At 39.4% G+C, this 144,179-nt stretch overlaps 5 protein-coding genes and 1 long non-coding RNA gene across 6 annotated transcripts; 4 read left to right on the top strand and 2 right to left on the bottom strand.

Moving 5' to 3' along the window:
* Positions 1–1,933: 1,933 nt before the first annotated feature.
* On the bottom strand, positions 1,934–2,799 carry LOC124280460 (probable glutamate receptor). Its single transcript, XM_046716397.1, has 2 exons — positions 2,542–2,799; positions 1,934–2,194 (listed from the first exon to the last, which is right to left on the bottom strand). The coding sequence occupies exons 1-2, from the start codon at positions 2,709–2,711 to the stop codon at positions 1,960–1,962; spliced, it is 405 nt and encodes a 134-aa protein (XP_046572353.1). The 5' UTR covers positions 2,712–2,799; the 3' UTR covers positions 1,934–1,959.
* A 323-nt stretch (positions 2,800–3,122) lies between these two features.
* On the bottom strand, positions 3,123–9,873 carry LOC124280454 (ionotropic receptor 25a-like). The gene is made up of 9 exons (XM_046716392.1): positions 9,870–9,873; positions 9,115–9,308; positions 7,911–7,997; positions 6,566–6,751; positions 5,898–5,995; positions 5,396–5,483; positions 4,166–4,268; positions 3,946–4,065; positions 3,123–3,352 (listed from the first exon to the last, which is right to left on the bottom strand). Exons 1-9 carry the CDS (start codon positions 9,871–9,873, stop codon positions 3,123–3,125), a joined length of 1,110 nt encoding a protein of 369 aa, XP_046572348.1.
* Positions 9,874–46,107: 36,234 nt separating this feature from the next.
* LOC124280453 (glutamate receptor-like) lies at positions 46,108–52,591 on the top strand. The gene is made up of 8 exons (XM_046716391.1): positions 46,108–46,191; positions 46,724–46,891; positions 47,480–47,580; positions 47,994–48,081; positions 48,382–48,715; positions 49,645–49,859; positions 50,910–51,181; positions 52,279–52,591. Exons 1-8 carry the CDS (start codon positions 46,108–46,110, stop codon positions 52,505–52,507), a joined length of 1,491 nt encoding a protein of 496 aa, XP_046572347.1. The 3' UTR covers positions 52,508–52,591.
* A 10,449-nt stretch (positions 52,592–63,040) lies between these two features.
* LOC124280462 lies at positions 63,041–64,525 on the top strand. The gene is made up of 3 exons (XR_006899684.1): positions 63,041–63,113; positions 63,366–63,453; positions 64,216–64,525. It is a non-coding gene; the product is annotated as an uncharacterized LOC124280462 (long non-coding RNA).
* Positions 64,526–68,421: 3,896 nt separating this feature from the next.
* LOC124280444 (glutamate receptor 1-like) lies at positions 68,422–69,915 on the top strand. The gene is made up of 2 exons (XM_046716383.1): positions 68,422–68,689; positions 69,108–69,915. Exons 1-2 carry the CDS (start codon positions 68,457–68,459, stop codon positions 69,319–69,321), a joined length of 447 nt encoding a protein of 148 aa, XP_046572339.1. The 5' UTR covers positions 68,422–68,456; the 3' UTR covers positions 69,322–69,915.
* A 2,750-nt stretch (positions 69,916–72,665) lies between these two features.
* LOC124280443 (glutamate receptor ionotropic, kainate 4-like) lies at positions 72,666–91,926 on the top strand. The gene is made up of 12 exons (XM_046716382.1): positions 72,666–72,943; positions 76,411–76,514; positions 79,919–80,017; positions 80,948–81,099; positions 83,752–83,916; positions 84,600–84,770; positions 85,912–86,012; positions 87,298–87,385; positions 87,988–88,318; positions 89,456–89,670; positions 90,728–90,999; positions 91,534–91,926. Exons 1-12 carry the CDS (start codon positions 72,918–72,920, stop codon positions 91,754–91,756), a joined length of 1,947 nt encoding a protein of 648 aa, XP_046572338.1. The 5' UTR covers positions 72,666–72,917; the 3' UTR covers positions 91,757–91,926.
* Positions 91,927–144,179: the final 52,253 nt, after the last annotated feature.

Below are 144,179 nucleotides of genomic sequence, written 5' to 3'. Positions count from 1 at the left end.
AAAGTTGACGTGTTTATTCAGAAACCGTTTATTCGTGAATTTATGCATTCAACATTAAAATACTTTACATTAAAAATTTGCTCCCAGCTTTCATATATGAGTTTCTGATATGCTACCACAATAGAATACTATGTACAATCGTTACATTTACAATTTCATCTCATAAATACACGAGATCGAAGGAAAAAACACAAACGATGAAAGAAACATATGATGAATTCACCGTCATGAGATGTGATATTTTTACTATCCAATAAAATGTTAAAATAATATTGACAGTATTGACCCGCTTTGGGATAATTCAAAAACAGGAATTCATAAATGTGTAGATGACATTACATGTACCGGAAATGTAGAAGACTGATGAAAAGGGACTATACTTAACACCAATAATTAAATATCAGTTCTTGGTTTTAAGGATTTCAAATGCAAGAAAGGATCTCAATTCTTTAAGCGCAAGATAAGATTTTGTGAAAGTGTTTCTATTAAAAATAAATACAAGCTGTCGTGGAAAGAGAAATGTATGTATCATGGATACTCAAATAGGATCGGAATTTCTAATATTTTCATGTAGCGGGGGGAGATATTTCAACAATGATTTCAGTTGGGCTGCACAAAAGGTGGACACCATTCAGGCTATCACAGAGAACAACTATCAGGATATATTCATCAATCCTATATGTTAAGAATGATGTTGTTGAATTCATTCAGTTATAACATACATGTAAAAGAAGTCTTGGGTTAAAATGGTCAATGAATGAGTAATAGGATATTAGTGTGTGGACACATACGCATACATAAGATCACAGTTGGTTGGAACTGTTAAACAACATGTGATTATATGATCGTGTAAGCCCTATATAAATGCGACTGTGCACGTCCTTTAACATGATCAAGAAAGAGTGGCTATGTTAGGTTTGTGATTAGTATGCGTCAAATACGTCTGTATCATTAATGTTTAAATCATTAAACAAAGCATCGTTGGTGCTTTAAAGGAAGTGTCACTCGTATAAGTGAGTGAGTGAGTGAGTTTGGTTTTACGCCACACTCAGCTATATTCCAGCTATATGGCGGCGGTCTGTAAATAATCGAGTCTGGACCAGACAATCCAGTGATCAACAGCATGAACATCGTAGCTATAATTCCTTTTAGCATTCAATCAAAAAGTGTAGACAAGTAGAGGTGGTAGAAAACATAGTATTCGCACAATGCATAAAAGAACAAATAACAGGACTGAATACATTTCACTCTCGCTGTTGCTACTACGGTGCTAAATTCATCCATACTTCACCGTATCATATAACATAGATATAACAAAGACAAACTGTTATTCTAAGAGACTAGTCTATATGTGTCCATCATTCAACGATGGGGGGAGGTGGGGTAGCCTAGTGGTTAAAGCGTTCGCTCCTCACGCCGACTGCCCGGGTTCGATTCCACACATGGGTACAATATGTGAAGCCCATTTCTGGTGTCCCCCGCCGTGATATTGCTGGAATATTACTAACAGCGGCGTAAAAACCCAACTCACTCAATCATTCAACATTGAACATGACAGAATCATTCATGTATCAATCCATATCATATGTAATAATGTATTGCAACCGCTACTATTAAAATATGCTGCTTAGTATGGGCTAATGGCCTTTTCATGAAAGCAAATACATAATTGCAAACCACATAATTATAATTGTTTTATGTTGATAGATAATATATCTGAGAAAGTTGATTATGTAAAGGTTTATCCGCAAGCTACAGTAAAACATTCGGATTAACGACTTTCAGGATGGCGAATCATTGATAATTAGTAATTCCTCTTAAGTAAGCGTTACCAACAGAATCAACGTTTCCGACTGAATGATTTATGTACATGCAGAAACCATTTACAACGTTACAGTTGAGAGTAAAATCGGAACGTTTCTATGATCAAACATCCAGAGAAGTATATTTAAAAAATATCTACACATTCAATTTGGTCTTAGGAACACAAAATCTGGCCAGTAGGAGGTTCTCGATCCCTAAGGCAAAGGCTGCCAGGAAGATACCAATAGCAATCAGATAAAATGCACTCTGTAGGTCCATAAGTTCTATCGGTCGAGAACTGGCTTTGCCTTCGTCAAGACATGAATTCTCACGAGGCCACCATTTTCTTTTCCAGGTAAGGAACAATCCGCTCTGGTCAATCTTCAGCATCCTGAATAAGACAAGCAAATCTTAATTCAGAGTGTGAGATGGTATTCTGCCGGTGATCCTTTATGCATTTGATTAACCATTCTTTAACTGAAAATATATCTGATGCATAAACATATTATATTTTTCAGCATCACAAACAAAATACATTTCCATTCAACCATACAGTTTCAGCGGTTTTCATTCAGCCGGTTTCATCAAGCATTAAACGTCGACAGCCTGTGTCACTCGTGGCTTTTATCTCACATCAACTTGACGCTCTCTATATACCCTGAATACTGTTCAAATCGGCGTTGAACCCGTCCCACTCACAAACTCACAAACATAAATTAACTACAGGTATCAACATACGTGTCAGAAAAAATATCCGCATAAGGTGATTCTTTAGGAAGCCCAATTGCATACGTGAAGGGAAGAAGTGCCTCTTTGGTGATTGCTAGGTCGCAGTGATTTGACAGCCATGGAGTCAAAGACTCTTTGTCGCAGAAGAAAACATAGGCTCCATCCAGCACCTTCTGCATGTGGACGTCCGCAGATTGAGACAGAACATCATCATCGTCAACCAGGAAATGCTGTATACCTTGCCAGAGTATTCTGTTTGATTCACCCTTGCCTTCCTACGTTAATACCATGTACAAACAAAATAAATAATAAGATATATTCTAAGATGGTTTAACATAGCAAAAGCTCTGTTAAACGTAATTAATATCATTGATACATACATTACTATATTCAAAGTCACATAATCGTCAAACATTAGTACTACGATTAAACGTTTCAGATATTTGACAAGCAATCTTCGTTAACAGCTGTTTTGCAATAATGTTTGACAGATGTAAAATGCTTATGATATTGGAGTATGAACCAACAGTTGGTATTAGAAAGAGACTTGTTTTAGGAAATGGACAGAATTCTTTATGAAACGAATGAGTTTAAACACTAACTTCAAGGTATGTAACATAGGAGCTGCCTCCAACGATGCCCCATCTGTATTCGTTCTGCGATGCTATATCTGCTATGGTGCTGAATGGCAATATATCTCGATTCACAGTGAGGAAAGCTATTAGAGTTCCACTGTAAGAAGCAGCGATTACAATGCAGAACAACCACCAAAACCCAACCAGAATTCGTCCAGACTCAGATCGTGGTTGTTGGCTGCCACCTGCAATATTTGAAAGCATTATACGAAAATGGAGTCAGTTGAGGTATGCACTGGTTGTGATTTTAAACAAATATTTTTGTTCAACGCCGCACTATTCCAGCTGGATGATGGCGGTCCTTTATAAGACTAGTCAGGATCCGTGATATAGTTGCGGCAAAGACAAAATGCTAATTTCGTTACTTGTGACGACCCGTGAAGATCAGGGTTGGAATTGATCTTCAGTAAGCCATGCTTGTCGTAAGAGGATCGGGTGGTGAGGCTTGCTGATTTGGTTGACACATGTCATCGTATCCCAATTGCGTAGATCGATGCTCATGCTGTTGATCACTGGTTTGTCTAGTCCAGACTCGATTATTTACAGAAAGCCGCCATATAGCTGGACTATTGCTGAGTGCGGCGTAAAACTAGACTCACTCACTCACCGTTACCTGTGGCAATAATTGTGTTTCATTATGATTACTAAACACGGGCTGATAACTTGGACGGATTCGTACCATTGGAAATACGTTTAAAGATGTCATTTTACCACAGTTCAGTGTGCTTATAATCGGTTGGAGTAATGCTACATTGACCTGTGATGTGTATAGCCTTACCATGTGACAGCATAGCCCCATATAAGTACCAGAGGCTCTCCTGGAAGTAGCTGCTTCCTATTGGCGCGGTGAGATCACTTTTCAATGATGACCAAATCATTTCCATCATACACAACAAAGCTGCAACGACAACCAAGGAAATGGCCAAGCACAAGAGAACCGTTCCTTTAAACGGTTTGATCAACTTCAACCATTTTGTGCGATTAGGGGTCCGGAAGTTTATAGATGCCCACAGCCTGATCATAGTAATAGGGAAACGTGAAGTCCATCACTGCTTCTCGTTCCACAGTTACGGACAGTGGTGCCACGGCCAGATCCAGTTCCTGGAAGATAACGACAGGTACTATCATCACATTGCCAACATGGATGATGTGTACTGTTGACGAGAACAGGTATCCAAAGGTGATTAATGGATTATTTTTTAAATTATGATTCCATATATTCCATATATTCTGTGAGGGAAAACACACTAATGAATACACTTGGATAATTCAGCTCATGACAAGTCTGTTAAAGAACAGAAAATTGTATAATCATGTGCATATTAATAGTTCTGAAAATATGAATAGAACATCGCAACACTAGTACACACATGTTACCCTTTCCATACTGCCATACAACAGAGTTATGTAGTTTGACATATCACTTTGTCATATACTCCTCACAAAAAAATATGCAACAAGTATTTTCAGTGTAATATCTTTATCAATCTCGATAGCGATTTTTGCCGACATGTTACTGAAAGGTAAATATTCAAAGAATAGACAACCTTTAGTGACTGTCAAATTGATTTATCTGATAACATTGACAACATCACCAGAACACAACCACCCTCAGAAACAACATGCAAAATGTGTGGCATGAATGTGCTCCGCTCTTCACACATGCACCTTGATCGGTGTAAACCTGCCTGTAATCATTCCTCTGCTACAACAAGCGGGTCCTAACTTCATTTTTATGGATGATAATGCCCGTCCATGGATGATAATGCCTGAGAAAGAGTTTACGGTCTCCAAGTTCACCACGAGACTCTGGATGACCTTGAGCAGGCGTTACAGAGAGAATGGCAGAACATTCCGCAACAGCAACTTTAAAGGCTCATTTGATCAATGCAAAGACGTGTAGAAGCTTGCATTTGTGGTCATGGTGGTCATACGCGTTACTGAACTTTGCTTCACTGTCAAAACTGACTTGAACCTTAATGTTAACATTTTGCTCCATCACTGCAGCACATTTTGCACGACTGTTTCACGGGTACATGCTTTTGATGATTTGTAAGTCTATTATTGCTCAATACCATTTCATTTCATTTTGTTAATCGTGTGTACATATGTTTCACCTTTCTATTGCATCATTCCATGATTTGCAATTTCAATAAATGAAAATGTAATGAGACTAAAAATTTGTGTTGCTTAACTTTTTGTGAGGAGTATATATGAGATGGCATTACCCTCTTCTGCAGTTCGAGAATGAGCCCTGTCCATGAACCATTCAGAACCCGTCCAAATTCTTTATCCGCCGGAATAGCAACTTCAAAACTGCAATTGTATACACCAATATCAACTATATAGACCAATACATCGTTTCAATTGTGCATTTTTATCCGTTGGAGTGGATAAACGTCACACCCGTAACAAGCATACTATAATATCTGGCTTCGCGGTTTTTTTAATAGGCTCCTTTGTAATTTTCCTTCAAGTAATCGAAAAACTAGAAAATCAAAACTTCTGTATAGGTTCACCATGATTGTGTGCTGTCATATTATGCGACATAAAATTACATTCGTATCCAAATAACGTTTCACAGAATATACATCGCATAGAGAGTCATACAGTAATTCATATTTCTTTCCACTCAGTGAAATATGTAAAATCGATCACATGAGCTATGAAGCTTTGTAGACTATGTCGCTGTTATTGCTGCACAATATTTCAGATGAAGCTAATACGTACGTGAAGTTAAGCAAAGTTGAGATTTCTTCAAGAAGATCGAAGCATAGCCCCCCAAAGCCAGAACTCGATGTGTCGGATAGTATCACAAATGGATGCCACTATAACAGAAATATTGCAAAAGAATACCCAGTCTTGACTTTCCTCAGAAACCAATTCCGTTTGTATCATATGTTATACTTGGGTTTACACTTTCTCAGTAAAGTACAAATTCTAGTACCTTTTTGGGTCGAGTCCCATAGGAGTTTCGAACCCACACCCTCAGAGTCAGGCACCTAATCGCCAGCACACAAAGTCAGACGCCTACCGCGCCTACCATAAACGTCCTTCTACAGTATAGCAATTGTGTTTTGATGATTATGAAATAGAAGCATATCTTATGTGGTGACTAAATCAACGTTAGAGTGAGTAAGTGAGTTAGTTTTACGCCGCACTAAGCAATATCCCACCTATATGGCGGCGGTCTGTAAATAATCGAGTTTGGACCAGACTTTCCAGGGATCAACAGCATGAGCATCTATCTGCGCCATTGGGAACTGATGACATGTGTCCACCAAGTCGGCGAGCCTGACCACGAGTATATTTAATTGAGTACAAGATAATCACGCAACCTCCGCATTTTTGTAATAATTCAACGAAGCTGTGGCTACACATGTCACAAAGCAACTCACCACATTCGTTCCAACTTTTAATTTGCGCATATTGAACCCAAAGTCGGTGTTTGGAAAGACCTCTACATTCAGAGTCAGATGTCCATCCAGATCAAAGAATCCAACCGGGCTAAACTCTCGGCCCTCCTGTCTGTACATCAAGGTGTCTATCCGTCCCAACCAACTGTCTACGTCTTTCTCCAGCTGCTGAATGTGCAGTACATGGTTTGTATAAATATTATGGACGGGTGCAATTATTTTGAAATATTCGTAACTATAAAGAGTTATTCATTGTGTTCCAATTGTAATACATTGCATAGGTGAATAGTCAGCAAGGTGCAGTGGTGTGCAACGTTTAGAGAGAGTAGGTGAGTGAGTTTAGTTTTACGCTGCTTTTTAGCAATATTCCAGCAATATCACGGCGGGGAGCACTAGAAATGGGCTACACACACTGTGCTCATGTGGTGAATCGAACCCGGGTCCTTGGTGTGACTAGCGAACGCTTTAACCACTAAGCTACCCCACCGCCCATGCAATATTTAGACCTGTGCCATATCTAGACAAAGTTCTAGAAGGTACTACAGAGTATCACAGCCCTATATGTATGTGATTCTTTTTCTAAGGTATACTCATGCCAATAATGGTTGTCACCCCTTCAATTTTTTAATTGGAGGGGATGGGGAGTGAGGGGGGGAGGGGGTGACAACCATTATTGGCATGAGTATATATAAGGGGAAACTAATCCTTGGCCTTCATCTTGAATTACATCTCAAGTTACAAGAAGACCAGCAACTGTAAGATCATTCGTACACTGGATACTCAGCCTGTTTTGGAGATTTGACCATTGTTGCCGTGAGGTGAATACTACCATTATTGTCCTCCTCGCAATCATCACTGAATTTGTATCATACTGCCTGTGATTTGTACTACCACCGTATTGTGTACTGATACCTTAGTAGTGAATTGAATTAAAGTGTAAACCGTTAGTTGGTTTAAACCCACGTGCTTTTACAGCACGTAAACTATTGTGTCGATTTCAACCTATGGAACAACACGTAACAAAACTGACTTCAAGATGACCTGTCTTAGTTCTACACCCTTAATGCCGAACGTCAGGCAGGTCAACAACAAATACCATCTTTTAATGTCGTAAAAACGCCGTTCGAACCACCAACCTTCCGTTCTATGGCCTTACGAGAGAGCCACTTAACTATATAGGCGTTCGTAATGTTAAGGAAAACAACAACGTCATCTTCATGAAGTTATCCTTTCAAATTCTCTCAGATATTTATAAATTCTTTAGTGACGTACAACTGTCCTTGAACGACATATGTCAGCATCAAAACGTCCACCTGGAAAACTTTACCTGGACCATGTCGTGACTGGTTGTGACACTCGTCTCATTGGCTGTACAATGGTTGTAGGCAGTATGAAGATGCTGATGGAGATTAATCTGTAAGCAACAGTAGCCATAATTACTTGGTTTTACAGAATTACTTAAAATGTGATAAGTTTCTTGTCCCGGTAACTTTATCATTTTTATAATGTTGCATTGGTAATTGGAGACACTTTATGCAGTTTAAAATTAAATTTCAGCACGAAACTCCAGTAATGTACATTTAAGTTGGAGCATTTTGATGGAACGTGTGTTCTTTGTGTTTATGCTACTTTTCCATAAAAACTGTTTTTCAAAATAGGTGTGGCGATAGTTCATACATATTACCCTATATGATCCAATGGACTCCGCCGGTGGCACCGTGATCAAAGCAAGATTGTCTATCCCAAGGTCATGGGTATGGCACACATCTGAGACATTTTCTTGATAGAACAACCATTTCGAAAACTTCCAGATAGCTGTTTTGTTTTGATTCCTTTTGTCAAATACGTTCACCTGGAAATTTAAGGAGCCATTAATTCACCCACCCATTAATCAAATGGTGCAGTCTATTGGTGAGGATACAGTAACCAATAATGTAAAGCGTGAGTGAGTGAGTTTAGTTTTACGCCGCACTCAGCAATATTCCATCTATATGGCGGCGGTCTGTAAATAATTCGAGTTTGGACCAGACAATCCAGTGATCAACTGCTTGAGCATCGATCTACGCGATCGGGATAGCATGACATGAGATCCCGACCACCCGATCCCGTTAGTCGCCTCCCGACAAGCATGGGTTGCTGAAGATCAATTCTAACCCGGATCTTCACGTAACGGGTGTATAATGTAAAGAAACATACACAGTGATGAGCAATCCACCAAGTCATCTTACATAACCAAACGATCCACTGCAAGGCCTGCTTTCTACATGTCAAAACCTGTTTATTTATACTTATGAAACGAAAGAATTTTTATATGCTTAAGACGTTGAAGGATTCCAGTCTATTTTAATGTTTCAAGTATTTTCCCTCATAATCAAGACGTTATTCCGATACTTTTATAATCATTTATACACGAAAAGAAAAACGGAAATATATTCTTCTGTGTTTGTATGTCGCTGGCCCGCGGACCAATTCTAGTCCATACAGGACTCGAGTTAAGGAAGCACCATTGTAAATAGTTTAGTTACAGATACCTGTTCAAACAATGTGCTGAAACAGTCCAGTTTGCACATGACGAGGATGTTCCTGTCGTTGTTGGTGGTGTTGTTATAGAGTGACAACAGTTGTCCGTACGTGGCGTTCGATGTCATTTCCCCATCGATAATGTACGTAACAGCCTTTATTCCGTGTGAAGACAGCTTGTCAGAGAGATGTTTAACTGTATGTCCTGAAAACATTGAGTATATTTTAATTTTAAGTAGAACAATCAAATACAGGTATAGCAGGTTTTGTCAATCACAGATATTACACTTTTCCATAAGTTACGTACCCAACTGAATTTGAAATAAAAGAAACAATTCTGAAAGCATATTCTATTTATATTCTCCAATCCATGATCATTATACGATCAGCTTTAGCCTTGTTAAATGGTTAATTTGTTTAATTGAAAATTGACTTTAGGTCAGTTTAGTCAAATTAAACAGAAAGATACAGCTTGATTACAGCTACTTTTTTCAGTCAAGGTTGGGTTACGCATCACAGAGATTCAGATCAATTACCAAAATGTCAACATAATGGGCAATGGTACCTAGCGATATACCCTTTCCAAGGTGTCTTCGAAACTCCTTACTTATTGAAAAGAGAACCTTCAGGACGTGCTAACCTCTTGCGAATACCGGGTTTGCCTTTTTTCAACTGTTTCAGTGTTCAGGTATGTGTAAATAGTTTTTAAGTCCAGTTGCCTTTATCCAGACTCCTCTCAGCAACTGGACACAGTTTTCATACTTACCCATCCCAAAGTCATGAAATACAGACACAGTGTTCCACTGCAGCTTGCTGATCAAAATGGGCAACATCTCTTTGACTGGGTTAACGCTGTGTTGTCCAAATACATGAATGTCATCTTCGGCATCTTGACTCCAATCCGTATAGTCATTACACGGGGATATAGGAAGTGCAGGAGCGTAGGCAGCATGGCAGGTCAGGCCTACGTGATGAAACTCCGGTAACATGTGCGTGATCATACCGTGGCACAACTCTCGGTTCATTATGATGACTTCGTTGGCGGCGGGTGGCAGCACTGTTCGAACTGAATCAGGTGTGAAACGTCTTAATTTCAATTAACATGTTCTCATGTTACATGGCTTTGTCGGCAAGAAAATATGATTTAAAGATCACAGTACCAACAAATTGTGTCATTCATTGCAATAATTTACCCTCACATCTCTTTTCCTTTGTCGTGGTGCTATTATCGGCATATGTTATGGTGAATTGGGAATATTGGCATTCATACCTGAGCATTTCGTTACAGTTATTAAATATTGGATGAAAATGTTAAAGTGTGATCCAAAGAGATATGTTCGTATTGGCTATAAAGCTCTGTCAGAAATAATGTTAAACCATCCTAATGTGGAAACGCACAGATACGCACCCAAACACGCACATAGATACATAGATACATACATACATACATACACACACACATACATACATACATACATACATACATACATACAAATATTGGCAAAGTGCGTGTATAACATTGTGAATGAAAGACAGAATGTACCATGATTAAGATATGCAAATTATTTCCTAGGTGCTAGGATGTACACTGTTATCTGTATCTAGCCTGAGGTCTATATATACTGTCGAGCAAAAACAATGAGACAAGTTTTGATTCAACGTCTTGATTTAATAATTTACATAAATTTATGAAATTTATGAAAATAGTCAACAGTCAGTCAGTCCACCATTTCGCTCCAAACACTGTTCAATCCGCCAAGGCATGGAATTTACAAGATTGTCTATCAGTTCCTCAGATAGCTCGTACTACGTTTCATGAATCAATCGTTTCCAATCTGCAATGTCTTTTGGTTCCAACTTTTCCACTTTGTCCTTGATGATTTGCCAGACATTTTCAATGGGGTTCAGGTCAGGTGAAGCGGACGGAAAATCCACTACCTGAATGCAGTTCCGACGAAGCAAAGCTTCGGTGTGGGCCTGACGTGTGTACGCAGGCATTATCTTGTTGCATTACATAGGGAATTCCACTCTGTCCGATATTTGAATCTAGCAGTCCCTCTTGCAAAAGCTCAGAGTACTTCCTTGAATCAATGTGGCTTGTAATTTCCAGAAGCGGCGTTAACCCAAATTTCCCGATCCCACCCCACACCATCACAGAAGGCGAGAACTTTGGGCCCATAATTTCGCATTTTCCACTTCGACACTACCTTTTCCTTGTAATTCGGAAAAATTGGAACTTCGATTCGTCTGTAAATATCCAGTTTGGAAAGTCAATGTCCCTATTACGCTCACACCACTCCCGTCTTTTCCCTTGTGCTCTTGCGTCATCAACGGAACCTTTGTCGGCACTTTCTTCATGATTCCTGATTCTTTTAAACTCCGCCTTACAGTCCATTCAGATACTCTAGTACTCCCTAAAGCAGTGGGACGCTCTTCCAGTTGTTTTGCTGACCAGTTTGGATGCACCGCCGCCAGTTGTGCTAGTCGTCATTTCCACCAAGTTTACGAGGACGTCCCGATCCCAGCTTGCGTTGAAAATTGCCGGCAGCTTGAAATCTGGCAATAAGTAGGTATATGGTACTCCGAGGAAGCCCCAATACTTTCCGTAACTTCTCAACTGATTTGCACCCTGCTTGATATAAAGCGAGAAGTCGATATTTCGCATCAGATTTCGACATGACGTCGGTAATTAGGAAATCGTCTGCTACAGCGTCATCACGTGACCCGGGCCAACGACAAGGGGAGATAATGCCGAGAACGTCATACTGTTGACAGCGGTGCAAAATATTACCCAATCAAATCACCGCGCGGCGACCAAAAAACAACTTTTTGTAAGTGTCTAATCTTTTTTGCTATATTAAAGAACATTCATTCGTCCAGGTCAATCCGTTTCATTCAATACATGTTATTTCATGAAGATAGTAATATGCATCTGTTTAAACAAGGCACCAGAGAACGTGTAAACAAAGCAAATACTTTTTCTAGGCTTAATTCTGCATCACAATTACATTCTCAGATACATAATACTCAGAATAGAAGAAAAGGTGTCTATTAGTTACCATCTAAACCTGCCAAAAACCCGTTGTAGCTGTTTGACTGACTGACTGACTGAGTTTGGTTTTACGCCGCTTTTAGCAATATTCCAGCAACATCACGGCGGGGGACACCAGAAATGGGCTTCACACATTGTACACATGTGGGGATTCGAACCCGGGTCTTCGGCGTGACGAGCCAACGCTTTAACCACTAGGCTACCCCACCGCCCCTAGTAGCTGTTTGAAGAGAGGCAAATTGAGAAGTTGTGCCTAATAAAACACGGAGACGGTGTGGGACGGGACCGAAGCTCGACCAATTTTAAAGTCAAATTTTCGACTATTCCTCTGCGTCCTGCAACCTGTGTTGAATCATTTTCTACAGACAACACTACACGCCACTTCATCTAGCTTGAACACTATCATTTTCAATCGGTTTTCGATGGATGTATTTTATTACGTTTTACAAATCAAGGACAAATCATACTGGGATATCCTTGTTACGTATGTCAAGTAAGTAACTTGTGTATAAGATCCAGATACAATTTCATTTACCTTCTTGTTTTGAAATTAATCAAAACGTGTACGACATTTGGATTTCTCTGTTTGAACATGTTGATTAGGATTGCATACATAAACGTGAAATGATTTAATTATAAGGTTTTGCACGAACTTATAGACCAAAGACTATATTTATCTCTAAATATATAATCCACAATGAACTCAAGTGCTTTTTCATTGTAACTGAGGTACGTTTATGTTGGTTTTGTCTGTTTCCTTTCTATTACGGTTACCAGACAAATATCAAAGGAAATACAAATAGAGCAGAACACACTCTCACCTGAAATGTTTAAGGTTTAACAATCAGTCAGGTTGCTCAATGAGACGTACAAGCTCTCTAACAAGAAAACCAAACTACTTTCAGTATCTACATTGATGTACATACCTTATTTATGTACATAATTTTTTAAAGTATTTGTTTGTCGGTTGGTTGATGCCGCACTCAGCAGTATTCCAGCTATATGGCGGCGGTCTGTCAGTTATAAAGTCCGGACCAGACAATCCAGTGATCAACAGCATGAGCATCGGTCTACACAATTGGGATACAATGACATGTCTCAACCCAGTCAGCGAGTTTGACCACCCGATGCCGCTCGTCGCATCTTACGACAAGCACGGGTTACTGAAGACCAATCATTACCCGGATCTTCACGGGTCTTCTTGTAAGTGATGTTCAACAGACGGTAATGCATATCATGCATCAGAACTATTTCATATGTGTTAAAATGTAAGCTGTTCGCGGCCATTGTCGAAATAATATTACATTCAAATAATTGTCAGAAATATTGCAGACCACTAGCCTAAATTGAAATTCAAATTGAAGAACAGTTCGCCTGAACATAATGCTTTCAAAATAGATGCTTACGTCGACTCAATATCACAAATAGCGTTGTCATGGTGATAATTTAATAATGGATGCGTACTGAAAATAACGCTTACAAATAATTGCCTGAAATGCGGAAACGTATTATTTAACGGAAATACTTGACAGAGCTGTCGAAAAAACAAATTCGAATTAATGACGCTGTGGCGTACTATAAACAGGAGAGAACCGACGGATTGGATTGGATTCCATAAAGAGTACCTTTGAAATGTTGCGTATCTGAAACAAGGAGTTGTTATCCATTGTCATGGATACGAAAGATGTGAAGCCTGTTGTTGTGACACACATTGACACATAAATAATTCACGTTATACGGAATCAGAATAAACAATGACCCATTCAATCACCATACAGTTATACTTACTGGAACGTGCGAACATGAAAGGTGTCTCGTATAAAACTGCCTTCTCTGTGATCTCCAAGCTGGTATTTGTAGCATTAGTTGTTACCAAATCCACGGCGTTGCCATGACGACTTAGAAATACTGAAAGGACATAAAGTCAATGAGTGAGTGAATGTTATTTTACGTCGTAGTCAGTAATTTCACCTGACATTCCTTCCTCTTGATGAAAGTTATGTGTTAAAATACGACAAACCAATCGGAATGGGCGTAAGACTTCAAGTACTTCATTAAGAGAGTCCTCAAAGAATATTATTTAAATTTGCATATGTCTTATATGTTACCATATAGTCAGGATACAGTTTAGCGAGTTCATTAATAATACATATCATGTTAAATTATCAGTTTTATTTAGCTATGCCATTACAGTGAGTGAATGAGTGAGTGAGTTGGGTTGTACGCCGCTTTTAGCAATATTCCAGCAATATCACGGCGGGGCACACCAGAAATGGGCTTCACACATTGTACCCATGTGGGGAATCGAACCCGGGCCTTCGGCGTGACGAACGGACGCTTTAACCACTAAGCTACCCCACCGCACATATGCCATTACACGCAACTCAATCGCCAGAGTGGTCACTTGAGGGGCTTGTCCTGAAATAGCCCGAGATAGTCACGAATGGGTCAGTGAATACTTATCTATCATGAAAGGTAATCCGGTACGTGTGTTTGTTTGTTTTTTAACGACGTACTCAGCAATAGTCAATCTATATGGCGGCGATCTATACAAAATCGATTCTGGTCCTGACAATCCAGTGATTAACAGCATATATTAAGCATCAGTCTACGCAACTGGGATACGATGACTAATTCTAACCAGTATCTTCACGATGACACTAAACCTCCTAGCATATTTACCACCCTGTGATAGATGTCATCTCTTCCTCGGAACCCACACAGGGAGTTAACTCCCCTGGATGCCACAGGACCATATACATGTATGTCACACCTCTTCATTTATTAGGGGCGGTGGGGTAGCTTAGTGGTTAAAGCGTTGGCTCGTCACGCCGAAGACCCGGGTTCGAATCCCCACATGGGTACAATGTGTGAAGCCCATTTCTGGTGTTCCCCGCCGTGATGTTGCTGGAACATTGCTAAAAGCGGCGTAAAACCAAACTCAGTCAGTCAGTCTTCATTTATTATTTATTACTTCGAATAAAACTGAAACCACATCTCCCATATAAATCAACTTGACATATGTGAATTCAGCCAGACATTCTCTGTACTGAGATAACATCTGTAGCCATAGTTTTCTGAAGCTGCCATATTACAATGTTGCATTAAAAAGGAAGGTAGTGGTGGGTGAAGGTCAAAGCCGAACACCCTATACCAAACATATGTTCTATTGTCCGCCTTGATATTTCTGTTGGCTGTGGGGTGGCTCAGTAGTTGAAACGTTCGCCCGTCACGCCTAAGACCCGAGTTCGATTCCCCACATGGTACAATGAGTGAAGCCCATTTCTGGTGTGCCCCGCCGTGATATTACTAAATATTGCTATAAACGGTGTAAACCAATACTCACTCACTCACTCACTGATGTTCCTGGAATGTTGCGCTAAAAGCGGCGTAAAACCATACCCATTCACTGCTACATGAACATCTCATTTACACCATTGATAATATAACTGATTGATAATATTAGCAACATCCATTGCCGTCTCAGTAGGATCCCTCGCAATTAGTCACGTTACAGATGCTACCAAAAATTTCATTTAGCATAAATGTCAACATGTCCATCTCAATATAAATATTTTGAATTTAGGATGTCGTTTTTCATAAACTCATTGCAATCTGGACTAAAATGTAAGATTATTTTCGTTTTCTGTATTTTATGTCGCTTGAGAGTGACTAGCAAATTACCAACTTCAATGTGTCTCTCTAGGTTATTGAGGTGTATTCCAAGATCGATTTGAATTACAAGATAAAAGATAAATAACTGTTCGTATACAGTGAACAGGCCAACAATGACGTGAAAGTGACAGTGGTCAAGAACTCAAGCATTGAGGTAAGTGTGGATACAATTACACAATACATGCATGTGTGTCTAAAGTTTTACATGTACAGGAACGCAACTGTTTTTAATTATTAGGCTCCAAATCCATGAACAGAAACCTTTCATATATTTGTAGCTATCAGTAAGGTCAAGATTTTATTTTAAAAAATGTTATTGTTTATCTTTTAAAAACCCATTTTGTTATTGGTTAAATGCAATAACAACAATCTATTGTTTACACATTTAGATGTGGACACTTAATTATGATCATATAAACATGATCACAATTCTGAGTGCCGATGACCCGGATCTTAAGAATAATGCTAAGTAATGCACGCGCTTCAACTATCTACCATTATGCATGTGCGTCTTATATCAAATAATTGTGTATATTGAATTCACAGCAAACTGAACTCACCAATCTTCAATGTGTAGTTTTCTGAAGGTTGAGCGTCTCCGAAAAATATATTCAGCGATGTGAATATGACAGAATATAACATTACCACCATCTTGATCTTTTCAACACTGCAAAGTGACGCCTTCTCTTTTTCTTTAATGTTTCCACGTACTGGAACCTATCGGTCAGTTTGTAGACGGCAAATCATTAACTTCAAATGTTTGAGCTTCCTATCAGATCTGAAAACAGAGAAACTAATTGAATGTTTAGTCAAGTCGACATCAATTATTTCATGAGAAGTGATATATTGGCAGCACATGTCGAAGTAGACACAACAAATATTTGGGGCAATTATCAGACTAGGCGTGTTGACAATGCTTCCTTTCATCCATATGTAAGATTCCTACTTTGGTCTCACAGGGTTGCGTAATTCGAGATAAATGCATCACCGACAAAGTGATTAATCGAACATCTTAACAAGTGTTTAAGATTTCCGAATATTGACAAAATTCGATAGTCATCTACATACATTGCCGTCATAAAGAAATCAGTATGTGTTTGGAAGGTCATCATATTTCATACATTGTATTTGGTTGTAACATTGACAACGACGACCTGACTAGACCTGTTCTAGTCGGTATATTGTGTTTGTTTGTTTTGTTTGTTGTTTAAAACTGCATTCAGCAATATTCCAGCTACATGGCGGCGGTCTGTAAATAATCGAGTCTGGACCAGACAATCAAGTGATCAACAGTATAAGCATCGTCTTACGCAAGTGGGATACGATGACATGTGCCAACCAAGTCAGCGAGCCTGGCCACCTGATCCCGTTAGCCGTCTCTTACGACAAGCATGGGCTGTCCGCTTGTAACAACATGTATCATCTTCCCGAAGACCAATTCTAACCCGGATCTTCACGGGTCCGGTATAATATACAATGGCTACTGGTGAACATTGATAACATAATGGTTGAGCGTATTACATATTTATACATGTTTATAATGTAGTAATGATAATAAAGTTTACTTTGTAAATCGTTATCGTTGTAGCACATTTGCACAGAATGAAATGAGAGTTTTAATAAAATATAGATCGATGGTGTCAACTTCAGTCTGAGCAAATACTTCAAACGCCATGTCCTCAAGCTACTTACCTAATTGGAGCATTCTCTAAATGGAATTAAAATAATCGCAGTGACTTTCATCGTAATACTAGAATAAGATAAGCATGAATTATAAATACAGATCGATGGTGTGAACAACGGAACAAAGACATCTAACATCAAGGTACTCACCTAGTTGGCACATTATCCAAACAGAATTTATCAAATCCTTAAGTGACTCTCACCGTGATACCAGTGAGGTACATTTGCACAAAATGAAATTAATCTAAAATAGAACACAATGTTGTCAGTATCGGGACGAACAAAACACTTCTGAATTTATGCCCTCGAGATATCATATTCACCTTCATCCTCCAAACAGATTTCCTCAATAAAGCCCTTGAGTTACACTCATTGGGAATCCAAATGGCAACTGTAGAAACACCGGAAGCACATACTGCAGATGCTGGTCAATAGTTCTTCACCTTTGACTCGACCAGCATTATGCAAGCATCTGATTCCAACAAGTGATTTATTTCCATTCAAATCAAGAATATGATACAAAATGTAATAACGCTGAATGGGTCTGACATGAAAATACCCCAAGTGTTTCTCAGATTATTAGAAAATGGACGAATTGACCGTTTTGTGCGACCCTGTCATTAAGGGAATTTTTGCAATAGGGCATTGGGACGAGAGCATAGGTGCCAACAGATGTGTCAAGTATCTGATTGTTAACACATCAATATGGAACCTTTTAATGATTACCATGGCCCATGGATACGACACACTTGTATATCGTTCTGTTTGATTAAAAAGGTGCCCAGTTTCCATAAACAGTGATTTATATGTTCATGAGTAAATGCTACCACTCAAATGTATACTTATCAGAATAGCAATCACTCAACACATGATAAATGATTTTGCTGTATGTGTATGGTGTCGGGGAAATACGATATTAACGTTGTGCAATCAATATATGTTCAAGTGGTTTATGATGCGTGTTGTGATGTGCTGTATTCAGTTAAAGGTAGACAACTCTTGTAAACACCTCTACATTGACATAGTCATGTCCTCAAACACATCAGTGATCAGTATCAGTTTCCAGGCTTATTTTAACTCTTGTCTTTTTAGTCTTGATCAGTTTCTTGTCTTCGTGTCTTGCTCAGCCCCAAAGGTTGGCTGGTTTGTTGTTTTACGCCGCACTCTGCACTCTTCCGGTTATGTGGCGGCGGTCTGTAAATAATCGAGTTCGGGCCAGGCAATCCAGTCTTATACAGCATGGGCATCAACCTACGCAATTGGGATACGATGACATGTGTCAATCAATTCAGCGAGTTTGACCCGTTAGTCGCCTCTTACGACAAGCATGGGTTACTGAAGACCAAATCTAACCCGGATCTTCACGGGTCTCAGCCCCAATGAGTACATGTAGCAGTATGGGTTCGAGGTTATACTGCGGGGCTATTTTCACGCTTCACACCGGGGATGACAAACGGCTGATGGAACAGCGCCTGACATGCTGGGGTCATCTCAACTGGCTGTGCTGAGTTGCACCTGAACGTGTGCTGGTGCTGTTCCACCAGCCAGCTTCGGTGTGAAGCGTGAAAAACAGCACAAAATTACATGACAGTTTTTCCGTGATCGATCAAAAACGTCAGATTTCAGATATTGTTGGGTACAGAGGTTTCAGGACCATGTGTCTTATTTATGTCTTGTGCACTTATCCCTAATTCGAGATATTTAATCATTCATCGTTCTCATTTGAACCCAAACGGACTAACATTTTCTGATGGAAAGCGTGCACATTCATGTATTCAAAGAAGATCCACTAAAATCCTCTTTAAGTTAATGTTTCTTCAATGTGTATGTTCGTCTGTGGATGAACATAACAAAGACAATCACAAGTCAGTTGTCCGCCTAAAAATACGTTATCATAGACCGAATACTTACAGAAAAACATATATGAATATATTTGTTGACATTTTGGGATAGTATTTTCTTCTGCTTATTCAAAGCAGAATCAACCTAATGTCCTCAAAATACACAGAATTTTCACCTCCATTCAGCAAAATTCTCTTTTGTGTGATGCAGATGCTGGAGATAGCCCAATATAAGTCAAGTCGTTAATATTTACTATTTTAGTGAGCAAACGATTAAAGATTCCCTGGACAGCGTTTGTTTGTGATAATGTTGCTGATACTGCTGTTTAAGGTTTGTGGTAAACAAAATATACAGCACCTTGGTCGGTCTTTCCACATGCCATAAGAGGCGACTAACGGGATCGGGTGGTCAGGCTCGCTGACTTGGTTGACACATATCGTATCCCAATTGCGTAGATCGACGTTAAATTGGCGTTAAACAACAACCAAACCAAACCACACCAAACCAAGCATTTTAAATACATGTCACCGCAATAGCCTTCGTACCTGTTGTGTGTAGCACCAATGTGTCTTTGTAAAGGGTAAGTCAGCTGCACTGCATGTTCAGATCACAGAGTATGTGGTTAGTGTTACGTACTTGCCAGCAACGAGAAAATGTTCAAGAAGGACATGAATGAAGAACGTACTATGGACTCCATTAACAAAGATAGATGTAACTCCAACAACAGATTTTCTCATCATGAAAATGACCCTTGTACCTCATGCTGATAAACATTGTTTAAAATGTTGCAGCAATAGTTCTCCAAGGAATACTGTGGGTGAGTGTGAATTGTGTATTCATTATATTCTATATGAAATTCATCATCATAGATAATGACCAGCATCTTTGCAGTGTGTCTGTATGCTAGGGTTTGACAACATTATTCTCCAGTCGGCACTCAAGGATTGGTTTCTAAGTCGCCGAGTCGCTATTTAGTCATGGTTTCTGTGATGAATCATTTATATCAGTATCTACACTTGTTACCTCAAGAGTTTGAATAATAGTAATATTTAGCTTTCTGTCCTTCGACTAGTCTTGCTAAATTTATCACATATAGTGTTAAATCGGTTTTAACAATAATCAAGAAATACGAAGGTTGGAAACTCCAGAAATGGGCAGTTATGCTACAACAACGTGACATAATTCAATGTGTGACAGAGAACGTGAGATAATTTCAGGTTTCATTACATAATTGTTGTTAGGGCTTTGGTGTTGGAGCATACTGTATCTGTCATTGTTGTGAGTGCACAAAGGTGGTCCCGTATCAGTGCACCTTATCAATCAGCTTTCAAAGACCAGGTTCAAAACCACTGGTCCACAAATAAGACCAAGCTTCATAGTTTCAAGACTCATACAACTATGATACATTTCTGAACAAAATCAGACATATCGTTGAAATGGTGAGCATGGATACTGATGGACCTGGTTTGTGCCTTCGTGTTTGTGCCTTCAGTACTAATTTTTGCCTAGTTCAGATTTGATCACTGATAGACCGCCATGATATAGCTAGAATATGTCAGACTCCGACGTTAGAAAACATTTACATATACTCAAGTGTTGTATAATATTCTGTTCAAGGATTCCATGCAAAACTTTCTGTTGTACATATCCTCCTTACTGGTTTTGCTGATGTTGATTCAAATTCAGGGGCGAATACCTAGCCAGCATCGATGACCTCGTCGACGGTGATCCCACGGTTGGCACGTGTAGTAACGGCTTCGTGGACGCCATGTTCCAGATAGGCGTCTTTCGTGATTTTTGCTATCCATTAAAAGTGTTCTGTATCAATGGCTGAAGTCGTTCAAATATATAACAGATATAGTTTCATATTTATTCTCCATGTGTGTGGACGTATTCCCAGTACGTTGTTCATCATATTATATTTGTTACTATGTAGTATCACTGAGCAATATCTCATTTGTAAGAAGTATCGGAACAATGAAGTTTCAACTATTATTACTGACGATCCGATAACGAGGTGTTATAGTATTCCTGGTTCAGCATATATTTTTCAGCTTAAATTGAAAGGGATTGGTAAACAGGCGTAACTGGTTATATGTTACAACACTCTGTTTCTTAATGTCATTAATGTTGACATCAGTATCCCTGATATTGATATTGACGTCCATTATATCTTACTGAGTCAATACAGGCAGAATCATCGCATACATTAGCCTAGGTTAATGCATGTATGTCAGCGTTTATATATATGATTAATTGGATGCCATTAAAGAACTAAAGCAAATATGTAAACCGTTGGTTCATTGTTATTCGTTAACACTCAATGCAAATCATATTTGTAATGAGCACACACAAGGACACACGTGGCAACAAACAAAAGAATATGGTTTAAAATGTCCAATCATCTACCGCAAATAGCAAACAGACGCACACAGATCGATACATCGACCTCCGCCATAGGGCAAGAAAGCAATCCATAACAAAAACCATCCTTTAAACGCAGAATAGTTTTCAGCAAAACAATCACCCTAGTGGATAACATGAAGGTCAGAAATCTAGATGACTCGGACAATCCAACATTGGCATCATCCACAACAGGAACGGCACCACGACGACAATCAACAAGGACACAGAAGACCAACATCGACCATGAGGCAGTAAACCAACACAAGGCACCAAAGCTGACACACGGGGCTGTTTGCAGATTCTCAAATGTTGATGTGAAAGGTTCTAGAGTTCTAAACAGAGAAACATCAATACCAACCACCATCCACGTCACTAAACCTTACAGATCGACTCCAATCGACCATTTAGGATCGAATATTCAACCACAACCCATCAAACTGATTCAGTGGATCGGCCACGATCCATAATTGCCTTTGACTTAAACTAATGCATCAGCAAACTGTTATCAAACCTTATCACAACCTTCTTGTAACAGGAGACGTAACATATTACTTATAGGGACATTATGGGATAAATTCTTTTTCTCAAATTTAACAGAAAATCTCTTATGGGGTGAGGTGAAATGGGGTTTACCGTCGTACTTGAGAATATTTCGCTCATATGACGACGTGCATGCGTGTGTATGTGTATGTGCGGCTGCTTGTACTAGCCAAGACTGAAGCTGGTTTTATAGTGCTAGCTCACTGAGATACCATGCCGCAGGTAAGCATGAATACCCCACTCAGACATAGTATACTGACTCCGAGCCGAACAGTCCTTGTACCAATAAACGAGCGCCAGGCAGGGACCAACAAGTACCACATTTTAACATCTTTTGGTATGACGCGGCCGGGGATTGAACCCGCGACCTTCCGCTCACCGGGCGGACGCTCTAACCACTGCACCACGGAGGCGGTCCCCGGTCTTAGTGGTCTCCTACCAAGTATTGTAATACTTGCAGCAAATTGGAGGGTTTGCCAATATAAAGATTATTAGCGCGATAACCCAAGAAAGAAATGACGAAAATGATATTCGTCCTGATATATAATCGATATAAACTGCCCTCTGCATCATGTCTTTTCGCAAATATCTTTTGAGGTTTTGATATGTATAAATATAAAGTGGGGTGGGGTGGGGGTGGGTTTTCTAACGGGTATATCAAATCAAATCAAATCAAATCAAATTAGACATTTGTATAGCGCTACATATCCAGAGTCCTGCTCATGTGCGCTTAGTCGAATGCTCGTTTGAAGAGGATGGTTTTGCGACAAGATCGGAAACTGTTGATATTTTCCGATTTTCTGACATTTTCAGGTAATCAATTCCAGAGTACAGCGTCCGGTCTGCTAAATGATCTGTCTCCGTATGTTGTGGTTCGGACAAATGGAATAGCCTAGCTGACTAGCAATGAAATGCATCACAAATTAAACTTTAGGAAACAAAATATGCAAGAAACATTTTTGTATGTTTGAGATTGGTAGAGGTCGGCTAGAATCAAACTTAGATATTAAACTGCACAAAAGGGCAATTTGAAACTACAATCGCTTGTTCAAATGACTCCCCCTTCGGTTTACTGAAAGAACACGAGAAAGAAATGATGGATTTTTCTCAAATTTGGTACCAAGGTTTATTGACGAGATTTACCGACACCACTTGAATTTAGTGACCTTGGTCACAGCGAAGGTGTAACAGTTTTGCACATGCCATGCTTGGTAGCCGCGAACTTAGGAAAGAATTAATAGATTTTGATCCAATTTTATAACAAGGTGTAATGGCGGGAATCCCCCTACACCAATTGAAACAAAATATGCAAAAAACATGCTGTATGTTGGTAAAAGTCAAACTTAGATATTAAACTGCACAAAAAAGCAATTTTAAACTATAATCGCTTGTTTAAGTGACTCCACCTTCATGTTTACTGAAAGGGCTTGTTTTGGAGACAGTACCCACCCCCTTTCAGTTGACATCATCATAAGGATATAACTCATCCTAAAGTTTTCACTTATTCCTACATGGTGTCAAGGGTTCAAACTAAATACTGAATGGTCACACAAGTGTCAGCTCTCAATATGTTGTATATCTGGACACAATGTTTTTTGAAAATTTAAAATGAGGGTGTCCTAAAAAACAGTCCCCGTCTAAATGTAAATCCAGCAATCCAAATCTTTGAATGTTGATGATGACGGGAAGTCATCCAATACTATGCTGAACATATTTTATATGATACTATCTGAGGGTATACCATTATCCAAGAGATAGCGCAATAGTGCAGTTGTAAGGCGTCTGCCTATCACGCTGAAGGCCCTGTTTCGAGGAGGCACCGAGGTTCGGTTCCCGAGATGGGCACATTTGCGTAGTATCCTTGGACAAGATACTTATATCTACACTGTCTCAGTTCACCCAGCTGTAAAATAGGTACCCGTGAGTATGTGCTGGCAATGTGAGTGTTTAGTTCATTGCGCCTAACAGGCAGCATGGCTGTACAGTCCCCAGGGAGTTGAAAAAGTATCGGAAACTACGATAATGTCCTATGATCGGGGATAGTAATGTACGTAGCGCCGTGAGCAGGCAATGTGCCTGGATGTGAGCACCATATAAGCGGACTATTACTATTACTAGATACCAAATGGGAGATTGTTTTTTCATTTTCTGCAAATTTGCAAGAAATATAATACCCCAATGTTGTGATGATTAATATCTCGTTAACCACATTACCCACATGAAATTTTGGATATGACTTTGCTAATGATTCCTTCAAAATAAAATGGAAGCTTTTTTTCAAACATTGAACATCGAGAATATAGTTAGTTTGACTACTTTTGCAACGCCCCTCGTAACATACTTAAAAGAAATGAGAACGTCTAAGGAAAAAAGCATTTCGATCTCTGAATACTTCTGAGCTATTTAAATACAAAAAGCAAAGGAATAAAGTAAATAATCTGAAAAGAATAGCCAAGGGAAACTTTTAATCTATTTTTTATAACTATTTATCACCTCAGTCTACTCAATCAGGTGGTTACTACTTCATCGGGACCCACTCCCCTTCTTGTCACTGATGATTCTGGGATACCTTCAGTTTTACAGATTTGGATAAAGCTCAAACATTAAATGAATATTTTGTATCTGTTTCAAATGTTACTGATGGCGGCAAGACTTTGCCACCTGTTAGCCATCGCTGTGTTAACAGTATAACAAATGTGATTGTAACCGAAAAGGAGGTATCTGATAAGACCTTACCAGCAAACAAATCTAGTGGACCTGATTGCATTAACATGAGAGTGTTAAAACGAATTTGTACATCTATAGCTGAACCTTTTTGTTTGTTGTATAATATATCACTGAGTGACTGTATTTCCTACATTGTGGAAAACGGGTAATGTTACTCCTATTTTGAAAGAAGGAAATGCATCCCTCCCAACTAATTACAGACCTATTAGTTTAATACCTATCCTTTGGAAAATCCTTGAAAGAATAATGGTAAAGCATGTGCACGACCACTTCGATGAACATAACATTTTAAGTAAATTCCAGTCAGGTTTTACTGCTAGTCATTCTACTACATCTCATCATAGACATTTATCATAATATATGCTCAGTCCTAGATAATCACCACCTTTACTGTATGCTGTTTTGTGACATTTCAAAAGCTTTTTCCAGGGCATGGCATAAAGGTTTATTGCACAAATTAGAAAATGATGGTGTTCGTGGAAACGTACTTAGTTGGTTAACTAACTATCTATCTGGGCCCGGTTGTTCAATACTCGATTATCTTAACCGCCGGTTAACTCCTAACGGCCGGATAAATCCTTAACCGGCCGTTAAGTAACCGAACGTTAAATATGCGTTGTTCAAAACATGGTTAGTCATGCCGTTAGCTAACGTCGCCGTCAAAGTTTAACAGTGTGGTTAACGTCACTGGTTAGCTTCCATATATCCCATAATTCCGTTTTACTTCCGGTTTACCAAAAATGGAAACGCAAAATGTCGCCTGCACCCCAAGGAAAAAGAGAAGTCGAAATTTCTCTTCTGACGAAGAGAATGTAATCCAGTCAATGGTTGAGGCCAACTCAATAGTTTATCATAGGCATGCGAATGTCGTAGCGTTACGAACATTTTGTATTGGAACACAAGGTTCCAGACGTTTGCATAATTTATATTTCAAAGACATATGATCCCAGCTGTGTGGGACTTACTTCAATTCCAGCAACAGAAAAGACATTTTAATGAAAAACTATAGCACAGCTATAGATAAAATATGATGAATCCATGAAAATAATATTAATATTAGAAGCATGTTGTCCGTGGATAGAAAATGTATAAATATTACACACAGAGTTACGCTTAGACGGCTACAGTCTTAATTAATCTTTGAATTCCCACAAGACCTATCGCTCACTTTTCACTCCTTAAATTGTCATGACTGTATGGCCAAGTCGTGAAGATGCAATCAATATCATTTATTAATTATTTGCCAAGTCTGTCCAAAATTGTAATGTATGAACACACATTGCCAAATCTTTTAACATCAAACAATATAGATGTTGGGTAATTAATACCATAGCTTTTATCTGAAATATGCATTCAATACCAATAGAAACTTAATATGTTACTAGCACCACGTGCAAGTAATCAAACTGTAATCGTACTATAGGCCCCAGGGCCAACACTGCTGAATAAAATCGATCTATTATCCGACCTTACTTTTGACAAGAATCTCATGAATAATACTGTGCAATATCGTCATTATCTGAACGCCTTCACAGACGCATATTCCGGAAAGATGTCTTGAAAAACATGAAGCTGCGTCTAATTTATAGATGAACATAATTTCCTCGATACTCATTAATCAGATGAACCTTCATTTAGTTCAATTCACAAGTGACTGCAGGAAATGCATAATTCTTGTGAATGACTTCAAGGACGGAAAACATGTATTATATTTCATAAGTGTATTATAGAACGCTGCAACAATTCGGCAGAGAAATACTATTGTGCCATTGTATTTCTTATATGAACCCATCAGTGTATAACATTAGCATTCAGATATTGTTATAAAATAAGTTAAAAATTCTAAATATTATCGTGTAATATGACAAGAGATAGTGTTGTGTTCGCTGTGACAAAAAGGTTTTGATATTCCAATATAACATTTAATCAAAGTGACTACGAAGTAGGCCTGCATATCACTCACAACAGAAATAGATACATACTATTGCTGAAATGATTAGTAAAAATATAATTAAAATCCATCTATGGGAAGGGATGCCAGACGGACATCGGATAATTACTTGGAGTATAGACTTTCAAAAATAGCATATTAATTAACAATGATACCAGTTTTTAATAAAATCACTAATAATTCTGAAACGTTGCCGATAAGCCTGGAATCGTGTTCAGATGTTTTCATAAATACACTCACACGAACGCCCAAGCGCACTTTGCGCCCTATTGGACAGTGTTTACAAAATCACGTTTCGCGAAGGCCGGTATTGAAACGCCAATTACATCACTTGTATTTCATATTCAGCGGCGACAAATGAATCACTGCATTCTAAGGCTGGGACGGGTACTCGAATTCGGGTCGGGTACAGCTGGAATCGAGTCCTATATCTAGGAATCGAGTATCCGGAAAGGGAGAGAGCTCTGTAATGACAAGGGCAGACAATAGCTTGTCTTTTTCATTTTTGACGTAACACACATTGACATCATTGAGTGAGTGAGTGAGTGAGTTTAGTTTTACGCCGCACTCAGCAATATTCCAGTTATATGGCGGCGGTCTGTAAATAATCGAGTCTGGACCAGACAATCCAGTGATCAACAACATGAGCTTTGATGTGCGCAATTGGGAACCGATGACATATGTCAACCAAGTCAGCGAGTCTGACCACCCGATCCCGTTAGTCGCCTCTTACGACAAGCATTGGTTACTGAAGATCAATATTCTAACCCGGAAAGTCACATGTTTGTACGTCATTGGTATTGTCCGATTAATGGAGCATAGTTTTAATGACTGTAATTTATCTGTGCATGAGCAGTGACTAGTTAAGTTACAGTAGCAGCAGGAACGACACGTTCGTTGTTATAACGATTATAAGTAATGGTGTTACTCCCTATATTGGTTAAACAGACGTAAATTAAATAGCTTGAGGTCAGTTTTAATGTCTTATTACCACCTTTATAAGTTTTCGATAATAATCTCTGTCAAATCGTGATTGAATATTCAGAAAGTTGACCCGAATGTATTTCTTACATTTCCGGGTACTCGATTCCGATTCGGGTACGTACATGCGGGTACTCGATTCCATTGTTTCCTACTCGTCCCAGCCCTACTGAATTCCTCATACATTATAGAATCTAATTACAACTGGGTTTTTTGGCACCAATACCCAGTGTCTAGATAAAGTGAAACGAAAGATATTGGGGGTGGAAACAACTGCTGTGCTCGAAAGACAACACCTGTTTGAAATGTAAACAAAGAAAATTTCAGACTTTATACTGTGTAGCATTTTCTCAAATTTTCAGACACCCATTTGCATGGAAAGAGCATAGTAGCAAGAAATAGGAAATTAAAAATAGATACAATACAGGAATGTGATGTAGTTACACGAAACTGTCAAGTTTCTGTGCTGCGTGACGCCATGACTGACGCAAAATCAAGCAGAACGACAACGGTAATAATCGGCATTTCTGGCTTCTTCTCTGTCTTAAAATGGGAGTGTATTTGACAATTTCTCTGAGGTGAAGGTCGGTAGAATAAGAGCATACACAATCACCATATCCCGCCGATTACACTTTCAGTATCATAATATAATCGTTCGGATATTGTTTCATGAAACTAAATTAATTATCTACATTTAGCCTTGTTCAATATCATATCATACGTGGGTATAGGGAGTACGTGTTATATTCTTTGAAAGTGTTTGTTTGAATAATATTTACAGAAGAAATTCACACATTTAGTGTAGTAAAGCATATATAAACCTTTACACAAGTGTTAAAAGATGAAACGTAGGCATCATGTACTTGTACAACATGTATTTTAGTTCCTATGATGTGCATAGTTACAGTTTCGTATGTAACTCTTCGTCAGAATAATTTCCAATATCGAAGTCCAGTCCACGATACACCCTATACTTTCTTTGCTGAACTGGCGTCATGAAAGCAGTGTTAGCCATAAACGCCATTTGCGAGTTATGTTAGCGGCGGTCCTTAGGTGTGTTAACGTAACGTCACGTTAACAGCCTGTTAAAAGTTAACAGAGTTTTGAACAACAAGATAACCCTCTGTTATTAGGTAACAGTCGGTTAAATGTACTTAACGGCTGGTTTAAAGATAACCGAGTTTTGAACAACCGGGCCCTGATAGACGACAGTGTGTCTCTGTTAATGGAACATTATGAAAAACTAAATGTTACTGCAGGGGTTCCTCAAGGATCTGCCCTTGGTTAATTTGTGTTCCTTGTATATATCAATGATTTACCTGGAAATTTACAAAATATCACAATAATGTTGGCCGATGACACATCAATCGTCGTTGCGAGAAAATATGTAAAATCCATAGAAGCAACTCTCAACTATGATTTAGCCCAATTGAATAAATGGGCAGAAAAGAGGTGTGGTGTGTTCTAACGGTTATATCTAGGATACTTTAAGACAGAGGGGGTGGTGGTGGTTCTAACGGTTATATCTCAACTACATGTAGAGGCGGGAGGCCTAACGGGTATGAACAACAATAAAAACTTTCATGCATTCCTGCATTTTATCAGTCTCTAAAAGGGAGATGGCAATAGATTTTAATGAGCTTCGTCCTTCAAGCCTGAACACCTTTTAATATGGTTGAGTATCCTTTGTCATTTATCAAAAAAAGTAGTGAGGTTGTGCTTTATTGTTATAGATATCTAAAATATATGGACACTATTTGTTGGTAACTGTCATCAGACATTATTTGACGACATTTCTCATGGTTTGAATATAGCCGACTTTATAGAAGATAAATATCAGTTTACAACACAACTGCCTAAATCTTGGTATTTTCGAAACCAGAGAAGGGATATGCCGATATTTAAGTCGTTAACCTAGCATATTATGGTCACGAATATAATTTTCTATTTATTACCGAAGTCTTTACTTGCGGAAATTACGCGATAATCTACTTTCCAACAAATGCAGGCTCCCCGTCATCGTTGTATTTAGAAGGCGGCTTCTTCGAAGCAACGTGACGTCATAACATTGTTCATGATGTCATGTCACCATGACAAAATGATATTTTACCCGGTGCATATTGCATGAAAACAAATTATCCCCGATATGTTTACCTTCGTATGTTATAAGCATTAACTTGTTTGAGTGGCATTTTAGAAGTTGAGACGTACAATATGGAACAAGTTTTTATGGATAACAACTTCTTTATTTCGTGAGTGCGACGTTTCGATTCAGATTCTTGTACCGTTGTCAAGCAAGAGTGATACATGAAGTGGAGGAGCTGCATATTTATACTGTGTATAACAATGAAACTACATACATTGACAACGGTACAAGAATCTGAATCGAAACGTCGCACTCACGAAATAAAGAAGTTGTTATCCATAAAAACTTGTTCCATATTGTTATAAGCATTGTTATTATCATTCTTTGAGGTTAATGGCCACCCGTTGAATTCTTTGTTGTATTTTGAGCGGTGAAACTAAATAAATGATTTCTTTGGTCTACCCATTACAATTAAGGTGTCAACTTCCACTGTATACCTTACAGAAAGAAGTTTTGACTTTACTTTGATAACGAGCACATCTGATCGATTCCTTGAAGCAAATGATGCAATTCAATATCATTTCTACATTTTATTTTAAATGCATCAATCAAATACAACAAATGAGTAGACAGATTGACTACTATGTGGCAAGGAATAACCAGACGCCAGCGATTTATGATATCCTTAGCAAATGTAACTTAAAATTCCCTCTCATAAAAATATAATAATATGTAGTAATATGATGAAGAAAATAATACGAACCAGGTTAAACTATGACAACGCAATATATGAATGTATGATCGAAAAATAAATCATAATAAATCACATATGATTAAAACATTAAATTAACTTCAAATATGTCATTGCGTCAACATTGGAAATAATTCGAAAATGAAGAAAAAGAAACGTGCAAGCGTAAACAAACAATATCCTGTTATTTTTGGATATGCTATGAAGAACTTCAAAATGTAATAGAAATAACTTTAAATTATTGAAAGCTATTGCTCGTAAAATATGTCCTCGCGTCAACATCGAAAATAACTCCATAATGAAAAATAATTAACTTTAATTTTCAAAACATACACAAATAATCTCTGGCTTTCTTAAGACGTGTCACGAATAATTTCACAGCTGGTAGAATAAACATGAAATTATAGAGACCATATCCTAACAAAAATTAGAAAATTAGTAATGACAAAGCGTTTGTCACAAACATAGAGCTATTACCCCCGCCACATGTCGATATCTGAATGTCGCAATTATCCTCTGTCTGATCCTGAAAATTATGTAAACGTTACCGAAACTGTCATCTGATGCCTTGATTCAAAATGCGAACAAATTCCATCCATTAGGTTTGGAGATATCGCAAGAATACTCGCAGTGGCCTTGAAAATAATCCGAAGGTCACTGAATTCGACTGGCGTTAGACGATACTCCCAACGCATGTTGGTACTACCTTTAAGCAAAACATATTAATTCTGTCTTGTATTTTCGCACTAAAAAGTTAGACATGTGCAAAACACTTTTCACTGTGAACTTAAAATGAGCACAAGTTTCCCAATCAATTGGTGTTGGGGGAAGCCCGCCAATACACCTTGATATAAAATTGGATCAAAATCTATTAATACTTTCCTGAGTTCACGGCTACCAAGCTTGGCATGTGCAAAACTGTTACACTTTCGCTGTGACCTTTAAATTGACCTCAAGGTCACTAAATTCAAGTGGTGTCGGTAAATCTCCAATCTCCAGTCAATAAACCTTGGTACCAAATTTGAACAAAATCCATCATTTCTTTCTCGAGTTCTTTCAGTAAACAGAATGGGGAGTCATTTGAACAAGCGATTGTAGTTTTGAAATTGCTTTTTTGTGCAGTTTAATATCTAAGTTTAATTCTAGCCGACTTCTACCAATCTCAAACATAGCATATTTTGTTTCCTGAAGTTTGTGATGCATTTTATTGCAGATGTTACGTTTTTTGGGAGTACCAAGCCAAGATACAAAGTCTCACAAAATGGGGATCGTGAGGCTGCAACATAGCAAAACCAATTTGCTTGAGGCTGACAGATAATATGTAGAAAAATAAAACATAAAAACAACTGCATTTGTATCATATTCTAGGTGAGGCTGACTACTATTTGAACGTCCCTCGTAGTTATACCCGTTAGAAAACCCACCCACCTCTCCGACTCTACATGCATGCAAGTGTGTTAGATATACCCGTTAGAAACCCACCCCTACCCCACCCCCACTTTATATGTATACGCGAATTTACGAGTGATTAAAACTGTTCTTACAATTTACGTAAACATTTATTACATTTTCACGAAACCTACGTCATGCCCGCAGATGAGAATTTGCACGAATTTCCACACTTGTGCACATGTGCAAAATCATTACCAATTGATGACAACAAATAGCAGTTTAAGACTTTGCAAGTGTTATACACGGACAATTCTTGTAACTACTAGTCACTACTGGGAATTAAGATGGTACGCCATAAAGCTGAAATGAGACAGGCGAGAAAGCCGTGAAACACAATGTAAACAAATCTGACAGCGATCTGATTTCGGTTCTAGGGTCGACCGAAATAGCAAAACTTGTTACATTAAAGAACAATGTGGCGGATACTGTTCCCTTCGCTCTTAGATATTCTTAAATTTGTGACACATTTTAGGATGTTTTAAGTATCAAAAGCACAATCTGAAGGCCTACTGCACAGTATTTTGTTAATAGTGCAAAATATTCGAGGAGTATTATTTTTTATTCAAACGAAAATATTGTCAGTGTCAGCAGTTGCCTATCATGCAATATCCAAATATCAAAATTAATTCATATCAGTGCCTATAAAACTATGCTTCAAATATTTCAGAATTTTTATAAAGAGATGGATGGGACTTTGAATTGAATTACGTTCCTCAATGTGGATCGAATACGAAAACTATGAGGGAAGAACATTTGGAAAATGAGCTTCATATTAAATTGCACGCTGGTTTGTAGGAGGTGAACGCTTTTCATGTGTGTTTTCCTAAACTTTTGCTATGACTTTTACCAAAGTTTGAATCAACCTTACTATAATTTTTATGACACTAGTAAGTATCTCAGAAAAGGAAATAGATCAAAATTTAGAAATGTCCTCTAGGGATATAGTCTCAGATCTAATAAAACAAAGATTATCATTGTTTAAGAAGCAATAATGTCAATATGTATTGGTATTGACAAAAAGCTTTGAACTTTTCTTTGCACCTTATTTGCACTAGTAGTTAGCAGTTAAACATCTCTGAAGAAAAAACAATATTTTTGTATTTTGTGTAACATTCTATTTCAATGCTAGTTAATTGTTCGGATAACAGCTAATGGATCCTCTGTTCAAAGATTTTGCATAACAGGTTTCCTATTTCTGGAAGATGGTTCTGCTAGTGTACAGGTGCAGACTGTATCGTGGATCTTCTCTGTGTTCTGGTGCTGTGACATACCTGTACATAAGCGCTGGTAGTTCATGAAGTCAAGTATTGTGGAAGTTTGTATGTAAGTTAGGATTCCACAACAAACTACATACATTGTATAGAAAAATAACATGGAAAGGATGGTTTTAAAAAATGGATTTCCTTATATTCAGTGTCATTTTAGGATGGTGTACAGATTTTGAAGAGGGAAACTTTACTGAGAATTGCTGCAGATCAGCTGCTGTTTACAAGCCCAATCACATTTTCCAGATTTCCAAATAAGATCAAATAAGTTATGCGCTGTGACTGATTTGTTTACATTAATTATATACAGACAAATAAGGTGCACGAAGTAGTAAACGGGAAATATTTTCTGCTTTACCATTCATTTAATTCATTAAAACATAGAAACACATGTTTTCAGATTAGTTAACTAATTTTGAACAACGCCAACGGATAACTAAGTAAAGGCGCCAGCGCGCAACGTTGACAATCTATTTATAGATACCAAAACGATCTGCAACATGAACATTTGGATGTGTTCACGGTTTTTATAAAATTATGATGGGAATTTGGGGAAAAAATCCAAGCAACAAAATTCAGTTACCCTTCCCCTGTTGATATCTTTGACGGAGGTGAATTTCCAAATAGATTAATTGATTCGAAAGAAAATACGCTTCCTACTCTCAGCAGCTGGCCGAGACGATTTTTCATCGGGCATGTAACTCATTTTCACTCGCCAAATGCAATCTGCCAACTAAAAATATGTTAAAAATCACATCCCTATAACTTGCCTCTTTAAATATAATTCACAAACGACGGATACCAAAGTACCACAAGCATAATTCATCAACAACGTTCTCAATCACGTACGTTTCGCCGGCGGTGACGCCATTGTGATTAGTCAGTGGTTGTCCCCTAACGTCAAAAACGAAGTGGGCGGGGCTTATCGGCCGGGACTGTATCGGTCTATTATAACTTCCCTGATACAGACATTCGCTTTTAAACAAACGAATTTTACCCTTTTCATCAATATTTGATCATGTCAACTTAATATGCGAATGAGACAAAGGGTAAGCAGACAATTACTCCTTTGGTGGAACTCGACAACAGATTATTGATTCCCACAGAAGTTGACTGACTGAGTTTGGTTTAACGCCGCTTTTAGCAATATTCCAGCAACATCACTGCGGGGGACACCAGAAATGGGCTTCACTCATTGTGCCCATGTGGGGATTCGAACCCGGGTCTTCGGCTTGACGAGCCAACGCTTTAACCATTAGGCTACCCCACCGCCCCCCACAGAAGTTTATGCTATTTGGACGTATACACTTCTGCTGTATACAGGATTCATTCAGTTGTATGTTGGCATTCTGTGAGAATGATTCCGAAAGTTGAGATATATTTTCTTACGTGACGACTGTCAAGTGGACAAGTGAAAATACAATGTGTTATTTTTGTCAACAGTACTGTTTTCTTACTTATCTATCAACGGGATGACAGACATTATAGATTCCATTTGTACGGATTACACAAATGTTGTGAAACATACATTACTACTCGAGGCGAGTAATTTGAATGACCACATGTGAGCAATTGCTGCTTCCTTCTTTTGTGCTTCTCTGGTGTCCTAAAATATTTGCGCAGTTAATTGTAGCATTTCCAAAAATGGTATTTCTTTCTATCCTTTAGTCAATATTGAATTTCCTCTTTAACAAGATTTAATGAACACATATATGCATCGCGCAATATGAATTCATGTAATATGAATATGAATTCATGTAATAAGTTATATTTGGGATTACACTTTCTTAGTAAAGTACAAATTCTGGTAATTTTGGGTTGAGTCCCATCCGGGATTCAAACCCACACCCTCGGAGTATCTGTGGGTTCGAATCCCGGATGGGACACAACCCAAAGAGTACTAGAATTTATACGTTACTAAGAAAGTGTAATCCCAAATATAACATATGTTACGTTTGACCACTTTCTAAAATGGCATTGTGTAATCATGAATTCATGTGTTTCGCTCTCACCAGAAAGGCAAACGTGTGAATGTGAAAACTGTTTTGAAATTATGCCCAACCCCTGAAATCTAGTCGACACCTGTATTGTTTCAAAGCTACTGTGTTTGAAATACCAGGTTAATACAGATCCTCTGCACTTTACAGGAATGTGATGTGTAACTGGAAACCCTTGAGGCGTGTGCAAGTGCAGGATGTTAGCATATTCTGTCTGAAACAGTTAGTACAAGGATTCTGGATCATGGATATGTTTTAGGTCATGTATAAGCATTACAGAATGCTAACTGGACAGACTTTACAAATGCTTTATAAATGTGTGTTAGCACACCCGTTTTGAGTCAAGTATCTGATTGACGACTAATATCAAGGTCAGATGATCGTATTGTCAAGCACTGAGACCAGACTCTATTTTATCATCCAAAACAGTGTTCCACGGCAGTTATCGCTTGTGTGAGATCATATGATATCTCCTAGGAGACATCGTTTTGACAGTAAATTTTGTACAATGCCCTGACAATGTGACGTCAAAATGCTATGACATCACTGCACTGCAAGTCTAATGGTAGTACAGTGTTGAGAGATGTACATTTTACATTGAAAACTAATGAAGAATGATTTTTGATGATAAAGAGAATCTCACCCTCGTGTCTACTGATATCAATCATATCAAAACTCGCTGATAAAGGTGAAAATATCCTCGGCAAGCATCGGATATTTGTAACTTTATCAACTCGTGTTGATATAACCATTTCAGTAGACACTTGGTGAGATTCTCTATATCTTCTTCCTGTTCTGACACAGCTGGAATATAGATGACTGCAGTGGGATAAACATCATTCTTGACATTGTGGACATTTTGATGAATTGTACAGGTATACATTATTTTCGAGGTCTTTTGAAGGTTTCCAGACACGAATAAAGTCGAAAAACGGAAACGTTCTATTCTCTACATTCTGGTACAGGGGTTGTGTTGATCTCACCATGCACTGTGCCCACCTCACTGCTTCTCTGACAGAACAATCATGTCAGTCTACCCTATCCAGCATACCTTGCTGTGTCGGCATTGCATACGCGGTGCTTCCAATATTTCCACGGAAGGGCACGCCCATGTATAAATCCAAGGCAGCAAAGCTCCTACCTAATAGGCGTTACCTCCCCCTGGTAGATGAACCGTTATCATGAGCTCAAGGACATTATGAATCCCATTCCTTAATAAGGCGGTTATTACTTTTCACTATTGCAGCCAACGTAACTGAAATGTGTTATCAATATTATACCACTACGACAGCCTCTCTACTTTTGCCTGTATATGGATAATTTCTAACGTATATACTTGTAACTGAAATCAGCCATTGTTGTGACTGCACTCGACTGAAAACTGTGACATGAGATTGCTATAAGTGTATGAAAGACTTTATGAGACTTAATGGGGGATAATCTGTCAGAAAACGTTGACGATTGACCGATGTATCAGGAAGCCCCAGAGCAATTACCTCTCGTCTTAGATCAAGGCCAGGGTTCCACGAAATCGAGACAAAATATCCAACCAGATAGACACGCACTTGGATTTTGGCAATTGTACTTAGATGTCCAGACAGGACAAACCATTCTCAGTACATTTCATGCCATTTAGTGCACAATGGGTCGAAATCGAACGTTTGCCTGATAAACAAATAGTTTTTATGTATCCCATAGACAGCCATATTGGTATGTCTAATATCTGTTGTTTAAAGCCCAGTTCACACTAGAGCACCATCGCTATACGAATGCATAATTTAGGCATCGTGTGTGGTGTTTTGGTTGTGATCCAACAGTGATTGTGGTGATCTTAGCCAAACACAATTATTCAAATTTAAAACCTGTTTTAATGTTTTTAAATCGTGATGAGGTCGTGTCGATCGTGTAGTCATTGTTTAGGCATCGTGTAGTGGTTGAGTTGATCTTGCTTCATCTTCTGGACACGACTCCACCACGAACACCACGATATAGTGTAGCTTCTTCTACCAGTGGGAATGATGGGGATGTGCAGGAAGAAGAACTGACTGAAGATGATGGCCAGGAACAGGAAGATCGGAGTGCCATGCCAAGAAGTTGACCCTGGCGAAGAAGAAACAGATGATTTCACAGATCCTGAATGGCCCTGCAGATGACTGCCAGCAGCACTGAGACTACCTGGCATCAAAGACTTCATACTTGACTCGCTGCAGCTGGCCATTTGACTACCACAGAAGAAATTACCGGATGATGCCCACATCAAAGTTCAGTCATCAGGCTAGCAGCTTCGGATCCCAAATGCAGCAAGACAGATTTCTGGACCAGCAAATTGCCAATTCCAATCCACCGTTTCCATGCATACCCCAAGACTAGATGTGAATGCAAAATTTTAATGTGTCTGCTGTACAGCAGCAGTTTCCACGACTACAACAGCAGCAGTTCCTTCAGCCAAGGCATCACGCACCACCAGCGATGCCCATCTCAGCTCTAATCAGTGACCGCGATCAAACGGTACAAGACCACTAAGTGCTCCAGAGAGATTCTCCCTCAAACAAAGACTCTTCTAAGACCACATAGTCCACCCATTATTTCATGGCGACCCAGACATCCTCGGGCACCTGATGCGCACGCGTTTCCCATCCAGAGCTCCGCAGACGTGGGGCATGTTCCATTTGTCCAGGAAGCCGTCAACAATTACTTTCTACTGTTCCGGGGTAATGCATGGAGGTAAAACTTCCAATGAGTATACTTTTATGGTGGCCTCGCAGACTTGTGGCACGAAGAGTCTTGGCGACTCTGAAGGAGTATTGCAGGTCTAAGCAGCTGTTCGCCGTAGCGAGGTAGCGAAGAGTAACAGCAATCTTCAAGCCTGGGCCGAGTACTTTCCTGAAAGGAGTATCTTTCTTTTGATGTAGGGGCTGACTCGAGTGGCCAACTCTTGGAAGTGAGCACTGTCCACCCTGAGGAAGTTCTTACAGCTGACCCTGTCTTCATTGTTCAGTCCCACTAGCAGAATCTCGTACTCTCTGTAGCAACCAGTCTCATGTCCACACTGTCCTTACTCCTCTCTTTCATGTCTTCTTTGGTGGCCCTTCCTCCAACATCCTCCTCCTCTCCTTCCTCTCCTTCACCTTCTCCTCCACCTCCAGCATCTCCAATTCCATATCAATTAGTTCCAGCTCCAGCGCCAATCTTCTTCTCCTCCTTGATGCCCTTTCACTCATTTCCACTGCATTAAGCACCCATAGCGGGGACGTGAAGGGGAGTCGTTTGGAGGGAAGAGTTCTGATTGTTCTCAAATTTGTGTAAAATCGTCCGTAATTCGTACACCTATCGTGATGGCATCGTGATAGCATCGTGTCATGTTTGTGTTGTTTGTGTTCTGATCGTGTTCATGTTGTGTTCATTTCGTGTTCATTTCGTACAAGGATTGTGCATGCTTCGTGCACTAGTTGTACGGGAATCGTGTTGATCGTGTACATTGTCACAATCTGAGTCCGATTCCAGTACGATCCATTCGTGTTGCCATCGTAGTAGTGAATTGGGCTTAATAGTTGCAGTTTTCTTAATAATCTTCGGAAAATTGAATGGAAATTATGTGTATGTAGCTGAGATGATTTTCCAGCTGGTAGATAAGTATTGAAAGCAATTTGACCGAAACCGAATTTATGAAGATTATTTCTTGCAAGGGTTAATTAACATCCAAGTCTATTGGAATTTCACTAATGATGACTCACTTACGGCCCACTGAAACAAGAAGAAACAAATGTATGTCAACCATGTCTTCCTTGATTGGACAAATCTATGCAAAGGTGGCCCATTTACCTCGGCTGGGTCAAAAGTCAAATTGTTACTTCCTCTCATATGTTTGTACTGTCCATTAAATGGTGCATCTTGCAGTAGATATCAAAGAGGTCATCTCCTCGATGTTAAAGGTAATGATTCCAATTTGAAGTGGGTGCTATGCGTGGCTTTTGATTTTCGATTCAGCGTTTGTTAGGAGCAGGATATCCATACACGTGGGTTTGCTATAATTTGAACAGCACAAACTGACTGCCAGTGTCATCACGTACTCATAAAAACCCTTCTGTTAAACGTAAATATAGCTTACACACTGTCACAGTAGGCTGAAAATCAAAGCCTTTGCGCGGTCATTAGTCTGTAAGCAAGAATGGGTCGAAACACAAATGTTACCTTCTTGAATATGCTGCGTACATCAAGCCACGCACGTCAACAAGACAGGTAAGTGAACCAAATTCTGCGAAATCGATCGATATCAAATTGCCAAATGACCAGCTCTGTCAATCCCTGTGTTTAGACCAATTAGTGGACAGCCACGGAGAGTCATATAAGACTCTCAATATCGTGTTGCCAGGTATGGGTTTTGTCAATACATTTGTTATGATAACACATTTATAAAACGAAAATTCAAATATTATATCATTACAATAATATTAGCCCATACTATGTACATATATACGGTTAGTTTTGTTAGGTAGTATACTTACTATATCACGGTGTTTAAGCTTTTGATACTTTAGAACCGTGAAGAGTCTGGTTAGATTCGGCCTTCAGCAACCCATGCTTGTCGCAGAGACGACTAACGGGATTGGGTGATCAGGCTCGCTGACTTGGTATGCATATCATCATATCCAATTGCGTAGATCGATGCTCATGGTGTTGATCACTGTATTGTATGGTCCAGAGTCGATTATTTACGACCATATAGCTGGAATTGTGCAAAGTGAGGCGTTAAACAACAAACAAACAAATCTGATACATTAAACCAAGCTGATTGAAAGTAAACCACACGACCACAAGATCAGTATGCATGTAGTCATGATATTACTTTTCAGTTCGCGGTCTTATATATTAAAAATTCCTTCTGCTAAATCTACGCAAACGAGCTATAGATTTTCTGGATACAGACATTCGCCTTTATGAATAACTGAATGAGTTTTGTTTCACGCCGCTCTGAACAATACGTCAGTTATATCAGTCTATCCAAGCTTTTCATCATAATGAGAATTAAATATTTGGGAACATGTATCGACAAATTGATGTTTATATCATATCAGTGACATCAAGCATAAGATAATTGTTGGTGATAATACAGTATATTAGAGCGTTTACTGGTTCATCAATCTCAGTATGGATTTTCGCATAATATAGCTCACATAAATTGTTCCAAGAGGGAAGATATATTATTATACAATCAAAACCAGATTTATTATGTTGATTTTGTCATTATATCCAACATTTCCAATTATATGATAATTTAAAACTACTTTGTAAGGAACAAACAGGTCATTACACAAAAACAACGGGCGTTTCCAAAACAATCGTATATATTCGGTCACAGTGAGTCTGTCCATTTCAGTGTGTTTTCATTTCCCAGCATGTCCGGACAACGTATTTCGAATACGTGGATACGTGTTACGGCAATTGGCTTGCTTCACATGTACTCTCTGCAGCACCATGATGTCTTTGCGAAAGGTAAGCCAACATAACGTCTGGCATGCACAGTATGTCCTTATGGTTTCATGAATTATACCAGAATCAGACAGAATTTGTGAGAGTGAATTGCAAAGTAATGCTTCATTGTCACTGTGCTATCCTGGCTCCATTTACCCTGAGATTGAACCATGTCGTGCTTCTGGACAATGGTAGTCATGCTTCTGGACAATGGTTGTGGGGAACTCGTAGGTGTATTGTTCCTTCTTAATTGCTTCCATGAGTGCAGCATTGTCGGATATGAGCCTACAGTGCATCCATTACCTCATCGACTGTTAACACACTGATAGCCTTGCTTTAGGTATGTGTACACACAGATTCAGGTCATTTAACAGTACGTTGTATTAACACAACCTACAGGCTGGCGTACAGAACACTGACTATAGTCAGAATACAGAGCGTTCCGTTCTTGTTTGTCCTACTAAAACATCATTTACCTGTACATTAGTTTTTTCAACACAACTCTGTGTTCACATATACTGCATGAATACAGTTATTGGACAACAACAACAGTTTTGTCTGATAAATAACAAACAATACTTTTAAATCATTAAATACTGACTAGAGGATACGTTTTACACATTTTGAAAGGATCAGGAATACATTGTTACCGGAGGAAGAGGTTTTGATTTGATTTCATTTTTTAAGGTTTTAACAATTTCTGTCTGTGTTACCGGAAGAAGGTACATATTATTGAAACATTTTCCTGTTCAAGTACATGTACCATGTTTAGTAACAGTTGAAAAGAGGGTTCTTAGCTCCTCATACATATACACAAATCACCTGGTTACTTTTGTTTTGGTTTATGTTTTTTCAGTCAATATTAATTTTATTTATGTTTCTTCAGTGAATATTAATTTTGTTTATGTTTCTACAGTCAATATTAATTTTGTTTATGTGTCTTCAGTCATTATTAATTTTGTTTATGTGTCTTCAGTCAATATTAATTTTGTTCTTATCTGTGTGCATCTGTGTAATACATCTACCCCAAAAGTACCTATTTAAGTTTTCAAAATATTGACATCTGACAGCCAGAAAAAGAGTGAATGTAAGTTTGTGTTTTTGTAACATATGCCTCCCTCCAAGACATATTTTGGGCATTTGTTGTATACTTCGTGTTATAATTAGGCTTTCATACATTAATATCATCTTATGTTGCAGTCGGTATATCTAATAATCTTAACTTCCCTTTACTATGACAACTTAAGCATTAAAACTCATTTCAACTCAAAGATGGTTAACCTTTGCGGCATAGAATATAGTAAGGCTGAATTTCTATACCCCAGTCACAGAAATATCATAGTACTCTCAATGTAGTGGAACACTTTTTATGGATAGACAACTTCTTTGTTGTAGTAGTAGTTGCAACGTTTCGGTGTAGATCCTAACACCATTATGAAGCAAATGATGAAGGAAGGTACTCTCAATGTGTTTCAGTTTGTCGATATGTTCTCTTAACAGTTCCCAAACTCGTACTAAATTTCATAACAACAACAAAAACGTAAACACATCTTATTTTAGTTTTTTATGTGAACCTATTCAAATGACGTATATTTGGGTTGTAATAATGTCTAATCTAGGCACTGTCCTGTAACAACTTAGAAGAATATGGACAAGTTTTGAGGCGAACAAGGTCGTATTATCCATTTGTATTTAAAGCATAAATCTTGTTTCATTATGTCAACATCTGGAGCTATGTTCTTACCGAACCTTGTCAAACCATATCACAAATACAGGGAACATTTTACACAATTAGGTAACCGTTAGACCTGTATTAGCATTTCGCTAACAGATATATAGTAATATATTTCGTATAAGACAAAAATCACAACAGTGTCTGTAAAACCACAGAAATAAGTTAGTACTCGAAGTATGTTTCAGAGTTTGTTCTTATAGATTTTAAATAGTTGCCAAACTTCCGCAAAACGTCAAGACTACAAAAAATGAACACATCCTTTTTAAGTTTTTTATGTGAACCTATTCATATGGCATTTGTTTGGCCTGTAATGATTCCTAATCTGGACATTGTCGTGTAACAGCTTAGAGGAATGTTTCTCTGGTTTGAGACAAACAAGTACGTGTTATCCATTTGTATGCAAAGAATAATTCTTGAATCGTTATGTCTCCATCAGAACCATGAACGTCACGGATACAGGGGAAATTCTATGTAATATATATACAGCTAGACGTATTTACCATTTCACTAACAGATATTTACACAAGTACTACATGTAATATAAGACGAAGAATTGCAGTTTAATTAACGTAAAATCAACTTTATTTCAGAGAACTGTTATAACAGTACATCACCCAGAAGGAACATATACGGACTGATTGATCAACTCCAGTGGAAGTCCTTTGCAACTATTCAAGACCAAGACGAAGGTATGACAAGATACAACTCAATGTGATTGTTAAAGAAATGGAAATATAGAAATAAACTGACCTAAATTCGGTGGTGGTGGTGGAATTGGATTTAACGTCGTGCTTGAGAATATTTCGCTCATATGACGACGTGCATGCGTGTCTATGTGTATGTGCGGCTGCATGTACTAGCCCAGACTGAAGCTGGTTTTATAGTGCTAGCCCACTGAGATACCATGCCGCAGTGAAGCATGAATACCCCACTTAGACACATTATACTGACTCCGAGCCGACCAGTCCTGGTTGTACCCATTAATGCCGAGCGCCAGGCAGGGACCAACAAGTACCATATTTTAACGTGTTTTGGTATGACGCGGTCGGGGATCGAACCTGCGACCTTCCGCTCTCCGGGCGGACGCTCTAACCACTACACCACGGAGGCGGTCGACCTAAATTGGGAGAAATTGGGATATGTTGTGGGTGATGCTGTGGAATAATTAACATGATCACTATTTCAGTACACGTACGTCATTAACGTTCTATAGAAGCTGATTAGCAATACTCATCTCAATTACAGTATCTTAAAGTGGCATTTTCAGAAGCTGTGCTGACAAAGGCGACACGTCTTTGATTACTGACACATGCAACAAAACTCGTTGACAGAATGAAGAAGTTGAATTTTGTCTTCTGTGAATTACGGGGCTGGCAGTTTAGAGCCAAACGTTGATAGACTGCGATGATAAAGTTGGTTGCAAATTATTTTCAACACAGTCTCTTACGAGGTCAAATTCGCGTCTATCACTCCCATTGATGCCATTGGTGTAGAAGGCTTGATCCCAATGGTTTATAAGTCTTCTTGTCAGAATAATGCTTACCAGTTTTGTCTTATTGTTTTTAATGTGTTGTTGTATGGAATGAGGCCTTACAAATTGAAAAAATTCTGTCTGTCTGTTAATGTTTTTAAGAAGTGGAATATCTGATGGTGCCAAATGTGTTTAAGAGGGAGGATGGCCAGGCAGTTAAGTTCCACGGTTATGGACTTCACTGGTTTTTCAGTCCTCTTCGGAGATTGTTCACAACCTGAATTATTAGGAATTCCAGATATTCGAAAGCTTTGCTAGACTACCTTCTTCATCTAAACGCCATATGTTTCCGCTGCTTTGACTGTTGTTTAATCTCTGGCTGACAGCGGTTACCCAAAGACTCATCAACAGTCACGAATCCCTGACCAAAAGCAGCTGGTTGTGCTTCGAAATTCTTCTGAGAGATGGTGATTGTGGAGTGCTTCTGATCATGAACCAATAGTATTTGGGCTCAGCGTTCTCGTTCTGATACCATTGTCATGCCGATGCCAAATAATTCCTTGGAATAATCTAGCGTACAACAAGTGCATACTTTTAAATTATGATCTATGTGACATGTGGTGGTGAGTAGTAGAACATTCATAGCATGTCGTGTAATTTATATTCATTTTCCTTGGTGGCTGGAGTTCAAGCTCGTCCTGTTCAATGGTTAAAGCGTCCGCTCGGCACGCTCAAGACCCGGGTTCGATTCCCGACATGGGTATAATGTGTGAAGTCCATTCCTGGTGTCCCTCGCAGTGATATTGCTGAAATGCTGCTAAAAGCGGCGTAAAAACACACTCACTCACTCATCCTACTCGCACCGGTCCACAAAGAAGGACACTGTGTCTGCATGGGTGACTGGCGGCGCAGAGAATACCTGGTCACATGGATGGCTACAGATTTTAGCTGCCTGGTTGTGTATTTAGTTAAAAAATATAGCCAGGTTAGAGATATACTAGTTAGACATTCTTGGTTTAAGGATCAGAAAATAATTTCAGCATCCCCTGGTATATTGATCCTACGACAACACAATGGGTTTGAACATTGTATGATTCCCGAAAATATCAACGAAATCAATCAGGCAGAATAATTGTGTGATACATTAATTTTCGCAGTTAACGTTAATCTTGTTTTAATTGTTTCTGTTAGGTTCATTTGGATCTTCTTCTTTCAGAGACAGTATTCCCTCACCCTCTGAAGCAACAAGTACATGACATCAATGGGATCAACAGTAGCCGTATCTTGCAGACCATTCACAGTTCACTGTTCCCGGATGTGAATATTGTCATGACTCTGAACGACAGCTCAATGCTGCAAGTGGTCGCTGGGGTGATTATACTGTAGTTTTATACATGTGTGAATATTTATTCTTTCCAGTTGCAATTATCTGGTGTCAAATCATATGGGGTGATACACATTTTCATATTCCTTAAGATCCAGGTTAGAATTGGTCTTCAACAACCCATGACTTGGGTAAGTACCGACTAACGGGATTGGGTTGGCAGGTGTCATCATATTCACATTGCTTAGATCGGTGCTTATGATGTCAATCTCTGGATTGCCTGGTCCAACCTCGACTATTTACAAAGAAGCTAAAGAACAAACAAATAACATAAAACACAATGTCATGTAACAGATGTGTTTGAACAGCTCTGATAACTGAGTCAGAAACACAATACGACTGAGAATGTGAAATTAATACAGCATTTTCAATATCATTACTCTTTTATAATTGAATTATTGTACATGTATATGTAGCCATGCTATCTAGAATGTTCATCAATTAATATTATATTTCAGATAGACAAATTTGATCTTGATTCGAAACAAACTACTGATTTCCGGCATTATTCAAAGATTTTTATGATCATGAAGAATGACAGTAATCTACAAAAAAGTGGCTCAGGATGTACAACATCTTGAAAACGTGGCAGCAATAGTTGTAAATGGCATTCCCTGGGTGAGTTTGAATGTTGTTTCTTCGTACTGTTAGAACAGTCACTTAACAAACTTCAACACACCATTAGAGAGCAACTTTATGATTTTGGGGAGAGCTGGTGTTGGTGTTGGTTGAGTATGGTGTGTGAGGGAATTGGGGTTAGCGATAGGATGTAGACATACCGAAGCCAATGATCTACTAAGTTGCTTGTAAGACAACTGTTACTTACGTAGGGAGGGTAACTATCAACTTGACCTTCTTGTAGACTAAAAGATTAGTGTCTAAAGAGTACTGTTCTACTTATATGGATTATAATCACATGATTAAGTTCACCGTAACCCTATTAAAAGGTCAGCTCCCAAACATTAAAACAAAAATGCTGATCTTAAAGCAAACTCGTAGTTCCATTAGTGAAAATCAAATTATTCATCACTTAATCGTAATTACATGTACATTGAATCGAGGTGAGGAAATAAAGTTGTTACGATGCTCATTCATGATAATTATTACAATAATGTTGACATTACCCTTGTAACAACCGTTTATCGTTCAGGCTGAATCAGACATCGAAGAAATATACACGCTTCAGTGGGTTCCTACAAGGAGAGTGTTCACTAAAGTCCATCTGCAGGGGCACTGTAATGTGTCTCTGGTGACCAAACTGTTTCCAAATACACAGTATGGTTATAACAGGCGACGGGTGATAGCATCAACAGTGGAGGTACGGTGCCTTAACAAACCCTCTTTTATTATCTGTAAATTTTACTGGTGATTCAATGACGGTAATGATTTGTAAAGGCCTACGAACGTTAAAATATGCTTACCTTAACCTCTTTAGTGATACTGAAATGGAAAGGACTGATTTTACAACGTTGCAATGAGGTATGGTGCCCATAGTAAACAAACTGTTTTACTTTTTCTGTTAATTCAATTGGTGTTTCAAGGACGTATAATAATTTTCAACGGATATCGAGCTTGAACACGTGTTTATATTAACCTGTCTGCTGATAACGAAATGGAAACAATGGATTTTGTCATGTTTTATCACGGTTATTTCATTTTCGAAAAGAAACAATAAATATTACAATAAACAAATAAATAACAGTTATATCAGATATTTAAAATGGACATTTCGCAGAGGCAGCTACCTGTTCCATATATGTTCATGAATTAATCTACTGATACCGAAACGGACAGAATATATTTTGTTATATCATATATTATATCATATATCCAAAATCTGCTATTCACAGATGCTGCTACGAGTTCCATATGTGTCATGAATAAGTAGGTTTCATTCTTCCTTCAGACGCCTATGGGAGTTCTTAGAGAGGTCATAAATGGCACAAACGTCTTCAGTGGGTTTTGCATTAGAATATGGCATGAAATAGCGGCAGCCTTAAATCTAAGGTAAGGAACGTGTGCAATAACGTTAGGTTAAATCAGTAACATTTCATCAGAATGAATTCGCACATTTTGAGTGAGTGTTTGACTTTATTTTTACGCTGCTTTTAGCAATATTCAAGCAATATGTGACCCATGTGGGGAATCGAACCCGGGTCTTCGGCGTAACCAGCGGACGTTTTAACCACTAGGCTATCCCACCGCCCTGCAGAAAAGTGGCGATCGAGAATGCTGTTAGAGAACTGCTTATGACTAGGATCCGAATCATAATTTCTTGCTGCTATGGCTGCAATTATCATGTCAGCGTCTTCCACAAGCGACGGCGTGGGACCGGATGGGCGTGGGACGATTTAAGGTATAATCGTCACATGAATGCCTCTTTTATTTGGTGTCCAACGCTTTTTTTTATCTTTATGCAGTTATGTCCTCACTGAACCAGAGGATGGAGCCTGGGGCTCCTTCATAAATGGCACATGGACGGGAGTGGTCGGTCAGCTCATGAAAAGGGTAAGATCATGATATTACATAGGAGTAACCCGTGAAGATCCGGGCTAGAATTGGTCTTGTGGTAAGAGACGTCTAACGGGATCGGGTAGTCAGCTCGCTGACTTGGTTCATACATGTCATCGTATCCCAACTGCGTAGACCAATGTTCATGATGTGGATCACTGAATTGTCTGGTCCTGATTCGATCATTTACAGACGGTCGCCATATAGTTGGAATATTGCTGAGTGCGGCGTTAAAAACAACAAAAATGAATAGGATTAATAAGTTATTAACTATTTCAATTTTATCATTTTTTTCAGGAAATTGATATTGCCGTAACTGATTTGTCAGTTCACTATGGACGATCACAGGTGATCGACTACATCAATCCCGCCTACCTTGTGGACGGCGGGGACATAGTCTACAGAATGAAGACAGATTCGACAAGGTCATTCTTCCTGATTGCCAGACCACTGAAACTTGACGTCTATCTGACATTCGCTGCCATCACTGCGGGCCTTCTTCTGATATTCATCGTCACAGACAATCACCAGTATTTGATTGATGTTCCAATGTGTAAGGGTGTGCCAACTATATTCTCAAGGCAATTTACATCGATGGGTCTGGAGTTCGCTGGGTCACTACTCAAACAAGGTTTGTATATTGTCATGATTTGTGTGTCTTTGTCATTCCTTTACGAAAGCCCAATGCTGCCATTTTTGTAGCATAAAATATTTTTCAGCGACATTTCTAGTTGCTTCGATTATTTTGTCTGTGCTTGGGACTGTTTTCTCGTTACTTCAAGTCTCTTTAAAAAACTTGAAACTTTGAGTATTTTCTCGTTCCTAGGAGCATATTCTCGTTACTTGAATTATTTTTTCGTTGCTTCGATTATTTTCTCGCTGCTTCAAGTAAGTTTCCCGTTACTTCAATTAATTTCGGGTTGCTTCGAGTATTTATTCGTCCTTTCAGCTATATTTCATAAACTTGAAGTTACTAGAAAATACTCGAAGTAACAAATAAATTTCACTTTTTTGACAGAAACTTGAAGCAACGAGCTCGAGAAAATAGTCGAAGCAACGAAAAAATAGCTAAGAAACCAGAATATATATAAAATAGTTTATGCTACAAAAGTGGCAGCAGTAGGCTTTCGTATTATTTCTACCGATTACCTTCAACTGGTATGTTTTCTTTTCTTCAGTATTTTTTAAAAATAAGAGTTGATATAATTGTGTTTTGGAGATTTTCTGATAATTTTGGTGTAGGCTGTCGTGGTGGCGTTTTTCATCAGCTGTTATAGTTATAATAGCAGGGAATTAAGTTTGACTTACCTCAGAGCCACTAGGTAAACATCATGGCAAAGTATAATGGACAGGGAATCAATGTATGCTTCAAACCAACAGAACCAATACAGGAATGACTGGTTTCAAGAGGTCTCCAGTACAGTATTCTCGTCATAAGTATTGAATAATTAATGGGATTAGGTATTATGTAAATAGATACTGCCAACTGCATCGTTAAGCATCATTCATTGATAGCACTGGGGTTTCATTACTGTTATTAGCGAACAAATGGTCTTTAAGGATTCCAGACACAAGCAAAGAGTAAGGCCGGGAGTGTTCTGTTGGCCTCGTTCTCGATACTGGTTGTCCTGATCTCATCCGTGTACTGTGCCAACCTCATCGCTTCTCTGACTGCACAACCAGGCGCCACTACCCTATCCAGTATCGATGACCTCGTCGACAGCGACTACACTGTTGGCATATACACCATCGGTATTGATTACTCCGAGCTTCAGGTACGGGTTCGGGGTTCTACAGTCATTAGACTGTGTTATTGAGTTGCACATTATTTGTCATTTGTTTGCCTATCCTATGAAATCAATATCTTTGTTTATCTAAAGATTTTAAAATGAACATTCAGTGGTTGCATGTGGCATGTGCATGTGGCATGTGCATGTGATTTTTAAACGACTGAAGGTTAAGTAATTTTCAAAGTCACATATATTTAAGCAACAGGCAGGTGTATCCTAGCTCGCTGACTCACTGACCCGTATCCCATTTACAAAGATCGATGCTGATATTATCAGTCACTGGATTGTCTGGTCCCGAATCGATCATTTATAGTCGACCGTAGCTGGAATATCGCTGAGTGCGGTGTTAATAAAGCAACAGCTACAAAAACAACCGTTATGTTCTCTACACAGAACACATCATCTGTTGGCACCTAGTGCTACTTACATAACGTACCCATCAGACCTGTTACATGTGCCATTTCGGTGTGAGTACGTAATTGTCTGTAAATCCTCGTTGAACGTATTTGCATACTAGTCTGTTTAACGGTATTTAGAAGTGACACACATAAAAGCAAGAAATGCATGGATGTCAACTTCTTTACTTCCATAAATCCTCGCCTTTACAAGTTTGTTGATTAACTGACTGACTGAGTTTGGTTTTACGCCGCTTTTAGCAATATTCCAGCAACATCACGGCGGGGGACACCAGAAATGGGCTTCACACATTGTACCCATGTGAGGATTCGAACCCGGGTCTTCGGCGTGACGAGCCAACGCTTTAACCACTAGGCTACCCCACCAGCCCTTTGTTGATTAACACCGCATAGTATTAGTTTAATCATTCGGTAGGTAAAACGAAATAACGAACTGGTACACAGTGATACCATGCATGCTCCAAAAATTGTTCATGAAATCGTTAAATCATATTTCCGCATTAACGAAATATTGGTACGAATTTGTCGATGTTGCCCTTTTCTTAGACATTGTTCAAGCGGTGGTCGTATCAAAAATGTATTTTAAACGCTTGAACATATGCTTGGTGTTTCACTCCAGAATTCCGACCGACCTCAAATCCGTCGTCTTCGAGACAAGATGCGGAAACTGAGTGAACAAAATCCCGGGATATTTCTGAACAACCGGTCGTCACACATGAACAGAGTTAAAGAAGGTATACATGCCCACATAACCTACAGAGCTATAGCAGCGAAATACATGGCTGAAGACTGTCACCTCGCTCTGATAGGGGAACCGATAACATGGTCCGAAGAACGTATTTCCTTTGGAATACTGAAAGGCTCAACGCTCAAAACGGATTTGGACAAAGTGTACGTATTATATTTTTATTGGCATTCTTGAAGTTGGTGAGTCAATAACGAAGCATACAACCTTATGGACAAGTACATGTTTATTGCAATGTTACCTTAATAACGGTGTAAGAATCTACACTGAAACTTCGCCCTATGCAATAAACAAGAAGTTGTCATCTACAAAGCTGAATGTTTCATTATTGTATGTATTGTAGCTTTGTAGTTACATTTAATTGCAGCGTATGTGGCATTCATTTATGACTAGAATCGTCTCCCCTTACTTAGGATCCGCAGTTCTTGAAACCCGTTAGAACTGGTCTTTAGCAACCCATGCATGTCGTAAGAAGCGATTAGCGGGATCGGATGGGAAGACTCGCTGACTTTGGTGACACATGTCGATCGATGTAATCGACACATGAAGATCCCGTGAAGGTGCGGGTTAGAATTGATCTTCAGCTACCCTGACTTGTAAAAAGGCTACTAACGGGATCGGGTGGTCAGGCTTCGCTGACTTGGTTGACACATGTCATCGGTACCCAATTGCGCAGATCGATGCTCATGTTGTTGATCACTGGTTCGTCTAGTCCAGACTCGATTATTTACAGAAAGCCGCCATATAGCTGGAATATTGTTGAGCGCGGCGTAAGTAAAACTAGACTCACTCACTCACCGTTACCTGTGACAATAATTGTGTTTGATTATGATTACTCAACACGGGCTGATAACTTGGACGGATTCGTACCACTGGAAATACGTCTAAAGATGTTATTTTTTACCACAGTTCAGTGTACTTATAATCGGTTGCAGTAATGGTAGATTGACCTGTGATGTGTATACCCTTACCATGTGGCAGCATAGCCCCATATAAGTACCAGAGGCTCTCCTGGAAGTAGTTGCTTCCTATTGGCGCGACGATATCACTTTTAAACAGCAATCAATCCAAACCAAGCAGTTGTTCTTGAATCTCAGAACTCTTTCATCTGTGGTGATTGTCAGCACCACGTCAGATATTTATTGAATTTTTCATCTTCCGTTTAATCCAGAACCCTCTAGAGTACAGGTTCATGTACGCAAAACAACATTTGAAGTGGAAAATATGTAATTGATCATTTCAGCATGTACAGACTGAAGGAGAGTGGTTTGCTGGAAGAGTGGTGGAAGCAATGGAACGCCAGGGACATCGCCACCACATCTTGTGAAGCTGAGAGCACCGGTGTCAGGACCATCATCTCCCTGAGGGAGATGGGGGGCGGATTCCTGGTTGTGTGTGGAGGACTGGGACTGTCATGTCTGGTGTTAATAGGGGAGATATGTAGACAGCGATGTAAAAAGAAAACGAACTAGCACTATTCATTTAACACAAACGATACAATAGAATTATACTGATGATGATACGACATTTTACCTATATGGATATTCGAAATCAGGGCTTAGAGCATGGTTTTACGTCCCTTTTAGCAATATTCCAGCAATATCAAGGCGGGGACACCAGAAACGGGCTTAACACATTGTACACATGTGGGAAATCGAACCCGGGCATTCTGCGAGACGAGCGATCGTTTTAACCACTAGGCTACCCCGCCGCCCCTAAATGTGATAAAAGGGATGTTTACGTCCACGTTGAAATCCCACATCAATTTCCTTGTGTATTGTGGTTGTTGTTGTTTTATGTAAACTGATTAAAATGTTTCGAGACCCTTGCCCGAGTCACGATATTGTTGAAATAATGACCGACAAATGCAAAGACAGGTGAATGTTATTGCTCATATATTAAAATAAAGTTCAGTCCATCTTGAAATTAGCTGCGTCATAACTGCTTTCTGAAAGAAAAATCTTCTTAAACCCGTGAAGATCCGGGTTAGAATTGGTCTTCATACGAGGCGACTAACGGGATCGGGTGGTCGGGCTCACTGACTTCGTTGACACATGTCATCGTATTCCAATCACGTAGATCGATGCTCATGCTGTTCATTACTGGATTGTCTGGTCCGGACTCGATTATTTACAGACCGCCGCCATATAGCAACAACCAACCAACCAACAAAAACTATTCTTAGAAAACATGATTGCTCTGTTAAAGAAGGTGGTGCGAGACGATTGAATAGGCGAGCGAAACATGCTACTGTGTGTGGCAGAAAGATATGGGGACATCCAATTACGGCCTTTCATCCAACAAATCAGTGCTTACGATCTAACGACAGTGAAATTCCGAATAAGTTTCCTAATCATGCAACAGGAAGACGTTCACATGAGGCATTCCGAACGACAATGGCGGGTTTTACAACCGATTCCATCAAACATGATTGCCTACATCGAATTCCGACATTTCAATTGGTCAAAGTTTGAGAAAGGTCCTTTCGTCGTGACCTCTAATGAGATAACCTGAGATATTCATGATCATATAGCCGTAGTAAGAACAGAATATTAGACGTGGGGCACTGGAGGTTTAGACTGCGGAGTAGATGCATCTCTTTGGAACCTTGGTAGATTGTGAGATTATTGCTAAAACTGCTTGTTTGACGCAGTGGTACAGACCCGTGTTGTTTGCAAGTTGTCCAAAGTGGGATTGTCATGGGAAACAACTCCAGGAGGGTCATGTCACGTAGCTCTTCCGTCCGTAAAACACCGGCCGGGCCAGCTGCTTCTGAACTATTCACCCTTCAAGGAAGCCCCCAAACCAACCCCCTGGCAGCGTCTTCAAAGATCTGCATTTTGAGCCTTAAACGCGGAAATGACATTATTTCCAGTGAGAAATATTAATCACAATTTTAACTTTTCCTTGACTCAGATGGTAAGCCGACTGTGAAAATTGTTTTATTTTTTGCCGGTGATGAAATTAGTTGGTTCTTCCCTAGAGATGGCATACGCCACAAATTCATGCACAGGAAAGTCATATATACACACGTGAGCTTATATAATATCTCATTGTTGCGTCACATGTGGAAATGTCCTCCCCATTTTATAAACCTTATTTATGCACTGATGTTGTATTATTCAATATGCTCTTTTTACGAAGATTTCAATGGCTCTTGTCTAAAAGTTTTTTAGTCAAGGTTAAAGTATTCAAGGTCTTATAACCCTTTAGAAACGTTTTGCTATAGACATGTGGAGGATGCAGGTGGTCCCAACTCTAAAAAGCAACACAGGTTTACTGAACAAGCACAACCCAAAACGTACCATCATAGCTGCCAAAGTCACTCAGTCTGATTCCAACAGATCATCTGCGGGATAACCTTGTCACACATTTACGTCAACATCAACGTTAACCAGGATCACAGAATCAACAGCAATTTCGCCAAACTACTTTGGAGAATAGGCTGCCTTTCCATTAAGCACCATCCTGTGGTTTATTCCATGAACAAATACCATGCACACCATGAAGGCAAGTGCAGAACACACAGAGTTCTAAGCTAAGCAATAATCAGCAGTAAGTCTACGTTAACACATTTCATCATGATATCTCGTTTGATGTTAATTACGAAATAACCATGAATCTCTTGAGGACCACACAGGGTTGCTGAAGTCCAATTCTAACAGGAATCTCCATGGGGTACAAACATGAGTTACTGAAGACCAATTCTAACCCGGATCATAACGGGTTAGACCGATTATGAGTTGAATCAGTGAATGTTGTTTAATCAAGACTGGACAGGTACATGTAACAAAAAACTGGAACATTCAGTGGCTTCCAAAGTGATGGCGTGGTCTTGGTTCTCGACTGAACTGAACTGGACTGAACTTTATTTTAACTCAGGCCGCAGACAGCGGCATATGAGGTTAACATATGTGTAACAATTATATATATCCATATATACAAAGCAGCAAAAGAAACGTCAGTTTGGAATTTTCCTTCGCAGAAACGGATAACTGTAAACTCATGTAATGTTTTCATTGTATATTTTTGACAACATCTCCAACTTTACCTGAGCAAAGACATTCCTTCCCAAACTCAGAATGGAACCCAGGAAATGGTCTCAAAAACGCATCCTGATCTCGGAGATGGTACGGTGTTCTCCGTGTTTTTCATGCAACTCATGCTGCACGTGCTGTTCACAAAGACTAGCCCTATAAAATGCACCCCCCAAACCTGGTTGAAACATTCACATTACAACATCAGGAGGATGCCCCTTCTCACGACAGCTGAGAGGAACCAGGCGCTAGGAAGACTTGAAGCTGGCCACACTGCACAAGCCCTTGCTAATCACTTCCAGGTCAACGTTCGGACCATCTACAGGCTGCAGCAAGGTTTCCGGGCCATCAACACCACAAATGATCGCCCCGTACTGACAGACCAAGGGTGCCTACAAGACGACAAGGCCGCCATGTTGTGCGACAGCATGTACAGAATCCCTTTATGCAAGCATCCGAAACGGCACGCCATACAGTGGGAACACGCGGAAGACCAATCGGTACTGATACAGTACGCCGACGTCTCCGGGAACCTCCATTGCCGTAGACCTTACCGTGGACCTAACCTCACCCCTCGTCATCGGCGTGAACGTCTACAGTTTTCACTACAACACCAAAACTGGCGATAAAGGCAATGGAGAACTGTTCTGTTCACAGGTGAGAGTCGGTACTGCGTATCAACTGCAGATGGCAGAACAAGAATATGACGACGACGTGGCCAGCGTTACTCAGACAAATGTGTTATGGAAAGAGACTCATGAGGAGGTGCAAGCATCATGGTATGGGGTGGAGTAGGCCTGAACCCGAGAGTGGGTCCTGTGGTGTTCCAGAACCTTGGTCCAGGGAGAGGAAGCGGCATCACAGCGGTGCGCTACATCGACCAAGCTCTCAGACCCCACGTCATACCACATTTCGCACGTCACCGGCACAACATTTTCCAGCATTTTCCAAGATAACGCCCGGGCCCATACTACCAGAGCTACACGAGACTTCCTACAGCAGAATGATGTCAACATTATGCAGTGGCCAGCCTTTAGTCCTGATTTAAACCCAATTGAATATCTTTGGGATGAAATTCAGGGGAGACTTAATAATGTCACTCCAAGGACGAACACGGGCGATTTATTGCGCCAGGCATTTCTCAGAGTGTGGTTCCAGGTGCCAATTGCCTGCATCAATCGATTGGTGCACTCCATCCATAGACGCTGTGCTGCAGTTATTGCCGCTCGTGGTGGTCACACTAGATACTGAAGTCAAGAGTCACGTTCACGTAATGTCTTGGAATTGTGCTGAGTTATTCATTGATGTGTCAAGATATTGTACACAAAAAATGTTTTGATCCGCTTATTATGTCCATTTCTGTAATGCAGGTAGCTATGTACAATATATGACGATGTGCTCGGAAATGGCATGGTGACAAGAAATAAGACTACGCCATCGTGTAGTAAGCCACTAAAGTCACTTCCACCACCAACAGCTGGCGTCAGAGGAAGCTACAATAGGTCATAGCCATCAGGAGACCCCTTGGGACTTTTTAACCTTATTGTCTATGCTGGCTTCCATGTCACCATGTCCAATCACTGATCAGTGCTATTATCCCCTATTGTTCATTGCTTATCAGTGTTTGATCGGCTAACAGGACTATTAATTGCTGGCTTCTGTTTGTTCATTGCCATTACCAATCAGCTCCAATTAACAACTGGCATCCCTGATTAAGTGTCCATGTCGCTATTGTTATTGTTTCACATGTACTTATATAGCTATCTGCTTCCTACTTTTAATTAACCAGATGAAGGAGTAAGAATATACTCCGAAACGTCGTATTCTTAAAAATAGACGTGGACATTCATAAACGTTCGACTTTTATGGGATTACTTCTAAATGCTGTCTAAAGACTGTGCCTATGCAAACAAATTATTTTTCATGAATGTTCAGCTCATGCAAACCGGTCTATATTTTCATCAGGAAGTGCTGGTCACCTATCCGTCGGTTAATTGCTTTCCCTTGCTAACACACCAGTACCATTAACAGGCAATGTACAGGTATCAGCCAAAGCTCATTGACAAACAATTCAGTTCTCCAAACACAAAGCCTGTCGATCAATGTGACTATTGATTGAGATCTGTATACGAAGGTGAGTCATAGATATATGGAACTGACGAGATGTCACGGTCCTATATATGATGACCCATACCCTTAGTTGCTGGCGATCTATCACTCGTTTTATGGCTTTTGAATGTTTTATGTTGGTATGCTTTGGGTGAAGATCATGTTCCATTATGCATTGGGTGAAGATCATGTGTCACTATGCTTTTGGCTGAAGATCATGTGTAACCATGCTTTTTCCTGAAGTTTATGTGTCACTATACTTTGGGTGAAGATATTGTGTCACTATGCTTTTGGCTGAAGATCATGTGTCACTATGCTTTGGCTGAAGATAATGTCACTACGTTTTTGGTGAAGATTATGAGTCACTATGCTTTGGCTGAAGATCGTGTTCCATTATGCTTTGGGTGATGACCATGTGTCACTATGCTTTTGAGTAACGATCAAGTGCCTCAATGCGTTCTGTAATTATCCCAAGTTTTCTGTAGACTCACTTCTAGAATGCCGAACTGCAGCATGCTGAATTTGCTATTTTCTTAGCTTAGAAATAGTCGGTAAACAAGAATCAGAGATGATATATTCACCTTTGGTAACCTTGGGGAGGACCATTAGGTCGTTGTTTAGGGGGGACGGGCATGGGATTTTGTTTGTAGACACCTTATGCTGTCAGCTACAGATGCACAAGCAGACGCTTTTTCAACTATGCCTTTGTGCCTCTATTTAACATCCACCAATAACAAAAACTGGATGAGAATGTATATTTTTAACAGTCTGAAGCATATTAATTATTTATTTCACATTATTTGTTTCTGGATAATTGTCAGGATATTCCCTTTAAATAGTCTGTTCCAGACACCCAAATGATGATTGAAGCTTTATACAGCGACCCTACAACAAATTCGACATCCGATCCTCTTTTTGACGAGTTTAACTACTTGCTGTGCACCCATTCTAACCCGCTGTATCCACGCTGTGCAAACTCATCAACCAAACACATTTTCTCTAGTAAGATCAAGTTATCCAAAGGTGTCTACAAATGTGTTTAAATCTGATTTCGTTTGATGCCCTAGACAATAACTTTGAAATTCAGCATGAAGTTGATTTTTTGGGGCATGGTTCATATGGAATGTGATGAATTCTAACCCGGACCTTTATGGGCCCCGTTGTGTCGAAGATGAAGGGGTAAGAACTTCAAGATAATGACTAAATAATGAATAAGAAGGGACTAAAAGGTTACTTCGAGAAACTGTCTGTTGGACATATTTAAGTCTGATACAACGGTGTCTTTCAGTGGCATTCAGTTCACCTGATGAAGGGACCTGGAATGGTCTCGAAACGTTGTGAGAGAAATTAAAAAGAAGTTTAATCCATAAAAATATCTTGATACAACGGTGTTTTACAAAATATTTCAACTTCGTGTTGGCATTTCAGTAATAACGGTTCAGTTACTAAATGCGAGTGACGGGATCATGAATCAGCTCTTAAAAATGGCCACCTGTTGCAGGCATATCCACGTATCCATGTGAATGGTTGATGGTTAAATGTAAGGATACTGTATGTACCAATGTCTGGCCCTCGTGCAGTCAGAACATACTTATCCATGTGAATAGTTGATGGTTGCATGTAAGGATACTGTATGTACCAATGTCTGGCCCTCGTGCAGTCAGAACATACTTATCCATGTGAATAGTTGATGGTTGCATGTAAGGATACTGTATGTACCAATGTCTGGCCCTCGTGCAGTCAGAACATACTTATCCATGTGAATAGTTGATGGTTGCATGTAAGGATACTGTATGTACCAATGTCTGGCCCTCGTGCAGTCAGAACATACTTATCAATGTGAATAGTTGATGGTTGCATGTAAGGATACTGTATGTACCAATGTCTGGCCCTCGTGCAGTCAGAACATACTTATCCATGTGAATGGTTGATGGTTAAATGTAAGGATACTGTATGTACCAATGTCTGGCCTTCGTGCAGTCAGAACATACTTATCCATGTGAATGGTTGATGGTTGAATGTAAGGATACTGTATGTACCAATGTCTGGCCCTCGTGCAGTCAGAACATACTTATCCATGTGAATACTTGACGGGTGAAAGTTATAATTCTGTATACACCGATGGCCTGCCCTCGTGCAGTCAGAACATACTTATCCATGTGAATTGCTGATTGAATGAAAGTAATGATACTGTATGTACCGATCGCTTGCCCTCGTGAAGTTAGTGGATACGTATCCAGGTGAATACCTGACGGGTGAAAGTATGCATCCATGGCTTGTCCTCGTGCAGTCAATACATAGTTATCCTTGTGAATACTTGATGGGCGAAAGTAAGATGCCACGGGGATGTGGAAATACTTTGCAGTAACACAATGGATGGTTCATGAGAGCTAAATTATGTCAATATGAAGCTGACATGTCATTGATGTTCTGAATTCAATTCGAAGGTAACTTGACACAAACATATGGTGCGGATTAAGTGAAATTGTCTGTGTCCACGATGGATCAATTCGCAGTCACATGACACAGATGCATTCCACATTCATCAGATCTATTTTAACGTTATAAATATCTCCTTTTGAATTATATTTGCATAGGTATTCATTGATTATATAAGTCTTTCAGACATCGTAAATACTGGTCCATTCTCCTCGATCTCAGCTCTACCCGTTATCATGTTGACATTATGTCTTTGTGTAGAATTATGACATGAGTCTTTAGTTATACCATCCAAATGAATTACATTCAAAGCCTATTCATACAAACCTGTAGTCATTAGCAAGCTGTTCCGACCAATGAGGCTGCCGTGGTTATATTGTATGCATTAATCGTCCCAGCGTCAGTACGAGTATCCATGAACCAAATGTCGTCCTTCCTCAGGTTTTGGATACATATTTCGTTTTTAGGTCTTATGTTGTGTAAACAATATCAATGCAAAAATTCTGAAGGTAAGTGGTATCGATTCGTTATAATTTTAGCATGTCGTGCTTGTGGTTTCCAACTTCAACCAAACGCAAACTAAAATAAACTAAATGGACAGATAGATTTAATGGAAATATCATACATGGATTTCTACACGTCTCGTCTTCTTCGTTTACTTTAAAGACTGAAATTTTATAGTGGACATGTTTAATCGTCTGATTATGTTAATAATTTTCATGTTGATGTATGTATGTTGTGCGTTGTGGACGTGCAATTTGGCATGTTTTTGTTGTTATTGTTGTTAGTTTTTCTTGGGTTTTTTTGTTCTTTTTTATTTAAGGAATACATATATTTTAAACTCATATTAACTCATTGCAGTTTTAGAATGACCTTTTTCTGTTGCAGAAGGGCGGTTAAATGTCACTTCGTTTTCTAATGATGTCAACAACTTACTGAACGTTTTAAATTGGACCTCAATAGCTCTTATTCAAGACCAAAATGAAGGTAAATTGTTCAAAGGATATATCATAGTCTGCCAAGAAAGCAACATCTACATACATACACACACACACACACACACACACACACACACACACACACACACATACACACATACATACATACATACATACGTTTCAGTGATGTTAATGTACTTCAGTGTTTTTATATTGTATCTTCCTCTATAGTTAAAGTGTTTTAGATTTAATTAGTAGTTTTAAGTATATATCTGTGATAGTCTAATTGGTTTTACTGTCCTTTGTCGACAGCTATTTAAATTGAATACCTTGTTTTCATCGCTATATGGCTGTAATATTGCAGATGCCATGTAAAATTTTAACTCGCTCACTCACTATTATACTTCAGTTCTAACCAAGGATGTCTGCTTGACGAAGTAAATGAAAAAGAAATCAGACAAAATATTCAGATAATTTTGAAATGAACCTTAACAATTGTGTGCTTAATGTTTGGTTTGAGATATTCCAAGTCTTTTTAAAATGATCAGTGTTTTTTATGTTCAAGGAATACTTTTCTCTGAACGCACGAAGCTACAAATATACTTTTTGGAGTATCTGGACAGACATGTTTTAAGAGATATTCACTCTCTGCTCTTTCCGGAGATTAATGTGATCATTGCACTGAATATCACATCAACGGCGTGGCTATTGGAACTGGTGAGTTCAAACTGGATGATATTTTGTGTGTGTTCTTTGCAATTACAAGAGGAGCGATGGGGTAACCTAGTGGTTAAAGTATTCGCTCTTCACGCCGAATACGCGGGTTCAATTTCCCACATGGGTACAATTACATATTTATCGATAGGTTTGACTTTTAAATGGCTTCAGTTCTGTAGTTCCGTGACATATATTATTTGAATGTCAACTGACCATGTTACCATGAATACTTTGAGGGATCATTTTCTTACACTGTCTGCTCGAACTAAAAAATAGCACAAAATATTCATTATCTCTTACCGTTATGTTCAGTATAATTTCTTTATTGTGATATCAATGCATTTTTATTTACTTGAGTTAAACAAGTTAGCATGTTTTACTTGCTTCAGCTGGACAAGTTCGATTTCAATTCCAATCGCACAACGGATTTTAGACACAATTCAAGAATCGTAATCCTGGCGAACACTAAGTCGATTCTACAAGCAGTGACAGTGAACCACTTGGAGAACGTTGCTGTCATGATACAAGATGATGAATGCTGTGTCCTTTCAGTACGTGTGAATGATATTTTTACGACATAAGTAAAAGCCAGTAAATACATTGCTAAGTTGGTGTTCTTCAAATGTTACAACATAACGGAATCGGCATAGTGCCGCATACAGGAACACTAGCCAAAACAGGCACTGCAATCTTAATGCTGGAGATAATGTGTACCCTCACACGTACATGCATGTGCACTTGTAATTGACATGGTGCCACTATTACTTACATTCATTCTCAAGAAGGCATGCTGAGGTTGTTGATCTTCGACAGTTTGGGAGATATTAGATAAAGTAGTTTAGTCTCGAAAGAACCATTACAAAGCGTTATCAGCATATTTTTATTAATTCTTAAATGTAACAAAACTGTTATTAACCATAACATTGTCAGAGTTGAATGCGTCACCATATTGGTCAGATTACATACGCACATTTATCATAAGAATGAATTTGCTGAAATGTGTCGTTGAATATTTCAGAAGAATCCAACCAACAGAGCACACTTGTACACTTTGCATAATACACCAGAAGGGAAAGTATTCATCCCCGTTCCTGATAAGAACACAACCAATGTGACTCACGTAACAAGGGTGTACCCAAATACACAGTATGGATACAATAACAGGCGACTGGTGGTTTCCACGCTTGAGGTAAAATGTGTTTGTGTCTGTAGTGTTTGTGCTTATTGTCCGGTATGGTCCGGTTTACGTTATATGCTCCGGCTATTAAAGAGAACGGAAATGTATCTGCGCATGAGCAGCCTGAATGGGCAGACAAGTAAAGTGCGGGAGCTGTGAACACGTGTTGTTGTTTTGTGTTGAACATAACAGACTTAAATGGGAGCGCACTAAGTGGCAACACCACAGTGTCTATAACGCCTGCCCTGTCCTATTCACACGGAGCCATCTCTATCTCAATGTCCCTATTTCTGTCTCTCTCTTCTCTCTCTCTCTCTCTCTCTCTCTCTCTCTCTCTCTCTCTCTCTCTCTCTCTCTCTCTCTCTCTCTCTCTCTCTCTCTCTCTCTCTCTCTCTCTCTCTCTCTCTCTCTCTTTATAATCTATCTTTACTTATTGTTAATCTAGAACTTGTTTTAGTCACGATATGGCTGAAATATTGCCAAAGTGACTTTAAATTTTAACTCATGTAGTTACCTTCATTCACATTTTTGCTACAGGTTCACCTTTTGTTTTATTTCAGTCAAAAATATACACCGAGAAGCTTATCACGAATGGGACGACAGTATATACAGGCTATGTCTTCGATATACTGGAAGCAATCTCCAGAAAGCTAAATTTCAGGTATTATTTCTTCCTACCATGTAGTATGTTTACAATCGTCAATGAAAAAGATCACTTGCATGTAAAAGAAATTTTTTGTAAACAAAAATGATCACTTTCATGTAACGAACACTCATTCTTTGTAATCAAAAAGCTGTTTGTTCATATTAGTATTTGATAAAAGTAACATATTTGAAATTTGATAACCTTTTTAAGGCATCCAGTTAATCTTGAAGATTGGTATTATATTGTTATATTTTCTATGACTCGCAGTTATGATGTCGTCGAACCGTTTGATCTCACCTGGGGGTTATTGGTAAACGGCTCATGGACTGGCATGGTTGCTCAGCTAAGCAGAAGGGTAACAGAACCCAGAAAATATTTGATATTGAAAAATGATATCACATTGAAATAGTGGTATAGAGTGAGTGAGTGAGTTGAAATTTAACTTTGGCTGCAACAATATTATTTACAATTTAAAAATGGACTATAACAATATTTACTGTACAATTACGTTGATTGATGCTCATGCTTGTGATCACTAGATTGTCTGGTTGAGACTCGAATATTACTGAGTGCGGCGTAAAACTAAACTCACTCACTCATTCACAATCTACAACACGGACCAAAAGCCCAAGTTTACAAACAATCAGATGATGTTATACATACATATATTTATAGTTTATGGTACAGATTAATAAAATATAGGATAAAAAATATATTAGAAATAAACATGTGAATTAAACGAAAATTCAAAAACTGGATTAATTTCAGTTATGACAAATGGTGCTGCTTCCATTAAAATGGCTTTGACATTTCCAATGTCAATACGAATACGGTTATGACCAATTGAATCAGGGATAACGAGATTATGACTTGGCTGACATGTGCCATCGTATCCCAGTTGCGTAGATCGATGCTCGTGCAATTAATCACTGTATTGTCTGGTCCAGACTTGATGATTTACAGACATCAGTCCTATAGCTGGAGTATTGCTGAGTGCAACGTTAAACAACAAACAAACCAGAAAACGAGATTGTATTTTGTCAATATGTCATTATGACACTAACACACGCATCTATTCCATTCAACTGAGCTGAAAACGTACTTCTTGATCTTTCAGGAGGTAGACATGGTAGCTTCCGATCTAACTATTCACTACGGAAGATCACAGGAAATAGAATATATCCTCCCGGCGATTAAAGTCGACGGATCGGACATAATATACAAGATGAAGACTGACACAACAAGGTCTTTCTACTTAGTAGCCAAGCCTCTACAAGTTGAAGTCTACATCACATTCGCAGCAGCTATTGGAGGGTTATTTATTGTATTTATTTTAGTTGAAAATCACAGCAGTATCTTCACCGCAAAATGTGATGGAACATCAGCAGTTTTCATTCGGCAGTTACCAAGTATTTGCTGGCAGTTCGTCGGCTCCGTATTCAGACAAGGTAGGTAAATACCCTACAAAGCATTGTTCCCATAGCTAGTTACTGTTATTTTAGTCCGAGAGAGTCCGGATTATAAGCAAGCTTTAATGATAACTTAAGAACAACTTTGCTGTGACTCAGAGAGTAGTCCGGATTATGGAGAAACCCGGATTACACAGAGTCCGGATTTGACAGATTCCACTGTATATATTTCGCAAGATACTCTGTTGACATGGTTGCCATGATAGACATTATAGCCTTCCACTTTTGTGAGTGAGTTTCGTAGTCACAATAGCAGTATTAAGCCGAGTTAATACTTCCATGATACATGAAGGTAGATTATAAAACATGTCGATAAAGAACAACGCAAACAACTAGCACATCACAGATATAGATTGTGCAATACAATCGATTTTTCGGTTAACTTGTCCATGCCAAATATTTGTCTACTTTGACGTGCAATATTTGTTATCAATTTGTGGACGTTTCATGAGACATTAAGGTAAAGTGAATTGGAAATGCACGCAATGTCAAAATATATAATGATTGTTTTTAATAATGTTTTTAAGTTTCGAATTAATGTGTTGTTATCGATTGAGCGCATTTACAATACATTCAAGTATCTTTTTTCCAGTGCATACTGTGCTAGTAAAGCCGCGTCGATCGCAGAGAATAGAGGGATATGTATTTATTATGAAGCACTTGTAGCACATGTGGCGTTTCCGCAAGTTCCTTTGTTCGTAAGATGGCTATCTTCCTGGGTACCCGCTAAGATGATGATGGATGTGCTCTAGAGTTTCTGTCCTGATGCACGTGTAGTACATGTGACGTCTCCGCATGTTCCTTTGTCAGTTAGATGATGTGGCTAAGATGATGCGTAGGGATGTGCTCCTTTGTCAGTTTCTGTCCTGATGCACGTGTAGTACATGTGACGTCTCTGCATGTTCCTTTGTCAGTTAGGTGCCTCTCTTCCTATAGCAGTAAATGGGTTCAGGCTAAGATGATGAGGGATGTGCTCTAGAGTTTCTGTCCTGATGCACGTGTAGTACATGTGACGTCTCTGCATGTTCCTTTGTCAGTTAGGTGCCTCTCTTCCTATAGCAGTAAATGGGTTCAGGCTAAGATGATGAGGGGTATGCTCTAGAGTTTCTGTCCTGAAGCATGTGTAGTACGTATGACGTCTCCACAAATTCCTTTGTCAGTAAGGTGCCCCCCTCTAAGATGATGAAGTCTTGTGGCAGTTTAATCTTCCAGCGCATCACAGGTAGCTTGGGTTGTACACTCCATAGGGAGTCCAGAATGATAACTCAGTGTAAACAGAACCATTTACCACGATACCAATACTAGCAATACCTACTGTCGAAAACGGCATGTGCATTTGTTCCTTCACTGCATTTGTAACAGGGTAGAGTATTTAGATAAAGCTCTTGAGTCTTTTTGATCATGCTTGACTGAGAGTCAGGAGAGGTCATGACGTGGCCTGATTGACCAGGAACACAGCCCTAGACTCCACCATGTAGTCAATGAACTGAATATCCTACTCGCATGTATGCAAAAATACAAAATCTGGGTAGTATAATTTCATTCAGGAGGAATAAATTACCCGGGGCTATAAGAACAAAGAAGATGAGCATTTGTCTCCAGTAAACAACCTCTAAGAAACCAAAGGAATTTTGGCCAGTCACAATTTCATTATCAGTGATAACATCCCAAATTCTTCACCAACTTCTAATGAAACATCCGAAATGGCCATTTATGGCTTTTACTCAGCCGTCAAACACGTGGACCGTTTTCGTTACTATATATACTTTCACATTTTCGGCACATACTCTGAAACCAAAACTACGTTGAAATTTGAATTGAATGAATGATCCCAACAGTGATGTTTCTGTACATTACATCCTGAATTGCAAACCCATCTGAAGCATGACTACATACTTATATGCTAGTTATAAGGAATCTTTCTTCTGAATGTTCTGATATATACGTAGTTACATGTATCATTACATATTACATCAAAGTGCCAAAATGATTACTCTAACTCAGTCATAAGTCATCTCAGTTGGTGCTTTGGGCACTCTACTACACGTATTTTTTTTATTGCGGAATCTATGACATCAGTTTTGCTGACTAACTATTGAGATACGATTCCTTGTATTACGTATAAACGAGTAAACAGATCTTTTTGGTTCACTGCTTGGTAATGCGAATCCCTTGCTTTTATAAAGTCCCCACAGTCAACGCTCTTGAAAGTATACTGTTGACAATGACAAACCGAACTGTAAAATTGTAAGCATGAAAATATGAAAATAAAAAAAGACTCTTGAAAGGCATTCTGTCGTAAGACGTCAGTGTGAAATGAAATTCTAATAGGAAACTGTCAATGCACGGCCGAGCTATGAGTGATACGGTAACATCCTTTACAATTCTTTTTTCTGTTGTAACAGGGTTTCAAACGGAGCCCCGTACATATGCCGGAAAGGTTCTTCTGTCTTCTTCCTGGCTTCTAGTTATTGTGGTTTCGTCAGTATATAGTGCTAATTTGATGGCCGCTTTAACGGCGGGAACAGGAATGTTAAAGGTATCGAGCATCAATGACCTCGTCGACAGCGACTACACTGTAGGCATGTCCGACGTCGGTATAGGCTTTCAGATTTTGAAGGTAACTGCATGAGATATTTTTCAAATAAAGATTTTCCGATGGTTTGCAAAGGGTTCAATAAGTATACGGTACATTGAGTGTCTGTTGTGGAACCTGTCAAAACATATGCAAAGGCAGGTCAAGTGTGCACCCGACAAAAACACACAGAACCTATGGTACATTTCAAAATAGGGAATTGCATCTGACATCATTTTGGCATCATTTTCGAAAGCACCGTATTGTTGAAATCGTACAATCGGATTTGCATTTTGCAGATATGTCTAATGGCCATGGAAATGTGTTTGACGATTGTATTTACAAAGTGGTCTGTTTCTGCTTAAACAATACTTTTTTCACTTTGACATCATTATGTAACATGCTTGAACTTTGTCTCCGCACTCAGTGATGTTTGATGACTGCCTGTAACGAATCGATTATGGACTCGAAATGAACACCACTAGGGTACGATTACAAATACTCAACGAGCCTTCCATCCATATAATCCCCAGTTACGAGATACACAAATTTCTGGATATATGAATAACCCTTGGATCTCAAAACCAGAGATAACAGATCAGAGATGTGACGACGAAAGATTGATAATGATCAGTTGCTGGGAAACATAAGGACTTTATCAATATGCTAGGGCAGCACAATGGCTGATAACGTACAAGCTGGTTCATCTATTCATAATTTGTTTTCATGCTCAATGCTCTTCAGAAATACTTTCTGCTTTCTGTCATTTGTGGTGAGTCGTTTATCATGTTTGAGATCTTGAATCATCTAGGAGGCTTCCTACGTTGACCGCCGAAGACCCGGGTTCGATTTCCTACATGAGTACAATGTGTGACCCATTCTGGTGTCCCCCGTCGTGAATTTGCTGGAATATTGCTTAAAGCGGCGTGAAACCATACTCATTCGTCACTCCTAAGTTGACACCATGTCCACATGCATGACTATAGGAGTTTCAGTTTGAACCCGTTTCGTTGATACTGGGTGACTACATTGAAGTCTACCTTCATCAACAGGGAACATCTAGTCACACTGAATCCTTCTGAAATATATGGTTCAAACGCAGCCCTTAGCATGGAAAGTATTCATGCAATCTGTCAAAGGTGTAAATTTCATCCTTGTCCACCCTTTCCGCCACCCACTTTCTCATGTATATTGCCCTTGTATGCTGACGTTATTCGAAACTAATTATTATTACAAATTACTATTAGTAATTACATGATTCTTATATTTTAACAGACATCGCAGAGGCCAGATATTCGTCGACTTTACGACAAAATGAAGACATTAAGCGAGCACGACACAGAAATATTTCTAAATGATAAAGATAGGCAAATGGAAAGGGTCAAAGAAGGATCACATGCTTTCATCACATATAGCTCATCTGCGGAGCATTTCATGGCTAAAGACTGTCATCTGGCACTAGTTGGGGAACCCGCGTCCTATGAGAATGAAATGCTAGCTTTTGCAACGCCGAAAGGTTATCCTCTCAAATCAGACATCGAAAACGTGTACGTAAAAACATTATTGTGTCCCCAGGAAGATCATTCCACAGCAATCAGTATGTTTTCTTTTCATAATTGTAAAATAAAGTCGAAATTCGACCCGTGAAGATCTCCGGCATAGAATTGGTCTCCAGCAACCATGTTTGTCGCAAGAGGCGACTAGCGGGATCGGGTGGTCAGACTCGATGATACGGCTTCCAAATCCGTAGATTTATGCCCATGCTGTTGATCACTGGATTTTCTGATACATACTCAATTATTTACAGATCGCCGCCATATAGCTGGAATATTGCTGAGTGCGGCGTTAAACAACAAACAAAGAACGTAATAATTCCTGACATAAGCTTGATAGCTTTCTTTATTAAAAGTAATATACCTTTTATCTTGTACACATGTAACACCGTACACTGTACATACTTTTCAGAATGCGTCAGCTAAAGGAGAGTGGTATTATGGACGTTTGGTGGAAGAATCGGATCGCCAATGACAGTGACAGCTCCTGCGGCGTCGACAGAAGCGTGAAGACAATAACACTTCAGGATGTGTTAGGTGGATTTCTGGTTGTATGTGGAGGGATTGGGTTGTCATGCGTGATGTTGATGCTGGAACTGTGTCGACATTGGGTGCACAACATGTGAACGTACATGACATTGTTCTTGGCGAGATCCCTGCAAAGAGCACCAGCCTGTTGGTCCCTGAAGTAGCTAATGAACTTATGAACACAGGGAACCTCTTCAGAAGAATCCAGATTCCATCCTTGGCCTTTGTACTTATTGACTTCTAGATGAGATAGTACAGGTTAATGGCAATACGAAGCTGTGCTTCATGTGGATGTCGTAGGGACGGTGGGTTGACCTAGTGGGTGAAGCGCCCGCTCGTCACGCTGAAGACCTGGGTTTCGATTCCCCAAATGGGTACATTGTGTGAAGCCCACTTCTGGTGTCCCCCTCGAAGGCCACATGGTGGCATACAATTTGAGCAATGATATTGAGCATTCTACTATCATATATGTTCAAACATTAATATTAACTGATTAAAAAATTCCATTTTGTTTCACACAAGAAGTTCTGTTTTGTTTCACACGATAAAGACCCGTGAGGATCAGGGTCAGAATTGGTCTATTAGGTGTTTCATCATGTACACTTCCCCTTTAATGAAAACCAACAGATGCTGTGATTTATCAACCTAAAATTGTCACATAATAACTAATGAGTAGTATCACCAAGGTATATTTTTATATACACAGTGACCAGGCGGCTTAGAGCTTTTGGCATCAGGGCTTACAGACCGTTCCGGGGACAGCGGCTGACCCAGGCACATCGACAGAGACGACTGGAGTGGGTACGGCGAGTACGACGATGGCAGCGACGTCAATGGCAGCGAGTGCTCTTTAGCGACGAGAGCAGATTTCTCTTATACCGAAACGATGGCAGGGCACGGGTTTATCGTCGTACTGGAGAACGACAGGCCGCCTGTTGCGTTCAGGAGGTCGTTCCCTATGGAATGGGAAGTGTGATGGTGTGGGGAGGCATTTGTGGAGAACAAAAGACGCCACTGGTCATCGTCAATGGCAACCTGACGGTCAGACGGTATATCGATGACATTCTTCGCCCCACAGTACTGCCATTTCTGCGCAATCGCCAACAGGGCATCCTGCTTCAGCATGACAATGCAAGACCCCATGTGGCAAGAATTACACAGAACTTCCTTCCAGCAAACAACGTTAATGTTCTTCCGTGGCCTATCTTATAAAATGTAATAAATCGAACCTAGTTATATAGTATATAAAATAGATAGTTTCACATGCTTTATTAACATTACCATTAACGATTTATTTTTTTTGACGATTCTTCAAGAGGAATATAAACATAGATCTCTGCATATATGAGTGTTAAAAATGATTGTCGAAAGAATAAATAATGTTTTCCCTCAATAAACATTCCTACTTATTACTGTGTCTCTCGGTCTGTGTATGTGTGTATACAGAAATAGAAACGAAACACATGCCATCTGTCTGAACGCTATTAATATACCATTGAATTGATTAAAATATAGCAATACTTGACAGAATTGGTGTGTTGAACATTTATGTATTTCTTTCAGATAACCAATCTGGTTCTTGTATTGGAAATGCTTACCTCTACAGTGACTTATTAAAGATAACCATGTCATTTAATTTGCTATTTATGCCAAATATTTACATTTGTGATTCTTAAACATCAGGGAACTTTCAGGTAGTGAATTTACGGTGAACAGGGATATCTTTCTTGAAACTAATAAACTTAAACTGAGAATAATGACGTGGAATTCATTTTCAGCAAATATACCTTTAAGCGGTTTAATAAATATGTGCGAGTATTGCTGTTATGGTTAGTGCTCTTAGTACTGTTGAAATGAAGCAGAAATAGAATTATCATTCTGAGGGAAAGTAAATCCGTTGTTGATACGTCAATATGGGCACGAATGCAAACAGCAGATTCTGCATGTTCCAGAATAATACGACTTAGTCATAGATAACAGCGGTGGGGCATTGAAAACAACCTATAATTCAAAACTGGGTCAGTTTGTTCCAAATGCCAATCAAAGGATGTCCACCTGAGCTTTCATTACCGGTTGTTTCTGATCCTGTCGTAAGCGTTCTTCCATCCTATCCCATACGTGTTCTATGAAGAGAGGTCTCTGAGAACATGACAGTACAGAATGTTACGGTAGTTCAAAAAGATCTGCAACATACGGCAAGGCATTCTCCTACTGCAACGTGACGTTACCTCCCTGCATTTGAGGTGATGTGAGGTGAAATTGGGTTTAACGTTTTTTGATATGACGCGGTCGGGTCCCTGCATTTGAACAAGATATAGATCATGCCCTCGAAAGATGGTTTTGCTCCCTCACTGTTCCAAACAAAGTAGACGTCGTTGTTTATGTCCAGGTTTATGGTTTGGAGTATTGGAGCGAATTACCGTTATATGTTTGTTTATAGTAGCATCGGGTTAATATATCCTTACTAACACTTGTACGACTGTAAAGAGTGAGTGAGTGGGTGAGTTTAGTTTTACGCCGCACTCAGCAATATTCCAGCTATATGGCGGCGGTCTGTAAATAATCGAGTCTGGATCAGACAATCCAGTGATCAACAGCATGAGCATCGATCTGCGCAATTGGGAACCGATGACATGTGTCAGCCAAGTCAGCGAGCCTGACCACCCGATCCCGTTAGTCGCCTCTTACGACAAGCATGGGTTACTGAAGATCAATATTCTAACCCGCACCTTCACGGGTCCATACGACTGTACAGAGACACCAAAACAACGTATAGGCAGAATTCCTATGAAATATAACCACCGATGGTTATGATAGCAGAAATGATTAATTTTGGTAGACAAATGTAATTTCGTAGTAAAACTACACGATAATTGTTGTTGTTTTTTGGTCCTGCTGCTAAAAGTGTGTTATGGGTTTAGATAAGCTGACACATGGATCGATTACAATACACTAATGATCTAGTGTATCGCCGCTCTGTCATGATGATATCCCCTGCCAAATTCCATACAATAGCTTTGTTTGATTCGGTTTCGATTGACACGACACTTGTCTTATATCTACGACAACAGTTCTGTGGGAATTAACAGATGAAAGTGATGGGAATCATCATAACACTAGTCGAGGCGTATAATATCACTTGCAGCAAAAAAGTTCCAAGTATATGTCATAGGAGAAACATAGGTAGATGGTTGGGTACGCCCTTTCATGTACTTCCGGAACATGATACAGGATATGTAAGACGTAAAAAACGTAGATTCACTCAAAATGTGCATTAGGATATCCACGGCAAAATTCAATTATCGACTTTTTAAGTGTTTTCCTTTGAAGTATTTAACAAATCGATATATATAACCTCAACGTGATGAAACGGAGGCAACTGGTTCGTCTGTAGTCTTATTATCATCATCTTAACATCACGTTCTAAGTGATCAGACGCACCTGTACAAATTGTATTTTTTCACGCCTGAGAACCAATGTGTACATTTTCGTGTTCGATGATAGTAATGTTTACTTGATGTATCGTCTGCAAACTAACACCCTCACAATTTGACAGCTATGGATCTTCATAAGCATATCAGCCTGATCGTTCAGTGTCACCGTTTCGCAAAATGATGGTGCATATTTGAGAAAGGGTGTCAAATTGGGAGGTGAAATGGTTTCATACTGAAGACATCATGACAGTGTAAGCACTATGTGCACGTCCTTATTGTCGGATCTGTATCCTTTAGTGGCATTTTGAAGCCGTTGTATGAAAGAAGTCAGGACGATCATGGATTTCACGGAAACCGGTTAGTGCCATTTGTGTATCATTTTCCTAAGTAATATCGACGACATAACACTAAAACCAAAAGGACTCAACTATGAAATCGTCATGTCATATCGAAATATCTATGACGCATTGGCGTCGTTAACTTAAATTTACCCATTACATAATGGCTACCTACATATCACAAAGTTCTTAACGATACCACAATACGTATTCCGAAATATAACTTCAATTTATTAAAATTTTCGAATTCTGTTGCATCTGGAATTCTCATTGGGCACCCTGGATTTGTTCTGCTTTGAAAATCAGTAAGATGCGCTGACAAAATGCTTCGCTAGTAGCAATTGGGAACATGGTCAATCACATTTTCATTGTAAGCAAATATAAAAATTACCTGTTCAGAATTATTAATCCCATGATAGCAATTAACCTCTCACTAATATTAGAAAATATTAGATATATTTTCGAGCTGTGTACAGTCTTCATAAACACACACAAAGAGACATTTTTTACCTTGAGATAAGGACAATCTTTATGGATGAACTACTTCTTTATTCGGATGATGCGACGTTCGATACAGATTCTTGTATCGTTGTCAAGCAAGTATGAGTATTGCTTGTCATACTTGCTTGACAACGATACAATAATCTGTATCGAAACGTCGCATCATCCGAATAAAGACGTTGTTCATCCATAAAGTCTTGTCCTTATCTCATTCTCCAACTTCTAAACATACCACTCAATCAAAGAAGTTATTATTTACCTTATAAACTGGTCAAATATTCTTGGTTCTTATGCAAGCGATTCGGCTTGTCATGTACATGCCATACATGTAGCACCGAATGTCATAGTAACATTCAGTTTTTTAAACAGAGGCGTTGTAATCTAAAAATCAATAGAGTCCTTTTACAAAATTTCGGGCTCAAAGAGACGAGAGATCTTCTCCAGAGATGTATTTGAAGTATTAGGTGTATTTCTGTTTCCATCTACACGTACTTTGCTAAGTGCTTCAATACCCTGCCAATACCAAGGTCATATCAGGCACATTCATATATATTCTGCTCCAACTAACTCTCGTACAGAAGTCCCGAAACAGGTAAATTAATAAGCTTACTGACTATTTTAAAACGTAGTGTTTTTTGTGATTTTGAATTTTGGCTAACTTTAACTACAATCACCAACGGTTGAAAGAATGATGTAAATCCGACTGATCAAGAGTAATAATAATAATAATGTGTCCATTTATATAGCGCCAAACGCCACACTAGGTATGCTCATAGCGCTAACAATCAAGGCACAGCACATTATTACCCTGGATAACCCAAGCTGCCTGTTAGGCGCTAGAAGGTTATAGTCATATGACTTTTTTCCACCGGGTACCCATTTTCCTGCTGGGTGAACAGAGACAATTTTGAACAAACTCACTTGCCTAAGGTGAGACCACATGTGTCACATGTGCTTCGTTGTGGGCAGGACTCAAGTCCTAGAAACTCTCAGGAGTCAAGCTGCCAAACACGGTCACCCATCCAAGGACTCTCCGAGCTTCGACGCTGCTTAACTTAACCGATTTGTGACCTGAGCTTTGAGCTCAGGACCACGCGCCACCACTGCAAGTCCCCCATGGTCCCTAGTATGGTGATCTCCCTATAGTTGTTGGTGATACTCAGCCCGTTTTTATAATGTATTGTCCAAACTATTTCAGAGATTTTGCTAGTTTTAATTCTTAAAACTATGATGTATTAGTTGGTTTTACTGCCCTTCGTCGACAGGTCTTAAAATGTGTGTATATAGCATGAATTTATAACTATCTTTAGTCACGATATGACTGAACTACTGCCGCTGTGACTATAAACTTTAACTCACTCACTCACGTAAATAAGTCTCCAGGAAGTCTGAATTTGAATGATATTCTTGGAAAACCACCCCATTACCTTCCCATCCCTCCATTCGTTTCCCTCAGGAGCAGTACTAGTGTCTCTCCTACTGCTTTCAAACCATCTTGTACTATGGACTACAATCCCCTTTGTTAATCTGTGATGGACGTTTTGTTCTCGTCGATATTCCACTGTAGCAGTTCCAGATTTTAAATACATCCACCACATAATTAAATACACAGTCTCAGGTACTTGTTAAAAGTAGATTTGAAAAGAACATATACCTGACAACTGTAGTTCAATATTTATTGATTTAACATCGATAAAACGTTCAGCAGACTTCCTGAACTTGTTTACAATTTGACGTCTGCTTAAGACGCCGAGAGCAACCGCCACAAAAGATGACGTTACCAGTTAAGCAGACTCCATGCAACGTTTTGTTAGGGATCGTTCCAGCAGCGTGTGGCAAGTTTTTGCAGAGATTCTCATATCGGTAATGTTTTAGGTTCAGCTGTACTTTCAAAGTATTCATTTTTGATTTCAACATACATTTTTTGCATGTTATAAACGATTGTTATCACAAAATAATAACATTGTTATCATAGATTAGGTGGTTTCTAAATAGTCGTGCGTGATAACAGAAGTCCTTAACAGAAAAAAGCACCTTTGCCACATATGATAGATCGGATTATACATGCTCTGTCTTTCATGTCGGCTAAACTGGGTGAGTTAAACTTTGAACCTGTTTGAGGGACTGATCCAACAGCATCAAACCTAGGATGGGATTCACACATTGTTCCCATGTTAGGATCGATCATGTGTCTTCGGCTTACCAAGCGTACCCTCTAACCGCAAGGTTACCACTATTGTCCATCGGTGTTCAAGAATTGAAACGTTAGTAATCTCAAGTTATGGCCAGATTGTCAGTTGTCCGTCGTCTGTTCACAATTGCTAGACATGTGAAGGTGAAGATCTAAAATGTCACGCTGCTGTACACGTAATGAAATCTATAGGTTATGAAAATTAAATAGATCTCCCATTCTGGTTTCCTCTTTTTATCCTATTATGTAGTCGTGGAAACCTTGTCAAATGTTGTTCTTCTGCATTTACAACACCATTAACTGAACTTGTAGTCCGAAGTTTAGAGTCTAGGCTAAATGCTGTACCATCAACGATGAACGCCAGAGAGACAAGCTCAAACGGTTAATATCATTACTTATAGGTTTTCAGATGGTCCCTTCATTAAACATCGAAGAACAGAAATGCAAATATTTTGGAATAATCAATCTAAACACGCAATAGATTTTATTCCTGATGTCAGATAAGTCAAATGCATTATGACGGTATTCTCCTGAACTTGAAGTTCTGTGTAAGCACACGCCCTGCATATGATAAACATCTCTTTTTTCATTTACTATAATTTGGCATTCGAGTCACGACGTGGAATAAACCTGTATTTCTATGCGTAATCCCTTGAGCCGATTTGACGCCTTCGCAGTTGAACTCGAACTGATGAATCTCTCGTTTGCCTTAATTCGAATCAGACACACCTTTTACCGAATGTCGAGCTACCAAGGTCTTTGGAGACAAGTGTTTCTTTTGGGTTTCATCTTCAACAATGTATTTCATTGTGTAACATCTTCTCAAGGTAAGTCCAACATCCTTCCTATTCTACTAATGAACTGATTTATTTTATGTATCTGTATTGTATTTATTGATCTGTCGACTTACACGATAAACATGATTATCTCTAATCGAGCAAGATTACCTTTTGGCACAACAACGCCAAACTGAATTAAGAACCGAACACACACAGTATAAATATCTCTTTTACGATGACAAAATATCATTGTTTCCGTGATGGCAGTTGCAATCTTGGACATTTTTTGTTTGAAACTTAACATGTCTGGGTAACAAATTCTTGTTTATTGCTATACTATATTTTCCTCCTGTTGTCCTTTAAGTCTTATGGGTCATTATTGACTCGTCAACTTATGAAATGCCGATAAAACAATTAAACTTATTACGACGTCCCAGGCGTCTAACGGGATCGGGTGGTCAGGCTCGCTGACTTGGTGAACACATGTCACCGTATCCCGATCGATCCTGTAAATCGATTTTGATCACTGGATTGTCTGATCCAGACTTCTTAGTGCGGTGTTAAACAACAAACCAACCAAACATGTTGAGCAGTACTTTGTGATCATCAGAGGCGTAATATGACATTTGTGATGTGGCCAGAGTAGGCTATTTCCATATTCATTGTAGACACACGTGTTCAGATTAGAGCCAAGTTGTTGTTTGTAATTGGATGTCTTCACTTTCTTTCAAATTCAAAGTTATAGTTGACTGACTGAACACAAGATGTAGATTATTGTATTTTATCATCTGAAACTGAGAGTACGGTGTTTGTATTCCTATTGATGGGTTTAAAGTGCCAGTTGAACGAAATATACTAACGTAAAAAGTAACTGTGCATAACGTTAAGTTGCATACCATACCATTCATGCCAATATTACACTTGCGATTCTTAAACATCAGGGAACTTTTTTGTAGTGAATTTACGCTAAGCAGGGATATTTCTACTTTAAACTTTTAAACTTTAACTGAGAATAATGACCCTTGTTATAATGCCCCTGGTTACGATGCCACCCTGGATATAATGTTATGTTTTTGCCAGAACGGATTTCCTGCCTATGTAATACCCTGGTTATAATGCCAAACTGGATATAATGCCATATGCCAATGGTTTTTGGAACAAAAAGTAATTTCCCCCTGGTTAAAATGCCATTTACACTGGCTGAATGAAGTATACATGCCATGATTGGTTAATTGATATGACTCAAATTAATTCACTAAACTCATTAATGCTTTTTAAGTAATGTAATCCCAGATAGGATAACACATGTAACAATACACTTCCTGCCACCTACAACAAAAAGGCACCTGCAGCGCTTAGACGCTGAGATTATCCAGTCATTCATGGTTCATTACAGGAGACATCAGCTCAATCACCTTATTGATTACATAGTGCCGCTAACTGCCCTACCTGGTTATAATGCCATCCTGGATATAATGCCACGTTTTCTCCTTTTCAAATGGTGGCATTATAACCAGGGTATACTGTACATTTTTGTATACTAACGGAAAAAAGTAACTGACATTAGTGTGCATTACATCAAATTGCATAACATACAAGTTATTTTAAAAGTTATAATAATAACCCTAAATAACATGTAGCAAAGCACCTTGCATTAAATGTGATGTCACGTATCGCGCGGGCACGTGCACTTTGTGCACCATGAACCTACTCACTTTGTGCATGTTTTTACCAACCTGAAGTTTACACACGTGATATTGAAAATTGACACAACTTGTCATAACATTGATATAACCTTTGTAGATTTAACCTGCATGGAAAATAAAAGCCCATCATTATGATCGGACAGTCTGATACATCCAATTGTTTGTTTGATCGTTTGATGTTTAACGCGGTGCGTAAATAATCGAGTCTGGACCAGAAATTCAGTGATCAACAGCATGAGCACCGAACTACGCAACTGGGATACGATGAAATGTATCCACCAAGTCAGCCAGCCTTACCACCCGATGCGGTTAGTCGCCTCTTACGACAAGCATGGGTTGCTGAAGACCAATTCTAACCCGGATCATTACGGGTCTGCTGAACTACTGAGGGGCCGATCATAATCATGGTCTCTCCAGAAACGTGGCCTAATTCTTCAAATCACAGACCGAGACACAGTGACCAGATGGCTATGCTGAGTTTTACAATTTTTCAGCATCTTAATGGATCTTAAGAGACGGTTACGTTGATTCCAAACTCTTGTTAAGAATACTGAATTAAAGCAACAGAAGAGAGATTAAGTGATACACCAACACTACTTATGTCTGTGAGCGATTCTCTACCTTTCACTCACAACCCTGAAATTGCGGGATCCAGGTACGATGTTTCTGAATGTGATGGGGCGTTACATTTGGTTCCGAAACCGTTCAATCTATGACACTCATTTTTGATAGCCGATCTTTCTGCTGAAGGTCGATCTTGGGTGATGTGGCTGTTCTTAAGGGACAATTTTGTAATTTGCATTCAGTCTCATTTGTTAGCTAGGAAAATATGGCGAAGTGATAAACAAATATTAAGAATACAGTTTAATGGATTACTAAAACAGATTGAAGTATTACATGGTTATTGACACATTTGTTGGGAGTTTGTATGGACAATTGTACGATAGCTGTTGAAAATTCTTTCCTTCATATTTGCATAAGTGTTCAGAGAAATTGGGTCTTCAGTATTCATTGTAAATATTGATTAATTACAAATAAATCGTTCTACAACATCCGGTACATCCTGATGGGTAAACCAGAGGTTTCAAATCACATTTACGATTCAAACTATGTGTTTAACATGTAAACGTGTTCGGTTCGCAATTCACTTTATTGCGGGTAAATCTATGGACACGTTAAAGGTGAGGTGAGGTGAAATTGGGTTTAACGTCGTGCTTGAGAATATTTCGCTCATATGACGACGTGCATGCGTGTGTATGTGTATGTGCGGCTGCTTGTACTAGCCCAGACTTAAGCTGGTTTTATAGTGCTAGCCCACTGAGATACCATGCCGCAGTGAAGCATGAATACCCCACTCAGACACATTATACTGACTCCGAGCCGACCAGTCCTTGTTGTACCCATTAATGCCGAGCGCCAGACAAGGACCAACAAGTACCATATTTTAACGTCTTTTTGTATGACGCGGTCGGGGATCGAGCCCGCGACCTTCCGCTCTCTGGGCGGACGCTCTAACCACTACACCACGGAGGCGGTCGGACACGTTTAAGACACATAATGTGCATTTCATAGTAAGTTATTAAATGTTCAACAAAGGCTGATGTTTAAGTTTGATATATGTAAAACGGAGCGGTAACAACCCTAAGCTTCCTTCTGCCTCACTGTCATCAAAGTAATCAGATAAATAATGATTATCGATTTATACAGCTATATATTTTGCCAGGCTCATATTGATTTATGTTGTAGAAGGGCGTCTAAACCGCAGCTGCCTTTCCAGTTATGTAAACAACTTGATAGATGAATTGAAATGGACGTCCGTAGCGGTAATTCAAGAACACAACGAAGGTAGAATGTCAAATTTATGATTTATTATTCTATCTAAGACAACACTACACACAACAAGATGACACGCCGTGATAATACTGAAACAATGCTCACACCAAACTTACACTCACCCGTTGGCTTGTCAAATAGGTTATATTTTACTATGTGGTGATGTCATTCAGAAGGAAACAATCCGAAAAGCTTGGTATGACGAGCCGTATGAAGAAAAAGCACTTGCCCAGTAAATTTTTGTCTTAGGTTCCAAATACGTTGATATGATTCACGATAAGTGCAAGTCGTTAGGCTAAATATATACTGAGGGAAACAAATAAAGGAACACGGTAATATTCAAGTGTTCCTTAAATATTTATCTGTTTTCATCACCAGCTTTGAATAGCGCTGTGGGAGGAAATCTGAAAATAAAAAGAGGAACACTGCCTTATGTGTATCCCTCCATACATTAACGAGAAGTTTTACTAACGGAATTACTATGTGTGTGTGCTGTTTCAAATGTTACTTCAATAAATGAAAAACATTTTAAGACCAAAATGTGATACAGAAATTATAACCTTTGTGTGTCGGAATTATCGGATATGGAAAACAATACATATTTGCATGTATTATGTTCGAAGGAACCTAAAATGATATATTTAGCATAAGGAAACACACTAGGTCAACATTATTAACAGACATCTCTAATGTTTGCTTGTTGAACTTCACATTCGTTTATTGATGAACTCCTTATCTTGAGTGTTGATAAATAAGACTTGTAACAATGTGTCGTCTGTTCCTGTATTTACTTGTACATGTGTTTGTTTCTGGGAGCGGCCTTCAAATAAGCTCTTCGGAGCTTGTTGGCCAGTCCATCCATATCTTCATGAATAAATATGTTAAACCAACTCCGGACAGAAACGGGATCTTATATCATCCATTTTGTGTTCTGAGTTTCAGAATCTCTTTTACTGAACACTACAAAGCAACTGGTCTACAACATACATGATGTAAACAGTAATTCCCTGAAGGACATCTACACGATAATGTTTCCTGCCGTAAATGTGATCATGGCACTGAACAAAACACTAACCCAACAGCTCTTGATGAAGGTGAGTATGAAGCGTATTCTATTTTCAAAAGTATCATGAAATCATACGAATTGCATAACGATCAAGGCTATTCAATAAACAGATCAGTGAACTGTTGTCAACCATTGCTAATTCCTTGTACCGACGTACAACTGACTGACTGACTGAGTTTGGTTTTACGCCGCTTTTAGCAATATTCCAGCAACATCACGGCGGGGGACACCAGAAATGGGCTTCACACATTGTGCCCATGTGGGGATTCGAACCCGGGTCTTCGGCGTGACGAGCCAACGCTTTAACCATTAGGCTACCCCACCGCCCCCGACGTACAATGTTGATGCCATGGTAGTTTAGGAGTCATCTTGACTAAAGTGAGCTTCATAATGTCTTCAAAGGAAATATCATGAATGTATATACACATGAGCATTACATAAGCACAACCTGAATGCAAGGGCAATAGATAAAGGTTTCGTCCCAACAGGCGATCATATTGGAATGCACAATACCTGCTTCACACAATATCTCAAAAGTTATGGATCACATGTTCACATGATGTGAATGCGTAAAGCAGTCTTGAGTATAAACTCATAATTGCAGTATTATTCTACAGCTTTCCGAAATGAGTTAAAAGACGACAGTACCCTTTAATATTTCCAAAATAGCTAATAGTTAATATTCTTTTATAAATCACTATGCCAATTTTGTTTTAATAAACAAATGGCCAATTAAATGGGAAGAAATATTGGACAGAGAATTCCAACAGAATGAATGGGAAAATATCAATGTTATGGCTGATCGATGTACTCAAATTGCTAATTTAAAATGGTTTCAGTACAAATTACTCAGAATATTTTTACAACTAATAATTATTCATAATATTGGATACATTGATTTACCTGTGTGTTCCTTTCGTAAACAGATGCCTGAGAGTGTTTTACATTTATTATTTGAACTGTGTTCATTCAAGTAAAGTGAGGCTAAGTGGCTAGAAAAGCTGAAAGATACATTGATTTAACACCAGAAAATATTTTTGGTTTTGAGGGGAGGATTAATAACCAACTAAATGCCATCTGTTTAATGGTGAAACAAACTATACTCTTCAAAAAAAGAAACTTGACATGCTGTTTTGGAGTTACTGAGTGCATATAACTCATTAAAACATGACATCATTGCTCAGTTACAGTACAATCATAACTTTACAAATTTCAAAAACATGATTATCCAGAGAGTGTTTGGTAAAACCACAGAGGGCTATTAAAGCCACTTGGTCAGAGTAAAATGTCAGTATCTGGTGTGACCACCACGAACATAGATAACAGCTTGGCAGCGGTGACCCATAGATAGAAAGGAAATGTCGAATGCTGTCTTGAGGAATGTTTTGATACTCTTGCTGAAGTCCTATGTGCAGTTCTTGTAGTGTCTGAGGTGGCGGATTACGCTGGCGCAAGCGTCGATCAAGAGTATCCCATACATGTTCAATGGGAGACAAATCTGGTGATCGAGAAGGCCAAGGTAACAACTGAACATTATTTTGCTGGAGGAAGACCTGTCAAACACGTGCAACGTGAGGTCGAGCATTGTCATGCTCCAAAGATCACGTTGATATAGGGAACGACGTGACGTTGAACCGGTCATCTGGCAAAAAGTATGGCTTTTCATAGCCCATTACGCACTGTCTGGTCGGAGATTTGGGATTTGGATTGTTGTGGATGATGCGGCCGTGGTGTTGCGATCCTGGGCGGCGGTGGTAACTCTAGGTGGACCTGACTTGGGTCTGTCATTAACACTCCCAGTATTTTTGTATCAGGTCCATAGGTTTGAGATGGTCTGTCTGGACACGCTTAAGTACCTTGCCACATCATGCTGCGATGTCCGTCCTTGTAAACGGCCGATGGCGTTGTGTCGTTGAGCTTCTGTCAGTCTTTTCATACTCATGTCTATAGTGGATTATAGCAATGCATGTGGGGTATCATTGATGTGGCTTTTTAAAGCCTACAGTCATAGGCCTCAGCTCAGGGTGATACACAATTTCATGATGCCCGTACATTTCATGTAGGGTGGGCTTTAGCGATTCACTACAGACGTGAGTGTAACGTTCCCTTTTTGATAAACGTTTCTTTTTTCAAACGTTTTGTCGTCGGTAACCATTTCCCCACTTGCTGGGATTCAGCATAGATTGGTTTGTGTCCAATATTTTCCGAAAAACTCAAATTAGTCTTATGTCAAGTTTTTACGAGTATATCTACACTCTGAGCAGAAAGGGTAAAAAAGCAATTTTAAATGTATCCAAACGACACTATTAGGCATGCAAATTTATTGCTTTTACAAATAAAAACCAGTCAAAATTCTTATTTTTAGACTCGTGAGACTTAATTTTCAAGCGTAAACTTCAGAGAATATGCATGTAATGTAAAAATGTTTTATGCTTTGTATGTTTTCAGATACAGTCAAACCTGCAATAGCCTTATTTCACATACAATATCATGCAATATACATTACATGTATTATGTATCTACGCATATTTATGCATATGTAAGCATCTGCTGGGAAATCAAATCATAAATGCAAAACAAAGACGACAGTACTAAAATGTCCTGTCGCAACATCGGTGCTAATATGAACGTTAACCACATCTGTAATGAATCTGTAATGATTTGTTCGTGTCAATTTCAGATAGACAACTTTGACTCCCATTCAAACCGCACAACAAATTTTCAACATCACTCATATCTCATCATTCTGACAAAGAGTCAGTCGTTGCTACATGATGCGTTAATGATCCGCCACCTTGAGAACGTTGCAGTGATTATCCAAGATGATGTATCCTGTCCCAACTCCGTACGTATTGCAACCATTTCACATCTCGATATGCGAAAAGACATTGCGTTTCAGTCAATGATACTGTCATTTGGCACCACGGAACCGGTGTGATTGTTTCTGATTGGAAACAATTCTGACTATCGAAAAAATATTTCTCGTTTGCTATTTGTATTTAAGAGATCGTATTAGAGAAGAATTGTCAACAACTTCATCGTGCTTAACATCTCTGAAACTGAAGGAGCATTAATGTTAGAACCTGGTGTATTACGTTTCCTGTACCCTCCAAGCCCTGTTTGTGAAGAAAGAGGACCATCAGCTTACTGTATGTGCTGGGTTTAAGTGCTGTTCTAGAATTTATGCTAACCTTTTGATGCAAAGTGACTCAGCTTCCTTGAAACCTATGCCAGCACCTTGATTGAGTGGCGTTTTATTTGTACTCCAACGTCAAGGGACGTTTCTTACAATCTAAAGATAATTATAATATCAATCAATGGTTCCAGGCTAAATTTAGATCAGCTGTACATTCGTGGGCGTAACTGACCTTTTAAAAGTAACTACAAAACAAAGTTCAGACCTATGAATGGATCACCTTCCTCGATCATAATTATCGTATGTTAACTTCAGTTATGATTAGACCTCAGTGATAGTGCTTCCATAACTGATGATGGCTATAAACCTAACCTCACGTAATCTTCCCTAAGCCTAACACCTGCAAGGAGACACACATGTACACCCTGCACAATGCACGAGGCGGGAGGGAGTTCGTCCCTGTGTCTGACAGACGGGCCACAAGAGCAACTCCCTTGGCAAGATTCTACCCTAACACCCAGTATGGCTACAACAACCGGAGACTGCTGGTCACCACGCTTGCGGTTCGTGTGTATTTTACATGAATATGCAAAGACTATTAATATGCTAAGGCTATGAATATGCGAAGACCATGACTATGCGAAGACTATGAATATGCAAAGACTATGAATATGCAAAGACTATGAACATGCAAAGATTATGAATATGCAAAGACATCAGGGTGGTGTTGATGATGGGACTTAATCAATATAGATCGTCTCGTTTTGTCCTCAGGGAGTCCAAAATAGATATTTGGTAGTCAAGTTCTGTAACTTGTGTAACAACGTTTCATGAAACTCGTTGCTCATGCTCCGTGACACTGGTTTGTCTGTTCAAGACTCGAATACTAACAGTCCGCTGTGATATATGTGTAGCTGTAATACCGTAGACATGTGTGTACTTTAGAGACCCATGTAAATTCTTGTACGTTTCGGGGGTCCAGTACAGTACACTATGATTGAGGCACCTAATCGCCAACACAGAAAATATAGTCTATGAAAGTGTAATCCAAAATATGACGAATATAGAGAAGGTACCGTGTTTCCCAAATACAATATTTGTTACATTAAACCATGTCCAAAAAGAATAGTATTGCATATTCCCAGAGTCGAAGTTCTGTCGTTTATGTGTTCAATTATCGAGATCATTCCGAACGAGATTATACAGTATCATGAGTGTTCATATCTTGTTTGCTGTTAAACACTATAGTCAGCAGTATTCCAGTTCTATATTTCTCAACACAGTTACGTACATGTAAGGAGAAGATCAGTGGTTAGAATTGGTCTTCAATAGAGGTGACTAATGGGATCGGATGGTCAGGCTCGCTGACATGGCTGACACATGTCATTTTATCCCAATTGCGTAGATCGATGCTCATTGATCACTGGAGTTTCTGGTCCAGACTCGATTATCTACAGTACTCCGCCACATAGCTGGATATTGCTGAGAGTGGCGTTAATTACAAACAATCAAGCAAAACATGTAGGAAGTTGTTTGTTATAGAAAACACGGTGTTTGTATTGCTATTTGCAATCCACCTGTCAGTGTTACTGCCATGATCATCCAAATCCTGTTATGTGAATTGTTTATAGTTTCTGACCTATTTGTTTGATCATGTCCAATGTGTCCAATATACAATAACCACATCTTCTGTTTCTATTATAGGCTCCCGTGTATGTCTATAAGCGAATCACCAACGGCACAGCGGAGTATACTGGCTACGTGTTTGATATCTTGGATATACTCTCAGCGAAGCTTAACTTCAGGTGTGTGTGTGTGTGTGTGTGTGTGTGTGTGTGTGTGTGTGTGTGTGTGTGTGTGTGTGTGTGTGTGTGTGTGTGTGTGTGTGTGTGTGTGTGTGTGTGTGTGTGTGCGTCTGTGTATGTAGGGCATGTGTCACTTATGTGTGATTTGCTTGTATGTTGTTGAAGACGTTTTACCGGCACGCTTCCAGATAAAGGACAACGGTCTGTTACTAATCGAATCTGGCCAAGAATGTCCAGTAATTGACATCATGAACATGACATGCGTGATCCCTTTAGTCGCCTCTTACGACAAGCAAGTGTTGCTGAAGAGCGCTTGTAACAACACGTACCACCTTTTGACATATCATCATTACCCGTTAAGATCCGGGTTAGAATTGGTCTTCAGCAACCCATGCTTGTCGAAGGAGGCGACTATCGGTATTGGGTGGTCAGGCTCGCTGACTTGGTTCACACGTGCCATAGTATCCCAATTGCGTATGATCGATGTTCATGATGTTGATCACTGGATTGTCTGGTTCAGACTCGATTATTTACAGACCGCCGACATGTACCGGCGTATCAGAATGTCTGATTCATTTTGTTTAGTTTACATCGGTTTTGTTTCTGTTTAACAAGGCTGTCTCACTTAGACACAAAACACGGTCTATTAACGCATGTATTAAGGATCGTCACAGACCAAATGGTAACCACGGGGTTCTGAGAGGGACACATTGGCTTGTTTATGGCACCCAAACGAGAAGCTCAAAGTAATATGCATCAAACGTACTTGACACGTGGGTATAAACGCTTTCAGTAACATGGGTCAATTCCAGTGAAAAGAAAAATATTTACGTTTTCCTTCAATAAAACTAATATTCAGACATTGGTTACTTTCATTTAATTATAGGCGTAAAACCATTAACTCTTTAGATATTTGTACAGTTAACAAACTAAACAAAACTGTATTTCCGTCAGCTGTGAAATTTTGCACATTCCTTTTTACATCCCAACACATAATCCTCTGACATTTAGGTAAAATAAAATGCGCCTCTGCATCTACGTAGCGTCGAAATTATCTCTTGATCGATCTAATGTAAACAACCGCAATAGTTTAAGTGTATTTATTTTAGAGCCATTTATTCCAGCCCCCACTAAAAGGAAACATGATCCGCTCACACTGCATCCTTCTGCAGATTTAAGAGACAAAGTGCAGTTTGATCTGTTTGTCGAGGATTCTGCGTGTTATCTGTGAAACAAATACTTGATGCTATAAGGAAGCTGACATCACTTGTTTTATACCGAACAGTTATGATGTTACACAGCCAGCAGATAAAAAGTGGGGCGTACTGGAAAATGGTCAATGGAACGGTATGGTGGGCCAGTTGAGCAGAAGGGTAAATATATATTTGAAAAATGAGCAGTAATTAATATACTGATGACTGTTTGAGCAAATAATCTCCGATTTGAACAAACGTCAAGAGAGATTACAAGATTACCGAGAATTGGTTTTACAAATACATGTGGGGCTATGGGGTAGCATAGTGGTTAAAGCGTGCGCTCGTCACGCCGAAGACCCGGGTTCGATTCCCCACATGGGTACAATGTGTGAAGCCCATTTCTGGTGTCCCCCGCCGTGATATTGCTGTAATATTGCTAAAAGCGGCGTACACTTTAACTCACTCACTCATCACATGTAGTGATGCCTAAGAATGACCCGTGAAGATCCGGGTTACATTTGATCTTCAGCAACCCACGCTTGTCTTACCAGGGGACTAACGGGGTTGGGTGGTCAGGCCAACTGACTTGGTTGATACGTGTCATCGTTTCCCAATTCCGTTAATCGATGCTCATGATGTTGATCAATGGATTATCTGGTCCAGACTTGACCATTTACAGGCCGAGATATAGTTGGAATATTGCTAAGTGTGGCGTTAAACAAGTCACAAACAAACAAAAACATGCCTGAATTTATATCAGTTTCACCCATTTCCTTCAGGAGGTGGATATTGCCTCGGCCGACATATCTGTGCATCATGGAAGATCCCAGGTCGTTGACTACATCTACCCGTCGTTTAAGTCCGACAGGCTGGACATTATATATAGGAAGAGAACCGATTCTACCGGACATTTGTTCTTCGTTGCCAAACCCATACATCCAGGCGTTTATCTTATATACGTTGGTGTAATAGTGGGGCTGTTAATGTTATTCTTCTTGGTAGAACACCACTGTTTTATCGAAAATGAACCAATGTGTGGATCGACGCAAGCTGTTTGTCGGCAGGTTGCAGAGATCGCCTGGGAATTTGTTGGTTCTGTTTTCAGACAAGGTATGTTATTATTTATCAACTAAATTGTACTTCAGTATCGATTCATTTGCATGCATGATGTTGCCTGTGACGCCGTGTGATGCAATAGTATGACATCTCGTTGCCTGTGACATCGTGTGACGCAATAGTATGACATCTTGTTGCCTGTGACCTATGACATCTTGTTGCCTGTGACATCGTGTGGCGCAATAGTATGACATCTTGTTGCCTGTGACATCGTGTGACGCAATAGTATGACTTCTTGTTGCCTGTGACATCGTGTGACGCAATTTTGTATGACATCGTGTTGCCTGTGACATCGTGTGACGCAATGGTATGACATCTTGTTACCTGTGACATCGTGTGACGCAATAGTATGACATCTAGTTGCCTGTGACATCGTGTGACGCAATAGTATGGCATCGTGTTGCCTGTGACATCATGTGACGCAATAGTATGACATATAGTTGCCCGTGCCACCGTGTGTTACAATGACATGACATATAGTTGCCCGTGCCACCGTGTGTTACAATGACATGACATATAGTTGCCTGTGCCACCGTGTTACATTGCGTGACATCTTGTTGATTGTGCCACCGTGTGTTACATTAACATGACATCTTGCTGATTGTGCCGACGTGTGTTACATTGACATGACATCATGTTGATTGTGACACCGTGTGTTACATTGACATGACACATAGTTGCCTATGCCACCGTGTGTTACATTGTCATGACATCTTGTTGATTGTGCCACCGTGTTACATTGACATGACATCTTGTTGATTGTGACACCGTGTGATGCAATAGTATGACATCTCTTTGCCTATGAGACCGAGTGATTCTGTTGCATGCATGTTGCTGCCTGTGGCGCTGTGTGATGCTCTGACATGACATCCTGTTGCCTGAATCATCGTGTGATGAAATAGTATGACATGCTGTTGCCTGTGCCATCGTGTGATACAATAGTATGACATCTTGTTGCCCCTGACAATGTGCGTCGTTTGCACAAATAGGGAAGAAGACAAATAAAAATACCTTTAGCATGAACTATGTAATGTTTGTTTTTGCTGCTAATATAACCGAGCCTGGTATTTTCAGCCTTTTTATAAACTGTGAACTACTTCATGTCTTTACACGTAATGTAAATATCCACAGGATTCCAAACACAACCAAGACGAAATGCCTCCCGGATTCTCCTCGCCTCATCCTGGTTGTTAACAATTGTTATAACGACCATATATAGCGCCAACCTCATGGCTGCCCTAACAGCAGGTACAGAGACTGTACGGATATCCAGCATCAACGACCTTGTCGACAGCAACTACAGCACCGGCATGTTTGTTTCCGGTACACCATACGATGTCCTTCGGGTAATTCTAAACATTTGCTTATAATGAAGAAAACCTTTTATAGTTATATATGCATAATAGTGCGGTGGTGTGGCGTCCTGTGCATGAAGCTCAGGAGCTCATGTCACAAATCAGTTGAAGTACAGCAACGTTGTGCGCGGAGAGGTCTTGGATGGGTGACCGTGTTTAGCAGCTTGACTCATGACTTCAGTCCTGCCCCACAACGAAGCACAAGTGATACACGTGGTCTCACCTTAGGCAAGTTAGTTTGTTCACCCAGCAGAGCAAATGGGTACCGGTGGGATAATTCATGTGACTATAACCGTCTAGCGCCTCACAGGCAGCTTGGGTTATCAGGGGTAATAATGCACTGTCTGCGCTATGAGCATGCTGTCGGTGTGGATTTTAGCGCCATATAAATGGACTAATTATTATTAATTAAAATTATAAATTAATTAATTTTACTTCTTACATGAGTAGTTCTTTTTCCATCTGGGAATTTATGTTTCCGTTCTGCTAATGCAGTGTTCATTGTAGGATTCCTGCCAGTCCATGATCACATATATAGTGATACCCCGCGACACCGCGTATTTGCAAAATGATGAGCGTATCATCTTTCACGTTTCTTTGGCATCCGTCACAAATAAACGCAAAAGCTGTTAAAAAGTCACCTGTTAGGGCATTATGTTACAAATCAATTAGTGAGCAGCATCGGATATCGTTTTTCATTACAGAAATGTCATTTTTGGAAAGATCTTCATTTCCACCAAAAGCAAAATCTTCCGTACGACTCACATGAAACATGAAACGTTCCTGGGCTCTATACTTCTATTCCCTATAACAAAACGCGCTTATCAGATACCAATCCACGTTGCACAACAAATGACGAGGGAATATAGTTTTTCACAACGATGATGTCGCCAGAAATCTTTTTCTCAGTAAGCCAAAAGAACAACTCGTCAACTCAGTTTCGACATGACTTGAAAGCTGGACAGTTGTGCAAAGCTGGTAAAACGCTTTTCCTATAATACATCAAAGTCATCCTTGCTCAATATGTTTGTTTCCACTCTTTGTACAGTCTTCAGAGAAACCAGTCTTACGGCGGCTTTACGACAAGATGCTGAGATTAAGTAAGCAGGATGCTGGCATTTTCAGCAGTGACGAGGACTCCCATATGGCACGTGTCATGAAGGGGGAACATTCTTTTCTCATATACAAGTCCAGCGCCGAGGTATACATGGCTAATGACTGCCTCCTTGGGCTTATTGGAGAACCTGTAAGTTCGGAGTATGAGGAGATTACCTTTGGAGTAGTGAAGGGATCCTCTCTGAAGTCCGACTTTGATGGCATGTAAGTTACAATTTGTTTTAGTTTACACATTTCGTTGTTGGGAAGTCTATGTTGATCATGTGTGAGTAAGGATTTACGCCGCTTTTAGCAATATTCCATCATTATCATGGCTTGGGGCACGAGAAATGGGCTTAAAACAGTGTACCCATGTGACGAATCGAACACCGGTCGGCGTGACTAGCTAACGCTTTAACCACTAGGCTATATATACTAGCATATAATAATATATATAATTATAGTTATAATTTTTTGTCTTTTTATAACTTAAACCTTGTGTGTATCAATTTCACACACAATATTTTTTTCTGATACATACAGCGACTCTAACGCATTTCTCATCTAAAGACATTCTATGACCCCCTTTCACAATTTAAATATATAATCTTTTTTAAAGGTTAACATTAACTTTCATATTATTGTTTGCTTCATGGACAAACATCCTTCTAATGTACTAACGTGGTATAGGGAGAACGCTGTTTCGTGTTTGTAATATCAGAAAAATATTGCCAGGTAAGACTGTCAATCTGATTTCAGTATTTACTCGCTGAAAGAGAGCGGAATGCTGAATGCTTTGTGGAAGAAGTGGACTACTGGTAGCAATAACGGGCAATGTGGAGTGGACAGAAGAGGCAAGCCCATTACACTGAGGGAGATAGAAGGTGTCTTGTTGGTGGCAGGTGGAGGACTAGGGCTATCGTTGTTAGCCATACTTGTTGAACTGTGTGCACGGCATCTTCGCCGGGCTCCTCTCTTTTAAGTTTATTTATTTGTTGTGTAAAGTTTTTTATGTGTAAACGCTGACCTGTCTGACATAGCTAGAGAGTATTTGGTAATGCATCAGTGGTTATCCGGCTTTTGTCTGTATCCAACATGGAGAAAGTGAGTTTAGTTTTACGCCGCATTCAACAATATTACAGCCATATGGCGGCGTTATGTCAATAATCGAGTCTGAATCAGACAGTCCAGTGATCAACATCATGAGCATCGATCTACGCAATTGGGATACGATGACGTGTGTCAAGACAGTCAGCTAGCATGACCACCCGTTAACGTTAGTCACCTCTTACCAGCGTGCGTACTGAACACCAATTCTAATCCGGGTATTCATGGATCCGCTTTTACGTCTATTTATAATATACATTAAAAAACAAAGCTTTGATTCAGCATGTTTTTTAGCACATCTTTTTCTATAATGAACAGTTGAAATGGCTGTGCACAAACACATTTTCACTGCCAACATGATACGATGTTAGGCGTGATTTAACAATTGGATTACGTGTCATTACGACAGAAAACTGCCGGGTTGTGTGTCAGCGCGACGGCAAAGCAGACTATTTCCGACATGATAACGTTAGACGCGTTGCTTCACTGATGCAAGATAAGCACATTTGGCAAGAAGGGAATGGAAGCGACCATGACGTAACTAACGCCTGCTATTAGGTACGTCATTATTTCATTTCCCAAATACCTCCGTGGTTTCTTTATTTGAATGTTATCGCATGTATATAGAAAGTGATGCTGGTTTATGTGTACCAATTGAACTCTTTGAAGTCAACCAGGGGTAGCCTAGTGGTTAAAGCGTTCGCTCGTCACGGCCCGGGTTCGATTCCCCACATTGGTACAATGTGTGAAGCCCGTTTCTGGTGTCCCTCGCTATGATATTGCTGGAATAATGCTAAAAGCAGCGTAAAACCATTCTCCCTCTCACTCACTTTGAAGTTAACCATCTTAAATACACGATCTGCTAAGTGTTTTGAAACATTGTGTTGAATATTATGAAACTATATATGTCAAATTGTAAATATTACTGTGTCATGATATGTTTACTTTACACATTTCAATCAATCACTGCATTATGAAAATAAAGTTGATATCTGTTCAAGTTGCCGATTGATGTACTATATGATGTGAATCATCAGAGAGGGTGGAGCAAGGCGGACTTGAAACTGTTTGTCCGTTGGAAACTGTAATAACATGCTGCTCACCTTTTATTTCTATAATACTGTTTAAGAATCGCAACATGGGAATGTTTTTTTGAATAAGCAGTTACAATCATATTGTTTTCCGAAAAACAAGCTCCCCAAACAGTTAGACAGACTTTCAAATATTACCTCAAACTGACGAGTTTGTGGAGAGTCCTATCATGGTTTACGCGGTGTCTAAATGTTGTCCACAATTGCATGTAACCTTGCTGTCATACCCAGGGTGGAATTTTAAAATGAATCCGCTGACAAAAATACGAATAACCCGAAACGTCAAACTAAAATATCACTGTTCAAGTAAAATGTAAGAACAATGTTTAAGACTGAAGTTGACTAGTTTTATATGATGATATTGTTTTGAAAATCGAAAATATTTATAAATACATTGCTTCAAAATATTTATCACCTCTTCATACTTATGAAAATAGGTACAAAATTGAATTGACCGTGTGCAAAATACGCATCATATAGGGAAGCGCACGTAAAATCTTCACAGCAAGCGCCATGGAAAACACTGGCAAACACGAGAGCCGAGATTATAACAAACGCACGGGTTTTTTAGTATTTGGATCTCTACCTGTTAATGGCCCTATCCTCATGGCCCAAAACTTCAAATTAGGCTTTGTCATGACGATATGTATCTTTCATGATTTTCGTAAACAATTCATTGCCATAACGGATTATATTATTTATCAAAATACACCAATCCTTAAGTGCATTCTGGTGCGTTTGTTGTATTTTCGTACATACTATTCATCGATACGGGGACGAATCTTCTTGGAGGATACGTGACTCCATGTTATAGACCTACGTCAAGAAAAATCAACAAGGCATATACACTTGTTTAATCTCTAATTATGATAATGTAGCGATATAATATATGATACATGTATTCCTTCTAAATTTGAAAATATAACAAAAAACAGTTTCCTTGTAAAAGTTAACAGGTAGATATTGAAATTAAAATAACAGCATGTTTAATGGCCATGACATTGACGTTGTGAGTCCAAATATGGGGCACGGGTCATGCAATAAAGTCACAGACTCAACAACGGGTATACTAACAGTGTCCAGCGAGAACATCAACATAGAGTCTATCAAATGGGCAGGGAAGGAAAGAAACACCTTGCCGTATTCACTGCAGCTCTGTTGCCAAATCACAATTGTCATCTAGCTGATTTAGTACGTGTCATACACGTTGCTCCATTTTATCCTACACATGTTCCGTAGTGGAGAGATCCGATAAATTTGCAGGCCAAGGCAGTATTTGAACATGTGTTGTTGAAGAAAAGCCATATCAAACCAAGCCGTGTAAGAAAGGACTCTATCCAGACTTTTAGGAAACGAAATTGCTACTGATCCGAGAATCTGATCGCAGTTGCCCATACATGTCAAACTGCCCAGAACAGTAAGATGACAGAAGCATGTCATGCTTGACTGTATCGATATTTCCTTAACTATTTTACCCTTAAGGGATATTTTTATGTACGTCCTCGTTAAATTCTCGCTTGTTTTAAAATAATGTATTTGATGGATATGTATTTATATGTATTGTAATTACTGATTTTAATTCGGTGGAAAGAGTAAATGACTGGGATTGCTAGTGGCTGTGTTTTCAAAGGGTGTTAGGTAGCGTGAAATTATTGTCCTCCTGAGAAGGTACGTAAATCCCATTTCTTGAAAAATACACAGTAACTTTCTTCTTTTCTGTTCTAACACTGGTTGTACCATATTTTAATATGTCTGTGGTCAAGTGGAACATTCCAGAACAGCATAGTTTAGACTGGCATTGTGTTGTACATTCTTGAAGGATGTTAAGACGTCTCTTCTACTTAAGTTGATATGACCACACCATGGATTACCTTGCAGTAATTTGTTTGGATCTGTAAACTTATTTCAAATACGATTGTTAATTATATACAATGTCTTTCTTCTATGTTTGCTTTTCTGTTTCACAATACACATTGTATTCTTATCAGTACAGATTTGTTGATAAACATATCGCTCCAACATTGTACACGTAACAATACACAGAGATTTACACAAGAAACCGACAGGGGTGATTTGATGATAGGAATTAACCCTAGAAGCTAATCCTGAGACAAAGATGTGATTTGATGGCAATTTGTAATTATTTCATGTTAATGACTTCCATTACATGAACAGTCCTAATGGTACATGCATTCTTTGGTAATATGATGCGAAATATTTTGGGCTTCGTCAACTAGATTTGGTGGCAAGAGATTGCTGAAGGTCATCTGTGATGTTGGTTTCTCTGTGGTGTTATATGATGGGGATGTTAAATATCTCGATGTTTATAAGGATTACTATAGTTCACGGTTAGCTAGACGTGAATATGCCCAATACCAGCATTGTGAAGTTCATACTACAAGCGATATGTGGCTATCAGGTTACTGATGCTACCATTAATTGAAAATTACTCATTCAATTTTCAACGGCGCGGAGTAATTGTTTGAGCGTATGGACGTTTTAAAAACATAGGCACAAGTCTTTTGCATTTTGTTCCTCTAGTGTTCTCATAATATTCTATTTAATTCATAACGATATGAACTTTATCTTGTATAATGTGCCACTTCACTCATATAAAAGTATTGCAGATATCATGTCGTTTTGTATTAAAATCAATTTCAGACACGCTAAGGATCTTTTTATGCTATCATTTATGTTTCATGTGAAATTCATTGTCTGCACAAAATCAAAATACATGCAAGTTTGTTGTACTCAAATATGAACGATTGTTCAAGCACTCTTTCTTAATGCTTTCCTTTTCACTAATACTTCTATGAGAAGTACCAGAAAGGAACTCGCCGACCCCACAATGAGAACTGACAGCTTTCCGAGCATATATTCCATTGACACGCTTCGTTTCCTTATCCGTTCACAACTCAGAGGTCTTTCCTTAAGACTGTTCATGGCATGGCCGATCGTTCCACTCTCCACAATTCGTCTCATCCTGAAACGATAAAAAAATTATACTTACTGACAATCAATTACTATTCATAATAAAACAAAAGCGTAGGATTCCATACAGACTCATTACAACCTGATGTTTGTGTTTGCTACCGCAACAAAATAATACGAGGACATCCCTTCGCAACGAAATAGTTAACGCCAAGCATTCTGAACGCCAGTCACGGACTGTACGACTGATTCCGTCTTAGTATGTTTCTTTCTTTTTTTGGATGATTAAACAGAAGAAAGTGTAAACAGTTTGTGTAAGTATTGCCGTACAACATGGACAACCTAATAAACATCTAGAATGTTCCTTTGTTCAGTTTCCAGATTCAGAATTTTGTCAAAATATTTTCAAAGCGTTGCCTTTGTTGCCTTCTGATTGGCTAATGCCTACGTCCTGTTTGTCATTTCCTTGGTCACACACAATTTGCAAAAAGGTTGTTCTGACCTGACCTGGAATGGGATGACATCGAATCTTTTTGAAGTGAGCATTAATATAAGATCTGATTTTCCAACATATTTTCAATTTTAATGAAAGTAGACATCAGAATTAAACAAAATTACTAAAGTGCAACAGAGAGGCACTTTTGAGGGATTGTGGTTAAATAAATAGTCCAGCCATCATGGCACATCCACAATATCTGGGAGGAATACCCAACTAGTCACACGTCAGGCGTGAAACCCACAGACATTGGTATAATGTTGAATATCAAATATTCATAATTCTGAAGCATGCAATTCGTTTTGGGGTACTTGAATTCCGATCACACTGCCAAACATGCTCTCTTAGATGGGACGGGTATGGCAGTTGATGGGACGGTTTTGTGTGATTTCCAAAGGGATCATCTCCAATTTGAGTTCAGGGCCTCATTCCACAAAGGGATAGTAGCGCTACGACTGTCGTAAGTCTGTGTCAAAGCATAGGAATTGTCATCGCCTTTTGGGTTACGGTCGCTTTGTGGAAGAGGGCCCAGGTAACCACATGGATGTACATTCTAACCCATATGCTGGTATCATGTGTTACCATTCACTGCTGTGTGTGGCCATTAATGCTGTAACGATGCATCGAACTATCGATGGATTGCAATTGTTGACTCTCCGGTCTCGATGGTAGAAACAAAAACTATCAATGCATCTATAGTATGTGTGACTATCGACAGTTCAGTAATTGACGTCTGTTGATAAATGCGCAGCGCAAAATACAGGAAGTACCAGGTTCGTTCACTTTGATTTAGAGTTATCCGCCCCTGTTACCTCTAAAACAGACCTGATCTTGGTTTCAAGTTTCACATCAGTTATTAAGAGAGACTGAACTACTTGTTTTTATATCATTTAAAGCATACATTCATTTGGGAAATGACTTCAAATGGGACAATTCAAGGAGAGAAAAAATAGTATTGCAATAGTTGGTCGCAATAGAATAACGCTATCCCAATAGTATGTTGCAATAGACTATTGCTATTGCAATAGTTGTTTCCCCCTCAATAGTCACCCCTAGTGAACATAGTCGTCAACGTCTGGTCCTGATGCTGCCTTCCCACCAAACTCTCTCATAACACAGAGATGACTTTCCAGGACTGTTCTAAACTGACTGCTCATAACGAGTAGCACTGGAAATACAGTTTCCTATCTGATGGTAATGTCCAGTGCGTTTCACTTCACACTTAGTCGTTTACAGGCCGCCGTATTGCTGCCCACATTATGCTAACTCACTACAAACAATCTTGCTATTATTAAAATTGATTCCGTCCGTCCATGCAAATTTCCGCACCAGAACATAAAAATCGTTCAATACTTCTTCTCCAAACTTGGCACATATAGGTACATGTATGGTTGTGAACTGGTGCCTTTTGGCAGTTTTGAATTTCTGAATAATTCTTTTTTGCGTTTCCATGGCAACATTTGGGGTAGTGCTCTTTTCCTGTGCAGAACCTTAAAACCGATCAATTTTTCTTCACGAAATATGGCACATATATAGGTCTGGTGGTGAATTGGTTTGTTTTATAGTTTTGGATTTCTGAATATAATAAGTTTGCATTTCCGTGGCAACAAATTTGACTTAGACTGAAATTGGTGGTAGTGCTCATTTCCGGAGCAGAAATTAATAACTTTTCAATACTCTCCTTCCACTTTGCTATATGAACGCCAAAACATTTGGCATAGTCATAACTAGTTGACATATTCATGAAGAATTTTACCATTGCTGGGGATATATATTGTCTTCTTGTTGTACTTATATCGTGAGCAGTTCGTTTGGACGCACCCACGCACGTACATTCATTGATTCAGTTTTGGACAGATCACAAATTCTATCATTTCACAGAAACTCTTAATCACCCTACATAGGTCCAAATATGAAACTGGTGCCATTATTATTTCTAATCAGGTAGGTAGATTTAGTGATATAAGCTATCTGGACATTGTTGTATGACGCCAGGTAGTTGATGTACCTGAAGCTGAAGTTTAGCAACTTCTAAGAATTTTGTTCTTGCCAAACTGAGCTGAAATGAGGATTCACACAAAAAGATGGAACAGATCAGCAAGGAAGGTAGCACAGGTTAAAACGTGTAAGTGTGAGAAATCAGGAAAAGTTTAAAGACTGCTGCAACTGTAAATTGAACATGTCTCAAGGGCCGAACACGGCCCTTTCCTACTTACTACTTAGCATCATGCAAGACAATTTGAGATGATTCATTTGATCTGACTAATAAACAAAATGTGACATGGTTGGATTACCAGATCCGGCACAAGTATGACAGAAATGTATGTTGTCGCCTTTAAAATAGAGCTTTTATGTATATGGATTTCACTTTAAAAAATACTCACATTCTTTCTATATCCTCCCTGTATGGTGATCCCTTTCGGGTTCCAAATGACATTTGTTGTGTGTTGATCACCTCCTTTAGAACAGCATATCTGCAGTCTATTGTCATCGCTCTTTCGGCCAAGTCATAGTTTATTATAACTGCATATTTCTCCTTAAGAACCTTTGTCAGTTGTAATTCCAAATCACTGTCGATCACCGACGGATCCGTTTGGTTGCTTTGAGTGAATTTGTTCCAGAGACCTTTCAAAATCGTATCCTGGGATTCCTGTGAAACATTTAAGGTAAAACGTAAAAGAAACATACACAGATTCGTCGTTATGTTTGTTCGGTTTCGTTTAACGCCACACTTTGCAATATTCTAGATGTATTTGGCGGTCTGTAACATTTGAGTCTGGAACAGAAAATCCAATGATTAACATCATGAGCATCAGTACACATCTTTGGAATAGGATGACATGGAATCAGCGGGGAAGACCTGCTTCCCAGCAACCAATGAATCGGGTTGTCAGGCTCGGTTACGCTAATTACCTTTCATTGTATACCACGGCAAATGTATCCAACATAAAATAATCATGCCATGGCGTTGAAAGGTAAATACACGAAAATGATATATCCCTCCTTGGTGATAATCTGCAGCATGCGTTAAGAATGACATATAAAGAAAGCCTGTCAAACATTTACCCAAAGTGAAGTAATTTCCAACCAACCCGTGAAAATCCGGATCAGAATTGGTCATCAGTAACGCATACTTAGCGTAAGAGCGACTAACGGGAAAGAGTGGTCAGGGTCGCTGACTTGGTTGACAAATGTCATCGTATCCCAGTTCCGTAGATCGATGGTCATGCTGTTGATCACTGGATTGTCTGGTCAAGAATCAATTATTTACAGACCACCGCCATGTTGCAGGAATATTGCTGAGTGCGGCGTTAAACAACAATCAGTCAGTATAAAGTCAAGACAAAACCCTCGTTAATCCCAAAACATTGAATATGTTCATACCTTTAACAGATCAAATGCCAAACCGCGTCCTTTCATTCCAACTTTGTAGTCGTCTCTTTCCACAAGGCCTTTAATGTCGGTAAAGGGCTGGACATTTGTACTGGCTGTGAGACTTGCGGTCAGGTAAGCGCTATAAGACGCAGCCAGGCATATTGAACAGAGCCAAAACGTTGACACGACAGCACGGGCCGTCCATGAGACCGGATATAGGGAACCTCCTGTGGACAGGCAAACACCGGTTAGCACTGACCGCCTTAAACGGAGGGGATGTACATGGACATCAAGCAGTGATTTTGAAAAAGATACGTGTTCATGTCCGACTAGTACATATAGAAGATGAAGCATATGTGGCTTTAGTGTTTTCGTACAAACGAAACAAGGAATCGTGAAATATAATTAATGTAAACACCAAGTCTTATTTCTGTCAATCTGATGGCTTTTTAATTCTTTACAGAATTTGAATTATTGTGTGAAATCTGCAAAAAGAACCTGGCATAGTAATACAAAGTTCTCAGTCTGTTCTATGATATTTTTGATAACTCAATAACTACTCATATATACGGACGGACAGATAAGATTAAAATACTTTCCTCAAGATAAATTGATCACACTTGTAGGACCTACTGAAGCAACAAGATGACATATTTGTCACCTGATGACTCTTGATGTGATTTCCTCTCGCTCAGGAGATTGTACAGTTTTCTAGCGGCAAGGACTACGAATCAGGATTCAAGGAAAGGCTATGGCAGCGAATGGAATTGAGGATGATTCATCTCGGAATTTGAAATACAACTACCACACGGCTATGTGATCGAGAAGAGATAAATAACATCCATGTTTACCTTGCTGAAGAGTTCCTCCAATGAAATAGTAGTAAATTTGTGGAAGTGGAACCATTTTCTTTTTTTCTTGAATGCTTCTTTCAAACACATAGTATAACATAGGAATGATCAACAGTGATGCCAAGAGAACGAGATAGACGTGGTTTTGGAATGGATCCAGGAACGAAAAAAGGCTCGTCTCTCTTTCCAGATTTCTCCGGTACAGAACCACACTGTTAATGGTGCCAAGGCCAGGTAATACGAAATCCATGATGTCGGTCCTATTGCTGTGAAAGGAGACGTCGTCAACGGCTATGTCGGCTTCCTAGATACATAAAACAGATAACTGATGAGTTGGTCAATTGTTTGGAAGGACAGGATTTCAGGAAGCCCGAAATTATTTACATTGTCTTGTATCTGGCGTTTGCCTCATTGTTGACAGGGGCGGTGGAGTACCCCAGTGGTTAAACCGTTCGCTCGTCACGCCGAAGACCCGGGTTCGATTCCCCACCTGGGAACAATATGTGAATCCCATTTCTGGTGTCCCCCGCCGTGATATTGCTGGCATAAAACCATACTCATTGACTCACTCATTGTGACAAATCTAGATATATAACCAATATGATGTATGGACCACGGGTTCTTGGTCCGTCTAAGGGACACCACTCTGCATGCCTTGTGCGGCTTGGACAGAATGTTTCCTTGCATAGGCAGTTAAGGTCGTTTTTGTTTCATCCACGTCATAAGCTTCTAATGTACATACAGAATAGTATGAACTTACCAAAATGTGATCGGGAAGATTTCAGTGTCATGAACTAATAAACTCACATATTCATGTTTTCGTCACTTACTGAAAATTCTTACTGCACTGGATATCTATGTTTTTACTGTACATATGAAAGCCCAAAACGCGTACCTCCTAACTTAAGGCATTGGCATATATGGGTCTTCATATTTGTATTTGGGCAGTAGGGTTTCCAAGTGGAGAAAGCATACATGTGGTCTCATGTTTGTTCAAAACTGCCTCTGCTCACCCAGAAGAAAATGGGTACCCGGTGGTATAAGTCATATGAGTATTACCCTGCTAGAGCCTCACAGGCAGCGTGGGTTATCCGGGGTAAAAGTGATTTCAGCGCTATCGATTCAATTCGATACATGGGTACAATGGGTCCATTCCAGGTGTCCTTCGTCGGGATATTAGTGGAATATTGCTAAATGCGGCATAAAACACCACTCGCTCACTCAAAAACAAAAGCAGCTTGAAAATCAAATATTTGATGTATGATCAGTATTTTTCAATAACAAATATGTGTGGTGCTGTGTGGTCTCTTACAATGTACATATACTGTACAGATGACTGCATAATCTGGAAGATTCAATATCATCATTAATGTTACTTTTTTGTTTTCTTACTTTTTAAGCTTGAGTACATTTTTCTCACTACTATCAATGATCTCAACCTTGGACAGAAAACGATATTTACTCACCCCACGATGCATCTCCCCCATCATTCCCGTCCAGTTTGCGCCATTCCTGCGTCCCCATGACGAGTCGGTAGACTGTATTACCTGGGCACTTCACAGAAACAAGGATACCATGAATCTAAAAGCTTGGGAACTTGCCATTTATTATAGGGCGAGGTTGGGAGCTTGTTGGGGATCATGAGGAAATGAGACAGTTGGCATAACTATATTTAGGGAAGGGGGTCATGTAGCTTGCATTGCTGAGTTCGGCGTTAACAAACGAACAAACGATTTGATTTACACTATATATATATTGTTTTATATTATATATATACGCACAAAATGTCCAAAAAGTACAGGTATTCAGTCATAAATATCAGATAGATAAATAAAAACAGAATGCCATTTTCTCCAAACATGTTTCTCTGTTTACTCCTCAGGGAGATTGTAGCAGTTACAGTATGCCTGTATGTCATTCTGTATTCTGAACCAGGGCTATTAAATTTTCTGATTGACCAATATACTGTTCATTGCAGCCTGTGCATTTTATGACATTATATTTTTGGAAGAACTTCAGTTTTACATAGCATTCTCTGTGTCTCGTGAAACAATATGTTGACACGTACCACAGTTACTTGTGTTACATGTGCACACAGTAGGATTTGATTCTGATTGTATGTGTCCATCTGATATTTATTGCTAGCTCTGTTTCGTCAGTACATGGTCGTTTAAACATTAAGTACTACACACGCCCTACTTCTCGTCATATCTTTTATCTGTTTTTCTTCAGAAAAAAACATAAACTCAATGTAGATGTCATCTCTGCATCACCACATGTAAAGATACATTGAACACATTCAAATAATGTATGGCAACATCCAGTTTCGTAGAAAAGTAATGTGTTCTTTGCTTGAAGAAGTTACGAGAGTTCCAAAGAACACAGTTCGTTTCCATATTAATTCATGAATGCTCAATGCCATTTAGAAAGTGGGAGCCGCGGTGGCTGAGTTGGTTAGGCTCCTGACATTCTGTGCTGGCGATTAGGCGCCTGACTCTGAGGGTGTGGGTTCGAATCCCGGATGGGACTCAACCCAACAAGAGTACTATAGAATCTGTACTTCACTGAGAAAGTGTAATCCCAAATATAACATTTGTTATATTAATTCACTTCAAACAAATTTAGGAAGGGTGGGATAAATAACTGAGCTCCTAAAGCTGAGAAATGCAGAAACTCCAAACAAAATCATCCTGCATTCTAATGGTTGCTCCCATATGATAAAACATTTATCACATTTATTTGGGTGATAATAAATTGTAACACGGTGCTTCGAATCGATATACATGTATATAGATTCCCAGGGTATTGGGTATGAAATCATAGGTGTGTTAACACATAGTGTCAGGAAGGACAAGTATCATTAATAGGTATCACCACCCATCTGCTGTTTGTGAACCCATTGGGGAATTGTTTGCCATTGGAGCTGGAGCTGGAGGAGCTGTGAAGATGTCATGAGGGTGGATGTTACCACGTGTATCGGTCAAACAAAACGTCCTAAGATCATCGATTTTGCGTCTGATCTATACAGTAAAGTGGACACAGTATTCTAATGATTGCAACAGGCTATCTATGTCTGTATCGACATGTGCTTGATGTCGCCTGGCATTATCATCTTGAAGTGTGGCATCAGGTCGCTTGGCAGTGAAAGCGTTACTGACATTGGGTCAATAATCCGCAGTTGCATGAGGGTGAACAATGTGTTGCCTGTAGAAACATGAAGTCCACATGCTAATTCAGGTGCGTTTCCAGCCAAAGGAGCACCGCCCAAACGCAACAGTTTTCAGTCCCTCCTTAACTCAAATTAAATGTTCTGTATTCGATGGGTTGCATATTTTGTACCCACTATTTCTGCTGAATGGTAATCGTTCCAATACTTAAATGAGTTGATATGGTCAACAAAGTATGATCAGCGACCATACAGTTGTTGATGTGTAAGTCCAAGAAATGAGGCCTTATATAGGAAAGCCATATGTCTCGAAGAATACATAATTCGATACATTTCCAATGCTTGCAAGTAGTTTGACGTTTGTACGTACTGATTTTTTGTTTTAACTGTCAATAGGTTGCTCAGAGACAAAAAAAGACTACAAATGCCATTTTACCTCATATTGAGAGCCTTTGTAATGGCGTGGATCATATCAAAACAGTATCCGGAATAGACGGTAATGTTGTTAACTTCTGTTCTAGTTGAACAAATGCCGGACTGAAAACAGAGAATATTTCAGCAATAACATTAAAAGCATAATTGAGAATTATACTGACAATTGTACAATGCATAAACATAGGAAGTGTGCTAATATTATTCTCATTGCCGCCGTTTAACGTGATATGAAACTAGCTTTTCGTCAGATATGTTATATTTGGGATAACACTTTCTCAGTAAAGTACAGATTCTAACAGACAGCCATCTAACCCACTCAGTCACTGCAATGGCTGACTTTGATGGCTATTAGGTGCCTGACTCTGAGGGTGATGGTGTGAATCCCGGGTGAATCCCAACCTTACAAAAGTACTGAGAAAGTGTCATTCCATATGCAACATGTGTTATATTTGACCACTTTCTAAATGCCATTTTGTATTCATAGATTTCTTTGCACATTATATATGTGTGTCTGTGCTCATAAAACTACAAACAGCGGATCCTGGAACAACCAAGTGACGCAACTCTGCACATTAGATGACAGCGCCTTACTCCAATCGCCTGCTGGTATTTTTGGTGTCGACGGATAATTGTGATCATACCTCTCTAGTTGTAACCAACAATATGTCTTGGTTGTAACCGTAGATGATATTTGGATAAAGGAGACGCAGGAACGTTTTGAAGTCGTGTTCGCTGTGTATATCACTATAGCTGAACCATCGCCACTGTCGTGATGTAGCCAGCCCAACAGCTGAGGAAATATACTTGTCTTTGCACACGATCTTACAGCTAGGCTAAAATGCAAGCAAGATTCCACATTGTCAACATCGAAACACTTTGAACATGACGTAACAGCACACACACGCACACGCACACGCACACGCTTCCATCTAAGATCTATTTCACGATTCAGAATTATTCAAGATTCATGTTATGATGTTACCCTTGATTGTCAATTAATAAATTAACAAAGCACATAAATGGCCAAACGGGATATTACACAATGGGGTAAGCAAATGTTCAATGCAATGATAATAATAGTTTTGCGAAATAAAATGATGAGATCTTATTTTGAAAGTATATACATACGTCACAGTAGAATATCTATAAATTTTTTAAACTTTTGATGATAATGAACCTGTTCAAGTCAGAATTGTAAATTATGACACCATTTACAAAATATTTCTTATGTCAGTTAAACTTACTAGGGTAATTTACAAAATATTTTCTTGTCAGTTACACTTTCTAGGTTAATCATCCAAGCTAAACTAACGCACACATTAGATGTGTAAGTAATCCTTTAAAAGATACGGATTCAAAAACCTATATCTGTCAATTACAAGTTGAAATGACCTCTGAAAATACTTCGAGTTATCCAAGGTTCGACCCTACCGTATAATGATGAATACGCAGGCACAAAGCTTTTACTTCGAGACAGCTGTAAGTTCGAGAAAACAATGTTCGACACATATAACTGTATACATTGTACATACATCAAGTGGAATGATGTCATGAGTCTCAAGATTTTCCCTTCTAACATCATAATACGGCAGGATTGCCACATTCTGTAGATTTAATGACGCTGTATCCACTGCTCCAAGCCAAGCCTGTCCAGCAACAACCAACCAGAAGGACTTGTGTTTGTAGTCCAGAAGACGTGCAGAATCCATGTCTATTGTGTTGGCCTGTGGACAAATGGAATGCTTGAACATAGACTTTACACTGTTAGATCGTTTTACAAACATGTTCTTCTTGTGAGTTTAAATCTGCTTCTTTACCTACTTATTCTAACTTCAGGGTAACAGTCAAATTAAATATTTTTTTAAAAACTTCTTTGAATGGCATTTAGAAGTGATACATATAAGGAAGAGAGATTTCTATTGATGTCAATTTCTTTATTTTGAGCAACACAGCGTTTCAGAGTATATCCTAACTCCTTCATTAGGTCAACGTTTTTATTATGAGAAACACAACGTTTCGGAAGTGAAATGACGAAGGAGTTAGGACATACTCCGAAACGCTGCGTTGACATCCATAAAACGCTCTTCCTTACAACCTTTCTATGTTACAAGAAATTGTCCTAATAATAGAGTCAATTATTCTATATCGATTATCTCGAAGACATTCCATTCACATGGAATCCATACACAATTCCCGATTATCCGACATATTCCACTGTAATGTAGATCAGCGATGATAACGAAGGAACAAGCAGAATTCTCTTGTCCTGCTCAACCGATACCATGCGTCACTCACGTGTACAAGAAAGTCTGTCTGTTGGCGGGCGCTGCACAGTAGTAGTGTTATCGTGCATGCATGTGATGGACCAGAAACCAACTCACATCACATGATAGTGAATTTACTGATTTGGTTGGACCTTATAACGAAATATCAAACTTTGTCTGATATGTATAAGCGCCGCTTATAATTCAGAAAAGGTTCACGACCTTATCGCATAATATAAGATATGTAGCCACAAACCACTTCAGACAACAAAATTTACTTTACGTAATTCAGGTTTATGTATAAGAGCGTGATTCTTGTCATAAGACGCGACTAAGGGGATCGAGTGGTCAGGCAAATACATGTCAGAGTATCACAATTGGGGAGATTGATGGTCATGATGTCAATCACTGGACTGACTAGCTCTTTTACAGGCCATCGTCGTAGAGATTGAAAATTGCTCAGCGCAGCGTTAAGCAATAAAACAGCAAATAAGGTTAAGTTTTGTTAAAACATGTCACCTTAATGTGGGATGACATTCCTTTCTTCAAGGAACACACCCGTGAAGGTCTGTACTGGGTTAGAATGAACTTTCAGTGACCCATGCTTGTCGTAAGAGGCGACTTACGGGATCGGGTGGTCAGGCTCGCTGACTTGGTTGACACATGTCGTCGGTTCCCAATTGCGCAGATCGATGCTCATACTGTTCATTACTGGATTGACTGGTCCAGACTCGATTATTTACAGACCGCCGCCATATAGCTGGAATATTGCTGAGTGCGGCGTAAAACTAAACTTACTCGCTCACTCAAGGAACACGACTGTGTACTTTTCAGAATGGTCATATGACCTAAGAAGGAGAAAACTAAAACACAGTTCCTTGCATAGTCCTATACGTACAATAGATAGTATGTCCACCGTGTTTGTCATATTGCAGAGGAGAAGTAGCTTTATGCATGGGAAGAACAGCTTGTGTATTGTGCGTAGGTAGTCCTCTGTTTCATTCACTGACGTCGTTGTCAGATCCAGTATTGCTGGTACTTCCTGTATACCTTTGTCCGGCCTTCTGGACATTACCGCCTGGAAGAGGATTTCTGCAAACATTACAGAGTGTGTTTGAACCGATGTTAAACGAACTGTTGTAGCCTCAGCAAATGAGCATCTTATTTAAAACGAATCAGTCCTATATTTTCTTTTTTTTTCAATCACGAGCTACCGATGTGAATGTTTTTAGCTTAATTTATGAAACAACAAAGTTTTAATCCGTCTATTTTTCAAACATGATACGTTTTCTTTTCTTTTTTCTGTTATTACATTGATCTGTAAGAAAACGAATAAATACCGTTGTCGTTAGTAAAATAGTGTACGCTGGCAGTTTTAACATAATTATGAGAGTAGTGCTTCTCCATACAATTGATTTATGAAGATCCGGGTAAGAATTGGTCCTCAGCAACCCATGCTTGTCTTAAGAGGTGACTAACGGGATCGGGTGGTCAGGCTGGCTGACATGGTTGACACATGTCACCGTATCCCAGTTGCGTAGATCGATGCTCATGCTGTTGATCACTGGATTGCCTATTTAATGCTCGATTATTTACAGACCGCCGCAATACAGCCGGACTATTGCTGAGTGTGGCGTTAAACAACAAACAAACAAAAACAAATGAAAGTAAGACCAACAGTTACAAAATCAATAAACCCTGTAAATTATTGGGCAGTGGTTGTAAGATGCGCTCTTAAGGTACCGAAACCCGAGTACAATTTGTCCACTTGAGTACGATAAATGAAGTCAACTGGCAGAATACTACCACAACAATTGAAGTGATATTTGCTTATTCACATCAGTTACCTCTTGAGCTGTCGTATATGATAACAGTAGACCGCAATTCAAACACGGACATGATGTGTGCGATGTCCTCGGCCATGATGGATTGATTCTGTACCGGAAGTTGGAAATATCTGCTCTCATACAGCCTTGCAGTCATGTTGTCTAAATGTAAGAATACAATACATCGGCGTTTATAGTTTTATATGAACTTGACATTGATTTACTCATTAGAGAGATATTCTTTTTACATCGAATCGACAATATTGCAGTCATATTAGTCTCCATAATTACGACCAAATGCCTGTCAAAAGCAAAACATTACAGTTTAGAAGAAAGAAAAAACATAAAAATTGGAACAAATATTTTACAGTGTATCATTCTGACAACCAAAAGATACGATTCCATGTCTTTAAATTAATCTAGTTTAAAAACCATAAAAGATGGATGCATGAAGCAAAATTCAACAAAAGATAGATGCATGAAGAAACATTCATTGCAAAGATCAAAATTTCAACAAAATCAAAATTTCAAATGAAAGTAAAACCGAAACCGATATTGGCAGGCCATTTGCCCGAATTGAGGCAGGGTAGCAAAAACAAGCTTTCAACATAATACATAACGGCACATACAGCTAAAATCGTTGACGTTCACTAACGTGTTACATTAATAGCGAGTGTGACCACCCCTTGCTACAAGACTTGAAAAATCTCTCCGAGGCACGGAAACTGTCAGTCGTGTGATGACGTCACGTAGGTCAGTTCATCTGGGTTAGCTGGAGGATCTGGAATACGATGATCCATAACACACAGAGTAGACATGTCTTGGGAACCTGCAAACCACGGTCTTGTTGGCTGACTGACTGACTGACTGAGTTTAGTTTTACGCCGCTTTTAGCATTATTCCAGCAATATCACGGCGGGGGACACCAGAAATGGGCTTCACACATTGTACCCATGTGGGGATTCGAACCCGGGTCTTTGGCGTGACGAGCCAACGCTTTAACCACTAGGCTACCCCACCGCCCCTCAATCTTGTTGGCTGCACGGAAGTTATGTACCGTACGGATTGTATGGGATCCGGCGTCGTCATGTTGATAAAGGACACAAAATGGCAGGTGTTGTAGCAATAGTAGGACAAATGGACTAGGAACGTCATCCATGTCACGCAAATGTCCGCTGACGCTGACCAGGATGTCCTCTTCTGCTCACAAATTCCTCCCCACACCATAACATCTCTGTCTTTCATCAGTTCTGACCAGACAGACCTGGTTTTCATCAATGAAGACGACCCACTGCCAGTCACGTCGCTGCCAACGACGTACAGTCCGGGCCACCTCTGTATTTGACGACTATGTTGCGCTGTTAATAACTGACCTCTGTAGGTTCCACTACACTAAATCAGAAACACATGCTCCCTGAGGGAACCGTATGTAAACAACTGAAGAGACAGAGACATGTGACGGCTGTGATTGGATGAAATATTGTGAGATGTTTATGCTCTTTAAAAGCACATCCATCCAGTAATTAAAACTGACCACAATTTAAAGAATTTAGTGCTGTCATTTTTTTCACCATCACTTATGCTTATTGTGTGTACAGATATTTCCCAGTAGGTGACATTTGGTGTGGAACTGGGGTTGATGTGTTCCGCTTCCTGTGCTGGGAAAATGAGCTGGACAATTTGGCCAGAAATTGTGTTTTATTGTAGTTCAAAGGCCTGACAGTACCCATGTGTACCTGGAATGGCTGTTGATAGCCTGGATAATTTTAAAAAAAATAAAAGGTTACTATAGAAATCTACTGGAAAACATTTGGTGTTGTGTAACCTCTAAGCCCCACTTCCTTCAGCCCCGAGTCCTCGAGTCCTCGGGCCACTGTCAGTCGACTAACATTATGTCCCGAGGCATTTGTTGCTAATGACGTCACTGTCAAGAATCGATTCAAATAATTATATATATTTCTTTAAAAAGGTTAAGAAATATATGAAACTTACATAACCAAAAGAATCATTTGAAGGAAAGGAATGATATAAGATATCCTTTCTGAGAGAAAAAGCATGCAAAACATGCCTGTGTGATTCTCACATCACAAGGGTTTGAAATAATGGCCAGATTGCATTAGTTAGGGTTTCTTATTATTGTTTTGTTTGTTTGTTTGTTTGTTTGTTTTTCATGGTGGATTGTCTGTCAGGACAACAGTCCATGGAATGTTCACTCCTGCAGAGTTCATCGTGGACTGACCAGTAATCAGTGTCTCAAAGATGATGAGTAGTTTTCTGTAGCAGGATTTAAATGTTTTGGCCATCATTACATATTGTAAGAAAAAAAAATTATGACCATGCCCTTGGCGCTAGTACCAACACTTCCTGGAAGACCGTTTAGGTGACCCATCGTGACACTGTGTTAAGAGCTGGTCAAATAACGATTGAAGATCATCCAGCTGACGTTGAAATATAACATAAGAGCAACCGGCGAAGGCAATACGAAATGCGAAAGAATGGTGGTCAATTGAACAGTACAATGAATCATGTAATGTCTTACCAAGAAAGAAGAACCGGTGGGGTTTTTTTCGTCTTGATATTAAAGGTGATTATATAAATGGTATACATCGATGTTTTTAGATATGTGTCTTGCAAACACCACGAAAAGAGGGGGTCTTACTACAACAAGTATGAAACAAATAGTACCTTTTGGTATGTCAGATTAGATGCCAGACCTGCTCGGCCCATGACACAGAATTAGATACAGAATGAAATCGGAGGTCAAAATCACAAGACTGTTTCAAGTACCAAGAACAGGGACTGATTTCGCTATATCCAGACAGCGCCCGCTGCAATTAACTTTTGTTGTCAGGTTGCACCAAGTGCAGGTAACGTTTGTTGTCAGGTTGCACCCAGTACAGGTAACTTTTGTTGTCAGGTTGCACCCAGTACAGGTAACTTTGTTGTCAGGTTGCACCCAGTACAGCTTTTGTTGTTAGGTGCACCCAGTCTTTGTTGTCAGGTTGCACCATGTATCTTTTGTGCAGGTATCTTTTTGTTGTCAGGTTGCACCCAGGTTGCACCCAGTACATATGCAGTACATCTTTTGTTGTCAGGTTGCACCCAGTGCAGGTAACTTTTGTTGTCAGGTTGCACCCAGTGCAGGTATCTTTTGTTGTCAGGTTGCACCCAGTGCAGGTATCTTTTGTTGTCAGGTTGCACCCAGTACAGGTATCTTTTGTTGTCAGGTTGCACCCAGTACAGGTATCTTTTGTTGTCAGGTTGCACCCAGTGCAGGTATCTTTTGTTGTCAGGTTGCACCCAGTACAGGTATCTTTTGTTGTCAGGTTGCACCCAGTGCAGGTATCTTTTGTTGTCAGGTTGCACCCAGTGCAGGTATCTTTTGTTGTCAGGTTGCACCCAGTACAGGTAACTTTTGTTGTTAGGCTGCACCCAGTACAGGTAACTTTTGTTGTTAGGTTGCACCCAGTACATGTATCTTTTGTTGTCAGGTTGCACCCAGGTATCTTTTGTTGTTGCAGTGTATCAGGTACCCAGTACGTTTGTTGTCACTTTGCACCCAGTACAGGTAACTTTTGTTGTTAGGCTGCACCCAGTACATGTATCTTTTGTTGTCAGGTTGCACCCAGTGCAGGTAACGTGTGTTGTCAGGTTGCACTAACTATGAGCAAAGATTCCCAGTATCACAGTTTTCGTGTTTTCAGATGACCAGAACAACACAAATGTAAACTCGTCTGTTTTCATGCTCATTAATGAGTTATGTAGGCCACACAGTGCTCATTCTTGTGCTCATTTCATGGAAGGTCACATGTCACTGTGTAATACATCACTTGTAATGGAAGACAAGTTGAGTTTGCCAAGCGGCAAAGAAATGAAGTTAATAATTCATGGCTTTGTCTGTTCGTTGCTAAGCGCGGCACCCAGCAATATCCCAGCTATATGGCGGCGGTCTGTAAACAACCGAGTCTGGACAAGACAGTCCAGTGACGGACATCATGATGATTAATCTATGGGATACAATAATATGTATCAATTGAGTCAATCTTGAAAACCCGATCCCGTTAGTGGTCTCATACGACAGGCACGGGCTCCTAAAGACCAGTTCAAACCCGGGACTTCACAGGTATATGGACAATATGTTTTTAATTACACATTTCAACTGATGGCAAATACTGGCAACTAATTATGATACATCATGCTAGGAAAGCAAAATGACGCTATTATGAGCGTCAACATTTTAGTGTTCATGTTACAATTGCGTTTCTTTGTTAAACATTCACCAAACATAGACGTATATTGTATACATTCTTCATCCCATCTCTGTGAATAAAATAAACCAAATCAAACAAAATTACTCAAAATCAATCCATCAGAATTTGTCCTTACCTGGCAATCCAACAGAAGAAGAAGCTAAGGCTGCTATGGTGAAAGTCAATACAAATGCCTCCATCTCTTCCTCCACATGACCACCATCAAACAGAGGTTTAAGACGAATGTCCTATAATCACCCTCCCATAGTATCCATTTGTCACGTTTGTTCCTATATTGACTTAGAAAAAATATAAAAATCGGATCCTCTTTCACAACTGATGTACAAAACGACCGTACTATGTGATCGTTCTTTCCTATATTCAAATAACGGGCAATCAATTAGTCTCTCCAGGAACAATTATGATACTTGTCGGTGAATAAACAATGCCAGAAGACGACGTCCGCTAATTTGAGAACTGGCAGATTGTTCACATCGACCACTGTCGGTTATTCATGTGTTATCAATAGACCAAATACAACACAAGACGATGTGGGCCAAGAGACAGTGGTTATTGTAAATATTGAATCATATAACTAGTACCCTACATCAGATAGTGAAAATACCAATGTTGGCACTGCAGTCAGTCAATAGTTTTGTACCGCAAGCTACTGTTGTGATAAGTAGTTTGTGATCTCATATTTCATAAACTTATTTCGTTACTCACGATTCATGCGACAGATATCTAATAGTGACCATATCATGAAATCATTTGGCACTGCCGACTGCCTTTTGTAGCATAAGAGGCTATATCTGAACCGTGTCTAGATTAAAAAATGATAAGATATTTGCAATATTTTACGACACTTGCTTAAAATAACTTACATCTTGGAGTGTAAACACTGGCATATTCCTCTGGCTCAAGTAGACCAATCAATAATATCGTTTTTCAAATGCAATATGACTTAAATCTTTAAAAACAAAGCAGCACTGTTAAGATATTCACGGACAGAATCAGCAGATCAGATCAATAACCGAACACGATGAAAGTCAACTGTATGATATATAATTTATATATATGTTATCTCGCTCCGGCAGTATTTGCTTGGGACGTCACAGAATACTGCGTTAGGTCAGCATTGAGGCCTTAATAACTGTAGGTTAATAACTTCCCTGGGCATTAGTCATGACAACATGGAATGAACATTTGAAATATTGCTTTTAAAATATTATGAAATGTGAGAAGGGGTTGCTACATTAGAGGTGATGATAATTTTCATACTTTAAAATATGTTTAATTGTTTTCGCAAAGGTCCAATCTTCCGACAATGCGAGTAAATTTTACTGGTGTGTTTCCAGATTTCCCTCCGACCTCTGACACATTCATTCCCGAATACAAATGTTGTCGGCATCTTCTGTAGAAACTATCTTCTTCTGTGACGTCGTATCATACAGGGAATCAGGTACATATCTGGTTAAAATCAGAACAGACATACAACGATAGATCAGTTCAAGTTAAACATATCTTCAACGTCACAGCATGAAATGTAAATAGATCTTGTATGGAATAATAACATGATTAGAGCAGTAACTTACATCCGTCAACCTGAAGTATTTTTAACTTAAGTACCTGTTTCTGATATTTCAACATTGCATGCACACATGCAGGCATGGCAATGTATGTTTATGAGTGTTTACGACCTGTGCAAATCTTCCATAGCAGTTTACAAAATATTTCGATTCCGGAAGCTTGGATCATGGCATTGCGTGCATGTTTGTGCGATCAATATCTGCACCATTTTGTTGCATTATGTCGAGATCCTCAATCGCCACGACATGTTAGCATACATAACAACCAAACCGTTATCACGTATTCTTCTTACAAAGTAAATGTTCTTAAACGATCTTGGGTTCCTTGTTTAAGATGGGTCTTCTGTTGGAGTGCTCGGGCGGGTTATACGTATTTCTGGTGATGTTCGTTGACACTTGACAAAGAGTGGTAGAAAGAAGATGGTTCTAAGAATTTTTTTAAAGATGGGAAAGTCTGCATCCATATAGGCCTATTTATCCTGAGAGCTTTCATGTTTCATGTGTCATATCATGTGACTACGGTCACATTTATTATATTGTTATATTGGTCGGGGCTTTTCTTACAAAACTCGGTAGATTTATAGAAAAGGTTCGCCATACTTTCAATTGCTTATACCCGGGTTAGAATTAATATTCAGTAACCCATGCTTGTCGTAAGAATCGGGTCGGGTGGTCGGGTGTCAGGTTCGCTGACTTGGTTGACACCTGCCATCGTTTCCCAATTGCGTAGATATATGTTCATGCTGTTGATCACTGGATTGTATGGTCCAGATTCGATTATTACAGACCGCATCCATATAGCTGTAATATTACTGAGTACGGCGTAAAACTAAGCTCACTCACTCACTCATTCAATTGCTTGGTCAGTATTTGTGTTAATCTTTTCAACTAAAATGTCACCCCGTGAAGATCCTGGTCGTCAGCATCCAATGCTTGCCGTGTCTTGCGATGACAATCCCCAGATTGTCTTGTCCAGACTCAATAATTTACTAACCGTCGTCATGTAGCTGGGGTATTGCTGCCTCCGGCGTTAAACAACAAACTGAAGTGTCAGTTTGGTTTAACCTATCAAACAGTCAATAATTTTTTAACAAAGGCTTCTTCAGGGTTTCATATTAACTTATCAAACTACGGTAGTTGCTGCCTGATTCATAAGGGGCGGTGGTGTAGCCTAGTGGTTAAAGCATCCGCTCGGCACGTTGAAGTTCGATTCCCCACATGGGTACAATGTGTGAAGCCCATTTCTAGTGTCCCCCCATCGTGACAATCCTGGAATATTGCTAGGATCGGCGTAAAACTATAGTCACTCACTCACACTTACATGTATGACGGGGTTAGTATCTAGGCTAGCGTTTGATTCCACGTCGAGCAAAGTACTCTGCATAAGCAAAGAGTCTCAAACACATAGAAAAATAGGGGGTGTTTTCTGGATTTGTTTGGCTGAATGTAAGATCCGATTTCAGCTCGATATTGAGCAAGGCAAATACCAATTTGTAACAGCTCGGCGAGAGACACATCCTATCCTCTTGCTGACACATTAAATAACAAAAGTAGGGTTTAGATAATCAGTATTCCAGATCAATATAAAACGATATAATGTTTGCGGATTCTTGCAAGAGTTGGGACAATTGATCAATTTGGCAGCCATTGGACTAAGCTCGCCGAGATTGAAATGCAGTACAAGAGTATACATTGTAATTTAACAGTGTGCATGTGTGCATAGTTGGGATTGATAGTGCTGGTAGCTAATAGCATTATTGATTACACAACTAGTAAAAAGAACAGGAGACATCAGATAATCTTTCAAAATGAAATTGCGATTTTCGTTGAAAATATTTTTTTCAAGTTTGCTAAGTAACGCCGTGCTCAGGTGTTGGTTATACCACACCAAATGAGATTCCGTAGTTTAACAAGACAGAATCATCTGACAACTTTGGTGATTTTGTGTAGGTTTTTGTGTTTTTTAAATGTACTTCCATGCAGAAATTTGAACAGACCATATTTTTTAATATTTAGTGCTGTGGGTGTTTTACTGAGATACCATGCCGCAGTGAAGCATGAATACCCCACTCAGACACATTATACTGACTCCGAGCCGACCAGTCCTTGTTGTACCCATAATGCCGAGCGCCAGACAGGGACCAACAAGTACCACATTTTAACGTCTTTTGGTATGACGCGGCCGGGGATCGACCCCGCGACCTTCCGCACTCCGGGCGAACGCTCTAACCACTACACCACGGCGGCGGTCGCTCCGAGTAAGCAATAGCCGGCAACCTTTGTTGACTACATGTATATACGTGTAGCAACGTGGCTCACAATAATGGATCATCATAGTTTTTACCCTAATTGTGCATATGGTCAGTAAATACAGATATACCATATGCTTAACGACAAAGTGAGTGAGTGAGTGAGCTGGGTTTTACGCCGCTTTTAGCAATATTCCAGCAATATCACGGCGGGGGACACCAGAAATGTGCTTCACACATTGTACCAATGTGGGGAATCGAACCCGGGTCTTCGGCGTGACGAGCGAACGCCTTGACCACTAAGCTACCCCACCGCCCCCTTAACGACAAAGGTATGCATTCACAGTATACACTCATATCGTACATAAATGGTAAATGTAAATGGTTTTCAAAAAAAGATGGGAAGAGTAAATTGTAAAGACTTATTTAAGATTTTTGACTGTATGGTTTCACCTATTTTGCGTTATGGGTCTGAGATTTGGGGTACTAACTATTGTAGCATCATTGAGTCTGTTCAGGTAAAATTTTGTAAATATTTCTTGAAAGTTGGTAAATCTACCTGTAATAACATGGCTCTTGGTGATTGTGGAAGACTTCCTCTACAAATTACTTATATGACTAAAGTAATTAAATACTGGTGTCACCTATTGTATATGCCTTATGATAGACTGCCAAAACATTGTTATATTATGCTCAAGTCCTTAGATGATGTTGGCCGCACTACTTGGGCAACTTGAGTCAAAAATATTTTATTTAAGTATGGTTTTGGCTATGCATGGATCAGTCAGGATGTTGGCAATGTTGATTATTTCATATCCTTGTTTAAGCAGAGACTTTCGGATAATCTTAAACAATGTTGGTCCACTTCAATTCAAAATTTAATAAGTGTTTTATTACTCCCAATTTAAGACATTTTTAAATGTGGAAAGGTATTTAAATTCTGATATTCCTTTACATCTCAGATCTGCACTCTCTAAATTTAGATGTGGAAATTTCAATTTAGCTGTTGAAACTGGAAGATACAATAAAGTTAATTGCAACGAGAGACTATGTCTATTTTGTAAATTGAATGACAAAAATGTTATTGAAGATGAATTCCATGTACTCCTTAAGTGTGAACGTTTTTCTGATTTAAGGTTAAGATATATTCAGAAATATTTTACTGATTTTGATCCAAATGCCAATTTTATTAACATTATGAAAACACATAATGATTGTATCATAAGAGATGTCAGTATTTTTCTGTATCATGTACTTCAGCGCATTAGAAATGATCCTCTTACACAGCATGTGCACTAAACTATCTATATCATATGCAAATTACTGTATGATGGGCCTGTGGCCTTTTACTGAATAAACTTGTCTGTCTGTTTGTCTGTCATATCGTACATATCATTACGTGTAAGGTGTTTCGGCTCACTTCGAGAGGCAAAGATGCACCAAAACACTGACTCCACTTAAACATACTAACTATTTTATTTGGAAACACATAACCAACTCATTTAATGTAACATAAAATAACCTACAATACAAAGTATTTTACTGATGAAAAAAATTCGGTTTTATTTTGGGATCATTTATTCTATTAAATTCGAAAATCATTGAAAAAATGCAATCAAGCAATTCTCTGGGTATATCCACTTTCTCATCTCCGTCACAAGTGTTGATAAAAGTGACAGTGATTCCTAAAACGTTATACAAATGAATTGTGGTAAACTAATAAGAATTATTCCAGGGAAACTTCCGATCAGTCATATAGCTTTTAATGTTCGTATGATACATGTGCTCAGCATATGCTTAACTGACATTAGTCATGATGTACAGTCACAAATAAAGTGGCTAAAATGTACAATTATATCTACGACCCCTGTATAGTACTGTAAAAGATTACACTGTCTGGCTTATATTAAACGTTGAGCAATGTCGTACATGAAGAGACTTTCAAACAAACCAAAGGCCATCAATGTTAAATATTATAAAAATATTATACTTCATATACCTTTTAAACTGGCTTTTCTAAATGCCTACAAAAAGTAATAATTTAATCAAATTGCACACCAAATAACTAGCCGAGATCATCATTCCTTCCAGCTAAATATGAAACTTTTCACAATTTATGTTGACAGACACATACACAGACTGTAAATATAAACAAATGATTGTCATATGTCGCTTAAGGAGCAAGAAAGTACCCAGAGGATGAGTGCTCGCCTTGATCATCGCTTCATTTTGGAAATCGGGTTAGACGATCCCATCCGTGTCTTCTTAACAATATTCACCCTTAAAAGCATCCTCCGTGCAACCAACTCGGTGGTGAGGGTTAGGGTTGCTATTGCTGATCCCAGTACCAGCAGCGACAGTTTGCCCAGCATATAGTTCATAGACACGGTGCCTTGTTTGATACGTTCACATTTAGTTTGGCGCTCCCTGGATCCTTCTTCCAAATGTCCAATTGTTCCACTGTCCATTAGGTGCCTCATCCTGAAAAGCAGATCTTCCGTCATTGTATTTTCATCATGTTTATGGTTCATTTTAAACCATTGTTCGGACGTGCCTTCCCTAAAGTGTCTGACTGGAAATTTAAACCAAATGAATGTATATACATAATCGCTGGGTAGTTGGTTGGTTGTTTCCTTACGCCATACTCCGCAATAATCCAGCTATATGGCGGCAATTTCTTGATACTTAATGTGTCAACCAAACTGACCATCCGATCCCTTGCCTCTTACGACAAACATAGATCTTCTTGTACTGTAAACTCCACATAACGCCATGTTAATCAGTATTTACCACACTCCCTGGAAGTGGAACAGGAGAATTAAATCCTCATGTCAGAGACGTTTGCCACTTTAATGAGACCCACAAACACAGATGTTGTTCTGAGGGTTTGTTTGTTGTTTTACGCCACACTCAGCAATTTTAGTTACAAGTTATATGACATCGTTCTGTTAATAATCCAGTGATCAACATCATGAACATCGATGTACGCAATTGGGATACAATTATTTGTGTCAACCAAGACCACCCGATCCCGTTAGTCGCCTCTGACGACAAGCATGGGTTGCTGAAGATCAATTCTAATCCGGATCTTAACAGGTATGCCGCTAAGAAACCAAGGATCCTAATGAAAGCAAATCTGAGACTTGAGCCTGTGATCATCCGTTGGCACGACATCCGGCTAAATACTTCAGAACAAATTTACATCGCCATAGACTACCAGATCCTTGTGCACATGCACATGGCTCTAGGCGATAAGTAATGTGTAAAGCAAATGGCATGTTGAAACTCACTTGTGTTCTAAATCCGTCAGATACGGGCTTCCTTTGGTCACGGCAAAGGCCACCCGTTCCGCATGAAGAGCTTCTGGTAGTATAGATAAATCGCAGGTGTTAAGAAACATTTCTCTAGCGTTCCTCTCCCCAGTGACAAGAACAAACCTCTCTGTCAAGATCTTCTTTGTCTGCCTACGCCGATCTTTATCAAACACTGTTGAGTCAGTGCGGTTACTCTCCAGTATCTTCTGCCATACCTCCTTTAATATTCCCTTCTTGGCAGACTGAATTTGAAACAAAATATATTAAAAGAACACCTGGTGTCATAACCATTTTCATTGATCCAGTCATAGAACTGTCACAGCTATTGTGCCCTTGGATGGAATCTACTTCTGGGGATAGTCAAGCCTGGGGACTGGGAACTGACAGTTTATGTTTATAGGAAATGTTGCGGGAAAAAATACTATATTGTGGGGCAGCAAAAACAGTTGTAAATATATTGGTACTTATTGTCAGTCTCGGCATTTGGCTGCACCGCTGGTCAAGTTGTCGAGGGCAATCCTGGACACATTTTATCGTAGGTGAGTGATTTAGAGTTATCCGCCCTTACGTAAACTTGTCATTTCAGGCATAACAATTCATATTGTTCACGCTGGTACTGTTAGTTGGAATATATATAGGCAAAACTAGGGGATTCGAGACCTTGTACGACCTGACTTGCATCTCATCCGCCTCGTGTGGACAAATTTGACTCCAATTCTAAAACTATATTTCGGATTCATGAACCGAGACAGACATGTTTCAAGACATTCGCGTGGGCACTTTTACTACTGCTGTATCTTGTTACATCATATATCTATCGCACATCAAACAAAGTGTTATTTCTTCATCTGTATGGTCTGACGTATTTGAAACCTAAAAACTATGCAAAATCTACTGTGAACATTTACTGACTTCAGAATTAAATTCTGGATGTATCCATTTCTGGTTTGAAGAACCTTTGCGTTAGTATTAGGAAATCACCTCGTAACAATGTCAAAGTTTATGACACTGATCACAAATATTCGAGTGTATGTGTTAGTGTGACAATACACGATTACATGGTTACTGCACTTTATAGTTCCCTCAATGTGAAAAAGAAAGATGGATATTAATGAATGTAAACAATATATGCATACATACAACTGAAAACACGGAAAGAGACGGACATTTGGTCCGCCAGATCATGCTTAGGCATGATATAGATTGCCAAAATTGATACACAGATTTTAATGATACAATGAGAACTTCCCGAGGCTGAAAACAAATTCAAGAAAGTGATCTGAAGCTTACATGTGCAACTTCTTTCGAAGTATTACTGCGACATGGGTTCGAGCAATTGTAGCTATTTTGTATGATGTTTTCAAAAAGATCGGCTTCTAACAACCTGCCCGTTTTAAATCGAATCTGGGACTTCAACAGTTGTAACCACAATTCTACCCTGCTAAAGTTCTCTTACCCTCAATATTTCCTTGTTGGTTGCATGTACCCCGATCTTATAGTCATCCCTCTGCAGAAGTTCCTTGATGTTCGTGAATGGCTGGATTTCGTTGCTGGTGGTGAGAGAGGCTGTGAGGTAGGCGCTATAAGACGCCGCCAGACAGATGGAGCAGAGCCAGAAGGTGGATATGACCGCCCTGGCCGACCAAGATACGGGACAGACAGATCCCCCTAAGAATTCCAAGAATATTTCTTCAAATATTCTCATTCTTTCCAACGAATCAAAGGAAATTTCAGACAGGCGGACATTAATGCATGATATAGTTTGAATAAATCATAAACATTGAATAAATACACAACATTAAATGGCTCATTATCAACACTTGACACCTTAGTACATGACATATGAATACATACCTTGTTGAAATAAAATGCCCATGAAGTGGAAGTAGACATCGTGGAGTTGGATTTTTTTATTTTTGTCATTTAGATGTATTTCAATGATGTAGAAAAACAATGGTACAGTCAAGAAGATGCCTATTATCACTAGATACACATTGGTCTTGAATGGATCCAGAAACGACAGTAGGCTTAAGTCTGTGTCCAAGCTTGTCCGTCGGTACAGAAAGACTATTTTGACTGTACCGATGCCAGGTTCAACGTAATCTATTGCCCGTGATCTCTGTCCTTCAATCCATAAGCTGGTCACCGCCACATCTGCATTCTGTGGGAAAAACTGGTGTTATAATGTACATTTCAATTTGTGAATTTGGACTGGCGATGGCGATTAATGTTGTGTTCAAGAATATGCCATATATATATTTATACACGACGTTAAACCTTGGAAGGAATAACAAGCCAGCTACCGTTCAGAGACAAAGCCAAATGATCAATACTTCATTGGAGGTGGTTATCCTTTCATCCTGATGACCCCCTTTTCACAACAAATTAAACTGCAGGATCCAGTGTTGATGTGTCTTTCATGTGTGCATCCGAACAGACTTTCGGAAATCTATAACTGACAACGAAAACATTTAACCTAGTATATTTAGACTTACCCTTCGTTGCAGTTCTCCGACAATCCCTGACCAGTTTCCACTTTCTTTGTCAACATCTCCCCATTTTAGATCAGTGTATGGAAGGACTCTGTAACTGTGAAAGGCATTCGGTACGATAAAGTAGAAGAACATATTTCCTTAAAGGGGGGACAATACTGTACCGACAATGGTTAGTCGCCATGTGTGTTAACAGAGTCATTTTCGGAGACGATGTAATCGTATACATTGGTATACATAAAAGGATACAAAGACAGTTCAGATAAAAAAAAACGTCATAGGGTCTGATTTCGCTTAAATATGATAAAAAGAAGATGGCTAGAAACTGATATGGTAAGATTACAGAATACCGGATACCTTCCGCCATCTTTGAAAGCACGCGAGTTTACTTTTGGTTAGGGTTAGGGTTAGGGTTAGGGTAAGGTTTAGGGTTAGGGTTAGGGTAAGGTTTAGGGTTAGGGTAAGGGTTAGGGGTAAGGGTTAGGGTAAGGTTTAGGGTTAGGGTGACGTCACACTAAACAATATGGCTGGTAGGTATCCGGTATTCTGTAAGTGTACCACTGATATAAAGGGTCATTCTGTTGGTGTGCATTTATATCCCAAGGAATATGCGATAGGATGTAAGGTTTCTTACAGTACGTGCGCCTCGTGCAGCATGTGGTATTTGGCGTTGTTTTACGTTTGAAATAGAAATAATGACAATATATACTAGTATTTGAGGTATGCTTATTAAGATATTGTTGATCATGGCCATCTTCATTTTCGATGAAAGTAGCATTGTGTCCAGTTAACAGATAACAAGTCTTCACATGCCATTATATATAAAACCGTTCGTCTTTCCTAGTTATTGATATCGCGTCATGTTGTTCGTACTTAAGTGTAAACTGAGCTGCTATGTTGTTGGTGAATGACTCACCTGAAATTTAGGGACTTTACAATGTCATTGAAAACCTCGAAAGAGAACCCAGAATACACTGTTCTATTAGCTTCTGTAGTTCGTTCTACGTAGGGTGGATCCTGCAAAAGGTATGCATGTTACTATTCCATTATGAATGTACAATGCTCATTCAGAATATTATATCTAAATTTTCAGTGCGGGTTAGAACTGGTCTTTAGTAACCCATGCTTATTGTGAGAGACGACTAACGAGGTCGGGTGTTCAGGCACGCTGACTTGTTTAGGGAACATGTCATCGGTTTCCAGTTGCGCAGATCGATGCTCATGATGCATACCACTGAGCTGGAGTGAGTGAGTGAGTGAGTTGAGTTTTACGCCGCACTCAGCAATATTCCAGCTATATGGCGGCGGTCTGTAAATAATCGAGTCTTGACCAGACAATCCAGTGATCAACAACATGAGTATCGATCTGCGCAATTGGGAACCGATGACATGCGAGCATGACCACCCGATCCCGTTAGTCGCCTCTTACAAGCATGGGTTACTGAAGATCAATATTCTAACCCGGACCTTCACCGGTCCATAAAGCTGGAATATTACTGAGTGCGGCGTAAAACAGCAAACAAGCAAACAAAGTTGCACTCATGCATGCACTCAGTCGAATATAATCTCATCATCAGATTGTCAGTAATTGTTACATTAATGTACTGTCTTGTGTTCTCTGCACCTCATTAATTATGAAGGTCAGGTTTAGTGGTGCAGAATTCAAGAGAATACATACTATTATCGTCCACACACATCATACTTAAAGCTATCATACAGGTTTTACGAGAATTCAATAAAGTATATTTTGACCCACCTCTATAGTTGCGACCCGAAGCTCGCGGCCGTTGTAGCCATATGCTGTATTTGGAAAAGGAGTAGTTCCAGATCCTCACTGTCCATGGATTTGTGCACGTCATCGTAGCTGCGCCATTCCCAATGTCTGCTCTGTGTTGTTCCTAACGCCGTACTGATGAATTGTTCCTCGCATACCACAGTGCAGTCAATCTAAAGGGGGGTATAAAGTTCCAATTGTGATGTAAATCAGTATTGACATGACTTGGGATAGTCTGTGTTCCAGAGCCTAGAGAATAACTTCAAAGAGTCCATCATAATTGAGTCGAGATTGTCTCAGCTCTAACATGAATTTTTAAAATGGTCTAGATCTATTTATTTATTCATTCATTCATTCATTTATTTTGCTTGCAGATATGTACAATGTATTTTAAGTTAAGTATTAATTAATTTGCTTTCATATATTTATTTTTAAGTAAATTTTACTTCATTGACTAAATCTCAGTCTATGTGAATGACTGAGGCACATTGTTTAATTTATATAGCAATTGCTATTTGCCTGAAAAGTGTAGTATTTCCAATAAATTGTCATCGCATTTTGTCATTTGGTCCTTGAAAGGAGGGTCAACTTACGCTATAGTAGTTTTTGAAAAGTGCATCAGACCTATGGCGATGCCTGCTGTCAGTGTGATACGGAAGCACTGCTACATTTTCCATCTGAGATGAAGCATTCCCCACCGCTTCCACCCATGGAATCCCTGCCACCACCAGCCAGAAGGATCGGTGCTTGAAATCCAAGAAGCCTCTCGTTTCCTCGTCGATTCTACTTGCCTTCGTCACAGACCGACACATATTATATCAAAATGAATCCAGTGAACAGTTTAGTTTTCAACAGTGTCCAATTACCATAACATGTATATTACTGGGATACCTACGAATTAAACTATGTTAGATTCATGTATCTTGGTGTCAGTTATCAACTGTATCATATGGTTGGTCAAACTTTTTGTGTTATATTCCTATGTCTACTTTGCAAAAATGAAACTGAATACTGCAAAAATAATTCCCATTAACCTGCAGGTAATTTTGTGTAAAGACATGTACAATATGAACATGTTCAAAAGATATATTTTCATGCACAAAATAATTGTCGATATAAAAACCAAGAGATAAAAACAGGAAGTTCATGAGGATATGGCATTCCATCTCATCCAGTCATAAGAATTCTAGACGATATAGTTGGACAAACTTCATAATTGGATAAACGGTAATTTTAAAAAATAACTAACTGGTTTGTCGATCGTTTGAAGTGCAGGAAATCATTCCAGAAAATGCTTAATGAACTTTAGAAAACTGTGAAGATATGTTGCTTCTGACTGCGGTTTATCAAAGTCATGACGCCAACTTACGGTTGAAAGTATGTGCTCGCTATTCCTCATGCTGCATAGCAAGACCAACGGGATCTTCTTCTTGTAGAGTTGGTGTATACGGTGAAGATGGGTGTCCAAGTCGTCTTTTGCCATTGAGGACATATTGAATACCAGTGGACAAGACGAGATGATTTGTTCATTTGTCAACTTTGTTTGGACTTTCTGGAAGAGTGTGGCTGAGCAGAAAGCACATACTATAATATTAGACAATGGAGACAAAAGACAAAAATAATCATAGAATAAGCATTAGTAGAGTATTTAAATAATCAGGTGTTAATTTTATAGATCACACATGTTAGTCCAGAATAGGCAATATTGGCCGTATCGACGTCCAGAGGCACCTGTTTGGTTTCCTCAAATTGACGCCTATGACATTATCAGTTTGTGCTTCCCTGGCACACTTAGCTTTGAAATATTTAACTGAAACTTAATTCATAGCTAACGTGTACCCAATATATCCAAACAAAAACTCACTAATTTCGAATATGATTCACCCGTGAAGATCCGGGTTAGAACTGATCTTCAGCAACCCATGCTTGTCGTAAGAGGCGACTAACGGGATCGAGTGGTCAGGCTCGCTGACTTGGTTGACACATGTTATCGTATCCCAAATGCGTAGATCGATGTTCATGCTGTTGATCACTGGATTGTCTGGTCCAGACTCGATTATTTCCAGACCGCCACCATATAGCTGGAATATTGCTGATTGCGAAGTAAAACTGAACTCACCGACTCACTCGAATATGATTCAAGGTGCAGGTGTACTTTTACACTGATACTAAAGTTAGCTCAGCTGTTATACCTCTGTCGATTTGCATTTTAATGAAATTTACCTCTTAAGTTATCAGTGAATATGACAGGTGAACCCCACTTCAGCCTTGAAATGAGATGAATTACATCATGAACCATAGCTGACTCGTTATCTTCGGGTATGTCAAAGTAGACGCCATTGAAGAGTCTTGCACTGCTCTCTAGAACATAATAGCTCAATATTAGTCTAGGTATCGACCAGCACATGTAGCTCTGCCAAAAACTTGACATGTCCTGCGCTATAGGTCGGGAAGCATAACCTTCAATATCTTTCCCTTAAGAACATCTTCTGAAGATCCATTGATTTAACACATTCTCTGCAAAGAAGGATACAAGCATGTTTCATATCAATATGGCATTTACGTTTGATAGACATGCCTTCATTTCATCTAATAGGATTTGAAAACGATAAAGTAAACTTGCAAATATGTTTCAAGGTAATCATGCACCAGAAACTGATGACGATATTGAAATACTTCAGTGCTGCTAAAACCGTTTTACAAGCAGGTCCTGTCATAAGATAGAATGTACTAATGTTATCAAAACAATAATTGATACATGGTCTCTTGTTCTGTTGAAATGGTAGCCATAGTGCTCAGTGACAGTTTTGTTACCTTGACCTTTGACCAATTCATAACAAGTGTCAAGGGTTTTGTCTGGAATTATACCATTGTGTAAAAGAAATGCTGTGTCATATTCAAGAGAAAGCCATCATCCTTGGACAAGAGTGGCCGCTGGCCTCTATCGAATTCAACTTTCTACGTTGCTATGCCAAGTTTACTATTCTAGGATCGATGGAGGCACCACCCGTTATAGAACGCGGGTTGTGTTCTTGTGATGAAGGCGTCAAATCTGATCGCTTATCTCATTTTGCATAGCTTCACAAACATTACTAGCAGAGCAAAGGACCTCGTCTATCAGGTAACAAAAGGGTGTGCTATTTCATCCCTAATGAACACTATGCGAGATTACCACAGTAAAATCCCGTTGTTAAGAAAATGTAGTTTCATGGTCCATGATTTTCAGATAGACATGCTTTAGGAACTAACATTGATATATACGTGTTTTACACTACACAAAACATAAATAAATGCGACAAAATCCTTCTCACATACATAAGATACGATGTCAGAGCATGTATATTAATGTATGTTTCATTCACTGTCAAATAGTGATGATTCCAGGTGTTCGCGAAAGGGTGAGCGTATGCAAAGGTGTGTCAATAACGAATTGTATAAGTCAAACGTTGACTTTCACCTTTGACTCATCTTCACTTCGAAGCATGGCTTTATCTCGTAATAATTGAATGTACATGTTTTGAGAAAGTGTAACCACAAACATAATGTTTAAGTTCAGAAGGTCTTACTTGTAACAAGCGTTTGGATGATGATTCCAGTCACGGCCACAGAAACAATATCTACCATCTTCATCAAAACCATCTGTGAATCTTCCACTGGTGTCACTACTTCCTGCCGATGGCAAACTACCAATTCTGTATCTCAGTCGTGATTCTGGCTCATGCGTGACTATTCAAACATGACATCAGTCAATAACGTAGCTATTTGTCGACAATATCAGACATTCGCTTACTTGGTGATTCAGAAATACCCTTTGATATGTTCGGGAATATGATCAATTGATGCTAATGATGTGAATACAAAGATGTTCCTGTGCGTCCAGAGATTCACGGGTAAATATGTAAATAACGATGATATATCATTCAAATCAGCTAAGGTAAATCAATGCAGCCATTTATCTGGAGTTGTTTTAATATGACATCGATCCATATCAAACACCAGTTCAGCCGGAAAAAAACTTCACTGGTTGGGGTGGCCTTGGTGATAAAGTGTGTACTACATGCACGTTTATTTTTAATCTCTTTGCTGCGAATGAAGTGTTATTGTGGCAGCCGTAGCTATTTTGCTACCACACTGCTTAAGGTTTTGACCAAAGCTTGGGAAATGTATAATGGATTTGGTTCATGGATTTCCCAACCCAAGTTTCTGAAAAAGATAAAATCTTGTTGAAATATGCTTGCCACAAAAAGAAACTATCCATTGTTACACATGCTTTCTATTTTTGAAAACTTATCAAAGTAAAAGGTTTCCATGTACACTTTAATGGCTCGACATATTCTTATGCCGCTCTGCTGCCAATTACGAACATTATCTGGCGGATTTGATACACGGCGTAGATGTCCTTCCATCTTATCTCATACATGCTATGTATGGGAGAGATCCTGCGAAATTTCAGGATAAGGCAGTACTTCAGCATTGAGCTGTTTAAGTAAAGGCAATCGGGCATTATCTTGCTGAATTGTCAATCCTAAGCCATGATCTTGAAGAAACAGAATTGCCACTGTTCCAACAATCTCAGGAGACCACCCCTAAACGGCAGGGTTTTTCTGACTTTTCCATTTATCCCACCCCAAATCACCACGGACACATCCCCAAAGCAAGCGATTCCTCTCCATGACGCATGCTTGGACATAGCGCTCCCCAAGAAGCCTGTGGACACGTTCATTTCCGTGACTCTTCTAGAAACGTAGGCGGTTCCTGTCTGTGTTGGCGTAGATACTCTAAAATTCTGAAATGGTCTGAGCAGTGGTCACTGCAGTTTGGAACCTGCGCCAGAGAAGGGTCAGCCCGTATGCTTCATGATTGTTCTGATAACGTCTTAAGAGGGATGGATTGATGTTTCAGTGACAATGCAAATGCTCAGCGACCTGACGTTGAGACATTCCCCTATGGACCATCTCAATAGCCTCATGACGCTGTAGACCGCCTCCGACATGACACAACCTTACAACATGGTGACTGAACAGCCCTCATTAGTTTATTCATCTTCTAACAGACCGCCTCCGTGGTGTAGTGGTTAGAGCGTCCGCCCGGAAAGCGGAAGGTCGCGGGTTCGATCCCCGACCGCGTCATACAAAAAGACGTTAAAATATGGTACTTGATGGTCCCTGCCTGGCGCTCGGCATTAATGGGTACAACAAGGACTGGTCGGCTCGGAGTCAGTATAATGTGTCTGAGTGGGGTATTCATGCTTCACTGCGGCGTGGTATCTCAGTTGTCTAGCACTTATAGTCTGGGCTAGTACAAGCAGCCGCACATACACATACACACGCATGCACGTCGTCATATGAGCGAAATATTCTCAAGCACGACGTTAAACCAAATTTCACCTCACCTCATGACACTGTAGCATGTTGCGCGGCTCATTAGCCGTTTACCTTTTGAACGTGAAACAAATAAACTTCACCCAATCGTCATCAGTGTTTGGCACTCTTGTGCTCCAGGACCTAGATTTTCGAAACTCTCTTAGTGCTAAGATAGTCGTAAGTGCCATACATTTACATTAACCACGACTATCTTAGCGCTAAGAGAGCTTCGAAAATCTAGGCCCCGGCAGTTAATTGAGACGTACTTGCAAAGTTGTGTTGCGCGTCCTTGTGCCGAAAGCACTGACGTCACGAAACGTAGCACTTGCATTTGTTCAATACAGTTCAGTTATAACGTGTTGTAGGTCGGCGTTATGAACTGGATTGGGAATACAGCTCCAATAAGGACGTCAACGATGGTGATAGATGTTGAATGTTGTGACGTACCGAGACGATATTTCCCAAAAGACCATTTTACCGATTGTGCAACAGAGACACCTTGGAGTGACGTTTCAGCCCAATAAAGCCAGACCACACGTTGCTCAAGTTTTGCAGCAGTATCTTATTTACAACAATGCTAATCAGATGAAATGGAGAGACGTTTACGGCGTCATCCGAATCCACCAACACTGCGGAAACTCATTCCATATCCTTCCTCTGGACCTACATCGACGTTTTATGGCAACAATGAGGCGAAGTTGCGTGGCCTACATCAATGTAGAAAGTTGAAACACTTACAACTGACTGTGTGAACTAGCTTGTGAACATGCCAGGTGCGCTGTTCTTCTGAGTGAGTGAGTGAGGGAGGGAGCTTCACACATCGAACCCGGGCCTTCAGTGTGACGAGCGAACGCTTTAACCATTAGGCTACCCCACCCCCCTGTTCTCCTGAACTTCGGATAGTTACCTTACCTTGAAACATTTGTCTTTTCATGTAATAACGTTCCATTAGCAGCATAAACGTTTATCACAGCTTCTGTTTGATGTTTATGTGTCAGAATGACTTTTGCATTTGAGTATACCGGGTGTACAGTTGACCCAGTGGTGGATTGAATCGATTGTAACGCCGTCGTCAGGAACATGCCATCTGAAAAAGGAGGCATCGTTTGCTCACCAAGCAAACCAAGGAGAGAAGTCACGAGTCCGTTTCCAAAATACAAACCATTAAATACTAACAGAATATAGCATAAGAGTTTATGTTGATATTTATCCAACTAAAGAAATGAAAACAATGTATGTAGAACGATATTGAAATATGTACTGATCTTCAACTAAAGTCTCACACAAACGATATCCAATTCAAGTAATACAGTAAAGTACGGTTATATTTTACATAATGGGCAACTTTTTAGATTTCGATATAACCACATTTCGCTATACTCATTGCGACTAAAATAGGAGAAAAGTGGTTGTGTCCGCAGTTCGTTATATAAAGTGCACCGTGCTTGCATTAAGAAGCGAACCACGTTTTCGTGTTTTTAAATAATGTACTTAATTATATTATACAGTGTTATCAGTGCAGTATTGCCATCTGATCAATATGCAAATAGGATCACCAATCAGGAACTGCTTTTAACAAGTTCTATAACCCGTGGAAATCAGGGTTAGAGGCGGTCTTCAACAACCCATCCTTGTCGCAAGAGGACATCGGATGGTTGACACGTGTCATCGTATCCCAATTGCGTTGATCGATGCTCATGTTGTTGATCACTGGGTTGGCTTGCCCAGACTCGAGCGGAAGGTCGCGGGTTCGATCCCCGACCGCGTCATACAAAAAGACGTTAAAATATGGTACTTGTTGGTCCCTCCCTGGCGCTCGGCATTAATGGGTACAACAAGGACTGGTCGGCTCGGAGTCCGTATAATGTGGGGTATTCATGCTTCACTGCGGCATGGTATTTCAGTGGGATAGCACTCTAAAACCAGCTTCAGTCTGGGCTAGTACAAGCAGCCGCACATACACATACACACGCATGCACGTCGTCATATGAGCGAAATATTCTCCAGCACGACGTTAAACCCAATTTCACCTCACCTCACCTCAATAATGAATGAAAATATGGCTTAGACTTCAATTATTTCAAGATTAAAACCATTAAAACATTTAAAACAAATCTGTACATTTGTATTTTTCTCTATGTCACTATTGTGTGATCTTCATGAGAATAAACCATTCATTCAAGAAAAACAATATATGTGTCATAACAATTATTCATGTTTCCTTCTCGTAAATAAATTTATCATATGCGTATTAGAAAAAGGTACGTATCTATTCTATAGCACAATAAGATCATTCGTTCTTGCCACACCAGGGTTCATTAATTGAGCCGAAATCAATGACAATGTAAACCGGGTTCCGTTTTCTCTACACAAGTAAATATGGACCAGTTCGCCGAATATTTGTTTTCCGAATCACAACATAACGGAACCAGTCATGACTGATTTCCTATACGATGTGTATGAATATTAATACATTGCAAAATCTATGTCACTATTAATTGGTATATGCGGAAACTGGTACTCGTGTCACGTTGCTGTGTATAATAAGTAATATGATCGCGGGAACTCCAGCTGGAAGCATCAATAGTAAGTATACACACAGGGTTCGTGTAGTTCACGTATGTGGAGCTGGCCTTCCGCAACCCACGCTTGTCCAAACAGGCAACATATGGGACAGGGCAGTCATGCTTGCTGACTTGGTTGATTCATGTGAGTGAGTTTAGTTTTACGCCGCATTAAGCAATATTTCAGCAACATCACGGCGGGGGACAACAGAAATGGACTTCACACATTGTACCCATGTGGGGAATACAAAGCGGGTCTTCGAGCGAACGCTTTAACCACTAGGCTACCCTGCTGCCCCTTGATACACGTGATTTTATTCCAGCATAGTACGAGTGAGTGAGTTTAGTTTTACGCCGCACTCAGCAATATTCCAGCTATATGGTGGAGGTCTGTAAATAATCGAGTCTGGACCAGGCAATCCAGTGATCAACAGCATGAGCATCGATCTGTGCAACTGGGAACTGATGACATGTGTCAACAAAGTCAGCGAGCCTGACCTCCCGATCCCGTTAGTCGCCTTTTACGACAAGGCATAGTGCGGTGCTCATGATTTCAATCAGTTGATTTTTTACAGATCGCCGTCATATTGCAAGAACCTTTCTGTTCTATCTATATGACGGCAGTTTGAAAGCATGATTGCCCTATTCATGATTGCGCCTGTTTGGACAATCACGGGTTGCAGAAATACACGACCCGATGTGTGCGTATATTACTATCGATGTTTCCAGCTGGAACAATGTCGTAAATCTGTATAAAGTAAATTGAATATTTTGTACAAAGAAAGCACTGTTAGAACATGAATAAACTAATTTGGGCTGTTCAGCCACCATGTTGTAAGGTTCCGTCATATGAACGAACATGGATGCATACAGATCCAATATTGATTCCAAAACGTTCCGGATACAGATGAGCAGGTTGCGACAGAACGATCAAGGGGAAACAACTCTTCATAACCCATCTCTTTTCAGTTCTTAATTTCGTTACATGTCAACATTAAATCTGTATATATGTACTAACATCTGTCATTTATTAACATTAATCGGTAATATACAATAATTATCCATGTTTTAGAAATGTGCGTTTCTTTTTGGGTGTTGATCATGATGCAAACAACGAACCAGAGAAAATTTCCGTTTTCGTTCTTTGATCGTGTGGACAAATAATATATACTATAGACTAAAAATATGTAAAATTACATAATTATTTTTAAGTTGTAATGGCAATAATGGGTAGATCAATATTTAGTGTGTCCGTCATTATTGTTTGATACCTGCAGAACACCTTCATAGAAATTTGTGGATTTAAGTATGGTTGACCTTGTTATTGCCCGCCATTCGCCTGAAGCTTGGTCTCTGGTGAACACCCCCCCGCAACTGAACATTCTAGAGATGACTGAAGGGTTCCCCCAAGCTGGGTCAAGGTGCTTGTCTCTGGCGACGTCTCACCGCCTGAGACCGCCCCGAAGATGCTATATTGGTGAAGTCATTGGACATTGCTAGATTCCTGGTGACGACAATGGTAAGATTTGGTCTGGCATTGTCATCATCAAACTTTCTGCCGATAATTCTAGCGAATTGTACAAAGACGTTAACATCAGTCCTTTCACAATAACAAAATCAGTGCGCCTATTGGTATCTGAAACCACCCAGTCTTTGTGAACACTGTTCTGTAGTGATGGCTAGAAAGATCGATAATCGGAAATATCGTCGATAGGATAAATTATTAATGATTTTCTATATGAATATTGTGTCATCAATAATATCATACATAAACCGTTTTGATAAATGCAGTTTTAATTACACAATACACTAAGTTAGGTCTTTATTCGTCGGCAAGTTCTAGATATGTTCAGGGCGCTGTTCTGTAAGTAACCCATGCGTAAACATGTCAACACTCACCAATGATGCAAAATTATTTTTTTCAGACTTTTGGGGCATTTTTGCTCAAAGTATTTCTCCGATTTTCATCGATAATCCATCGATATTTTGGTAACGATTCTCGATCTCTATTATTTATATCGACAGCCAGACCAACTGTTCTTGTTCCCACGTCTTCGACATGAAGCGTGATGTAGTATTTCCACACACAGCACTGCCACGCTGACGGCAGCTCCGACACCAACAAGGATGAACCCTCCACCTACGTGATGTAGTGTTATTGGCTCCAGGCGTCTCGTATTTGCACACTTTGTGATGTTTCTTTTCTTCTGCCATTTCTTCCACCACACGTCGAGAAGGCCACTCTCGCGCAGTTGCGACATTCTGTAATAGGAGTGAGTGAGTTTATTTTTGCGCCGCTTTTAACAATATTCCAGCAATAACACGGCAGGGGACACCACAAATGGGCTGCACACATTGTACCCATGTGGGGAATCAAATCCGGGCCTTCGGCGTTACGAGAGAACGCTTTAACCACTAGGCCACCCCATCTCGTAACCCCCTGTAATAGGATCAACCAACTTTACCCAAACGTCACATGTCAAAAAAAATTCATTTTAGATAGGATAAATTAGTGAATGTGACATCTCGAGAGTGAGGGGTCGGCAATACTGCAGCCATATAGCAGTGGTACAATTATAATAATACATTGAACATATACAATCTTTGATAATGGACATTGTAAAATCCGGGTTGGTTTGTTGTTTAACGCCGCATTCAGCAATAGAACAGCTAAATGGCGGTGGACTGTACATAATCGAGTCTGGACCAGACAATCTAGTGATCAACAGCATGAGCATTAACCTTAGCAATTGGGATACGATGACAAGTGTCATCCAAGTCAGCGTGCCTGACCATCTTCATGGGTAATAACAACCGGGTTGTAAAGGTGACAAGATATGACTACAAATAACAATATGATACAATGGACTAGTGGCTACAGCGTTCGCTCGTCACACTAAGGACCCGAGTTGGATTCCCCACATGGGTAAAGTTGGTGAAGCCAATTTCTAATGTTCTCTGCTATGAAATTGATGAAATGTTGCTAAAAACGGCTCATTGAATCACTTGACAACTTAATACGTGTTTAATGCTTACATAAAATGTAAGAGTTAGTTGCTTAATCTAGTTAAATGTTGCTGGTGGGTATAGAGACGACGATTAAAAGTGTAAAGTCAGTTTTAGTATTCAAATGCGTCACTACGACATACAACATGCTTTCGTCATTTAACTGAATACTTCTAAACTCAAAGGTGCCAAAGAACCTTCTTGAAACTATTGTCAGGACGTGTCAAGTGCTTACATCCTTTCCAAGTCAAGCTTCAGGCAGGATTTTCTTGGAACCCCAAAGGACAACTGTTCCCAGGTTATCCTCTCCCCAATAACTTCCAGCTGGCAGTCCTCGGCCAGATAACGGTCGGCCTTTACTCGGTACAACACGAAGGCATATTTTCCTTGTTTCACCCTTGCTATGTGCTCGTCTGAGGAAGCTCCGAGAGAGGCAGCATCATTGGCTACAATCTTCGTCCATAGTTTCTGCTGAATCGTTGAAGGCAGGCTTTTCTGAAAAAGTTAACGAAACAGTATAATTGGACAGGTTTTTTTTTTGTGAGCTTACATTAATACAGTGGTCTTAGATACCCATGAAGATCCGGGTTAGGATATTGCTACAGAAACCTATACGTGTCGTCAGAGGCGACTAAAGGGACTGGGTGGTCAGGCTCGCTCGCTCACTTGATTGGTACATGTCATCGCATCCCAATTATGGCAACAATTTAATTACTCTGGTTATAAACAGTGTAATTAAATTGTTGCCATAATGTCTTACTTGTTTGTTTCAATAAAAATATAACAAAAATAAAATGTTTCTGTATTTCACTTGTCGTTTAACAAACACCTCAAATTCCATCATTTTATCATAAACTAAGCCATCACGAGCTATCTCCCAATATGAGTTTGTTGTCGTTTAAAGTTATTTTCTAGTGAGTGATGATTTTGAGATAAGCTAAATAAAGAGATCTTAAGGTAATAAATTCGTCACACGACGTTTTGAAAGGGCGTGCGGGACTGTAAGATCCTTGTAAATTCCTGCGCCTCAGGAAATACGGACTTTACAAGGGTCTTACAGTCCCAAATGCCCCTTCAAAACACCGTGTAACTAATAGTATTACGTCAAATTCTAAACTATATACATTATTATATTTATACGAACAGGAACATCGTGTGTAATGGAAACCGAAATAAAGATTTCAAACTTTCCGTGATTGAGGAATAACTGCATGAAATGTTTGTTAGTCATATGTCACATTGAAAATCAGCTTTGTATTGGTAAAATTAAGGGAACACTTAAGTAGAATCTTATCACGACGGGAGACTCCAGAAATAGGCTTCACACACTGTACCCATATTGGGAATCGAACCCGGGCCTTCGGCGTGAAGAACGAGAGGTTTGAGCACTAGGCTACCAGATATGAGTCATGTTTAACGTTTAACGTTACTGTATCATCGCATGTCAACTCAATATAAACGGAAAAAGTAAAATACCATTAGGCTTACAACTTGTGCGATACATACGATACATACAAGTACGGTTACAGTACTGGCAGAGGGCTCTGACGCAAGTCGGCTTAAGTTACAACACCTTTGACCAACTGGCTATCTGTACAGGCGATGGGTGACAAAATACCTTCAGGATGGCATGAGATATGCCAAACATTCTCATCCCCACTGAATAGTCGCTGTCCACCAAATCCTCCAAGCTCGAGAATAATGGAGACTTATCATGAACCGACAAGGATGCGGCTAGGGTGGCACAATACACTGATGTCACCACTACAATCAGCATCAACCAGGACGAAAACAGCACCTTGCCTGACATTGTCTCGGGAGTTTTGGTTGAACCTGAAAATCAACTTTATATAACTTTATATTAATTTACAGCTCCCCGTTCTATTTTTGCAGCCCAAATAGTGGACAAAGTTTATTAACACAATAACTAGCATCAGGTCAATATAATCGTTAATCATTTACGACAAACAAACGCTTTCGTTAAGCCCCTGAAACTGTTTTTGTCAATTCAGATAAATGCTATTTGCAAAAGTCAAGTCTGACTCTTGATCCACACTGTTTTGTCATGGGAAATGGAAGCCCTTCGTAGAACTGCTTTTGATATTGCATACACCGCACACACCTTCCACTATAATCAGTAATCATTAATGACGAACACTCGCTTCAGTTATGCCCCATGAAACTCTGTTGTAAAGGTCTTGCCCTTAATCTCGGTTCAGAAAGATGTTATTTGCAATGGCAAAGCCTTACCCTTGATCCAGATATCAATGTCATGATGAGTTTGCTGATGAATAGTGCTTTCTTAATGCATGTGCAAACAACTTCCACGGAAACGGAAGAAAAGCAGAGGTTCCTGGAATTATGGCATCCTCGGCAAGTGACACATCAATTAGGTTTACTTACTCGGTACAACACGAGGCATATTTTCCGTTTCACCTTGCTATGTGCTCGTCTGGGGAAACTCCGAGGAAGGCGGGATCATTGGCTGCAATCTTCGTCCATAGTTTCCTGCTGAATCGTTGGAGGGTAGCTTTTCCTGAAAAAGGATTTAACAGAAACGCATAATTGGATTGGTGGTTTTTGTGGTTTTACATTAATACGGTGGTTTGAGGTAAATCTTATGTAGAGTCGTAGTTTAGCATATTGCCACAGAAATCTATACGTACCGCTAGAGGCGATTAAAGGGATTGGGTGGTCAAGGCTCGTCTTCGCTCCACTTTGATTTCAGTACATGTCATCGCATCCCGAGATTGAGGGCAACAATTTAATTACTCTGGTTATAAACAGTGTAATTAAACTGCCGCCACAATTGTCTCTTTACTCTGTTTGTTTCCAATATTAAAAATAAATAAAAAATAAAATATTTCTTGTATTTCAAATTTATCGCTCTTAACAAACACCCTCAAATTCCATCATTTTACCGTATAAACTAAGTTTCCCATCACGAGCTATCTCCCCAATAAGGAGTTTGTTGTCGTTTAAAGTTATTTTCTAGCGCGTGATGATTTTTGAGATAAGCTAAATAAAGAGATCTTAAAGGTAATAAATTCGTCACACGACGTTTTGAAAGGGCGTGCAGGACTGTAAGATCCTTATGTAAATTCCTGCGCCTCAGGAAATACGGACTTTACAAGGGTCTTGATAAGTCCCAAATGCCCTCTAAAAACCACCGTGTAACTAATGAGCTATTACGTCAAATTCTAAACTATATACATTATTATATTTGCGAGGAACAGGAACATCGTGTGTAATGGAATTTCCGAAATAAAGATTTCCAAACTTTTCCGTGGTTGAGGAATAACTGCATGAAATGTTTGTTAATCATATGTCAGCGTTGAAAATCAGCTTTGTATTGGTAAAATTAAGGGAACCGCCGAAAGTAGAATCTTATCACGACCGGGAGACTCCAGAAATAGGCTTCACGCACACTGTACCCATATTGGGAATCGAACCCGGGCCTTCAGCACGGTGAAGAACAAGAGGTTTGAAGCTACTAGGCTACCAGATATGAGTCATATGCCAACGTTTTAAATTTATACCAGTATCATGCGCATGTCAAATAATATAAACCCGAAAAATTATTACCGTTAGGGCTTACAACTTGTGCGATACATACGATACATACAAGTTACGGTTACAGTACTGGCGGCAGAGGGCTGACGCAAGTCTTCGGCTTCTTAAGCTTACAACATTAATAATTCCTTTGACCACCTGGCTGGCTGTCGCCCAGGCGATGGTGATGACAAAATACCTTCAGGATGGCGTGAGATATGCCAAAACATTATCATCCCACTGAATAGTCGCTGTCCACCAAAATCCTCCAAACCGAGGAAATAAATGGAGACTTATCATGAACCGACAAGGATGCGGCTAAAGGGTGGCACAATACACTGATGTCCACCACTACAATCAGCATCAACCAGGACGTAAAACAGCACCTTGCCTGACATTGTCTCGGGGAGTTTTGGTTGAACCTGAAAAAATCAACTTTATATGGCTTTTATATGATGACCATTTACAGCTCCCGTTCTATTTTTGCAGCCCAAATAGTGGACAAAGTTTATTAACACAATAGCTAGCATCCAGGTTCAATATAATCGTTAATCATTTACGACAAACAAACGCTTTCGATTCAAGCCGCCGAAAACCGTTTCGTCAATTCAGATAAATGCTGATTGCGAAAAGTCAAGTCTCCCGAAGCCCTTTGATCCATTAATTTCGCTTCTGTCAGCGGGAGAAGTTTAAAGCCCCCTGTAAGAACTTGCTTTGATGTTGCATGCACCGCACACGCCACCACTATACTCAGTAATTTCCACGACGAACACACGGCTTCAGTTATGCCCTGTGGAACTCTGTTGTTGTAAAAGGCCCTGCCCTTAACTTCGGTTCAGAAAGATGTTATTTGCAATGGCAAAGCCTTTTACCCCATCCAGGAGCTTACTCAATAAGTCATGAATTTTGGTTTGTTTATGGCCAGCTCAATTCTACGTGTCCTCAGCTAGGCCCTATTTTCATTCTCATCAATGTCTCTGGTTCGGTTCGATGTATACAATAAAATAAAAACATCAAACCGTTGTGATAAGCCTGTGGATGTTAGTTTTTACACGACGAAATACTGTCACGAATTCTCAGTTTCTCTTTAGAAATGGTTTAAAAAATCCAACATGCCCCCGGAACAGTTATTTGAAAAAAAAGAAAAATGAATTTTGTTCTGGAACAAATTACATTTTTTTACAAATCATCAGACGTTCCAGAATATAAAATGAACGGACCCTAAAGCCATTGGACATGCAGCTGCTATAAGGTCGCTGTGTATTTTCAAGTGGAACAAAAACAAAGGCTTTGTGCCAGTCTTCCATCCACCGTCAAGTAGACTTAAACGAATCTTAATAGTTTCTGGTCAACTGAGTTCTGTCGATAAAACAATCCATGTAGCGGCTTTCTGGCAGTAGTGATCCCGGACGTACGTACGTATGTAACTACTTCGATAAACATCAACTGATTTGGACCATGCTCAATTCATATTATTTTTTTAATATTAGGATGACTGTGATCAAACAAAGAACATGGAATATGTTTTCAGAAAACTAAGAAAATAATGTCTAAAAAATTAAAATGCCGGATAATAAAGCGCCATCGCTACCATGGATGACAATGTTTAACCTCATGTCCAATGGTTTATGTGCCAAAGACCAAAGATAATGTGAATATAAAAAGTCATTGAACGAGAAAAACCTTTCTCGAGCATCCACCGAAACAGATTTAACTGGGCGAAAAGGGAATAAACATGAAAAAGTATGCTAATGGATCACTGAAAATCGATGGAGAACATAGCTCGGGGACTAAGCACTAATATGTTGAAATACCTTCAAAAACTCTGTAGAATCTACCTGTGAATATCGTATCATGGCAACATTCTCCAGGTTGTCCGCATGGACGAACAGGTGGGAATTTGGGAATTCTTCCACCAGTAACAGCCATTTCGAATGATGACGAAAATCTGTCATTCTGTTGGATTTCATATCAAACGTGTCAGCCTACAAATTAACATAGGAAAATATAGCACAACGCGAATTATGATTAAAACTGTATGTACAATTATATAAAATTATTAGATTTAGTATAAATAATCCCCCAATAAAAATAATCATTGTTCAAGGCCAAACACCTAAAGTTAATGTATCGTAATATTTGAATAACGTTAACATGTAAGAGAAAGTATTAAACTCGTTCCACACCTTTCTCACTGTTGCCGACAATGTCACAATTCTGCAATAAAGGAAAACCAAGTTCTATGGATAGTCAACTTCTTTATTGCAATATGCTCAAATATGCTGGTACAGGAAAGTATACGACACCTTTGTAGTCCTCAACCCCGACGACGACCCTGAACTCCTCCTCGACCACCTCAGTTCTCAACATCCCCGTATGCAGTTCACAATGGAAGAAGAATCTGATAACAAACTCCCTTTCCTCGACGTCCTGGTACAGAAACAAGAAAACAAGCTCTCCACCACTGTCTACAGGAAACCCACTCATACCGTCCAATATCTCCACCTCCAATCACCCTCTGCAGGTTAAGAAAGGCATCATTTCCACCCTTACCCGAAGAGCCAAGAACATCTGCTCGACAACACAAGCCCTAAAAATCGAACTAAACCACCTTCGCCATGTCTTCATCCATTATAACCAGAAGTTAGTCAACAACGTCATCAGATCAGCCCTCAACCCAAGAGATAAATCAGCCCGTCGGCAATCAGCACCCTTCGTAATAAGTGTCCCGTATGTTCCAGCAGTCAAGCCACCAGATAACTTCAGCAGCAAGCAGGTATAGACCTTCTGTTCCAGAAAGGCAAGTCCATCCAAAACCTCCCCAAAGCCACAGGCAAAGCCCCATCAACAACTAAAGAAGACCCCACAGGAGTAGTCTACCAGATCAACTGCCAATGTGGAGACTCTTACATAGGTGAAACGTCCCGCCCTCTCCCACTACGAATTAAAGAACACAAAACTTCAGTCCAGAAAAAAATACTCAAAATCCGCCATAGTCGACCACACCCAAGCCAACCCTGACCATGCCATCCTTTGGGACAACATCCACATCCTGGAAACCAACCGATCAGATTACAAGATTAGGAAACTTCTTGAAGCCATAAAAATCCAACGCTTCAACCCCACCATGAACCGGGATCAAGGTTATTAGATCTCTTCAGCCTATCACCACCTAATTAAAGATCACCAGTAATCCACCCATTATGATACCTCGTCAAACTGGCTTCTATGCCCCTTTTGTGTATTGTAATCACAACCAATCTATGTGTACATCAATCTACTCTCACTAACTCACATAACCATCTCGGTGTACATCAACTCATCTATTGTATAAACTCATTCTGCATATTGTTTTAATCACTTTCACTCTGTACATCAACCTACTCTGCTCAAATCACTAATTAGCAATCAAATGTATATCAACCTTGTCAATTGTATATACACACTATGCAGCTATGTATATATTCTCCATGTTACAACTCTATGTATCACTTGCAGCTTGATAACGGTGTTAGTGCCTACACCGAAACGTCGCACCCATTGCAATAAAGAAATTGATTATCCATAGAACTTGGTTTTCCTTCATCTATCCAACTTCTAAAATGTCTCTCAAAGATATTCTGCAATAGTTGCACAATCTACATGTTAAGCTGTATTCCAACAAAAAGACAATGGTTAAATAAGTTCATCTCCAATCATGATTCAAATGCAGTGTTTGCACATTTTTTCAGAATACATTTTAAGATCAGACCACACCCTCTGCTTGCATGTGAGGGCATGGAGTCTTTGCCTTTGTGATATTCGACCTACACAGCATCCTGTAAAGTTAAGCTACTAAAGAACCTCTGAAGTTGTGCTAAAGCAACAAACTTTTTGAATATTTCTTTTTAGAAGAAAGTCAAGTAGTGAAACTTGTTCAAATTCATTGGAGATATATTTTTTTCAGGACATGTTGCTTAACTGCACAACTCATCGTACATGTCGGGTAAGGGAATGTTATATGTTAGACATAACAATTATATTTGTGGAGTTGCTTCCATTTTAGATGCTTAGGTAGAAACATATTGGCCTTAAATAATCATCATATTCGTTATCGCATGTTTCAGTCACTGTTTGGACAACAAGCTGCCATGTGATAACAAAACCCACTCGCTTACTCTCTCCTTTTAACAATAAATGCACAAAAGGGAGAATTTATTGATGTCAACTTCTGATATGAGGGACACTTTTCGAGGTATATTCTTACCACGGATCGGAGTAAATTCTTACTACTTATATAGTCCAAAACGTGGTGTATTTCATATTACAGAAGTTGACATCCATAATTTTCCCCTTCACGTGCATCACTTCTTAACGCCTTTCAAAGACAATATACATGTATGCAACGTATTTTTCAACCCAAATACAATCAACACGTCACAATTTAATTCTGGACTCACAAAAGTCCAGAAACTCTCCGCACTGTGGGCACTTTCTGACAAGGGATTTGACCAAATTAAACATGCAGTTGTTATGAATATATGCCAAGGATGAAAAAATGAAAAAGATTTTTTTCGAAAACTTTAAATTTAAACTCGTGAACAGTGGCCCATGGGCGAGAATGTTTAATTTCGACCAGAATTCATGTTTTCGAGGTTGTAAATGAATGAGTGTATGTTTGTAAGCATCATGACACAAATTTCAACTCATTTTGACTTAATTCGACTAATTTAGAGCGATATTAAAAAATCTCGCCCATGGGCGAAAAACATTTTGGCCCATGGGCGAGAATATTTACTTTTACTCAAAATATATGTTTTTCCATGTTTTGGAGGTTGTAAATGAATGAGTGTATGTTTATAAGTATCATGAAACAAAATTCAACTCACATTGACTTAATTCGACTAATTTAGAGCGATATTAAAAAATCTCGCCCATGGGCGAAAGATAGGTTGGCCCATGGGCGAGAATATTTACTTTTACTCAAAATACATGATTTTCCATGTTTTGGAGGTTGTAAATGAATGAGTGTATGTTTATAAGTATCATGAAACAAAATTCAACTCACATTGACTTAATTCGACTAATTTAGAGCGATATTAAAAAATCTCGCCCATGGGCGAAAGATAGGTTGGCCCATGGGCGAGAATATTTACTTTTACTCAAAATACATGATTGTCCATGTTTTGGAGGTTGTAAATGAATGAGTGTATGTTTATAAGTATCATGAAACAAAATTCAACTCACATTGACTTAATTCGACTAACTTAGAGCGATATTAAAAAATCTCGCCCATTTTCTGATGTCATGTATTTTACTTGAATGATTACATTAATTTTATAAGTTAGGTTCAAATGTGGTAGTGCTGTTGATGATAATATTGTTATGACTTGTTAAAAAAAATACATCATCAATACTGACCGTTTTTGAGTTTATGACTTTTTTCCTATGACTTTTTTCCTACCCAAATTTACTTTTTTCCCTATGACTTTTTTCTACAACCGAACAAATTACAATGTATGCCGGGTGCACGGTTGTGCACTGCTTGGGTGGTGTTGTACAAATCATTAGGCAGAATAAATCATTTATATCCCGCCCCATGGAAAAGACGGTATCTTCCCATAAGACAGACAAAATAGTTTATTTATGTGTCACGTGAATGTACATAAGATAGACCTCCCAAAAAGACAGACCGCTTAAAACAGCACGTTTTATGGTTGGTTGCATAAGG

Source organism: Haliotis rubra, unplaced genomic scaffold (genome assembly GCF_003918875.1).
Source record: "Haliotis rubra isolate DU_JTF1 unplaced genomic scaffold, ASM391887v1 Scf268, whole genome shotgun sequence".
Lineage (NCBI taxonomy): Eukaryota > Metazoa > Mollusca > Gastropoda > Lepetellida > Haliotidae > Haliotis > Haliotis rubra.
This window is presented reverse-complemented; position numbering and strand designations above follow the sequence as displayed.

Bases quoted from the DNA above. Each gene is read 5' to 3' on its own strand.
- LOC124280443 (XM_046716382.1), top strand. From the start codon at position 72,918: ATGTGCACGTCCTTATTGTCGGATCT. The intron at 86,013-87,297 runs GTGTGTGTGTGT...TATACCGAACAG, and splicing joins TCAGCGAAGCTTAACTTCAG to TTATGATGTTACACAGCCAG. The intron at 87,386-87,987 runs GTAAATATATAT...CATTTCCTTCAG, and splicing joins TGGGCCAGTTGAGCAGAAGG to GAGGTGGATATTGCCTCGGC.
- LOC124280444 (XM_046716383.1), top strand. From the start codon at position 68,457: ATGAAGACATTAAGCGAGCACGACACAGAAATATTTCTAAATGATAAA. The intron at 68,690-69,107 runs GTACGTAAAAAC...CATACTTTTCAG, and splicing joins AAATCAGACATCGAAAACGT to AATGCGTCAGCTAAAGGAGA.
- LOC124280454 (XM_046716392.1), bottom strand. The intron at 5,484-5,897 runs GTACGTATTAGC...ATACAATTGCAG, and splicing joins TCAACTTTGCTTAACTTCAC to TTTTGAAGTTGCTATTCCGG. The intron at 3,353-3,945 runs GTAAGGCTATAC...CAAATATTGCAG, and splicing joins TGGGGCTATGCTGTCACATG to GTGGCAGCCAACAACCACGA.
- LOC124280453 (XM_046716391.1), top strand. From the start codon at position 46,108: ATGACAGTAATCTACAAAAAAGTGGCTCAGGATGTACAACATCTTGAA. The intron at 46,892-47,479 runs GTACGGTGCCTT...TTCTTCCTTCAG, and splicing joins TGATAGCATCAACAGTGGAG to ACGCCTATGGGAGTTCTTAG. The intron at 48,082-48,381 runs GTAAGATCATGA...CATTTTTTTCAG, and splicing joins TCGGTCAGCTCATGAAAAGG to GAAATTGATATTGCCGTAAC.
- LOC124280460 (XM_046716397.1), bottom strand. From the start codon at position 2,711: ATGCAGAAGGTGCTGGATGGAGCCTATGTTTTCTTCTGCGACAAAGAG. The intron at 2,195-2,541 runs GTATGTTGATAC...TGTCTTATTCAG, and splicing joins GCGGATATTTTTTCTGACAC to GATGCTGAAGATTGACCAGA.